This window comes from Larus michahellis, chromosome 7, assembly GCF_964199755.1.
Source record: "Larus michahellis chromosome 7, bLarMic1.1, whole genome shotgun sequence".
Classification (NCBI taxonomy): domain Eukaryota; kingdom Metazoa; phylum Chordata; class Aves; order Charadriiformes; family Laridae; genus Larus; species Larus michahellis.
The window spans coordinates 27,955,738-28,096,367 of record NC_133902.1 but is presented as its reverse complement, the minus strand read 5'-3'; the positions used below and the strand labels follow the sequence as shown (position 1 = coordinate 28,096,367).

General features: G+C 39.8%; 2 protein-coding genes across 6 annotated transcripts; one reads left to right on the top strand and one right to left on the bottom strand.

Annotated features, from left to right (window-relative positions):
* The first annotated feature begins 5,059 nt into the window (after nucleotides 1-5,059).
* On the top strand, nucleotides 5,060-15,774 carry KCTD18 (potassium channel tetramerization domain containing 18). Of its 2 annotated transcripts, XM_074596027.1 has the most exons (8): nucleotides 5,246-5,378; nucleotides 6,185-6,382; nucleotides 7,602-7,813; nucleotides 8,735-8,928; nucleotides 10,080-10,174; nucleotides 10,618-10,720; nucleotides 13,174-13,627; nucleotides 14,531-15,774. In XM_074596027.1, the coding sequence occupies exons 2-8, from the start codon at nucleotides 6,226-6,228 to the stop codon at nucleotides 14,603-14,605; spliced, it is 1,290 nt and encodes a 429-aa protein (XP_074452128.1). In that variant the 5' UTR covers nucleotides 5,246-5,378; nucleotides 6,185-6,225; the 3' UTR covers nucleotides 14,606-15,774. The 2 variants fall into 2 exon arrangements, with proteins under 2 accessions (XP_074452129.1, XP_074452128.1); XM_074596028.1 differs by lacking the exon at nucleotides 14,531-15,774 and having other exon boundaries at nucleotides 5,060-5,378; nucleotides 13,174-13,940.
* Nucleotides 15,775-19,426: 3,652 nt separating this feature from the next.
* On the bottom strand, nucleotides 19,427-104,706 carry SPATS2L (spermatogenesis associated serine rich 2 like). Of its 4 annotated transcripts, none has more exons than XM_074596022.1 (13): nucleotides 104,550-104,706; nucleotides 83,133-83,203; nucleotides 63,425-63,486; nucleotides 51,695-51,803; nucleotides 48,108-48,157; nucleotides 46,880-47,120; nucleotides 41,670-41,870; nucleotides 41,107-41,242; nucleotides 29,645-29,703; nucleotides 26,085-26,194; nucleotides 25,443-25,545; nucleotides 22,091-22,311; nucleotides 19,427-20,849 (listed from the first exon to the last, which is right to left on the bottom strand). In XM_074596022.1, exons 3-13 carry the CDS (start codon nucleotides 63,461-63,463, stop codon nucleotides 20,451-20,453), a joined length of 1,668 nt encoding a protein of 555 aa, XP_074452123.1. In that variant the 5' UTR covers nucleotides 63,464-63,486; nucleotides 83,133-83,203; nucleotides 104,550-104,706; the 3' UTR covers nucleotides 19,427-20,450. The 4 variants fall into 4 exon arrangements, with proteins under 4 accessions (XP_074452123.1, XP_074452124.1, XP_074452125.1 ...); XM_074596023.1 differs by lacking the exon at nucleotides 104,550-104,706 and adding an exon at nucleotides 104,099-104,231; XM_074596024.1 differs by lacking the exon at nucleotides 104,550-104,706 and adding an exon at nucleotides 103,939-104,070.
* Between the last annotated feature and the right edge of the window lie 35,924 nt (nucleotides 104,707-140,630).

Sequence of the window (140,630 nt, the reverse complement as noted above, 5' to 3'; positions counted from 1 at the left end):
TGAAAAATCGATAGTTTCACAGGCATAAAAATGTTCCCAAATTTCTAAAAAAGGAATATACATTTTACAAATTAAAAAGTTCAAACATTTTGAGCAAAATGTGAATTTTGATAACAGAAAGAAAAGCACTGAAAATACTCAGAGAATTAGATAAATAAACAAGTTACAATCACATGTTTTAACGTTCAGACTCTCCTAAAATTCTCAACATATCACATTAATATTTTAACGGTCAGCAATTCAGCAAATCACATTAAATACAATTACTATTCCTTTTGAAGTCATACATTCTAAGTACAGTAAACAGATTTATTTTAGCTGGACTTACTTATTAATTTAGTTTTGATTTTAGATGCTAAAGAAGCATTCCATTTTGCAACTTGTAACGTTCCATCCCTCTTCTTCCTATGTCCTTTAACAGCATCCGAGATGAAAAGGGTAGATGATTTAGCAGTTGCTTGTTTATCCATCATCAAAATGAACCTGTACATTGTCAAAAGGAATGTCCAAATATTTGGCACTGGAACAACCTGCCCAGGGAGGTGGTGGAGTCACCATCTCTGGAGGTATTTAAGAAACATGTAGACATGGCTCTTCAGGGCATGCTCTAGTGCCCAAGATTATTGGTTTGTGGTGGGGTGTTGTGTGTGGGGTTGTGGGTGTGGAGTTTAGTTGGTGGTGCTTTTTTTTTTTTTGTGTGTGGCTTTTTTTTTTTTTTTTTTTATGTGGTTGGACTTGATGATCTCAAAGGTCCCTTCCAACCACTAAGATTCTGTGATTCTGTGAATAATACATGATCTTTCTCACACTTTTAAAAATTAAGTTTCATTACCTCTTATCAGGATTTATCGTCTCTGAAGTTGAGAAAATTGCTTCAGTCTTTACCTTTGTTCAATTAATTCAAACAGGTTAACGAATTATTCCTTGAGACTTAAGTCACATTACCACAGAGTGGCAAAATACTTAACTAATAAACATGAAGACTAAAAGGATCACAGATTTTTGATCTTGTCCATTCCCTCAAGTTATTTACCCAAGTTTATACCTAAAAGGAAAAAAAAACAAAATGAAAACACTCAAGGTTCTATCTCTTCACAATATGACCAGACCAGCTTTTGCTTTGTCAGGACAAATTTTAAATTGAAGCATTTAAATAAACAGCGAGAGAGACCGGCCCGCAAGCACAGGGAGTGATGTCCCCGCAAACCGCTCCGAGGCGGCCGCTGCCACCGCCCGTCCCTCAGGTCTCTCCCTCCCTCACAGCCAAGAGCCGGCGCGCGCCCCCTCCCGCCTCGCCGCAGGAGCCGCCGACGGCCGTTGGGCGGCAGCCGTTGGGCCGGGCCGCTCGCGCGCCCCCAACGGCCGCGGCCGGCGGCGCGGGGAGGGCAGGGCCGGGAGGCCGGGTCGGGTCGGCGTGTGTGTTCTAAGGAGGAGTGGGATTCCTCGAACTTTTCAACTACATGTCTTTGCAAAACCGTTTTAAATACCAACCATTAAGAATGCTAAAATTAAAAAAAAAAAATAAAATAGTAGTTGTATAAAGACTTAGCATCAATCCTCATACACTGTGAGGAAGGGATTAGGGAACTGCAGATATTCCACCTAGCTGCAAGAGATTTTTAGGAAGAGTTTGAGGTATCTGGCTTTCTGTTCAAAGAGTTCTGTTGGGTTAAAAGGAGAAATCCATGTAATTCCTTCTCAGTGGAAAGCTAAATTTCTTTTTGGCTGATCTTTAGCTACTAGTAATAGATGAAACAATCAACAATTAATAGAAAGCCATCAAGACAGTCAAGGAAACAAAAACCGATAAATTTTAAAAAACAATAGATTAAAGCTGCCTGCATACTTACTGGCTTGTAAGGGTAGGAGTCTGCGATGTCAGAATTTGAGCAAGCCCACTTTTAGTTTGGTTTAGGTAATATTAGGACTGGGAATTGCAAGGAAGTATTTTAGTCTAATAAAATGCTTTTCCCCGAAATCTGTTCTGAGCACAAAATCCCTTGCTCTTTAACAGTCGCTTTGCATACATTCTCTTTCACTGCCTATGTATGCCCCATGCTACCATTAGTTCAGGCAGACGTTAGTTCCTAAATTTGATCGAGGAATCAGTAAATTTATAGTAAACAGTTTTGTAAAAATCTTAATAGAGTTAATGTTTTAATTTATTTGAAGATTTACAGAGATGTGTAAGGTTCAAATAAAAAAACCAGCATTAGGTTCATTAACAGAGTAATTGTCATAAAAATCTTACCTTTCCATGAGCTAACATTACAATTTGCTATGAAGTAAAGGAATCAAATATGCTATAAAGTAAAATCAAAGTATCAGTGGCATTATTCAACAATGTACCTTTATGAACTTACTACTTTCATAAGCTGCTGCAAACAGCATGTAGAGTGTCTCTGCCTTTTCTTAATTTGTGTATGATATATGGCACAATTTCTCAGTGTGGCCCTGAAGGTGCAAAACCCTTTGCTTCCGTGCAATCCCCTTAAAAAAGAGATTTGATCCAGCACACCTTATACACCTTTGGTACATTTCCCCTTACAAGGCAACTTGGAAGTGACTATAGCCAGTCTAAAACCCTGGCCAAATAAAAGAGCAAATAACCTTATGTAACCTTAAAAATAGAAAACCAATCAAATAAAACGTACCTCCTTCTCCTTTCCAGAAGGCAGCGTTTTCCTCCAGATCCAATCGTGAGTTTTCATTTTCTCCAGTTTTACAAGAGTCCCAAGTCCTGGAGGGGCAATCACCAATTTGCTTCCTTTTAATGTTTATGTCACTACTGCGGGCAATAAATTCAAAGCAAAATGTGAAGTTCTGCGTTTCCACCTGTGGTCATACTTTCCTTTACACTCCACTGAGGAACTCCCACACTGTAACATTGCACAAGTAAAAATCTCCAGTTAATTGCCAGCTGCTCAAAGTGGGGGAAAAACTTAAAAGCACTGCCAAGTTTCACAGCCTGTATATTTTAAATATATATCAAGAGTAGAATTCTGGTTTTCAGTCATTTGGGATCCTATGACTGGTCTTCAAACTGAATAGAAGTGAGAGGGAGTGAGGGAAAGACAGACAGAGACAGACCTGTTGTAATAGGTGGGAACATTTGGGAAGTGTTGTATTGAATTTGCGTCTTACTAGATACCTGCAAATCTATCTCCGAGAAAAATCTTGGTTGAGGAATTAATCCTGTCAGGTCTAGTAAAGCACGAGCTACGACTAAAGCACTTCTGGTGGGTAGGTGATGTAGAACAGCTTCTCCCTCTGTGGATTCTCTGATGTCCAAATAAGACTTGAACTCACGCTATCATTTTACCTGAAATTATAGTATTAAGAACATATTTTCCTCTAATCACACCCTTTCTTGCACAAGCTTAATGAAAATTCATTTCTTAATGCCTGTTTCCCTCTGTCAAATTTGAGCGAAACTAGTAAACTGAAACACAAATATATAGAGGATGAGTGTGTAAGCCCGGCTTCCTTTGGAAACTTGTGAGAAACAAAACATAAAAGTCCCTGTGTTCATTTGCCTGGAACACGCAGCTCAAAAGGCAGTTTGCTCGTGCAGGCTGGTTATGCCACGTGATTCTATACCAAGTACATACTCTGTACTATCTTGAATAGTAATGACATTTCACATGGTTAAATCTGAGGTGAAAAACTTACTCATTGAATTGTTTGTGTGTGTATACATATACTGACGGAAACCATGTATATTGTTCTGGTCTCCCAACACAGAAATGCATGAAGGAACATTGTTCAGACTTTTGAGGCAAAACCAAGCAAGCTTAAAGGAGGAAACAAGCACGGAAAGCTGCAGCTTCATTAAGTGAATGTTTTAGTCTGAGAAAGACTGGAAGTTATAACTTAAAGTATATTGTAACATTTGACACCAGTGGCCCCATTTAAGTTGCAATTGCTATCTACGAACTATTCCCAGTGAGTAAAGTACAACACACGTTATATCCTTACTAAAGATATAGTTAAGCCAGATACCATTATTCCACAAAAATAATCTATTATACTTATTTTCACTGATTTTATAGTAAGTCCAACATCCATGAATTATCAGTCTATATTGCATTCAGTGGCAAGTTGTAACTTGTGGGCTTATTTAATTAATTACATATTAAGCACCAAAGACCTGGCTTCTGGGTACATTCTTAGCCAAGGACCGTTGAGAGAGCACGTGAGCGCCCCGGTGCTCGGCATGCCATTTCCTCTCTGCTGCAACTGTAGCATGCTTAATTGCTAAGGAAAATGAAACGTGAAGTATTTACTGTAGCTTTAACTGCCATTCTAATGCAAACCTGCATTAAGATAAAAAGAAGCGAGTTCGAAATAGTAAGTGGTCACTCAGAGTTACAAAATTCCAAAGAGAATTTATCTCCCTACTAGGACCAGATGCAACATGATTTAGATAGCTCTTTCCTTTAGCGTCCTTCACTTTGCTGAAGGGAAGTCTGAATTACAAGTCTGTGGTCCTAAATAGTAACTGAAAATACTGTAGCCTATAAATATTTAGGTATTCTCAAAATCAAATTGTAGTAACAGACCAGAGTACAGCAAGCACACAAGCTAATGAGCTGGCCTGCTCAAAGGGACAAGCAGTCATCTTGAAGGAGGCCAGAACACACTGGCTGACCTGAGGCTAACTTTTAATGCCTCTGCCCCCTATTTTAACCAAAGCAGACCTGTCTGCCCTCAGACTCAGAGCACGTACCAGCATCACACCACCCTCGTGAACTCGCCTGACTCAGCACTGCAACTCGGACACACAGACACAAGAGAAACCAGCGCCCGTCGCTGGGGCTCCCACCTTGGGCCGAAGCCGGGGCCCGGCCTGGGCTGACCAGAACGGCTCCGAGACCACCGTGAAATAAAGTGTGAGCATTGCAATATTAGAAGAATAGTTCAAGCTGCGATATTCTTGAGCCTACAGAAAAAGAAATTCAATCAAACCCACTTTGAGTAAACACTTACTTGTAATTAAAAAAAAAATAATCAGGGAAGGTTTCTGTCTTACAGAGTAGCCGAGTTTACACGGGTCAGCCTCACTGGAGAGGACGCGGACAGCAGAGCCGTGCCTGAGGGACCCCCTCCGGTCAAAGCGGGGGAGGCAGCTGAGCTATGGGGGCCCCTACACCCGGTTGACCCTCCATACCCGCGGGTAGGGAAGCTCGGCCGTGCCCCCGGGGGGGAGATGGCGCCGCGAGCACCCCGCGCCGCACGGGCTGCCCCTCTCCTCGCCCCGCTCGGCTCGGGCCCGGCCCTTCCTGCCACCCGTCCGCCATTTTGCGGAGCCCAGGCGGCCCCTCAGGCGGCCCAGCCTGCTCCAGGCCCGGCGAGCGCCGCGGGACGCGGCGGCGCAGGTAACGCGGGACAGCGGCTGCCCCCGGAGGGGCCGGGGGGGGCTTCCCCTCTTTTGGCGCAGCGGCGCCCCACGGGAGGGAGGGAGCGCCCCGGCCCGCTGCGCGGGCGGCTGCCGGCCGCCTCCCCCGCGGGCCGCGAGTTCATCAGTTAATTTTGCTGAAACAATAGCAGATGCCCGGGCAAAAGGCTCGTAGTGGGAGTTAGTACGCCTCAAAGGGCGTGCTTTCAAAAAAACCCAAACAAACCAAAACCAAACAAAACCCAAACGTTTTGAAGATTTTCTTGTACCAATTTTTTTCTGTCCAGACAGGGCCCCGCTCCTGCAGGGAGCTCAAGGCAGGTACAAGTAAAAGTATTTATTGGCAATGCGGCATTAATGACGTGACAACTTCAAGAACTAGTTAAAGCAGCCCTAATTAAAGATCACATTTTAAAGAAGCCAAGTTGGTTTTAATACAAAATTACTGCACTTTTAGTGTGTTGAACTATACCCAAAGCAAATTTTCTCAGAATATCCTTCCAGTGCTATGCTTACACATACTGACCACATAGTTCTGCTTACGCATTTGTCTCAAAGAAGTAACCTCTGTGTTTCCTAGCAAAGTAAAATGCCGTAGTTTTTTGTAGTAAAGGTGTAAACTATTTGCCTACTTGCACTAATATGTCTCTAGACCTGTTTTAAAAGCCCCTTTACAGTATAGTGTAACAAACATGAAAGAGCTGAGCTAATGCACAGGTCTTGTATATAATATGTTCAGTCTTAACTGGCATTAGATTGACTTTTGTTTGTATGTATGTGTTACAGGTTTGAATAGCTCGTAATCAACACCATCATTTGCAAATGCAATGGAAGAGGGCAAGACTGAAGGCGACCAGGGTATTCTACGACTTAATGTGCGAGGATGTTTATACACAGCCAGGCGCGAGTCTTTATGCCGCTTTAAGGATTCAATGCTAGCTTCTATGTTTAGTGGACGCTTTCCTCTGAAAGTTGATGAATCAGGTAAATATATTCAAGCTGTAAATATGACATTCTGATCAGGGAGTTCTATTGCAAAAACATGCTTTTATATATATATTTTTGCATTTTATAGTGTACCTCTTTTCCCAATCTGCTGAGCATCAGTTGGCTTCTTTAATTCCAGGACGTAAAACAATTGTGTATGCATGACTTTATACTTGGGAGTAATTAATCAGAATTCCATAAGACTACTCATGTTTGCAAACATACATGTTTGTACAGTGCTTACCCCTGCCTTGTCCCAGTCCAAACTATGGCTTTGGAATGTATTTCTTCAGTATGGATATGAAAATAGATAAAATTGAAGTTGGCAGAGTATTTGGCATTTAACTATGACCCTCTGTATTCTCCAGAGGCATCTCTCTCTCTCTGTTCATTACATAAGGAGATCTGGGTCTAACCTTTGTTTCAGAATACTTCATTACCCAGTAAAGACTGCATTTTTCACCACCATGGCCTGGTATGAAAGCTTGAATAAAACTATTCATGGATCAAATTTCACACTTGTTTGTGACTTGGAAATCCTGCCAAAGTATGTCCAGTTTAAAGATATGATGGATGGAGAATAGTAATTCCTTGTACACTTTTGACTGTTTAAAATATCTGAAATATTTAACATTTTTACAGGCAGGGTTTTGCTAGCATCTTTCAGTTGCAGTGAAGAGCCTATTGTATAGAGCTGTGTATAGTTTGGTCCGTTTCTGTACTGGTCCTTGAGCCCCACAGGCAAGGGGAAAAAAAAAGAAACAAAAAAATACTGTAAAACTTGAGCAATATTCAGGGAAGGTTAGACTAGATGTATACTTTTAACTCTCTTTAATTGCTTAGATCCAAAATTGAAAAAATCTCTGCAGTAGTGAGAAAAGATGTGTCTGCAGTGAGAATTAGAAATGCATCTAGAATTAGATTTTAGCATTTTAAGTGGAGTGCGGTACAGTTGGTATGGTCCTATGCAGATTAGTGATTTCACTGAAATCCCAAAGAAATGCTTACTGCACTAAGAATTTTATCTTCAAATAGCTAATATTCCAGGGAAACAGAATAGTAGCTTTAAAAGAATAAAAGTATACCTACTCCTCCTAGGTAAGTAAAACTAGTACAGAAGTTTTATATAAAGGCTTTACTTGATTTGGTATAAAGTGACGAGTCTGTCTTTGCTTGCTGGAAGCAGTATTTTAAATAATTTTATTTTTGTTTTCAGGAGCATGTCTAATTGATCGAGATGGAAACTTGTTTGGATATCTTTTGGATTATCTTCATGGAGAAGTTCGGATTCCTGAAGATGAACAAATTCGAATTGCATTGCAGGAGGAAGCAGATTATTTTGGCATCCCGTATCCATACAGTCTGTGTGACCATTTGGCCAATGAAATGGAGACGTATTCTTTAAGGTCAAATATAGAGCTTAAAAAGGTCTTGACATTTCTTAAATTTTTAAAGATGTAGTCTGTAATCCACACCATTCGTTAGCATCAGATACTAAAACTACAGCGTATGCAAGTTAGCACTTTTTAATCACCACGTTGAAGCATCAGTAAATTCAGAGTTTTAGATTAGAGAAATCCTAGAGCTGATAATGCAGACATAGTAGTTAAGGACATCAGCTTTTCCCATCATTGCAATACAGCAACAGTTTAAATTTGACTCTGTTTTACATGCAAGTCTGCTGTAAAACTTGCATAGTAGGAATGACGTTGTTTAGTTCCCTATTTGGCTATATATTTTATTTGAGATTCAATTTGATCCCTTCAAGATGTTTGGGTTGGTTTGGTTTTTTTTTCAGTTTTAAAAAGTCATCCTAAAACTTGAAAGATAAAATGTACTTTGCCATTTTTTTAGAAAATGAAAGGAGAAAATAAAATTAATATATTACTTTAAATCCTAAGGTTTGTCTATTTTAGAGTATCATTACTTAAAAGCTAATTCTAATTAACTGTTTGGAAATTAACTCATGTTACCAAGTATGGCTGTATTAGTCCTGACAGTCATCTGTGTTCTCTTAGTAAGCTATTGTTCCATATATTTCACATTCTCCCTTATTAATTTCCTTTTGAAAAGCATAAAACATTCCCAGGCCTTTCAGTTTCTCTTAATATTAGGGATTTGCCATACCTTTAAGTATTTCTGTTGCCTTTCTGTGAATTTCTCCTAGTGTACAGCATTCTCTGTTAACATTAGATACTGCACACATTATTCTAGATAAACTACATCCTTGATTTACTTAAAAGAGCTCATCAGTACAGTTAAGAAAACTTAAATATGAAAGCTTATTCAACTAAAAATACTGTATTCTCATTAATATATTAGTATTTTGTGGTTTATGTTTTTTTCTAGGCTTTGTTAGATTTCTGCGATTCTTATGATTTAGTTTGTACCAAGCCTACAGTTTGGGTCCTGCACTATCTCAATACTTCTGGAGCAAGCTGTGAAAGTAAAATTATTGGTGTGTATGCCACTAGAGCTGATGGGACTGATGCAATTAATAAGGAGCTAGGAACGAAAATTCATAGTAAAAGCATTTACAAAAGGTAAGATGACTGTCAAACACGTGCAAGCACTATGAAGTGAGAATGAACACTCACATATTACAATAATACCTAAATATTATTATATGTAGCATAATGTAGTATTATTGTACTATAAATCTGTGGAAGGAATCAGATTCTTTCCAGCTTCGAAAACAGCTGGCTATTACAATGGTCAGATTAAACAGACAAACAAAAAAGATAAAAACTAAGCAAGGAGTACAAGAAATTGAGAGACTCCATAAAAGGTGGCTGGCATGCAGTTGCTGTAAGTTCTCATTATGTTTTACTTGCTATTTTTAAAATGTTTCAACCATTTAAAATTATTTTCTGATTTAGGAAGATATTTACACTAAATACAGTGAATGAATCCCCATCCAGAAATTCCATAAATATTCACAGAGATGGCTGTGATTCATGCAATTGTATTTTGCAGCCTTCTAAGACAGCTGAAAGAAATACTTAACGCTGAAAAGAACCAAAGATGAAAGGAAATGGTTTTAATTCTTTAAAGGACACGTACATCTCTACTACACTATTAATGTATTTTTATGACAGTAATTGTAAATTATTGGTAGACCTGTACTTCTGAGTGTCTGTAAGCAGTTTATCTTTCTCTTGGTCCCACAGTACAGTGTTGGAAGTGTACTTCACTGTGTACCTTTTGAAACATAGTTAAGATAGAGCTTTTGATGTTTCAAAATTATGTTTTTGATTGTCTTCATAATTAGCATGCTTATTTTTCTAAGTTTACATTAATATTTATTCTGAGAGTATTTGGACACATAGTATCAGGCATCTGTCATCCTACTGTGTTCTTCCTTTGAATAAATAATTGAGATTTAGAAGAATACATTTTACACCATTAATTGTGTAATTATTCTTTTATGAACATCTATTCTTTCATGAATACCCATTTTTAGCAATAGGGGTCCACAGGCATGCAGATCATAGAAGGATGGCTATTTAGAACCTCTTATACAAATGAAAATGAAATTTAAGTAATGTTTTCCTTTCTACTTTACAAAATATTTACTATTAAGTCCTTATAGTTAGAATTTGGTAAATGGAATGATACATTTCATCAGTGTTACATTTTTAAAGACTTAGCTAGATTTACCACATAACTGTTACCTTTAAAACAATATTTCTAGAGAAGCGGGAAATAACGTCCAATACATCTGGAGCTATTACTCAGTAGCTGAGTTGAAAAAGATGATGGATGCTTTCGATGCCTGGGAAGGGAGAGGTAGAGTATTAATTTTTTTTCTTTTATTTCAGTAGTACTACTTCTTTACAGAAAAATAAGAAAAATACTTGCCAATTAACTATAATAAAAACTCTGCATACATTTTCACTCATTAGGTAAGTAACATATTGTAAAATATCCCATAGAGGTGGCTATTTGGAAAAAAAAATAAATAGAGTCTTAAGGGATGTTCCAAGAAGATGACATGAGTTGACATGAATGAACAGATGTAGTGAGAGCCACCACGTGCAAGGGGTGATGGCCTGCTAGCATTGCCCACTCTGGTGGGAGCCCTAGAAGCACGTTGGCTGTAAGCAGTGTTCATGTCAGTGTAGTTTCAAAACTGAAATTCTACATAATACATGCATCCACTTAGTCAGGTGTATACACACATAATACTATGTTCTCTCAGCTCATCAATACAATGTCCCTTTGGCATACAGGTGTCAGCTACTGGGGAGTGCCTCAGGAGCTGATTGAATGTTGGACTCTTGAAGAACGCCCTTTGAAAGGCAGTTTGCATCATATGCCTCCAGTTCATAAAAGGTATGCTGACATGCATGGGTGGCTTAAAATAAAGCAGAAATAATAGCACAATTTTATAATTTCAGGTTCTTTGAATAGCTATGAATGTTGAGTTTTTGCTGTTTTTTCTACTTGCATTTTTTAAAAGTGTCATATAATCAGAGAACTTACTTGCAGAAATGAACTTGCTAGAAAAATTATCTTTTTTAGATTGCTGAAACTCTTCTATTCTACTTCTTTGGCCTTTAAAACATCACTTTAGAGTGGGAAGGCGTAATTTCAAAAAGTAGAGAGCAGTATTAGTTAAATGGACTGCTAAATGGACTGCTAAAAAGAAATTTAACTGAAAACTAAAAGGTTAACTGATTTTCACATGTGAGATGCCTTCCTTTTTTAGAAGGAATTTCTAGAATTTCTTCTTTGCAGTTTTACAGTGATACCTCTGACTACAACACATTACCTAAAAGCAGCCGTTGCAGGTGCAGCTATGCAGTTGATCTGGGGCACCCTACAGCCTCTATTGCTACTAGGCAGAAGAGGATCCTGCTGACCTTCCTTGTCCCGGGCCACACTGTCATTTCAGTAGCAGCCGTAGAGTCACATCAGCACAATCATCCAACTGAAAACTCCTATCTCACCAGCCTCCCCATTTCTTTTGGATACCACATTCTTTGCTTTTCATAGCTCCAATAGGAAGGACTGTGATTATTTGATCCCTGGATTGCTAAACAGCCTACATATATTCCTGACTGCTCCTCTGCTACCATTGCCTGTTTTATCTCCCATCTCTCTGCTTTGATTTGTCTTCTCTGTTCTTCTGCACCCTCAAAAAACTATGTTTGGATTTCACCTTAAACTCCTGATGTACCATAGTGATCCTGGTGAGACCATATACTGTCTTGAAACATTGTAAAAGAACCTAGTTACTCACGATATTTTACCTGTACTTCATTGCTACTGTTAAAGCACCAAACCTTTGAATGTTTAAACTTTCCTTTTTTGTTTTGGTGGTTCTTTTGATCTAGGATGTGCAGAATTTGAGAATACTTTCTCACCTTATGGCTCTGAGGAAAACCTCCCTGGACTCATTATTAAGTACTAGGTTGTTTGCAGGCTTTCTGTTTGAACAGTGTCACCATATACCAGTTTTATAAGAGCAATAGTAAGGACTATTACTCTCAGATACTGCTTGTTCTTTTGGCGTGAATCCCTGTGACCTTTCACAGATCATTTAAAATCCAAAGTGCAAGTACCCTGAAGAATATCAACACTTTTGTAGTTTATCTTTTAAGCTGTTCTTTAGTGGCTCTCACAGTTTGTAGCCCGTTTACAGTACTGACACGCCAGGTAAATGTTTCTTCATTCCCGACAATCAGGTTAGTTAAAGCTACAGCTTTTCTTTGTCAGCTCAAAATCTAGATATAATCCGATTCCTTCATGTTCGTTCTTCTACTACCACGTTTTAGTACCTTTAGCCCATGTAGGAGCCAGCAATAGAGCCACAGTTTGACAGCTTTTGTTTTGATACATTTTTAAATGCATTGTTAATATTTGAGTTTAATTTGGTCTTAGTGTTCTTTTCCTCCCGCTTCTTCATCTCTCCAAAAATGATTTTGATTTATATTTACTGATCATCCCTCTGGTCTGGCGAGGCCTAGCTTTTGTTTTGTTAGGTTTCAGATTTTCTAAATCCGGGTCCTGGATTTCTATGGCATCATTTATTATTTCCTTGAGGAATTAAGATCTTCTAGGCATCTGTCCATTTTTCTTTGCTGACACTGAGAAACAGCATTTGTGTAATACTTTAAAAATGCTATTTACTTGCACCAATTATAGTTGCCATGAGACTCCATGGGCTTTCTTGCATAGCTCCTTTTTTTTTTTTTAACATTTTATCTTGAATGAATGATTATCCATAATCACTTATATTAAAAAGAAATGGGGGAGAGAGAAAGACGCAATATCTTCCTTCTTTTATCAAATTACATAGTGCGGAACTCTTAAGTTTTGTATTCCTGTGTAGTTAAGTCTTGAATTTTTGTAGATAACTTAAAACACATCTAGTGTTTTACTAGTACTACTAAATGCTAGTACTACTAAATACTAAAAACTAGTATTTAGTGGATTTTGTATCTAATCTGTAGCATTTTAGTATTTTCTTTTTACAACTCCACCTACCTTCTTTCTCGTTGATTTTCACCTAGTTTGTGCACCATATCCTTTTTACCGTTTTTAATGTGTAATAATACTTACACAGGTGTAAGAGTGTGCTGGTACTATTCATATAAAAGCAAGCCTGATTACAGTGATGAACAGTTAAGAACCATAAATGATATCGTAACATGCAAAACCTAAAAGAACTTCAGATTTGTGGATGGCTGTCACAGATTGTCTGTTTTGTAATAATGTTATAAAAAGAATAATTTATGTACATAGTTTTTTTTTTTCTTTAATTAAAGTTCTTTGTTTTACAGACGATTAATCGACTTTACTGAAGAGGAAGACTATTTACCATGTAAAGCGGTTCCCAAGCCAATTAGATTCTCAGGTCCCTCGACAAGTACCCATATCAAAGTTAAAAATTCAGCTGCATTAAAGGTAGCTGCTTGCAATGCTTCATGTTCCGCAGTGACTCTTAAACGACCCCACAGTGAAAGTGTGACGCTGCACAAAGAAACTTCTGAAACTGTATCCACAACATGCACATCAGTGCCCAGTAATTCCCAGGTGCCCTGTGGAAGGCAGGGCGCTGGCAATGGGACAAGTCAACTGACTTTCAAGAGCGCAGTGTCTAGGAAGCCCATAAGCAACCGTGTAGTAAAGCTGAAGCGAACTCCACTCATGGCACCAGCTCAGCCATCTTCTGCTGTGTCCAGTAAAACAAGCCAACAGGACAGCACTGCTCTTGAAATTCCTACTACTTCTACGGTACCAAACAAGAAAGAACCAGCTGTATTAACGGAGAGTATTGAGCTTAAGAATGATAAAATGGATGGATAACGTTTGACTCAGCCTGATAGGTTGGATAGCTTTCCATCTTCTGGTCAAAGAAGAGATCATCATCTCACGTGGTCATTTATTCAAAGATTAGGTAGAAAATCATGATGAAAAAGTTCATGAAAAGCATAGGGAGAAATTGTTTTAAGTGAGCACTGAAGTGTGTTTTCTGCTTTATTTCTAAGTATATTTTAGATGTTGGGAAAGGAAGAAGAAAAATTAATTAAAGAAACCCTCAAACTCATGTGCAGTCTAATGTTACGGTATCTCACGCTTGTGTTTCTGTTAGGCTGTGCTAGTAGAACTGACCTCATTAAAGGGATTATGTGCACAGCATAAAAGAAGACCTCTTTATCAATTTTAACTACCGTTAACATTTACTAGAGGTTCCTTTATCTGCATATTTAAAGTGAGGGAAAATAGGTAACAGTAAGTATCTTTTATTAGATACAAGCTTGCCACAAGTGTGCAATATACTGAGTACTGTGAAGATTCAGGAAGTTGAATGCACTTCATGGTAATTATGGTGAGGATAAGTCACCCTTTTGTTATTAATAGCAATTAAAGGAACCACCTTTGGTTGTAGACAGTGAGAAAACTCAGCACTAAAGGAAAGGAAGAGTGTGCCTAGGGAGTAACAAGGCAAGTTTTTCCATAGACCTAAGACACAGGTGTACTATTTTCCTAACGTGGCGTGATCTGCCGTTGGGAGACTGCTGCAGGCAGATGGGGCAGCCTTGCCATTCTGTATCGCAGCACTGTGGGGCATTTCCTGCAGCTGCAGGGAACCTCACAGCTCTGGGTTACAGCTGCCCTTCTCGTGTCCTTCTGCAGGTTCTTTCAAATGAGGAGGGGACAACGTCAACTTCCGTGCAGCAAAACAGTGTTAACAGAGGTGCCCCGATTTGAAGATCAACAAAATAACCCCTTCTTCCCCCAGAGCAGGACAGAGGAGACCTTCTTGTACCAGGGTAATTTTGAGTAGTGATACTAAAGTGAAGAGCTGCTGTATGTTTCTATCAGCAGAGGAAAGCCAAATTTGGCTCACTGATTTTAAAAAGGCCTTTTAGTTGTTTAAATCAGTGAATGAAGCCTGGCTTTGTTTTGTGCCTTTGCATGCTTACAGTTGGGTGCTGGGGTTTTTGTTTTGATACTGCTCTTGCTTTTCCAGCACAGTAAACATAGCTGTCCCTAAATGCTGAGAAATCCTATCACATTGCCAAAATGCAACGTTCTTAAAATTCCTGAGACTATTAGAATTACAGAAGGGTTCTTTAAATGTTTTATTTTCTAGATCATTTAGAGGCAATCACATTTTCATGCTTTTCTCCTAACCGCAAGGACTTGAAACATTTGCACAAGTGAAGACCCCAATTTTTCATGTACTAACATATTTTTAAGGAGACACTTTGCCATGAACAGTAGTCACTGTAAATGTGTACAGTACTGTAATTTTCTGCTATTGGTACGTATATTGAAGACCAGCTTACTTTTAGCATCTTTAAACTAGTGGTTTTTCTTAAAAAATAAACCTAAAGAGCAACAATCCCAAGGCTCCTCCTATCCCAACAATAAAAAGTTTCACTGAAGAAAGGACCAGGCAAAAATTATAGGAGGATACTAACATAATGTAATCTCCTGTTCTTTGGACATGCAATTCATCATTGATACTAAGTCTGTGAAATTTATCTTCCATAATAATCTGACTGAAAAGCAGTTTTTAATACTTATCTTCTACTTGTTTATCTACCCAGCGCCTTTTAAAATGTGGAAGTAAAATAAAATTTTACTTCCAAGTAAAAATTGGCCTCTCTGTGAGGCCAGTAGCTGAAAACAAATGGAACTTGCCAGTGCAAGGACAAGTCATCCCTCAACCTTGTTAACAGACACTGGTTTTTGAGGCCTGGAACCAGGAGCAGAAATTCTGCAAGTCTTGAGTTTCCTGCGGGTTGAAATTTCCTCAAAACTCTATCTTCCCAACTTTCTTTAAAGTCTCTGCAGTTTTCTTAACATTTCACTTCTCTGACTTAACAAACAAAGTACCAGCTTGTACTGCATTTGCACCAATAAACTGTGATACACCATACGTACATACCGGATAGTTTGACTGGGGAACCACTGAGGGTGAGCGACAGTTTTATAGTGGGATTAGACGCATTGCCAAGTGTTGTAACAATGGTTTACTTTGAATCTTTGAAAAATTATCATACATCATAGAAGAGATCATGTTCAGGAAAGACCACATTCAGAAAGTTACTCCAATTTAGTAATCTAATGATTACTAGTATCTAATAGGTGCAGCCAGCAGGCTGACAGATGTATCACCAGTGTAGTTTGATGCATAAATTTTTTTCTCACAAATGCTGTCCGTTTTCCAGTTGTTTAGTTCTCACTTTCACACTACCGTCTTTCCAAACCACCAATGATACGGCATCATATGGGTTAAAGAGACAAGAAAAATAAAATTCCAAGTTAAATTTCTAGAAAAATACTCCTCTGTGACTACACATGGGCTTGTGATGCAGAGGGCCTATTATCACCAAGATGCGATTCAAACAGATGTAATTCTCTCTGCTTCAGAGTATGGAGAACTCATTTGTACTCGACGTAAGCAAGCAGATGTTATTTCATGTGATAGGCACATGTTACCACTGATCCTTAGGGAGAGTTTTCATCAGCCTTGTTTGTAGCTGAACAGCCATGGAAATACTAAAGCTACATTTTTTTTCTTTCAAACGGTTCCACTTATTTCCCTACCAGCTCTTCCAGAGCAGAAAAGTACTCTTTTAAACCGGCTTACATTAAATTGCTTCGGTAATAAACATTATGTAGTTCAAATCTTACTATGGCTAAAAAGAAATACTAACATTACCCAGGAGTAAGCAGATCTCATCTTCCTAGTTCTTCCCAATTCATGAAGGATAAATTCTCCCCTGATAAAACCAGGAGGCCAGTTGTGCCATCAAAAACTTGGGAGTGAAGCTGTCTGTCCCTTAGCTGCAGTTACAAAGCATGGTTAGAGGTAAAACTCTGTAAATACTCTGTAGTAATAAAGCCCCACAAAAACCTAGATTAATTTTGGGCAACAGTTCTTAATAAAAACCATTAAGCAGTAGAAACAGGTAATGCTGATATTACAGATATTTGCTGCTTTCTGAGCTTTTTGGGTATCTCTTCTTACAGAATTTTCTTCTTGCCAAAAAAAAAAAAAAATCTGGCTGCTTATACTGGAATTGATCAGTCTTGGCTGAAAATTACTTTGCAAATTCATAGGGTGATGCAATTCGCTGTGTAGTGTGCCCAGTTTGCAGCAAGGACTTGTCCCTTTTCAAAGCTGCCCCTTTCCTATACAGGTATCTTTTCGCTCATTCAAGTTTCTGATACCACATACATGAACATTTTAGTACAGTTTGTTTTAGTAGTTTGCCATATTGCCATAGCTGTATTGTCTCCAATTTCTGGCAAATTTCTATTACATCCTCACATGGGTAATTGGCAGTGGTACTGGAACTCGAGACCTCTGGATCCCATGGTACCTCTGCTGCAGTCACAAGTATATGAAGGATGTAGCTCATTTATAAAACCCTGGTGCAGCCCAGACACCTCGTGGGTAAACAGGCTCACAGTAAGAACTGCCATTCACACAAGCTCAGACCAGGTGTTACCCTACAACAACAGGGTGCAGGAAAGAGCTACAAGATCAAGGTTTCCCTTCCAGAATTATTAGTTTCAGGGTGACATTTTCAAAGACATTAAGTGAGGTTTTTTTAAACATTTTTTTCCAAATATACCTAAATAATGTAAGTTTTCCAATTAGCTTGGCTGTGTTAAGTTGCTTTCTCTTTTTGGTTTTCCAACTGCAAATTTGTCTCGGCAAATTTCCAACTCAGCAAATTTTGCTGAGTTCCGACCTTACTTTTAGTTTAATCTTACACAGAAGATAAACAGACCCAACCTGCTTTAAAATATTGCCTTTAAGGTGTGTTTCCACTTTTGAAAGACAGTACAAAGTGCAGTGGGAATTCCATGTTTGTGTTTGAGTGATGCCAAACAGCTGTATTTGCTTTGCAAATTGAGGGTGCTTTTTAAAAAAAAAGGATGGCTGGCCTGAAAGTCAAGCCTTGTCCTGCCCTTACTTCCCTCACCGCCCCATGTACAAATCCTTTACATTAAAAGGAGTGTCATGTGTAGCTAGCTCTGTGCTTGCAAGATAAAAAGAGTTCTGTTGAAGATGGGCCCAAGAGCATTCAATTACTTACAATTCTTGTGAACAGTAAAACACTCCAAGAAAGTGGCAGACATAATTCCCAGCACAGAGACACAAGCAATGAAAGATGAAGAGATACCATTGTGACACAGCTACAAAACGTGTACTGCAATACTAAACCACGCCTGGTGTGCCAAGACTGCAGCTTTCCCAGAAGCAACCAGCTCTCCAGCCCAACCAAATCCATGCTTGCATCTCTCAAAGACAATGTGTTTGCATCACAGTCTGAAGAGAAATGCTGTCTCTCACCTGCTAGTCCTGGGTCTGTCACATACTGAGCCTCCAGCACATCAAAGGTTAGCTGTACTGCAGAGTGCAAGGCGGTCCTGTTGTGCGGAGTTGTGACTTACATTACAGATTTTATTTATCTGCAGAAGCCTGCTTGTGAGAAGCTGACTTATGAAATAAAGTAACTTTCAATAATCCTATCAAGTGGAGAAGCTAAAAGGAGTAAAAGTCATTACAGGTCAGTTAGATTTTAGTTTTGGTTTGTTTTTTTTTGTTTTTTTTTTTTTAGGAGGTGTTACAAGAAGAGACATAAATAAATTTCACGAATTATGTAAGGACAATATAGTAAGATTCCTGTGTAATATCTGCATGGAAATTATAATTACATGTCTTACAGTGAGATTACAGGTCAAACTGTAAGGCAGCAGATACAAGTTTGAAAAGCTGCCTGATTGCGGTGCAAACACAGATTCTGATATTTCAGTTCCATTTACTTAACACATTCAGCTTAAAAGTCTGATAGGTAATTAGGATAGGAGCAGTGCTTGCGATGCTAAGAAAGCCAGTGTTTACCTATGCGTGTTTACCTATGTTTATTTTTCTTTCACCACTCTTCCAGATGAAGATGAGTTATTTGCCTTTTAGAATCCGATTTTACTAATATTCATGGATAAAAAACTGTATACAGATAACAAGAGAAATAAAAATAATCAAAATCACCCATAAGGAATGCACTTCGCTGTACACTTTGAGATTATTTTTCAAGGGCCATAGAGGAAAAGTAAACCAGTCCCTACTAAGAAAGTGTGCAGTCAGCTAAGAGAAATTAGGCAGAGGAAACTGGTAAAAAGCAATAGCAAACAATACCCTAACAATAAACTTTTAAAGATACTCAAGTGTCCTGCTCTTACTGACCTCAGTGGGAGGTCAGTCTTACTGACCTTTTCCACCTTTCTGGTTCTGACACTTAGACCACTAGTTCACTTGCTGCCAGGTCTGGATTCTGACACCTATGTTAAATAATAATTTATATTAAAATATGTCCAAGATGGAGGCGGCTCTCCTGGGAAGGTTCTCTTCTGTGCAATTGTGGCATTAGAATCTAGCTAAAGCCAAAAGCCTGCTCCAATCCAAACTCAGCTGAAAGCCTCCCACTGATACCTGTTGAATTAAGCAAATACAATTTGAATAAGATCACAAAGGTTAGGCACTGCAAAGCAGCAAACACCAGAATATTTTAGAAAGAAGATTTTAATATTTTTGAAGAAACAGGTTTTCTGAAATACAGAATCAGAACATTAAGACTAAGTAAGATTTTTATTTTAATAGAAAATTCAGAAGGATGTAGTATCTGCTCAAATATGTACCTCCACATTCTGCTGCGTGTTGCGGTAACAAATTTATTAGTCATAGCTCTTGTTATGGACAGATGGTTCCTACAGCAAAAATATAGAAAAATAATTTGGATTCAAGTCTAGAACACCTGCAACTTTTCATATGCAAAAAAATAAATCCAACTAGTCATAGAAAAGTGGCTGATAAGGATGGAGAACAGGGCTGTGCCATGACTATATACATTCAGAACTTAAGAAATGAGCATTTTTCCTCAGCCTCATAAAAATAGTTTGTCAATGAAAAATACCAATATGTAATACATTTAATACAATTTATACTTGAATTTAAAGATCTCAGATTATGCAATAATAAGCTAAAATCGAATGTACTGCTTTTTCAAATGTTCTTGTATATAACAATACTCTCTGTGTATACAGTGTGCATGCATGTACATGTATACACGCACAGAAAGACGTGTATAGAGATTTGCTTAAAATTCTACAAGATTATCTGATTTCATTGCAGATCACAGCATACAGACTTCCTGGGATCCTTCTAAGACAGGCTGCTCTAAAAAACAATATGTTGACTGGTATAGCCACACATCTACAACAGGTTTTTGCTATTATGAATTTAATTATAGATTTATTTTTCCAATCTAGATTTCGTTTTTCTAAGAAGTAAAAGCTGCTTTGGTAAGATTCTGTATTGTCATGACAAAATAACCGTGAACATATTGGGCAAAGCCTTGAAAGTATGAATTAATTTTGATAATTAGTTAGTAATAAAGATACCAACAAGTTTTAAGCAGCAACAGATTTAAAATGACTATGTTCTGACTTATTTTCTTCACCAACAAGCATCTCAAGCAAGAAACTAAAATGAAGAGATTAAAATTTCTCTGCCTGCTGTCGCTGTGACATTTTAAGCCACTAAAGTCACAGCTGGCACTGAAAGAACAGTGGTGTCAGCAGAGACCTCCATCCTCGCGGGACATAAATTGCATTGCGACACCCTGCCGACGCTGCCTTGGAAAGGCCTGTGATCTGCGGTGTCTGGTGTGTGATGCTTTCGTCGGGTCTTTTCTGAATGTGTCGGATTCTCTGTGGTCCTTGTAGCTGTGGACTGCTCTTGGTTTTTCATAGCTCCTTTATTTTTAGATCTGAAGCTGTTATGCTGCTGTCTTCTGTGTTCAGACCTGGAGCCACTCTTTATATTATTTTGATCTGCCTCATTACTGGCACCTTGTGACTTAAGAGATCCATTGAGCCGGATGTTTTGGTGCTGTGGGTTGAATCTTCGCCTCTGGCTAGAAGGCCCGTTCTACCCAGAAAGAAATTGGATAACTGTTAGGTTATCTGAATCCTTCCAACAGGATGAGAAATACAGCAATCAGAATTAACAAAAATGCAGAATAAAATTTTCAGTGTAACTAGAAGAGGGAAAACACTCTGCAGTTTTGATTGTTACATATATTTTTTTACATATATATTTATATATTATATATATAGTTATATATACATATTTATAACACTTAAAAACTGAGCCATGAGTAACACACTACATCTGAGTAGCCTGGAAATATAGATGGCAGGTTTACCACTGATGCCAAATTAAAATCTGCCATGATTCAAGAGACTACAGAAAAGGGGGTGAAATACTAGGCAGCTCAACAGCAGCAGTTAAGAAGCACTGAAGAACTTGATACTCACTGTTTTTTTCCAAAATCACAAACATACCTTTCTTAGTAAAGTATTGTGTAAATACTACAGTAAGACTGCAGGAAGAACATAAATTCACATGTAAATTAAAGTCAAGTTAAGAATCCACATGGTGTGAGAGATGTCCATTGTAGTATCTTGCTCAGAGAAAGCTTTGATCCTTAGTGGGAAGTGGCTGAATTGCTCTATTTGCATGACTGCCAGGGCAGCTGATTCCATACAGGCACTGGCAGCATGGAATGCTCCTACCTCTCCCTTCAGCCACCTACTTGAGCCTAAAATTCTTACTGGGACAAAATTCAGACCAGCTTTAGTGGCAGCTTTACCTAAGCACAAGAGCACAAGGACACTGTAAGGTGCTCTTACAATGAAATAGCTAGCAATATAGCACAATACTATAAGGTGTATTATACAGCTTCTGAAATAATATACTTTTAAACCTGTCAGGATTCCACTTTCAAAGTCTATCTAATTATCATGCTTCAACAGCACATCAACTGATCATTTGTCAAGGATCAGGAAAAAAATGTTTCTCTGTCATAGCACGTAGGGCACTTAGCTATCATGAAGGGTTTTTCTTTTTCAGTCTATCAACTGCCACTAGTCACTTCTGAACATCAGGCAGCGGTCTTTGCTGGTATGGCATTTCTGGTATTTCCACCTTGCATGTTCACACTGCCTTGAAAGTGAAGCTGGAAAATATACACTTGTATATTTTCAAAATTATTAATTAAATATCTGGACTACAAACCAGTATTTGATTTTGCCTTAATGACTTTCAGTGCTGCATATTTTTCTGAAGTTTTTGAAATAATTTAGTTTAGTTCATAACTGGTTTCTTACCTGCTTATTTGTTGGGATTCCTTGGGAAGAAGATTCTGTTGGATTGGAAGAAAGATGACCTTGTGCTTTAGTGCTGGCTGTTTTGTTATCAGAGTTCTTGGCATTACTAGAGGACTTTCGGGTGTGCGTATTTTGCTTGCCAGTTGTTGCATGCGAGGTCATTGAAGACAGCACTGAACTACATGGTGTTCTTGAGGAATAGTTGTTCTTTGGGTGAGAAACTATAAAAAAGTATTCTGTGTTATCAGTTAAAAGATCAACATCTAAACATAAGGCTGTATTCTTACCCTGCTTACAGTTAATTTGGTAGCATCGTTCTAGCTTTATTTTAGATAATGAAATAAGCTAGATAACTAGGGTCAGAATTAGGCCATAGTGTTTTACTTCTGTGAAACTGCCTCATCATGAAGCACTTCTGGAGACAAAAGAGCCACTGTGGTGGAGCTGTGCTAAAACTGGAAGGAGCCCGGCAGAAGACTAGGCTTTGGTCATCCAAGAAAACTTTTCAAAATTCCTGGCACCTATTGGTTTGCTTAAGAACTTTAAACCAGTTGAGCTGAACACATGTGTTGTCAGGACTGCCCCACGCACTGCTGTCCTACCGGTAATGCTCCTAATGGGAGTCTTCAGGCAACAAAGGAAGAAACACCAGAAGGAAGGGAGGGTTATGCCAGTAACTCTCTCAACTGCTTGAGGTCAAAGGAAGTTGTGCCTGCAGACACCACAGACTATATTTGATTCCAAATTATTCTTTGATCATGGAAGGCTGAAGAGGCTTCATGCTGTCTATATACGTACTATCTACAACGCAGGTAGTACTCATGAAAGCTTCCTTAGTATGTCTGAATATTTTTTAATCAGAAAGAAAATAAGAGTCTAGTGCCTGTTGCTCATTCCTCTCTAAGGAGATGGTTAACAAAGGTTCTTCTGTACCACGTATATCTATAAAAACTGGAACCGAATGTAGATCATGGCAGTTGGCACTATCAGGAAGCACTATTGCTCATCTTAGTATATTCCTGCTCCCTGCCTATTAGTATTTTGAGAATGCCTGATTTCTTAACCACTTCCATGTCTGGATGTGAAGTGCACCAAACAAATCCTTGATTCCTACCTCTCTGCATTTCCGCAAGCTCTTCAAGCTTCCTGTTTCTGCGCAATGGCCCCTAAGCAGTCTCCAAGAGGACTCTGAGACTATTGAAGTAAAGTTCTTGATCTTAATTCGCTGTTCTGATTTTTCTGATTATAGAATTTTCTTGTTTCCTTCTGGTACAGATGACCAACCAGATGCTCACTTCGGTGAGACGCCTGTTGTTTTATTTAAGAGGTACTTCTATTTGTCCACTTATAGGACAGAGAAAGAAGATGCAGAATAATTTTAGCAACTGAGCATCATCTGTTAAGTTTTCTGAGGCTCTTTTCACTTATGCTAACATCAGCTATTTCTCCCACTAGGTGTCCTCTTCAGAAAAACAATGCAATGATATGCACAGTGAACGGAATTTTCTGTGCAGTGAGGCTGGCTGTCACTGAATTCTGCCGCGTTCTCTTGTCTAAAACAGACTGCTGTACATGGAAGCCCATATAAAAATCCAGGTGCATGTCATAAAAATGTATTTTTAACAAAAAAAATGTACAAGGAAGGGGTACAACCCACCATCAGGCGTTCTGGATATATGTCAGTCCAATAATTTTTGTTTCTTCCTGTCCTTCCATCATGAGTGTATGCTGCCTGTCCTCTTCTCATGCTAGAACACGCGTTCCTTTGCATGAGCTCTGTGGTTTTGGTTATTGCTTTTGTTGAAGCCCTCAACAGTGGCTGTTCTTAGCTATAGGCCTGGTATAATCTCTGTTTGAGGGGTACTTGCAACTCCCAGCAGGGTATGGGCCTCATTGTGAGATGCTCCGAACAGAAACATCTTTTGCACTGAAGAGCTCTTATCAAAGAGCTGCCAACAGCATGAGTTGCTCATCTAAGGTCACTGAGGGCAGAGTAGAGCTAAGTTCTTCAGACAGCCAGTGCGCTATCAGTCTTTTGTAAGATGGCACTGCTTCCCTGATAATAGCTGTTCTTTTGACTTCACTGACCTGATTTCAACAGCATCAAACTATGCTTAAGTAATGCTTTACTGAAATGAGGTATAAATAATTAACTTGCAGAATTAACTGCAGCTGGAAGTTATTTAGGAAAGTAGTTCAATGAGTTTAAAAAAATAGTCTATGGTTGTATCAATAGCAGCTGTGGTTATGTTAGTCAGGAAAATCTTTACAGAATTTTCAATCTCTTAAGCTTCAGGGTATGAGACAGGGTCTATGAGGTGACTGTGAAGAATTAGATGCATTACTGGGAAGCTTATTCCTTCCTTTGAAACATCCTGCGTTGGCTTCAATGAGAGACAGGATACAAGGTTAGATGGATCTTCAAAGTGTTCTGCAAAAGCAATTCTTATGGTCTAATGAATTAAACTGGTTACGCCTCAAAGGAGTCAGTTCTTTAGCAGAGCAGTCAGAAGATCTTATTGGCAGATTGTGTGATATTTTTTCTTTTTTTCTAGTTCTAGTAACTCTTTGAAAACATTAATTATTTTTCTTCCCAAAATTGTTTTCCTTCTGGCAAGATGCACTAGTTCAGTATTGTGTTAACAGTTTTCCTCCTGACTGATGGGTATCATGGGACAGGGTAACATTTAGGGCAAAACATTATAGCATTTACTTTTTTCTGGGGGAAAAAAAGGCACGACAAAGATGAGAAATAGGCTATCTTGTATTTTGCAACAGGGACATGATACTTGGAGCGAAAAATGAACCTGAATTTCCAAGCAGAAGGGTAGATGATTTGGAAACGGGAACATTTGGGACTACCTTTAGCTCCTGAAAAACCCAGTGAATACTGTTACAAAGCTGGGGAGTTACTTCTTAGCAGGAGAGATTTGAATTGGTCTCATAACATAACATTAGGCTCACACAGAGAAGCTTCTGATTTCCGAGATATTCATAAATTACTGAATTTGAGTGCTCCCCAGAGCTGACTTCTATTTCCACTTGGAAATCCTGTTTAGATGGAAAACTCCAACTGATCTGAGTAATACTTGGAAATCTCTGACCAAGTGGGCACTGTGCGCGTGCAGATGGACTGTGCAGCACAAGTACAGCCAGTCTAACGTGTTGCATACTGTAAAGTTGACTTGTGCATGTTCAGCAAGCCTGCTGCATCCAGACACACCACTCATGTCGGGCTTGCTGCACACACACTGGCAGTACAACATGACGTTATTTCTGCTGGCGTTTCCTGGACAAGTATGTGGAACGCTGTGTTCTGAGAACATTGGTGTGAGAAATCACCAGCACTTACTTTCTCCACAGAGCTGGATCTGGGTCTTCAGCTGTTCTGTATCACAGGAAAATCGGGCAGACCTGCCCAGCTCTTCATCATATTTCCGTTCACTCACAAAGTGCTGCAAAAAAACCAGACAACTTAATTGATTTGCATTCTGAGAAAATGATTATATGGATGGTACAGAAACCAATCAATAAGTTCACTTTAAGGCTCAGCAAACTCTTGACCCTGCCCTGTAGACAGGATCTCTGAGCAGAACCAAGTATTTTCCCATCCTTACCAAATTACATGCCTCACAGCCCAGAGATGGGTGGATCACTCCCACACATGGGAAGTGGGTCATTTAATCAGAGTATACGCGTTTGATCACCAAACCTGAAGCTATCAAGTTTACTTGTTAACCAAGTCTGATAAATGATACACAAACAGCAAAAGTCCCCACTGCTCACTTATGAGGGGATAGCTTACACTTCTCTGATAGCATCTGTATGCTGCTCAGAGGTGCTACAATGCTCAAGAAGGTATGCTTTCCCCTTGGAAAGCCAGTTACCCTTTGGCCCATAACAGGAATGAACAGCCTGGGCATGTTAATGTGACAGCTTTTTCCTGGCATTTATGTGAGCAGCTGAAATACCCAAGCAGAAGTGAATGCCTGACCTTAATTTCAGCCCTGAGTTCAGACAGTTGTGCTTCAGCCATCTGACTGGCTAGGTCTGTCAGTCTCTTCAGCTCCTCAGCTTTCTTCTGCCGAGCGGTCAGGATTTCCACTGCCGAATACCAAGAGTCAATAATTAATGCCAGGAAGGTAAATTTCTCTGTAATTCATTATTCTTTGGGCATTAGCACTATACATCACATGTGAGACACACACACACATCTCAGACCCCCAACTTCAACTGGACTTCCAATATGCTCCTTGCACAGATTAAGTTGATCAGCGTATTTAACTGAACTGCCTAATGTTGAAAAAGATCTGGAAACGGGGTAACTGCCAGAAAATCAAAGTTAAAACAATCCCTCAACATTTATACAAAGAGGGGCAGAGACTTTTGAGTTTTCCAGGGCTTTGTTTTTAAGCACAAAATCGGGGAGCCTTTCATAGAGGCATAGAAAGAAGGATTACATTGAGTCAACAGGCTGTTTCTGAAGACATGCTATATTTTGTTTATGCAGGGGCATTGCAGTTCCTCTGAAAAAAATCTGTTCATATATAGTTTGCGTTAAAGTCACCAGCATTGCAATTTTGCTTTCAAGTACAGAATATACACAGTTGCCATTTCTACAGCAAGACAGTATTACAAAGTCCAAAAGTCTTTATGAAAAAATACTAAATATTCACTGCTGTCTGTCTTGCATATTATAGAAGGAAGGGGTGAATAATTACATTCTTACAGGAAAAGATTAACCATGAACCACAAAGCAACAGTCCACTTACACGCAGGATAATATGACGTTACAATTTAAAACTAAATATATGCAAACTCTATTACCTACATGGTGACTCAATGTAAAACCAACAATTGATTAATTGGCTGGTGGGATCAGCACTTATGGCAGAGAGGAAAGATAGTATCTAAATGTAAAATAACAACAATCATAGAGTTCTGTCTAGAGCTTATGCCTAGAGTCAGGGTGAGTGGTAGCTGTAAACTCTCCTAAGGCCACGGACTCCATTACAGCTGTGGAGAGTTTGGCTTCTTTGCCTTCTTTTGCCACAAATTTCCAGAGCAGACCTGCAAGTCACCTACACAGCTCATACTTTGTAATGTCATTTTTTTAGGTATTAATGGCATTTCACAGAGAGTTTGTTTCTGAACCCATTATCATTTATTTAAACAGACAGCACCTTCTTTTGAAAGTATCATAGAATCATTTGGGTTGGAAGGGACCTTTAAAGGTCATCCAGTCAACCCCACCTGCAATAAGCAGGGACATCCTCAACTAGGTCAGGCTGCTCAGAGCCCTGTCCAACCTGACCTGGGACATTTCCAGGGATGAGGCACCTACTGCCCCTCTGGGCAACCTGTGCCAGTGTTTCACCAAGTACAGCATGGCCCAGCAGACGAAGGGAGACAGAGCGGTGGCTGTACAGCTGTGTGGGAGCAACCAAACCGTATGATAGAGGAGAGTGTGTCACACAGGGCAGGGAAGGCAGGGGGTGGCTACAGTTCCATTAGCCCTATTGGTAAATCTGTGCCTACGTTATTACTTATGCTAAGAACAGGTGTGTATCTATCTCTCTAGCTGATCTTTTAATTTCATTTTTGTGGAATACAGTCTATAAGTCTGAGAAACTTTTATCAGATTAAATGATTAGTTTACTAGCTGTTTTCCTTTGTCCAATAGTTTTGCTTTATTGCTTATTCTAGGTAATGCTAATATTGTTTCTCCCCAAGGTCAGCATCCCCTTTGCTGAAGTGACTGCCCAAACCATACGATCTCACCTCATACTGGCACTTATCTCCACATGAGATGCCAGGCAAATACTCATTTTTTAAAAAAATCCTGAAACTATCACATTTGTAAATTTTCCCAGTATTGACAGTAAGAGTAAGATTACCCACTGTAAAACAGTCCTCCAATGCAGCAAAAAGATGTGAAAATAAATAATAATGTAAATCTTGGTTAGCATATTACAGTCCTACAACAACTTTCTGCCTAAAGTTCTGAAGGCACTTTACAAGCCTACAACAGCCTTGAGAGACAGCAGAAACTACATTGTTAAGGACAGGTCCAGGGATCATCCAGTGTCACTTGTGGAGTCGGCACAAAAGCAGAGAAACAGAACCTGCCGTGTGCAAGTGCAGCACTTTGCATGCCTGTAGATAAGAATATGGTTCACTTTCCATAAAAATTATTACTATACTTGGCTAAGATTAATGAAGGGGCCCTATGATACCATCAGCCCTGGACGGTGGATTTCCAAAATGCAATTACGGCTTAGATCCGTGTCTGCTGATATCAGTGGGAATTTTACCATTGATATTCCTGGAAGTGAGTGCATGCCCTGCAGCTGATTATGGCTACCTGGTCTTTGAAGGTAATCAAAAAAGCTGCTGATATGTTTCCATCCACAACGCCTCCCCAGAATAACACAGAACTCCAAATTCACATCTATTTCATGTTAGTACTAGAAAAGATAGCATACAAAATTCCAAACACAAACTAATACCAATCATTGCTGCAACAACTCATACCTTTTAGTTTCCACACACATACAATTGCAAGAGAATTAGCTAGCAACAGATTATTTAGATTATTTTTTTAAATAAAAATTTAACTAGTATACATTTGTGAACTAAGTGAGAATTCTAAATGCAAATGAAGCACTCAAGAACGTTACGTATATGTATGACCCTCTTTGGAAGGGACTTAAATTCAGAAATCAATAAAAGCATTGTATGCATACCCAGCAGTGATATTTTCATCTGCCAGGCAAAGTATCATTCTAACAATACTTCGGTTATTCTTCAGTTTCTTTCTTAGTACTGTCTATTGAAATACAACCCCTTGATTACTGAGCCATGAATACCATATCTCAGATGAGGTATAAGACAGATATTGTAGTATCCTAATACATGGCTCATCTTGCTTTTTGTTTCCCAAACCAGCATATATATACCTTACCTATGCAAAAACCAGAGACGACGTGAAAGTCTGGAATCAGATCAACTCCCACAGATTATTAAGAAAACAGATTCCAGTAAACAGCTGTTTTTCATATTTTTTCATTGTTCTAAATCATAAGCTTGATTACTATCCCTTAAAGCTATGCAACGCCACACAATAACCTATACCTCTAGTTATTTCCAGTATTCTAACTCACACATGTAATATAAGCAAGAAAACAGGGATTAGGAAATAGAAATGAAGTAATCGACAAACCATAGAAATAAGGAGGGGAAAAAAAAAAAAAAAAGAGGGCTCAAAAAGCTCTGGTAAGTAAACAGAAGGAATAAACCATTTAAATCTAACTTCATGTGAACTTTTGGTTTACCTTAATTCCATAATATTGAAATTTTGATGCATCATCCTTATAGATAGAAACTACACAGGAACTATCCCGGAACGTCAAAAACTTATTTGTTTGTATACATATACAATGAAAGATGCTGCAATGCTGCTAACCAAACTTATGAACTGTGTAATTTTCTGCCAAACAAAACAAATGTTTCCACGACTATTCAAAAAGTTCCCTGCATATTTTTTTTACTTACTGGCTTCTTCTTTAACTTTATCAATTTCTGCCATTAATGATACTTCTTTGTCTACGATGCTAAAAAAGAAAAAAGAAAGAATGAAAAAATATCACAATTCAATCCATGCAAGAACTCCATCAAACTCAAAAGCTATAACTACACAAAGACTTCAGGCCTTAGTTATGGGCAGTTTTGAAATTAATAAGACTTAAGAAATGGAAGCTGAAGAAATAGCTAGGCAAACTGGCTACACAAAAAATGGTGATAATCCGTGTATGCTGATTTACACTAACATCTCACTGGCCTGCCCATGTCTCTGCACAGATGTGGAAGTCACTCTGATTTACCCCTTCAGCACTGCCTGGGCACAGCAATCCTCACATGACTAAATAGTCGCTTTGCTAATTAAGCCAGATATACCGTTGCTGCTACCCAGGTTAATACAGCTTAGCTCTCAGCGTGATAGTACGAATAAAACAGAATTAAAGCCATGCGGAAAGAGGTCCTTCTCTTCCTTAAATAGAGATATTTTTTCAAAATATGTCAGGGTAAACAAGAAAATGGTTTGTGATGTAAATAAGCATTAAAGCATCTCCATGATATAGGTCAGCTTCCTTGCCCCCCATTCTCTCCAGGACCAGGAAGGTGTGGTTCCACTGTTACCTGGCCTTCCTAAAGGTCTCGTCTGCCTCTTCTTTCATAAACGTCTGGTGTGCCATCCCTGACAGTGCTTTTAAGCTGTCAAAGTGCAAACTGATCAGGTCTGCAGATAGCGGGTCTGGTAAATTGTTCACATCATCAACCCAGCAACATTGTTCAGTGAAATAACACCACTGCAGAACGTTGTCCAGTGGACAGTGCTCTGCTGTGCCACTCCATTTCCCCCTCACTAGATTATTCTTAGTCATGTTCACATTTAATAAACACCACCAATGTTAATGTTTATGTTTGCATAAATAAGTAAACTCAAGGAAGGTGGGGGGCAATTGTAAAAGGTAGGTCAAACACCAGGAGTAAATCCAGGCACACACTCAAGGGAAGGGTGGAGTTCTCCGCCCTTTCAGTAAAATTATCCTTAAATCAGTAAAGACACCGAGTTATACGTGAACTAGCTTCCATTAGAAGGAAGATGTTATAGAAAACTCAAGAACAAAACATTTGTCTAGAATGCCCTTAGTAAGAAACGAAAGATCCTACAGAGTTCAGTGGGCAGCGAAGACAAAGAACTTAAAGAGGAGAGGAGTGACGGGTTGTTAACTAAAACGGAAAGATTAGGGAGCAGGCAGCATGGGGAACACGTGGCAGATATGCAGCTGACTCAACCAGAAGTTTCCAGCTAGAACATGTTCAAGTGCCACGTATCCTTCCTTGAAATCTTCCCATAAATTAACCAAACTCATACAGGAGGTTTGCAACAGAAGTTCTGCAGAGTCCTGCCTTTGGGTTTTACCAATCAACCACCCCACCTTTAGAGGAGGAGAGGCTACTGCCTTTACTCTGCTTCCCAATAGCCAACAAAGAGGAAAAGATGCAGGTTGGCTGATGGCAAAGGATGCAGCAAGACAACAAAATGGCAGCGTAACACATTTTTCTGTTTCATACATATAAACAAGATTAAAAATATTGTTTTGGCCTGCCAGATCAATTTAGTGTGACCTACACACCAGAGGAAATAAAACAGCAGGGTTTTTTACGGTAGAGCAAGTCAGTTAAGAGGCACACACTTACAACAAAGGGACACACTTGTTCCAGTTGGCCCTCAATATTCTCCAGGCATAAGCATTAAGCCTGGACTCCAAATAGGCAGGTGACGATTCCAGCTTGCTAATCTAAACAGCAATAGCTTTTCAGAATTAATCTATTTTCAATTAGCTTTTGTAACCACCTGGTATAATAAACTTCCTCAGCTTTCACAGCAGGTGGTTGAAATGAGTCTTGTCTCACCTGTTTCTACCCTCCACAAAAAAAGAGATTTTAATAGTCTTTAGTATTTTCCCCTAAGTTTAAAAAGTAATTTTCGCTTTTGCCATCTCTGTTACAAAAATGCCTCCCTAGTGCACTACACAGGTTATATAAACATAAACGTTTGGCTGGAAAAAATATTCAAGCAACAAGCTCACAACAGCAGAGCTCATCAGAACTGTGTTTTGGCCCAATTCATTCCACGAGCGTCCTCTCCCCACTCCAACAACAGATCCTTACTAAACTGCGTGGCCCCTAACATTTTATTTTGATGCCAAATAAAAACACTTCTAAAATCAGAATGAGAATAAGGACATAGCAGTTCTATATTTATCATATTTTATAGTCAGATCTCATCTGTTACTAGACAGTTTTCCAATCCTAATGTTTTAGTGTGGTCTCTGATGAACGTTTCAGGAAAGCGTTTGGATGTTGAAGTAGTAGAAGCCAGGAATCTGATGAATTTGATGGAGAAGAACCACCTGAGTACTTCCTTTGTAGCTACAAACATTGGGAAAACTAAAGAACAAAACAAGAAGAAAAAATGTTTGGTGCCTTTGTCAATATGAGACTAGTTCATGTGATAAACTAAGTTTCTTTAACAGACAGAGCTTCATGGGGTTGCCCTTCCCTGAAGACAATGCAGCTGTACTAACTTATACCAGCTGAGGACACGGACTCTCTCTCTCTCAACAAAAGGAAAGGAACATACTAATTCTCATCTTGAAGTGTACAGCCACATTTCTCAGCTTGGAAATCATGAACTATCATATGTCATGGGGGAAATTAATGTTTCTTTGGAAATGTCATAGGCCAATCAGTGCTAGGAAATGCCACATTTCTTAGTTCACATAAGGGTCAAGTATTAAGGAAATGGAGTAGGAATCAATCTGATTCCTTTCTAGTCACAGAGAGCACTGCAGTTCAAAACTGACCAAATCCTCCTCCATCAAGAACTTGGCAAAGTTAGAAACAAAAGAAAACAACAGAGAGAAAGCTGGAAAATTGGACTGAAAAAAGATGAAAGACAAAACAAATACAAGAAGAAAACTAAATGCTAACAGATATAGAAGGAGAAAGAACACTATGGAAAAATCAATGGGTCAAATCTTGTCTCTTGTTCCTGCTAAGATCCCACTGCTTTCACATGAAGCTCAGAGAGCTGCTTAAGCTGAACAGCTTCTTTACCTTAATGAGAAGTTTAACTGGTTTTAATGTATTTTCTGGGATAATGCCCTACTCAGCCTCAACAGGATGATCATGATCAGATCACAGTGCTAGCTAGAACTACTCGAAGCTCAGATCAACTGTACCTCCTGGGAATGCATTTTGTTTCAATGCTTCTAAGTATTCACTTGATATCAAAATGTTCCATCAAGCTGGTACACTCCAGTGCACAGCCTGCAGCCATTGGTGTGCTGTGGAGAACTGGATACTGGGTGCTATAGGAACTTTCCGCACACTCACGTATCACCAGATTTGGGCTCTAGCAGAGCAAGGAACAGAATGCATTTCAGATTTAAAAACACTTCAGGAAAACATTCTGCTAATTCCTTCCTCTCTAGTTATGCTGTTTCTCTTGGGTCTTCTGTAGATCGTAGGAACCAGGGTTAAAATCATAAACATGCTTCTTTAGCTGAGGTTCTAGAGAGGGGCCATACCCTTGTCAATTTTTTCTGATTACTCCCAGCACAAACATTCTACCAGGCTTCAGCCATTCCTTCTCTTTCCCTCCAACGTCAGCACTTGCGTATATTCCGTATACTCATATACCATTTGAGTCTCCCGTGACAAATACAACTTGGCATCACCGCTTCCCTCTCTGAATCTACCCGAATCCATGCCCTAATCATCAGTCCATAGGATTCCCTGCTGTAGTAGTATTTGTCAGTTCTGCTACAGGTGTTCGGCTTTTTATGATACATTTATAACACTCACTGGCACAAATGCTGGGACTCAAATCCCCTCTCCCATTGACCAGGCTCAAGGATGAATCTGAATCAAGTAAGTCTTATACTCCATGACTGATGCTGGAACCAAAATAGAGTAACACTAGTACCTCTTTCTTTTCTGTCTCCCTTTGCCACACCTCTCTTCTGAAAGGACTGATTCTGTTCTCTTACCCCTGACTTTTTCAGGATCAGGGCCTGGGTACCAAACTCTAGCTATTAGCATTGTATCATTGTTCACTGCAGGTGAATATCTGTAGTTTGGAGCACAGCATTCAACAGTTCTTGATTTTAATATCCAGATGAAATTCTGAGGTGGGGTTCAGGAAGGAGACAATTTTGTTGAAGGAACACAACAAGGCAGAGGCTTAGTGTAGAGGACATGCAAACGGGGCCAGGACTCATGCTCGTGCTGTGGAGATATGAGATGCATCAGGAGAGACAGCAGCTCTCTGGGATTCATTTTACTAAAGCGATTCTGAAGGCAAGAGCATAAGTGTCCTATCCCTGGTTAAACGGACAGTACTTGTGCCTTGGACTTACGCAGGCTAGCAGAATTCACACTAGCATACGATGGCAAAAGTACTGCAAATGCCAAACTGCAATGCTGGCACAGCAACGATAGGGGTAAATTATGCTGACAGCTGCCTCATTTCACAGTTTCATACTCAGAACAAATTCTGAATTTGTTCTGACATTAGTGGAAACAAATTAATCTTTCTCTAGTTTGCTGCATGAAATTTAGTGCTTGCGCAGTGAAAAAGAAAAGATATTTTCAGTCAGCTGCAATACCTCAAAATCCCACTAAAATTATTAAAGTTATTAGTGCCTCTTCAGAAAAGCTGCTTCAGATTGCCAGGCTGGCTGATTTATAGCTTTACTGATGAGAATCAGAAGGCTTCCAGACAACCAGAATCTTCTTTTTCCTTATGCCTCTTCTAGGCATTATGATAAACCTATTGTGCCTGAAGAGATGGAGAAATAGAAAGACCAAGCTGACACAGAGGCAAACATGCTGACACAACTCACAAAGGTAAGCCACAGCTGCATGGCACAGAGGTTACCGTTAAGGCTATAATTCAAATGAGTCCTTTCAAAACTCTGTTAAACCCCCCAAAATGTCAATTTTCTCCCTGAGTTGTTTAATAATCTTCACTCTCCCCTGAACCAGCTTTGTGCATAGTTTGAGAATGAATGTTGTTTTGGAGACTGAGGAAGACGCAGTCAGCTGTGGCATTCTGAACCACTGCAGCAGGGCTCTTCATCTGGAAGGAGGAAAGAGTTATTTTTTCATGGGCAACCTCTGGGGTCTGGTTCAGCAGGTGAGACACTGGAACAGTGAAGTACAATTCGAGTCTACTTCATGAGGGAGTTAGTTGTGGGACACTGCTGGAGTTTGACAGCTTATGCTTAAAAAAAAAAATACACACAGCATTCTCCGGTGACTTTGCTCTGTCGGTGGGCTTTGGAATAGACCCCAGTAGCTCCTTAAAGTTGCACCAGTTAACAATCTGCTGACAAACTCAAGTTAGAGGGATGTTAGTACTGTCACTGCCTCTGCTACACCTGAGCTAAAATGACATACAAATTCATGGGATAGTCCTGATAAGCTCAGCGCTGGTCTTTAAGCATTATGCCTTTTTTCATGTACACGTTTCTTCTAGCACGAACATATTTGACCCACACGTCAACTGGTAAGACAACTGATAAGAACCTCTAAGCCAATTGTGCGTTTCACAAAATAATCCCCCACCTCAATCCAAAACACAGAACTGTCTCTGTCAAACTTCCAGCACAAGGAACCAAAATGATGTGATGAAAACCCAACCACCTGTAACGGTGATAACAAGCTTCATAGGATTACTGAATTAGCTATGCTATTTTGTAGTTGGAGAAATTATACTTCAAGTTTTCGTTATATTAATAAACCTGTAGAAAAAGCTGTTGCTACAGTACATATTTTGCAGTGTTTCAATAAATTATATTCTTCCAGTATTATCTCAATAGTATTTAAATGTTTATGGTGCTTGAAGGTTGTTATTTGATCACTGTATTAGCCCATGCACAATGTTTACACAGCAAACCAGATTAAACCAATTTTCATTCTGACCACAAATACAGTCTGACAATAAGCAGATAAACAAGAGACAGAATAAATCAATTTCACTGAAATCCTTCTCTTTGCAGTGTACCATCTGGTAAAAGTAAAAATGCCTGAAGGTTTTTAGTTATTCAAGTTTATTTTGTGTTATTCTTTATCTACCTTCACTAATATTGTTTTCTTTAGCATCTAGCTAGAACAGTGGGGTCTGGTAAAGCCATCATAGTTAAAGGTCTATTTGCATTTTTCTTTTAAGATCTTTTTACAAACAATTAGAAATTTATTGCCTGATCATAAAAAGTTGTTTAACTCAAAACTAATATGGAAAATCTTTTCCCAAAGAACACTTCTAAATTTTATTTATTTAGAAATGAAGGCATCACCTCAGGATTTGGCAGAGTTTTAACAGTTGTGAGTATGAGTTGTATCATGGCTTGTTAGCATCCTGCACATTTTTACATGAATTTGAAAAGTATTTCTTTCCTATTTGAGTCTCAGTTCTGATCTGACTACCAAAGTATCTGAGTATCTTACTGGCTTTATACATTTCAGCCTAAACACACTTTGTGCAAGGCAGAGGGCTGTGGTCCCTGTTGTTGGGCTCCTGCTACAGAGGAGAGGTAACTTTCCCAAAAGCACCCTGGAATGTGGCCACAAAAAAAGAAGAGTCTGGCTCTTTGTTCTAACACTTGTTGAAATTTGAGATAATTATTCCCTATATGTGTATAATAAGTTAGATTTCTCCTTAGTCGGACAATAATGAGATCAGAAAGGATATATTCATTTTTCATCCACAATGACATGCACAAAAACAACAATCTACTTCCACAGTCCCAAAAAGCACTTGTGCTTGTCTTTTACCGAGGATGACAAACACACCTCGGAATGACTGGGAGGAAAGAGGGGAGATGCAAGGCTATAAAATATGAACAACAGGCTAAGAGACAGTGTAATCCACCTTTGCATTTCACCTCTGTAATCCATCTTCACAAGCTTAGTAAAAAATACAGGGATAAAGCAAGAATCTGTAAAAGACAAAGGGGCCAGAGGGGGATATCATGTATCTCATTGAAACCTAACCCCCTCCAAGTTCATAAACTCCATCTGTTCTCTCCACTTATACATAGCAAGGGTAATCCCAAACTGCTGGAGGTTGCAAGAAGAGAGCAAGCATGAGCCCCTCTTCCAGTGCTGCAGCTCCATAGGCAAGTAGCCAGCTGGAGGCCAGAACTGCTGGATCAGGTCCTCCCAGACCCCCCAGGCAGCAGGGGCAGGGCCCAGGGGCCTTGGTAAAAGCACTGGTCTTTGAAGGTACCTGAAAACCCAACTGGGCCCAAGGGACCATAAATGCTTCAGAGACCACTTTTTCCTTCTCTGCACTGGCAAAGCTATGGACTGGACCGTGTGACTGATGGGCAAACAAATATCAGAACAACCTGCAAGAGGATTTGAAAATCTGTACTTTAGAGGGATAAGCACTACCAAAGGTCAGCTGGTGGACAGACACAGTCAGAAAGCTAATGAGGATTGCCTGGAAATGCAGAGAGAAAGAGCACAGGAACTCTGTTCAGTGTAAAGCAATACCAGCCCTGGCCTTCCCAGCCATCTGCCCATCCTCTAAACTACCACATCACTAACACACACAGGCAGCTCTTCATCTGGTGGCACTGATTCCGGGCTATGGGAAACAGAAAACCACCATTTTTATTGTTTGCCAAGTGATCCCAGAAAGGGGATGACTGTGTTCACTCACTGCTCTGCAACTGTGAGCACTGGCAGCACTGCTCATCACCCAGCACTGAGTACAGACACAACTATGTTCTTTTAAATGACTTCTTGCCCCATTCAACTACTTCTCTGCTTTGATTTTAACTTAGAAAACTGTAGAAAAACTGCTTTATCTTCCCCAAACATACAGTACATGCTTCCTAGTTGTTCTCTGAATGTATTTTAATATATAAATTGCTAGTATTGCTAAACTCCATTTTTCCAGCATTATGTCACAGTCAATTTTTTAGCCAGCCTATGATGGAGCTTTCAAGTGCTTTTTGTTCACTCAAAAAATCCTCAATTGTGCTGGTTTTCATGCTCTTTATAGAGCATTGAAGATACCAACGTGTTCAAGATGCAAAGAGTAGAGGAGGCTTGCCTTTCTTTGGTCCAGTTCTGCATGCAGTGTAATTAAACCATAGCACTCGCTGAGTGTGTTCAGGAGTAACTTCCCTTCATTGATTAGGTCAAGCTATGAAATACTGAGCCAGACAGAGACATGGACATCCACTGGCAACTATCACCCAACAGTTTCTGCTGCTAAAAGGAAGAGTCCTTGTGAATCTTTCTGCGAAAGCTTTCAGGACATCTTAGGCCACATATGCTATTCATTTATATCCATAATAATGGTTTAACACTCTATCTAGAGGTAGGAGGAAGATACATGATGTTATCTTTTCACTTCTTCATCCTTTCTGTGATTGGTAAAATCATGACAAGATTAGAAAAAAAAAAATTATGAGAAAGTCCAAAAGATTACCAACTCTTGAAACACAGTTTTGATTCTGACCTTGATAGTAATGCAAAAAGGACCTTTTATCCTACTGCCAAAGGAATAAAAAGAAAAACAAACCCAAGAGAGGCAACAGAAAGCGGTACATGTTTCAGTATTCGGTTGCAACACAAAATTAAAGCTTCTGACTTCATTTAGTTTCACTAAAACCCCTCATGTGGTGACAGCTGTGCGTAACAGGAACTGGTTAAACTCCCATCTAGGTTACAGTATTGAGCTCTCGCAAGTATTCTCTGGAAGTTATGATCACATACAGCACTTATTTGCTGTTGTATGTTTATCTGTTGTACACCTCAACAAGTCTGCACTCCCGCAGCAAGTGGGAGAAGAACTTGCAAAAACCTTTGGAATCACTATCCCAAAGGAGACCAAATACCATTGTCATGCCCTTGCTTTTGGTCACTCCATAGCATTCTGAGAGCAACAGTTTAGCTGAATTATTTCATTTTCCCTTGACAGACAAGTTGACTGTGGCACAGCAAAATTCCTATGCCCAAGGAGGTTGATAAATGTGCAAGACGCTGAGCACTCATTTAATTACCTTATCCTCCCACTACCACTAGTGATGCTTTGTTCAACTTTGAAGCAAGGAAAATGCCACGTAAATAACCATAAATGCCATGCAGCCCAGGAATATGATGTGTTGACTCTATGAGGTCTAAAGCTGTATGGATCATTGGTTCTGGTGATTTCTGCTCAAATCCAGTGAATCTTCAGCAGCTGGCAGCAAGCTTTTGTAAATGAGGCACTAAAGGCAGCTCTTCCCATCTTTTTTCAGAGTTTAAGCCACAAGGTCATATGAAATATCCCAAAACTGTTTTTAATTTTAGCAAAGAAGGTGTTAAGTCACACATTTTACTGTTTAAACCAAATTTTCCTATATATCAGGCTTATGAGCTGTCAAAAGCAACATAGCCCACATTGAGATTTCCATAAACATGTCCTGACATTATACTGTCCTTCTTGCAACGTTATGCTACGGGCATGAAATTGCTTTGTAAAGCCTGAATACGCAGAGCACAGATGTTACATTCTAGAGCTTCTGGCAGACTCCACTCCAAAAATTTAGGCACTGAAGCTGATAGGAGCTCAAGCTAACTGAATTAAATGAAGCCTATTCAAAGGTTTTTTCAGGCTCTTTTCCATCATTTTATGTCTACTTGGATTTACATACTTTTTTGGGGTAATTTTTTTTTTGCCTATTAAGCTCACCTATTAAGTAACATGTTTTAGCATTAGGCAATATACTTCAGGGTTTTTTTCAAGCTAAAACATGAATATATGAAAATCCATTCTGATTTTACTAATATAGTGCCTCCCCCCACATTCTTAGATCATGATAGAGTTCTGTTTCATGACCAGAGCGACTACCATTCAAAGATCGAATTGACTGTGACTGCCTGCAAACAAGATTACACATGTAACTGACATTATATATTTTTAACACTGTTTGTTAGAAAAAAAATTGAGGGAGAACTACACAGCAAATGAGACCCAACTATGAGTTTACTCAGAGAAAGGGCCAGAGCCTTCTTAGCAGAAACCATAAACATGGTTTTCTAAAAATTATGCAAAAACACCTCTGAGAACTACCAAAAAAAGCTGCAAGAAGTTGATGAACTTTACTTAATTTTTATATACCAACAATACAATTACTGCATATTAGTTCAAAGCAAACATCACTACCCTGGCTACAGAGCACTCCTGATATCAATACGCAATTTAGTACAACTGGTTATCACAGCCTGATCTCACTGGAGTGCAGAGACAGAAACAAAGTTCTCCCTGCTAGACAGTAAGCTATCCCGACGGCCCAGCGCAACAAAATCTTCCACAAAATCAGCTCAACAGCACCTGGACGTTCTGCTCATACAGAAATGGAGCCCCAGTGGCACTGAAGTCACTTTAGATGCATCACTGAAGACAATGAATACACCACTAAAGTCCAGAGTTAACAAACTGCTGCCAATAGTACAGCACTTTCATGAGCTATGGTCATAAAAATATTGTCAAATATTGTGGACAAATTAAGGGTGAAAAGTTTTTGTACTCTTCTGTGATTTGTGACTGAATCTTCTACATTTTAATACAGTTTTTTCTGTTTACTGCAACACTGTATGAAACACAGGTTTTACATGGCATCTATGCTTAACAAAAGGCCGAGTAAAACTCAAACCAGAAAATGGAAAACGTGGAACTTGCTGCTACAGCAAATATTTCTGCTACAAATTTTCAAAGGGTGTAGACATATATACTGAAAATCAGTAATAACCAAAATTATAATGGAAAAAATTCAGAAAAAGGGAAGAGATAGAAGTATGAGGAAAATAATGAACTCGAGATGAGAACTGGAAATGAAGTGATGGATGGGAAAGTTAGAAGAAACTATGAGGGAAAGAAGAAAAAAGAAAAGAATGGTGGGACAAGAAGCAGAGATGATGGGAAATGAAGCGACAGTAAAGGACTGGCTGACAAAGAAGAAAAGATCAAAGAAAAAACATAGAAAGAAGAGATTTAAAGAAGGTAAAAGATTTCAGAAAACCCCACAGACAGGATTTTTGGAAAAGCTTTGATTTGCTCAGATATGCTGCCACTGAACTTGATACAAAAGATTTAGGTCAAGGTGGATCACTTAGGGGGGAAAAGAAACCAAACCATAGTATGATTTCGTCAAAGAACTGTAGTTTTGTCCCCCTTTAGGTACGTCTGTAAACATACACTTTTTTATATATATATTACTTCCTGTTGACGAGAAGTTACTTTTTGGCACCACATTTTTTTTTTATGAAATCAAATGCTGAAAACAAACAGGGTGTAAGCAACCCCTCCCCACCAATGCCAGTGGCTTGATTAGCCCCTTTTTTCTCAGGTGGTGGTGATGGATCTCTCAAGGTGATGTACCTACCAGCTGTGTAATTCTGCAAAAGCAGCTTTGATCTTCTTCACTGAGTTATCCACTTCCTCTTTGATCATCATACGATATCTGGTTAGAGAAACAGTGCAACGCTGCAAGTCTTTTACTGATTTTTCAATGTTTGGCCCTAAAATAGAAAACAGAAATTGCACAAAAGTCAGAAAGCTGGTTTTGCCTTTTCTGATTGGGGGAGCAGGAATGATTCAACAGGTTATTTGGCCAGATGAGGATGAAGCAGTTATCCTACTGAAGTCCATAAATCCAACTTTTGCATAGTCTTTCCGTGGTGCTCCTCAGTTTCTAAACATGTTTTCTTAAATTCATTCCCCAAATCAAGTAACTGTTAAACCAGTAACATTAATTAAAATTATTTATTTTAATTTTTATTTAATATGTTAAATAGACCATAAATTGTTCTACTCATTTTTGTTATGCTGAACATGATTCTGCTCTCACTTTCCAACACAACTCTTCTTCACATATGTGCTTTTTCTTCCCTAAAGGCATCAGTTGTCTGATCTCCTCAGCACACAACAACCAGGGATCCAATTTACCTCTTTTTTTGACTGAATCATCTGTCTTTGTTTCAAGTTGGTTTGTAGCATTCGATGATTTAACTGAGGAAGATTTTGACTTTGGCCTGCCTAGGTTACACTGAAGTTGAACTGATGACTGAAGAGACTCGTGCTGTTCTACTCCATTCATAATCTTTGGGTTTAATTCCACAGATACTCTCTGGTGTTCTCGTTCTTTGTCTGCAAGAAAACATCAACATAGAAAACAGGGAGTTGTAAGATTACGAAAGATATGAAGCCTTATTGTTGAGTCTGAATGACTTTATATTTATACTCTGGAAAAATTAAGTTTGTTTTTCACTGGCATGCATTCTATAGAACCTTGGAAAACAATGATAGAACAGAAACAAAATGTTTTAGGTTATTAAACATTAATCTGAAAGCGTCTATTTTTCAACAGTCTAAAAAGAAAGACACATTAAAAAAAAAAAAATCACTCTTCCATCCTGATATGAAAAAAAAAAACCTCATGCCATAGAAAGCCTATTACCAATTGTATTCTTTGCCTAAACATTAGAGAACAGAACTAAAGACAAAGTCTGCTATGGAAAGCATGAGACTTGAATGTTTTTTTTATCTATATATCTCACACAAAAAACCGTTCATCATTTCATCAGCATTTTAAAAGCACTGATTAAACATTCCCACCCGAAATACTTACCTTGCCTGACTACAGATTTCTATCAAAAGCAGCTGCTAACAGGGACCAAGCAGGAAATGAAGCAATGTTAATGATTAGGCTCCTGGGTTCAATGGCTTCAAAGGGATAAGGTAACAATGCCTGAGCCACAAGATGATATGGTTTACTCTTTCCAAGACTCCAAAGGCATTCAAGGTATCAGCATCGTGACAGAGAGACAAGTACCCAAAGAATGGCTATGAAGACTGCCAGGTAAGGCCAGCTATTACTGCCACTATGAATTTTGGTCAAGAAAACATGCATAGAAAATGTTTTGTTGTGTTAACTTATTTTTCTAATCTTTGTACCCACTTTGATGAATGAATGACAGGTTTGTTCTGATGATGCTCTTTATGTATCACTTTATTCGGCTGATATTGTCTGGTATCTGGAGAAAAGGGGTTTGTCAGATTACCAACTGGATTATAGCCCATGGAGTGGGATCAACACTGCTAGGACTGAGGGATACCACCGAGACAGCTGCAGGAAATCAACTAGTGACTTCTTTGTGCCCTGGCTGGGCACTAGGATCGGTGTAAAGTACATCCTGGTATGTTTCCATGGCAATCATGTAACGCCAGAGAAACAGGGAAAAACATTGTTTATGGGCTTTAAAAGGTGAGTCTGCAAACAGAAAAAGTATCTTACATTAAGTAGTATTTAAGAAAATATCTAAAGAAGTTAAAAGAAACCAGTGTATCTGTGAAAGCACGAAACACCAGGTATGCAGCACTCTGAACGTATGAATGTTTCAATGCAGACACTGGTTTCACACATAGCCAGGAATTCTGTTCCAAGATAACTACCATCAATCAATCTTGTGCAACCCTGGCTGCATCTCACACTAATGCAGGTAGCTTTGATTTATAAAGAATCTTCTTTCTACTGTCACTTGAGGCTGGCTATCAGCTAAGTTATAGAGAAAGGACAGGGCTATTGGGCTCTGTCCCCAAGATCAGATCTTTCGAAATTTGTTGTTGAAGTGCAAAATTGTTATTTACTGCATTTAATTAGCAGCTTTGGTATCCTTGTCAAGACAAATGACAAACCGAGAGCTTTTTGCCTGAAGAAAGTGATCTGGAACAATGGTTATACTCTAAAAACTTTTTAATCCTCTTTTGCCTGCAACATACTTTGACACTTCCAAAATGACACAAGAGCTACTTTGAAATCCAGCAGCAAGATGACCACCAGAGCCTAGCAATCAATACCTTAGCATGCTGCAACTGAAATTTCACATTTGATTGAGGACAATTAAAACTAGACTGAGAAAGTCAGCATCAAATCTCTGAAGGCTTGGGCCAGCTAAAGAACATCTATAACAAAATCTAGGGACAAAGTCTCTCTCAAATACTTGAAAGAGAGGTCAAAGGTTTGGGTAATAGTAGTTACAAGTAAACTGTTGCCGGGTTCGGTACGCGGTGGCTTGGAACTAGTCTAACGTGTGACTTCTGCTGTATTAACCATCAAGTATTACCAGACCTACCAGTGATGGCAACAACCCAAATAAACTTGCTTTGAAATCTGCTGAGCCGCTATCTTCAAAACGAGTGGTTTATCTTTTTATAACAGCTTGCCATTCAAAACCTTTAAAATAAAGTGAACCTCAATGTATTCTTTGTCTGAAAGAAGAAAAAAAACTCCCTTGAGATATAAACAGGAAGTTTGACAGATTCACTAAAAATCATCCTACATGAAAAACAATTTTAAGAAGTTGGAAAGAGATCAGTATCTGATATTTATCGGGTTTTCCCAAGTCCCTGCAAAAGCAATAGCATGGCCAGGCAGCATTAAATATCCTTTCAATGCATCCATACGCCTTCTTTACAAGGGGATGCACAGAAAGGATAGTTCTCAGTCCTTCAGATCCTGCGTTGCCAAGGAATCTAAGGAAGCGAGTTGGACGGTTTGTTGTGGTCATCATTTTGAAGTAATCTGGCTTATTGTGAGCCTTTTCCCCTCCAAGATATTGAGAGGGAGAGCCCCTGAACTGACCCATAATTAAGTGAAACACTCCCTAAGGCCCTCCATGATGAGGTAATTTGGCTTTTCAGGGCCTTGAATTCTGTGCTTCATTTTCTCTAGCAGGTCTTGATTCCCTGTGGGAAACCATCACAGAAAAAAGCAATAACTAAAGACTTCTCAGAAAAAGAAAGATGGAATACTGGCAAGAAATAAGCAGACCTGAACTAAAAGGTAACAGCCACATGTTCTCCCATATAATTTTCTAGCAAGGGACACACAGAGAAACACCAGCTACACTGCATCCTCCCTTCTGGTCCCTGCAGTCGCTTCCAGGCAGCCAGGATTTTATGGCTCTGAAAGACCTAATCTCACAGACTGTGAGTTGGTATAAGCAAAGCTTCAACCTCATGTTCCTCAGGGGGAGGAAAGCGTAAGGGACTGTCAGCAGACACCTGACTGTGATCCTTCTAAGCTGTGAGCTGTGTAAAGGTGACTGTGAAATGGCTACAGTAACATTAATTTGATAGGGAAGGAACAAAAAAACCAAGCCAGACAAGGACAAAACACAACAAAGGACATTCCAATACAAGAGGGAGCAATATGAAATGGGTGCACTTCGGACTCATTTCAGCATTTCAAACTACTTTAGAACAGTCTGTGTAACTTGCTCAGAAACCACAAGAGTGCAGCTGCTGGCCCCTGAGGGATCCTTATCTCCCTTCTCTTCTATTTAGTTCCATGCACTTCAGCACAAATCAAACAATATGTACACACGTGGCTTTTGACCTTTAAGAGAGTAGCTATTATACTGGCTGCAGAGACCAGTATTTTAGTGCACCTGAAAGTGAAGAAACTCTTTCCTTCTCCATATTAGACAAATTGCCAGGAACTTATTTTACTATGCAAGGAAAAAATTAATATTCAAGTTTCAGGTTTTCCTTTCTCTCCATTTCCTTTCCTTTCTTTTCCACCTTTTTGTTTTATTTTCTCTCACCCTGTTTTTGCAAGGGACAATTACTAGTTTTGGGATACGTGTAAAATTTTATAAAAATTGTAAAGCTGTGGTAATATCTCATTTGTCACTTGTAAAAACAAAGAAAGATTCTGAGATACTTTCTGCCCTTGGTATGTACAACTCTACACTGTATCATGTCAAAGAGAAAAAGGACTCAATCCCAATGCCACCGAAAAAGATCACTAAGAGCATGGGTACTCTTCTTGCATTCAGATCTGCTACCCCCCAGAAAACACTCCCCATGCATGGACAAAGTCTATGTATCTTTACTCATGCATGCATTGTTTCAAAAAAAGCAACTCTAAGAAGTTTGACATGGGAGCTTGACATATATTTATACCACAAATGTTTACATCTTGCAGAACAAGTGGCAAGAATGCTTTCAGTATTATGGAAATGTGGAATTTTTTGGCTTATGGCGTATTCTACCCAAATTAAGTGGGCATCTTTAGCAAGAGTGGGAAGAGTATCTCTGATCTTTTGCAAGGTGCCAATTTTTTAGGACAAAATTTCTTGATAAGTGGTTCCTCTTTTTGGCTGCTACATGTTGCAGAGTTTTCATTTAATTAACCAGCGGTTGGCACCATCAAAGTCATCTGGAAGCAGCAGAGAATTCATTTCAGGACAATTATCCTTTAAAATGAGGTTTCAGAGCTGTACTTGCAATCACGGAAAAAAGAATTTCAAGGAAATTTCTTTTAATGCATTCTTACATACTGCTTAAGATACAGGAAGAAAATACTAACACCAGCAATAATCTAGGGCTGAAAAACCATTACCAGTACTAACAGCAATTAAATATGAGCTTTATGAAAGGATACTTGAAGGCAAAAGCTTTCACAAAGCCTCTCGCCCGGAGAAGGTTTGTGTTCATTAATGTTGTTATAACCATAACTCTGTACCTAGTACAACACAGCGTGGAAGAACTTTCTGTGTTACTTCCCCGAGAATTTCAGGATCAGTATCTAGACCCTAGCAGAAATGTGTGTTCTATGAAGTCATCAGACTGCCTCCCCTCAACAAAAAGGCCCTCCCCTCCCTGTTAGGGAAAGCCAGTGGAAACCTACTGTGACTAGCCTATTTGGGGAAGATGAGAAAAGCAAAAATGGACTAGTCTGGACTAGGCAATAAATAAATCCTGTAATATGCCACAAGCTCATACTGCTCAGATGACTTTGCTCCACCAGATGAGGGACTTTATAGCTTCTGCCACTCAGGCCATTTTCTAACCCTGCATTCTGTATTTGTATCTGTAATATTCTGTATCAGCTGGGCCTCTAATTATAGTTCGATCCTTTCATCTCTAGAAAAAAAGACGTTTTGCACAGAAACAGTGAAAGGTGAATTGTGTCCAGATATAGATCTACTTGCATGACTTTAATAGTTACATGCATTATTTTGCACAAACATCTCTGTCCAACTTCTTTTTACTGTTTTCTATTTCATGGCAATAAAAATACCATGATTTTTATGTAAATGGATGCTTGGCTATTGCCAGTTAAAAGGCTGTCTTGTGTGAGACGAACTGACCTCTGATTTCTGGATAGATCGGCGCTGACTCTACAAATCCTGAGCCTTTGTTCTCAAGAGAAGAGGCTTCCAGTTTCTGATTTGCAGAACCACTGCAGGAGTTGTCCTTAGAGCATCCATTCAGATGGCAGCCATATACTCCCTGGGGCTCTTGAGATGCCTTCTCAGGTCCACCATTCTTATTTTTAGGATCTTTATTGCCCTGGTGCTGTTTAGATTTGCTTCTTTTTCTCCTATTGTTCTAAACAGAGAAATATTGCAAGAACAGAGACATCACTCAGTGCAACTCAGAAACTCAAAATATAATTAGTAAATTGTCCACGTTCTTAAGATGTCATATAAGTGACATCAGTGTAATGCAACTTACAGGCCATGCTGCATTATACAACACATTGCATCTGCTCAGCTGAATAGATAAATCGTTTCAAATAAAACTTGAAGCTCCAAACTGGGTTTCCCCTTCTTTCCACATAAAATACTTGCATTGCAAAATGGTAGCAGAGCCTCTGCTAAGATGCTGCTCAAAATGTTTGCAGTCACTTAGGACAAGTAGTTTCTAACCATCTGTGAGACATCCACACAGTAACACAGAAAAACCCTTAAGGCATCACTCTGATCGGGCAGAAAGTGATCACAGAGGACATAGGTTGGCCACTGCTGCTGTAGCTCTCACAACCATAAAGAGGAGCCTCTGTGACAGTGACTCACAGGGCAGCCTCCTGGTACATCTTTGGCTTGGAGATACATAAGCATGAAGATCATACCCCAAGCATATAATCGGAGTATCTGACTTGATAGCGTCACTAATGCATGACTCCTAATGGAGGACTCCTATGCATAAGTTATTTTTACACCTGGCAGCAAAAACTCTATCACTATAAATGGCTGTGATCATCCAGGATACAACTGCTTATTAAAAATGTTTCTGCACATGGGCTGTTTTGGCATTTCTTCTATACTTGTCCAGGGTCTGACTCCCACACACATGTACACACGTGTGCTGACCCAGAAATTTTATCAGAATGCTGGGGCAGAGAGACAGCAACAGATGAATAGGATTAAAAATAATACACACATTGGCTTTCAAGTATTCTGACTACAGGTGTGAACGAAGTCACCTATTTTAGCAAAGGCAGACAAAGTACTGGCCAAAATAAAAGTACTACATTCAACTACAGACAGATGATAAATGGTCTGAATGCTTTCGTTTTCAAGAGTAAGCTCTTACCTTCTTTTTCCCTGTCATATTCCATTCCTTTAGAACCTGAGTTGCGCTGCCTAGAGAAAGAAAAGACAAAACATTTCAACAAAAGTTCAGCTATGAAAAAGAACAAGTTTGTTCAGTTTCTAGTCTCCTAGCTGGGCAGCATTTCCACTTGTTGTGAATTCTCTTATGTGGGGAGAACAAAATGAGAACTGCCATCTTTCTCCTTTTTAGTTACCCATTTTATTTGATTACACTACATACAGTAAATGGACTACTTGGCACTACCACTTTTTACAGCCTTCATTCCACAAAGTGATTAAGTATGTGCCTAACTTAAAAGTACTAGCATAAGCCCCAGAAATAACAACACTCAAATCTCTCACCTGAGAAGGGAAGCATCTCATCACTGGGTAAACTAGATAGCCCACCCTGACTCTAGAGCTTCCGAAAGTTTTAAAGTCTTTTGGCATTTTTATCGTATACTTCCTATGTGTTATCTGTCATATCCAGAAGACATGAAAATGAAGACTTAATTAGCATCCAAAAGAGTAATTTTATGGACTGATGTAGAAATTCTGCATCACACACAGAGTAACCTTAGGCCTGGCAGAAAAAAAAAGTGGTTTACTGAAATTTATACTGAAAAACGACTACAATTTTGTATACTTGAAATTCTGCCTGCCAGCTCTAATAAGTTGGTCAGACAGATTTATGGAACAAAGCAAATAGAGCCTTGGTCAGACCAGTGCCAGCTGCCATGTTAGAAGTCGTCTTCTGCACCTAGTTAATATCATTATTTTGTTTTCCTGGACCCTAAAGCTGAAAATAGATGCTCACAGTAAGCATGCAGTCTGAATCTTCATTGAAACCGCTACGTCTGCCACAATAACCCTTTTAATCACAACCAGGTTAAAGGTCTTCCGCTTGAATTTAAGAATGCCTTTACCCTCAACGGCATAATTCTAGTAAATGTTCATTTCTTATCTTTTCCAAATGGGTTTCATACTCAGCCATTCTTCTCACTCATTTCAGGGAACTCTTGATGATACTAATATTAGCAGTAATGGTGTTTTCAGGCCACCATGAATTGTTAACTTGCATTCAGCCAAAGACATGTGAGGCTTATTATTTTTCTATCACAATAATCCAGATGCAAGAATATCTGGCGAGTCTATCATGCACATTAGAAGAGATGATGTGTATCGCTAGTAGTGCTAAGCCTAATTTGTTAATTGTGAAGAAACGTGTATGGAATCCATCAAAGCCATATTTTGTTTCCCAGATGATATGACAATACAGACAGATGGCTAAGAAAGCTTCCATTAAGTGTCTAACTATACTTATATCTATATTTAGTTATACATACACATACTTATGTATATATAAATAGAACACCCTCTCCTAAAGGTATGCTATCTTTTGACAGACACTGTGCCTCAGTATGAAGAAATAAATCCAGCCATTTGCTGCCTGTTTTATATTTCACTCCATGCTGCTGAAAATATGTGATTTCACTTGACAGCTTTGTTAACTGTTTTCACAGTATCGTCCAACACTCTTTTTGTGTTGGCTGGTGTTGTCTTAGCTTTGCTTCCCTCAGCTTCCATGTGAATACTATGCGTGGTGAGGGTTATTTTAGGGATTCACCCAACTAAGCCCGGCTTCCTCCTGTTGGAAATGCACTAACTGTTCAAGTCCCAAAGCCCTCATTTGAACCCACCCGTATATTTTCTTGAACACATCTACAAAGCAGCTAAACAGACCTTCTTATTATGCTTAATTAGGTAAACGCTAACATAACAAATAAAACATTTGAACCGTTATTTTATTTAACACAGATTTCACATAAAAAAGTAAATTAATTATAGACACACCACCTATACGCCACTGCAGACATGATGCAAGATAGGAACCGACCTCAGGATACTAAATTTGCACATTTCTTGATTCAGCATGCAGCACCTCTGAGAGAAGCATTAAATGGAGGTGCTCAGCCTTTTCTCTCAGCATGACTGTCCCCATGTTTTCCACTGCAAGCAGTAATGCAACTGTGGTATTTCAATCTTAGAAAATGTTGTCATTTACATGAAAAGATACTCAAAGTGCTAGATTCATTCTATCCACAGTGGCAGCTGAATGGACACCTGTCATTTCTCACACTGTTTCCAGACAGTAACAAATATTGGCTGTTTTCAAATGCCCACTTGCAAAGACTTCTGATCTCAAGGCACAATAATCATAAACTGGTGAAATTCAAACAAAGATCATTTGAACTCAGATTACAACAGCTTGCGTTTCCTCAAGAATTTGTTGCGCTCTTGCAAGGCTTCCTTTTGTCCTGTTTCTTTCTCATAGCAGACCACAACACACGAAAGCACTTACTCTTTTGAGGAGCCATTAGAACCAACTCATAGACCACAAGCAAGCAAGGGTAACTTGAGACAAAATAAATTGAACGAAAGGAACTTGCTGAATAATCATGGAGCAACCCTCCTCTACTTTCCCCAAGACACTTATTACAGGAAAACAAAATTACTGCTAATTAGATGCATCACATTTTCCTTTCTCTCTGTGTATGCACAAACAAACTCCGATTTCCATATATCTATCAGAATCTGACCATGCAGATGCCTGAATCAAGAGGTACCATACACATCTGATGGAAGAATTTCAACGCATTTATAAATGTCCAGTTTGCTTACATCTGCTTTTTGCATATTGGTAAGTAATTCCTAATACATGACGATGCTTTTTGGCTGACACATGTTAGTAAATTAATCCAAACTAAACCCAAAACTATTTTGAAGTAAAATAGATATGAAATAAGCAACTTGGTGAGATGGCAAACCAACACTATGACGCATTTTTTAAATATACAGGGCTTTTGAGACCACTGAACTTCTAGTATCTTTTAAGCACACCCAAGCTACAAAGATTTTGAGAGGATTTCCTCATGGTATGCTATTATTCCTGCAAAGAGTTTCTTACAGACTTTGGTGAAAGTTCAGAATACTTGCCATTATATATTTATCAGAAAAGTGTTATTTAAATACAAGTGACCTTTCATTAGAGATGGTCCCATGATGCAAAATACAAACTCAGATCCAGATTTAGAATGGCTCGAACTTTCAATGGAGTCTTGGTTCAGCCATTATAAATGTCAAGGCTGTTTGTGAAATTCAGATTGAGGTTTGAATGTCAACGTATGCGTCAAGTTCAGGGGTTTAGGGGCCTGGTTATCTGCTTCTCAACTATCCTAAATTCTTATTAGTTACTGTATCTTCAACAGCGAATCATGTTCTGATGTGTTTACTTTAAAGAGCATTAACTTTCATGCAGAATAAAGAAGGTCTGCAACAAGAACGGCACCAAAAAATGGCAAAGTCAGGTAGAACAGATAAACAGCCATGTCAAACTCATACTGTGAAGAAGCAAAGATGCAGACAGGAGGATCAATTATTAAAAAAAAAAGGGGGGGGGACTTTAACTGTCACAATCATCTGAATTTCAACGGAACAACAGAAAATATTTTGAGTCACTAGAGAATGCATACTTTAGCATGCAATTGAATCCCTCATGCCTTAATGAAAAAGGTACACTGTACTCACCATCCATGAAAGCTTGAACAGCCTTGTCTACATTGTTATCAAACTGCTGTAACACCAGAACTATCTCATTATTGCTTTTGTTCGGAACAATTGATCGGATTGCATTGATCTGGAAGGAAAAGAAAGACAGACAATAACATATGGGCTTATCATACTCCTTTAGACAGCAAGGTACTCCCATGCCAATGCATGCTTATATAAATGCATGTTATACATGACACGCTTACAAGTATACAGCAACTTATCTGTACAAAGCAATACTCATCCTTTCCTTACCTGGGCCATGCAAATAATGAAAACTATTTCTTCAAGAGACCTAATCTTAAAACTGGTAGCCAGCAAGCCTGAAACCAAATCCTATCCTCATTCACAGAAGGAGAACTAGTTTAACTAAACTGAAAGAACTTGGCCTTATCCTTCTTTTCTCAGTGTTCTATTTGCTGCCATGTGACTTGACAAGACACATCACCTATATGAACTTACAGCGTACACAGCTACTTCAACAAGGCTGTTGCATGACCTTGCTACATCAAAGTTATGATTGGTGTTTTTTTGACATCTGGAAAACAGTCATATGCATGAAAACAGTCACAGGCTAAAAGAAGACAGTTTCATTTTTAAAAGCTCTAGTGGCTGCTCAGCATAATTTCAGTTTGCCATTCCATATATATATGTGACCAGGAAGCTTGCGTAACAAAATCCTGAACAAAGGACATGGGAAGCCAAATGCTTCCTTCAGGAAACTCTGCTGATTGATGAAGCGTTACACCCAGAGATGACTGTGGCATGCCATGCTTCAATTTCACAGCATTTGCTGTTGCTGTATTTTTTTCAGTATTCATTTATACCAAATGGGAGTTCAACCCACTATGTTTTAAATAAGATATTCTTACTGGAATCATGTTGATGATTTACTTTCTCATGCCCATGTAATATAGCTGAAAGTAAATAGTTGTGTGAAACTTAATATATTGTTTTAATGCTAGACAAGCTTTACTAGGTAATATTAAAATAAAAATACCTGGTTAAATGTAATTAGCAAAACTAACAAAAGCCTATGGTAGTGCTCTGAAAAAACAGGAGAATCAGGGCCAAAACCAGTCTAGTTGTTCCAAATCAGCTTTTTGAGCTTCTGTGTCAAGCTATACAGCACGTATTTACTATTAGAAACTTGCTATTGCACTGCAAATGTTTATCTGGCACCCTTCTTTGCTATCTTTCTGTGGGAATACTACCTTGATTAGGGTGTACTTTATTTACTGCATCACAATGTCGTCATGCTAATTTCTGATTGTGAAGCACTGGTGGCCTTTTTACTGTACTGTGAAATATAATTGTGAAAAAATAATACCTGAATACAGATCCGTTTAAGGTAACTAGGCTGGCTTACATGCTGAGAACATTCACACTACCTTGTCTTAGCTGTCCATTTAGATGCTGAGGTACGATTTTTCTAGATTCCCTTTATGGGGTCTCCATCAGTGAAGTGCTCACCTTCTGGTGTCTCAAGTGCTCAGACTTATGACCAAAAATTTTATTTTGCTGTAGTATGTTCACTCCATTCCTCAACCACTGTTTTTCCCTGTCCTATACACTAACATAAGCCATGACTCATTTCAGGTTCTGTTAATGCACGTTGACCGAGGGCTCTGATTCATGATGCCTGCTGGACTTAGCTTCAACACTGCAAAAGCTTGATACTTGCTTCAGCTAAATCCACACAGGATCAAACTTTCTGGAAGATGCTTTCTAGATGAGATCATCTTTTTCACTGTATAAGGAAGGCCAGTTTCTGACTTCAGCATACAACTTTAGTACATCTACTTAGTATGGTTTACTCTGCTTCTATCCCTCATCCTTTCCCACTTCTCTTTGCAACTTCACATTTGCCCACAACACATTTCAAGTAGCAAGTCTAGCCTGGGACAACTCAGGCCACAACCATAATTTAGAGGGCAGTAGAGTTATATTGCTCGTCTGCTTCCCAAGGACCCTCTCCAAAGGCCTATCTAATAATTTGTCTAATGTTTGTGCCCTAACGTTTGCCAGGCTTGCCCACAAGCTACGTCCCAACCTAACAGCTAGCTGCTTTGGAGTCTGAAGTAAACACAGGTAACTTTATGCTGGAAGTTCAGACAGGCAGTGCTGCCAACTGGACTGCTTGAACCAGAGGCTTGCCAGAAACTATCCAGAAAAATCTTTGTCTGCTCAAGCTTATCTCTTCAGGCGATGTGTATGGATGGGGAGGGAAGTAGCAAGTATAGCTCTCTGCACTGCAGGCATTCAAGTGATAACCACCCCAAATCAACAGGATGCGCAGAGAAAGCCCTGGAAAAAGAAGTTTTATTCATCTTCTGATTGTGGGCACAGGCATGATAATTACTGATAAAGCTGCAACAAGAACAAGTATGAACTGAGCTGGCTCCATGACAATAAAAGTTGGCAAAGACACTAGGACAGAGCACGCCACAAGCTGCAGTCCATTTTATGTTCAAGCCGGTAGTTGCCAAACATTTCCACCATGTGGATTACATCTTCATATTCCCACAAACCACCCTGCCTCTCACAATCATGTGGATCATCTCTCTGCCTACTCAGAATTGCATAATCTCCTTGTGGCAACTGCTTACAGGAAAAATAGTAAAAGGAAATACCTCGTGTATTCTAACCATCTTTAAATGTAAGCATGGGAATTTCATATGGCTTCTAGGTCCTTCTTTGCTATGAAAGGTCTGGGAACCTCAAGAAGCATCTGGAAACAGCAAAGGGAAGCCAAGACCACAGGATGGATCAGGCAACTCACAGCACACTGCAGTTTGGAAACTTCTTAAAGACATTAAGAAGAACATCTGTAGGGTGGAGAACACTGACACATAAGAACTCAACCAGGCAGATTGTTTTAGACTACAGAATCTACAGAAGACTTTCTGTTTGCACTGTATGGTCTTTGTTAAGAAATTTTTGATTAAAGGAAAAAACAGAATTAAAAGATAAACGGTGATTCATCTGACTAGTGCTATGATTAAATACAAAAAGATTACGGAAACATTCTAGTTGTGGAGATAAACCAATATACACAGGATGATGTTAAGAACACTTGTAACACTAGTAAGAACACTTGCCAATACAGAGAAAAGAAATTAAGCATATGATCAACACTGTGGACAGAGTCCCATTTCAGTTGGACTATATAAAAATTCAATTCAGGGAACATGAATGTTCCCTAAACTGCTCAACAGTTCTACTGCCAAAACCCAACAATATCCTTAGTTGACTGTTGTACAAAATATGTTTGTTTTACCTTTGCATTTAGAAAAATCAAAAAGTTAAGAAGCTTCATGAAAAAAAATCCTCAGGAAAAGAACATCAGCTTGCAAAGTCAACATCAGCTTTCCCATCCAGGACTTGGGAAATTCCAAATCAGAAGTTGCTTACAGTTTCTTAACCTGCTTCCCTTGTATATGTATGCTATAATGCTCAGGATACCTACAAGTCGTTAGTGTTTCTGCTTTTCATATTTCTGTAGTGAATTATGTGGGATAAGACAGATGAAAACTGAAATTTGCAACCAGTAGGATATGTCAATAAAAAGAAAAAAATATATATACTGCTCTGTTCAGAAGCAACAAAAGCAGATATAAACCCAGAATTCCAACAGAGGAGAAATCCCCAAAGGTTTTGTTAAGAAAGAGAATATTTTGTCTTAAAAAATTTTAGTAACAAAATGGAATAATGTTACGATTTTTTTGTGGAATTTCAAAGACAGACTGACCTGTGTGCCAGACATCAGGTCTCCGACATATGTACTGCTTGACTGATGTTTTCATCCAGAATACACTGGAACTATTGTACGCAGGCAATGAAAAAGTCGGCGATTTCTGGACATCCAGAAATTACTGAAAAATGGCTACAAGTCTCAAATTGTGACCTGACAGTGTATCTGAGAGGAGGACAAGGCATGTTGAAGGAGAGAAGGCCATATGCCTTAGTCTAGAAAACGCAAATTTCAAGATCCTTCACATTCCACCTCTTAGTCCTTTCACCCTGGTTTCAAAAATACGCGTAGATTTCTATGTTTGAAGCTCAGGTCTGTCTCCACATGCAAAACGCTTCCCATATATTTCTGGAAAGGGACCAGCAATACAAACGAAAAAGCCAAAGGGAGGTGTAGACAACCTTCCTGAGAGCATATGCCTAACACAAATGCACTTGTACAGCTGAAAGTCATAATAGACATATCAGACTGTGATGAACCGAGGCACAGCAAAGCTTCAGGAATGCTTATACAAATATAAGATGACAAGTGGGAGATATATTAAACAGCTGGATGTGAGCTGGATCTAGGCAGCCCAGGTATGCTGGCTCCTGTCTGGTTCACCTGCTAGCTCAGGTGATAAACCAGCCCTTTTGCCAGTACAGCTGTATACCTCAACTGCTTCCAAGTCTCCAGCTGCTTGAGAAAAGTCAGTCACTTCCCAATCTAGAAAACTATATAGAGCCCATTTTTATGAAAGGTGTGATAGGCAGGTATTCCAGGGCAGGAGATAATTCCCAACTTTATCTCTCTAAACTTATAGTCCTCAAACTTACCAAGAACATCCATCTTCTCAACATGTAAGCAACAAATTACGGAACTGGAATAATATTGTACAACTTCTCATCAACAAATTCCTTTAAAAAAAAATATTTAACATCCTAAAGGATAAAAAAAAAAAGTACCAGAGCCAAAGAATCTCCTAATATGCAGTGATACTGCATTAATACCTAACAGTCTGCAAGAACAAACTCAATGCAGCCTACTTTATTAGATTTATTTCTGTGTATGTGGGAAAAAACATTTTTTTTCCCCTACTCACTGAAACCCGATCATAGGCAGAACAACATTACCAGACAGACTACAGGGAAGTCAACTATTTTAGCGATTTTGTGAATCATCCTGTCCTTATCCAGTGTAGATTCCCAGCAAAATTCTGTCATCATCTGGATGCTAGACAAGCATTCCAGGACATGAAGAGAATTCAGTAACATACCTTCTGAACCACAGATAACTACGCTGTTACTGTCAGCATTAGTTGAGAGGCTGTCACTGACGGTAATTAAATTCTTGGACTTTCCCTCCAGTAGCCTGACCGGAAAGCACATTTCTTTGTTTACTACTTGCTCAGAACTTCAGCTTACAAAAGCTACTTTAAAGCAATCACGGATCTAAAATATGAAGCTGTGATCTTGAAAACAACTGTGTACACTCACGAACATGGAAGGCAGAACCCACAGCCACCTCTATTTAAACCCATGATCCAGAGACCTAACTTGCAAGCATGCATTTAATTACTGTGAACCTAGCTACTCTTTTGGATAAGGCTAAAGTAAGTTCAAAGTTTACAAGACTTTCAACCACTTTTCTGAGTTGAAGTTTTAAGCAGACACTTATCTGGAAATGCTTGCTCAAGCTCTGTTAAAATTTGAGCCAGGTTGCATCTCATCAGGATCAGAATTCCACAATCATGAGGTCATTTTTATCAGTCTCTTACACAAATTGCTGAGGACTGCCCAGAAGTGATATCAAAACTGAAAAAGGTTCCAAGTCCCCTCAGATAAGCTGTTTCTACCCGAACATAAAATCCCCAAAGTCTGATCAGATACACTTGACTATTTTTCTGAGGATTATTGTTATATAATATAGGCAATCTCACTTGGGGCAAATTTTTGGCTCACCTTAAAGAAATAAACAAATTCAGTAATGGGTTACTTATGAGGAGCATGGCACGCAGGAGAGGAGAACACTGAAATACTACCTTCCTGTGGTATCTTACTTAAAGTCCTCATGAACACCCAGCTCATGAGACTTTCCTGATAAATCAAGCTTAAAAAGAAATACAGCCTGCCTGAAAGTTGTGACAGCAGATTACCTACTCCGCACCCAGAACCAAACTGACATTGCTGTGTATTCATCTGAGTCCTTTAGGTTCCCTGTCAAGTTTCAAATGGTTCCCAGGCAACTGTAACAACATGGAATCAATTGCTGCCTGTTTGCTGCTCTACTCCATCTGCTCCCCCTTGGCATCATCTCAAAGACGATGTTTCTGGTGAATAAGTAACATATCCGGGGTTCGGAGAATTTGTTTATATATTTCTGACATAGTGATAAATTAAGCTTCTTTGCTGAAAGCTCATGGCTGTTCTGAAACCTCTGAACACAGCTGCTCTAATCCCCTTGAAGTACGTTACTATTATTGTCACTTACTCAGAAATATTCTTACTTATGCCTGGTTAGGAACACCAATGCAGATCCACCTTCACTTTGTACTAAACATTAAGGTCAACAGATTTTCTCAAAGTTAGGAGCTAAATTAATTTAGAAGCATGGTTATCAACAAATACACAGAATTTTTACTATTTTATTTTTAATGCATATCAATAACAAATCTTCATGTACACATACACACCACATACACCCACTGCCCCCGAGGACAGGTAGCACTGTAGGCCACGTTCAAGCAGATTACACCTCCAGTTGAGGCTGACCCAAATCCTGCACGAGGAGCAGGGAAGGATGGCTGTCTGCAGAACTCTGCTGGTTTCTATAATCTAGGAATTTATCATTAGCAGATGTCCTGGCCGCATTAAGCGGGAAAATGCATTTTAAAAGCACTTCATGGCAGAGCTTGTTAAGGTTTTGAAAACTCCTACACAAACATATTTCATAAACACAATTTGACTTTACTGCATTAAGAATGTATTTCCTACGTTGGAGACATTTTTCCAGAAGCTTTACTAACCGAGTTCATCACGACACACTGAACAAGTGTTGTTAACATTCCCTTTGAGCAAAATAACAGCTTTGATCAGGTCTGCACCTCTCTTTCCGTTACATGACCTGTTTATCACACTGATACCTTCAGATCATTTATCTCCAAAAAGCACAAAACTTGCTGCAGTAAACTACTTCAGGCAATCATTATGGATTTATGTTGCCCCGTCCCTCAAATTTTTAAACTAATGAAGTGGAAAAAACAGACATTTCAGGAATTACGAAAGAACATACTAGTAAGTTTGGCTCAGTAAGAACTGTTCTGCTTGGAATGACGACAGCACTGTTTAGAGACATAAATCTATAATATCCTTAACCCAAGTTAAATGGCTCATCAAGTGACACAGGTGCATTTTGATCAACTTCAATGGTCTTTGGTCTAAGTTCATCTACTTCAACACGCGGGCAAGGAACAGCTGCAAAGGTCAACTTTAAGGAGACCAATCATAGATTGGAAACATCTGCTTTTGTAACATATGATTTTAAATTCATATACTATTTCCATTTCTTCCACTATGAATACTACTCTTTCCTTGCATGCTGACTACGTTTATGAAAACCACTGTTATGGTGTAATGTAAACAAAACTGTGAAACCCCCCAAACCACATCTGAAAATGCAAAATTCCTTCTTGCAGTTCATGGAAGAAGCTTGCCCATCTGCTCCTACAGCTCTGACACTTGAAACGACAAATGAAAAAGCAAGCCTTTCAGAACTTCAGCAAAACTTCACTTCTAACTGAATCCCAAGAGGAGAATTTTCATCTGAATGAGTATTTTGCTAATTCCAGCTGGCACCAAATCTGACTTGTTCAAATATGCTTAGACGCAGAATTAAAAAAAAAAAAAAAAAGATAGGCCTAACAGCAAGTCCTGAGGTTTGAGCAATTCCCATTATTTCTTTGGATCAAAACCAGAATCATGTGCCAGAGCTGAATGGCTACCCTAGGGAGTGCCTGATCTTCACTCTCCTCTTGTTAAACTAAGAGGGTCTAATTGTTGCAGAAGACAATATATCGCTTGTATTCCTCACTCCAATTCGGAGGCCTTGTCATTCAGAACCTCAGCACCTCTTCTGGTGATGTACTAGGTTAATGCTTGAATACCTCCACTAATTTTAGGGACTTATTTTGGATTTAAACCAATGAGTTTGGCCCATATCCCTTAATCCAGTGAATTTGTGTGCATACGCTCTGAACTATGTATAACTCAGTCTTTGAAAATCCTGATACTAGAAAACAAGTCCACAATTATACTGTATTTTCAGGTACAGAGATGAGTATAATCAGGGGAAAGAGGGAGTGTGGCATAGTGAAAGAAGACTATAGGAAGGGTCAGGGCACAGGGAATTATTCCAAGAAAGATCCTGATGGTAAGTTTCTTGTACTAGCTATGCAGGCATGTAATGACCCTTGCGGCTGCTGAAATGCTGAACTTCTGTTATTCCAGAAAAATCTGTGGGTTATACGCATGAAAATATGGTAATCAGAACAGTCCTGGCTCCCCACAACAGTATCACAGCTGCAGGAGCCTCTGCCAACTATGGAAACTTCCATTAGCCTTCCTGACATCGTAGGCCAACATTTATGTAAATCTCTCAGGGCGAAAAAAAAGAAAATATGTAAAATAGAATGTTTAACCTATTGACTTTAGGAACTATTTCAACTGAAATGCCAAGAATGAATTATACAAGTATCAGTACTACAGTAGCATTCTCTTATGACTCAAGTTGGGGGTAGGGTCTTACAGAGCCCGTGTGCAAGCACAATGCTCAAAATGTCTGCCTCAGCCTCACATCACCTGTAAAACAGTGGCAGAGGTCTTATTTACTTGATTAACAAGAAGCTGATCATGGAGAGAACATGCAGAAAGGCCACCATTTAAAAAAAAAAAACCAAAAAAACCAAAACAAAACCCAAAACCCCACAAAACAAGACAAATACAAAACCAACACACGAACCAAACATGATGCCAAAACTTCATAGGCTCTGTACTACATTTTTGTCACAAAGAAACAATGCTCAATTTAAGGACAGACTTGTGTTCTACTTTTGTAGATACTTATAAGTTTTTGTGCAGGATGTACAGTTCCTTTGGCTTCATTCAATTCTTCGCCGGATCAAAGCAGTGAGGTAGAAGAAAAGAACAACTGGGACGGAACTGTATTCTATTGTGTTCTTTTTAACAAGGCGTGCCTATATTTGTGTTGATGGCAATGGATTTGTGGAGCTCAGCAAAAATAATAAAATTTATAAATCTTGGTTTAGTTTCCCAAAAATACCTCCCCCCAAAGGTGGATAAAAGTAAACATTAAACTCACTGCTTCAATGTTGTACAGCATGACCATGTTTTGCTCTGCAAGTTTTCTAAGTGACAAAGGCATTTGGTTTGGACTCTCTTACCAGAACACTGGCACTAAATACTGATGGAAGATACAGGAATAAAGAGAGGAACTGTTGATTACAGAGTGTATTGATCCAATTGTTTTCCTGCCTTAAAACGTATATGTTCATAAACATTTGATTTTAGATACTCTAGGTGGATATTAAATTTGGAATAGCAGATATCTAGTGTGAATAGAAGTCCTGTTGCAGTTCTTCATTCTTAAACTAGCAACAGACAAACATATGATCTGCAAAACCTGCACTTGTAAAACTGAATATATTAATAAAAAAATCCAAGCTACACAGTAAACAGGCAGAACTTCAATTGATTTACTGAGTTGCATTTTGAGAGTTACTGTAATTTACTTTCCAGCACTCTGGCACTAGGGGATAAGATCTGATGACATTACTTTCTATTGCAAAATCCATCATGCTACTCAATATTTAAACCCTGTGCTGTTATTAAGGACTACGGTAGATACTCATCACCAAGATTCATGTTGACATGCAAATCCTCAAGCACAATGAGTGATTCAGGAGGTAACAAGGAATATGAGGAAAAACTACTCAAAAAGCAGGCATCTGGTAAGGAATCAGGCAAGCGCATCAGGTAAAGAATTGTTCCCCATCAGGGGACAGAAAGCAAAAAGGTTCTACATCATTTCGAAAGCAAAGAAAGGGAGTAAGCAGCGAAAGATGCACATAACAGCCAGAACAGGAACTTATTCCCACCTGAACTACTTAGTATAAAATCATCACTTACTATGCTGTTTCCTCAGCAGCTTCACTCACATGTTGGTGGGCAGGTAACAGTTTGTAACTGTTCTTTCAGGAAACTTCATTAGCAATTTGAAACTTGAGGAAACCTAGTTTCAAGCTCAGTAGTTGTCATGATTCATCAAGTCTTTATAAACCAAAGGTGATCTTTAAGCCATTAACTACTAAGTCATGATCAGTTCTGAGAAATACATTACCTGACTGAAAAGTTCATTATTTGTGAAATCGGAAGCAAAACAGCAAGTTAACGAAAAATCTGACTACTGACCTCTAGTTAAAGGTGATTTCTTTCTCTGTCATGCTGTGGTACATTACATCTAAATTCTCTATCGCTTCTTGGGACTTTTCTGGATTGGAAGGCCACATTTACAGCATCTTGCACACATTCCTCAAGGCAAATGATTTTTCCCTTGTTATCAGTCCACCTAATTGTAAAACTGAAGTTCTGAATTGCAAAATTGAAGCTAGGCAAACCTTTTTCTGCTGAATAATTTTTTTCACCAGGTCAGTAAAAGAGTTAATCCAAGAAATCATACACAAAGTTTTACTCTTTTCCTTTCCATTGTCAGGCTTAGAGAGAAGAGAATATTTCACATGCCTGCTGCCCTGCAGGATCTGTAATGTGTCACAGGCAGGTCTTATGATACAGCAGAAGATGACTATATTTCTCAGTTTCACATTGCCCTCACTGTTCTGTATTGCCTTGATACTTAATCAGTCTTGATCCTTTCTCCTTGTGCATCTTTCATTAAGTGAATAGGCCTAATAAACTTTTCACTGATACCTGGATAAACTTGGACTCGCTGACAGAATTGGATTCTGGTCTTCAACATTTATCACACTGCCTTAAAGTCTGTATTAGAGCACCCCATTTGGCTTAATAAAGCTGTAAATCAAGGAACCCAGTAGCCTTTTCTGAACTTCCTAAATGCAAAGCTCCATCTCTCTTCCCCAAAATGAAATAGAACAAAATCTGATTTTATAAAAGAGGATGATACAGGAGAATTCTCAAAATCTTGGCTTTTTTTAAAATCCAACCCTATCACGTTATACTCCTACAGTCTTCCCACTTCTCTCTCTCCTTTTTTCCTATTCTTTGACAAATGTCCTGGTTTCCTATTTTTGTTGGTGGGGAGTATCTATGGGTTAGACTGTCTCTTCACAGTCTGCCTGCTGGGAGTCACAAAAGATCTCCTGACCTACCTCATATTTGTATACTAATTAGCTTTAGGTTCTTTACTGCTCCTGAATGGGTGGAAAGGCTCTAGCACTAGCCAGGGTATGGAAAGGACATGCTCAAGCACGTATAATAAAGTTAAAAGTGGAGGTACTTACATAGGAAAAAAATTCTACTCTTTTCAGGTCCTGTAATTTTAGGAATTGCCTTTAATTATTACAGGTGTGATATTTTTGGTCAGAAAAATTATTCTCTAAACAGTGTGTTTCTTCAAAGGTGGTATTTTGTACAGCAGTAACCATCACAAAGTCCTATTTTCCACAGCATTATCATGCACAGCAATCACAAAGGAATGAGAGAAGTCTATCTGACAAAACATTGCCTCTTTGCAGAAAAGTAAAAATGTTTCTCACTAACCAAGATTAATATACTAATCCTATCAATATCTGCCTGTGTATTTAACTTTATGCACAGAGTCAACGCATATTAAAGTTAAGTATATGAACAGTGTTTGAAGGAGCAGGAATGAAATCTGTACGCAAATATCATTTTGGTTTGCATTGTAATGTTACTTGAACCTACCTTTTCCTTGATATTTACAGGAGAATTGATTTCTGCCATCTCTCTTCAGGTGAGAATACTGTCTGTGAAAGGAGAAAAAAAAAACAAACAAACAACCAAATATTTACTTGGAGGTTTTAATCCCAACCTGTCAAAGCTACACCTATAAAGACTAATGCTTCTAGGTAAGCAAACACAGAGAAACACGAGAACACTTAATGTCCTGCACAGCAGTGCTCAGTCTTGCCAAAAAGCAAAGCTAGTCCAAATTTCTTACTTTCCCCAGATTAGTTCTGCAAAAACATTTTTAAAATGCTTCATAGTTATGAATCTGGATACAAGGGGTATCATGCTTCTCCCAGCCATGTCTCTTGGACTCTATTCATTATTGATACCTTTGAGGCTTTAAAGAGGAGGAATACCTTAGATGAACTCAACAGCTCCTGTTTTCTCATTCACCAGCAACCTCAATTTTTGCCAGAAAATTTGCCTGAAGATCCCATCTATAAAAAGCAGCTAAATGTGCCAGGAGGTTAGGCTGACAAGTGCCGCCTGGCTGATTTGGTTTTTTTTCCAAAACTAATTCAGAGGATTTAGCCACACAGCTCCTATTGAAACTAACAGGGCCTGTATAGTTAAATCTCCAAGTCTGCTTTGAAAACTTGGGCACATGAATGGAATTTGCATGTGATAAAGAAACCCTGCAATATGCTTTCTATTTCCAGATATGTGGCTAAGTGAGAAATGCTGTACCACACGATGAAGAATTAATATGGGAAAGGAGTCCAGTTCCTAATCCTGCTTCCACCAAAACCAACTGCCTTAGATAAGTAAGGAACAGGCTTGAATCTTTGCATTTTAAAATTAAGTCACACACAAAGAATTACAGCAAAGACTAAGTCAAAAAGGAATAAAAGCTTGGTTTGGTAACCAAATTTAACTCTATTGTACACTGGTAAGAAGGTACAGATGTACATAAATGAGAATGAAATCTTAGTTCTTTCCAAGTTTTTAAGTTGAAACACTTTCTCCTTTTCCCCATTTGAGCCCTTTGCTATGTGGACTGATATTAGAGTTCCCATAATTCTTCTAAATCTTCTAATGCACTTAAAACAATCCTCCCTTAACTCCTGCTTTGAAACACAGCACTTCAGTGGAGTTCAAACTCCAGAAACTAAGTGCTGTCCACTGATAGCATTTATATCTTGTTACTAGCTTTTGTATGCATCTGTTTTCTAATCAAAGAGATGAGATTCAAGAAAGCACATTTTCAAAAATAACATGGCTTAGTTTGTGGTAAATGGGGAAGAGATGATAGGATGAAGAAAAAGGAATGATTGTTTTGAGTTTTGGTCTGATGAAGAAGAGACATTGAGTTATGGAAGCCCTCAAAAATAATGTGCCAGAGGAAAAAAAGTAACCCTTTCCACCACCCTTCACTGGAAAAAAATAAATGCTTGAAATGAGTAAGGTTCCTCCTGCCATCTCTATTTTACTATATCATAAAGAGATACACTCTATTAAAAGTCACATACCTTATATGTGTCTTTAGTCAGTGGCTCAACCACTCTGTCAAGACACTGAGCTGAGTCTCACTATGTCTGGTAAAGCTTCTTCCTGGCAACTGGGCCACTCTGTCACTCTGAATGCCTTACTGTCTGCTGGTATTTCAGATCAGAAAGTTTCCCTGCCCCCCCTTAAATCAATGATGAAAGAGCTCAAATTAGTTTCTTTGTCAAATCCACCCAATGCCTATAAGCAGAGTTATAAAATGTCTGGACAGAGCAGGCAGGAAGATCACACAGAATATGAGCTTGGGGCAACTCCATTTCCAATATTTAGTGCATTCCAACAATTAAACCAAAGTGTTGAGAAAATATTGTAGTCTGTAGTCCCTATGTAACTTTTTTTTTTATGTACTTCTTGTCTTTTGCTGTCAGCTATTTCTCATCTCAAATGGGCGCAGAACATAAGATATAGGTCATCAAATTTCCCATGCAGACTGGAAAACTTAGCTCTAAAATTACTCTAAGTCTTCATCTCCCGTACTGCTTTTCAGAAAAGCGTACCTTCTACCTAGTGACATCGAAACCATGCTGGACTGATATTATTGTCTATATAATAGATAATCATATGTTAAGGAACAGTTATTTGACTAGTTTGCCCTTATATCTACTATCTAGCAGCTGTTTTAATGTTACAGACAACTGATGGATGCCTGCCCTCTGGCATACCAATTACAAGGTGTTGGATCAGATTAAGTGTATGTAACAACATCACCCAAAAAAATAGGAAAAAAACCTGTTCTTGAGGAACCAACACACAGCACAGAAACAAGTACAATAAGGATTATAGCTAATAAGCCCTTCTGGCCTTAAAAGTCTATTAATAATTAACAATAATGGGAAAAGATCTTTGTCACTGGAAACCTTCAGGTCCTGTTTTGCAGCACAAATTTTACTGATTTAGTACTAAAACTATACACTTTAAAACTGCATCTTGTATGAAGCAAATGAACACCAATAATCGTTCTTTGTGAAAGCCCCAGACCTCTAAATTTATGTTGCTTCAAAGAGAGTAGCTAAATAATTCTTCATATTTAAATTCACTTTGCCGATTAAACCCTACAACAGCCCTTGGACAAATTTACTCTTTGTAGCAATACTCCCACTCAGTTTAAACCAATCATAAAAACTTCATACAACACCTTGCCAGATTTGTCTTCTTTGCTGTACGCTCCAGGTATTACTGTGATTATAGTCTTTCACTGATAAATGTGGTGCTGATTCAGCTAGCTTGCAACTGCAAGCTCTTTCAAGAAGACTTGGCAAGCCACACAAAACACACCCTCAATTTCTCTCTTTCTTCCTCTCTTTTTTTTTTTCCTTCCTTTTAAGATCAAAAACTAAGAGGACAACAGCTTTTACAAATGGACTCATTCCTCTACACTTCAGACTCTTGCTTAATATATATATTAAAGCTGTCAAAATTAAGATGCTAAAACTGAGTTGGAGCTATTTTTCATTCACCTTCTCCAAGGACAGATAATGAAATAACCTGCATAAAACACTTGCTCATTTATATAACTCAGCCCAGCACTGCTTGTTACATAAAATACAAATGACATATTATAAGGAAAATATTAGTGTTGCACTGATTTTTAAAAATATCCCTTTATGGCTAAAACTTAATAGCTAATCAATTTATATTTCTCATTGTAGTACAAACTGATTTATTGAATCAACTGGTATTTTTCCTCTGATGATATTTTAATCTCTCTATTAAACAATTACTGCATTTCTAATCTTGTGACAAAAGATTATAGCTTGTGAATAATTTTATGAACAAAATAGTCCCATTGAAGTTCAGAAGATTTAGCTCCAGGCTTGGATCTAAATTTGAGCTGCTACACTCTCATCCTGAACTCTTCAGAGAAGCTTCTTTCTGCCTGAGCTGTGGAACATCAGAATACGGCCCTCAACTGAACCCTAAAGCCAGGGGAGAACAGTGCTTTGCATGTCACTAACAGCATGCACGCAGAATTCCACATTTGGAGAAAGAATCTTTTACAGAAGATTTTCTGCAGTGGCTAAGATTAAGCTAACACAAACACTAGATTTGTAATGCACAAAACATACTGTACACGAGAGGTTCTCAGCTGAATGTCAGCTTACATGCTTCATCTTTCTCCATATCCCTTGCTCGTATTTGTGCTCCTGAAATGTGACTGCATGCCATACCAGCAGGACTTCCATGAAAAAGGAATGAAAGAAAAAAATACTACAGAATCCCATATACAAATGGGTCATTAATTTCTGACAGCAATTTCCAAATGCGTTACCTGGAATAGGCAATTACTCTCAGTTGCTTGTTACATCCTGACCTCAAATACTGATGGAAGGGTGATATTTCTATACCTATTACACACATCCAAATGAGACATTTTACTTGCCTTGTAAAATAAAACATTTCAATACAACGGAAGGAAAAAATGTAGTAGAGGCACTTCAAGGGAATGCTGCAGAGAAGACTGGATTAAGCTTGGCAGAGCCTTACTTCTCTCCCCTACCAAACGAAGCAATTCATATTACTCTACGCAGGTTTAAGCTAACGTGAAACTGAACCAAGGCAGCTAAGGTGCTGGTGCGTGCTCTGTCCTGATGACCTTATTGCAAGCAGCAATGTCTAGCAGGGTAGACAGTCTTTAACCACCACAGCAAAATATGACAGAGGTCACCTTTCACAGCCTTAAATATGTGTCTTCTCACCCAGCCTTTACAGAAGTTTCCTTTCTGTCTTCAAGCAGCTCTGAAATCGCACTGCTGCTGTGTTCAACCTCCAAAGAACGCCTGCCACCTTTCCACTAGTACCACCTTCAGAGGTGTTGGGCTCACAGACACGTTCCAGCTTGACAGGCCTTGGGGTAAAGCTGACAGACACTCCATCGTATACAACACTTAGCAGGGCTGGGATTGGTTACATCTCAAGCATCAGAGAATCACAAGACCAAGTCTGTGCCTTGCCCATACTGAAAAGCCTGGCAATTACTACATGGCACATTTATGTTTCAGACTTAGAAACAATATCAGAAAAAGAAGAAACATGGTCCCTTACAACAAAATGAAAAAGAATCTCCTTGCAAATACACGGAGGGGGAAAGGAGTTTATGAAAGGGCAGATGTTGCCAGAACTATGTGGTTTGTGAAAATACCCTGGCTGTAAGCTCTACCAAGGTGGAGGAAACCGCGTGTGACATCTGTTCCACCATTTCTGACATCCGAAGATACAACTTATCTTTGACAATGGGGAACTGAAAATTCCCCAAGAAACCGCACAGAATAATCTAGTGTTGGAAGGTTTTTCACATCTGTAGGTTTATGAATACACTCTCACACCCCCAAAATTATGTATTTCCTCACCTGCCCACTGCAACTTTTTCCTTTACGATGCTCCCCCTGGCCATAGCACAACGGGAATCCCAGGTCTAACTGGCTTGATCCTTGCCAGTGCTTTTCAAATTCCTATCTGCTTCTGCAGTCATCTGCTGCACCTTGTGCCAATCCAATCCTTCTTTTCACTGTGCTAATTTCTTTCAAATGTCCCATGACTAACATTTTCAAAATTTCACACAGCACCCTCAAAAAGCCCTCTGCCAGTTTCTTTTGCACTGACCTCTTCTTCCCTTTTACAAGTCAGGCGACCCCACGGCTACAGACACGTTGGGTGACAGACAGTACAGCAACACAAGGCATGAGATAAATAGATACACGGACCTACCACTGATAAATTTGTTATCAGCCCTACTAAGCAAAGACTACACACTCTCAGTCACTGAGTAAGCTTTCACTGTTACAAAGCAACTGGAGTTTACAATTTTGTCACCCAAATACGTTCATAAAGTAGATCAATGCTACCATGTGGATTTTTCATTTTTAATTAAGGACCATTTGCCCACTTGCAAATAGTTCAGTCAAAATCCCCCAGCTCCAAAAAGCTAACATGCAAGGTACAGGTGGAACAGAGCAATAACAATTTTAGAGCCAACTTAAAAAAATATATGTAAACGCTAAGCATCTAATGAGATTGTAGCAGCCTGCAGTATGATTTAATCTTCTGCACTTCTTCTACAGAATTGCATCTCATTTTCAAATGGGATTCCTATCTATCTGTGTGTATTATATTACACTGTCTTGCCTGCAGACTTCCACATGCCCTAGGTAAAGACAAAACCAACAGAATCAGAGACACATTGCCTCCATTCCACATTTGACTGACTTTTATCATATAAACAGATGCTACCAGAGACTTGCAGATGAAGGCTGCGATTAACATACCTTTTCTGATGTGGTTAAGTTAACATTTTTGTATCAGAAAGACTGACTAAACTGCAAGAGTGTGATTCCAAAATCCAAGTATTTCAGAAAGAAATTATTCTGGACTTCACTCAGATTTTATTTAAATAGCAGAAGAAAAAAAAAAATACCTTATTAGGTCAAAGGCCAAACATCGGTGTGCATATGACTGTTAGTTATAAAAATGAGTGTCTTTAGGTTGTGCACAAAGCCCTGCCACTATAGTTGCAAAACTACTAGCGATAGCATGAGATTTAGACACTTCTCTTGCCATCTTGACATTAGCAACAGGTATGAATTGCTGTAGTCTAGTGTCTATAGAAAAATATAACAACTACAAAAATAAATGCATGAACATAACCAGTGTCAAGAGCATCTAGGACATGTTAACAAGTGTCCTCCTAGCTGTCCTTTTAGCCTTCAGTGTCATTACAAATGAACATACTTAGTAAAAACAACCTAAACTGTAATTAATGCAGAACTGCTGTTTATGCCTTTCTAAAGATTGTACTCACAACTGGTACACACCATTATTTTGTATTTCCTGGTTTTCAGAAGTCTGAGATTAGCCACTTCAGGCTGGTTAAGTGCCTCTGGGTAAGTGTGATGATATCTGAGGCCTTTAGTATCCTTTTCTTTAAATACACGCATAAACATATGTACATGAGTGCATACACATTCCAGAATATTCTCCACTCGCAGAGCCTAGTCCCACTACAGTCCCCTGGTCATGCTTGTCTCAAACACAGAATGCAGCAGTTGCCTCCGCATTCTCCCCTCTGCTCAGCTCAAGCAGCCTGATTCCCTGATGGCCACCACACTCTGCCTGAAACCTACTGGTTGCAGAGCCGGAAACAGGATGCAAGAAATAAAACGGGTCACTGATTCCACATGTAGGTCTGGATTCCTACAGAAAAGAGGCTTATGCTCCCCCATTGTTTACCACCTCCTCCATGAGGATTTCTGAAATTACTGACATTACAATCTCAGAAAGAAACAGATGTCTCAGAGATATTGCAGCCTTGCGGGCTGCGTGCTTGAAAATAGGCAGCGAGGCATAAAAGTTTGGAAAATATGCAATGCCACATCAGGAGCTCAGTTATGTTATTTAACAGTATAAAATCCATACGTGAGAGACCATGGACCTATCTTCTATACAGAGGTGAGAGTGGGATATGAGAGGAAGGACAGTCCTTAGCACCTGGGTCAGCATCCTTTGAAGACTGTCTCCTATCCTGCTCCAATGTCTGCCAAGGGCAGGAATGATTTTAAGCAGGTATCACAGTAACATTGTGATGACCAACCAGTGTCACAACAAGATGGTGAGGCACCAGCAAGTCCTGTACCTCGTTCTGATGTACCACATAGCTCTTTGATCTTGTTGTGCCCTCCTATTCCCAGGCAGAGATGGTGCTATTAATATAACTCAGGGAGGGCCTGTGCTTCCCCTCTCCTGTTAGCTAGCTCACTTCCCTCTCCCAGTTCCAGTGCATGAGCAAAGCCAGGCCACTACATATGTGAGCTCCACAGGCATCTGTGCTTTCATGCTGGAAAGAGCACAATGTGGTGTGTGATGGATCCTCAGGTCCTCCACGCACCTGGTGCTGCAGCCCCCACTAAGAGAGTCCTGCAGAGGAACGTTCCAGCCCTTATCAAGATCAGTTTGTGAGACAGCAAGAAAGCTACTTGACTGGCATCTTCCCCAAACTCCATTAATATTTCAACCAAACGGTTTACAAGTATTCAGTGATATGACTGTATCTTTTGATGGACATCACAAAAGATTCTTGCTTTGAGTCTTTGAGTGCTGGGTCTGTCCTATCAAGCTAAACTCTTCTTTAACACAAGTTTCAGTGTGGCTTCCCCAAAAGATCAGTGTCAGTGTACTAGCTGATGTTCATTCGTGCCAAGTGACTGACACCATGTGACAGTTACCACCAGAGTTACCATCCCAGAAATGTGTAAGTATAAGAACCTGCTAACTTTGTAGAATATACCTTGGTCTGAGAAGGATCCAAACCAGTTGCTTATATTTAGGTCATTAACACCATCCTGCTTCTGAGCAATGGAGACCAATTTAAAAAAAAAAAAAAACCAACCAAAACAAAACCAAAAACTAAGAAAGTACAGATTTTGGTACCTTCAGAATCAGCCTTTACACAGCAAATACTGTTCAAGCCTAAATACAGTGTAAGTGGCATTACACTGCAGTGAAATACATCAAAGTGATTCTCATAGCCTCCGGCTCACAGGGGCAGAAAATCCAGAAGAGCCAAACCCAGACAGCTGCAGAATATATATGCCCGCATTTGCAATAATGATAATAAAGTAGTAAGCAGTAAAATTTTGCTGATCTTTTCTTGCACTTCTGAGCAACTTGTTCAAGAAGTTTAACCTAGTGTGCTCGAGAATACCAAACATTAGAAGTTATTTTTCTTTTTACTAATGCTTCAGGCTGAATTCTAAAAGCCATCTCTGCCACCTCCTTGTATTTTTCCATTGCAAAATGGGATCCCTGCTCTTACCATATTTGTAATGAGACAACCAAGAACTCTGCCATATGAAACACCTGAATCACACCATTGACAAAGGCCAGCTCTGCATTAATTACAGCAAATTATTGGAATGAAGAATCAGGACACAGAAGGGGACACACCAGAGTTCTGTGTAGAGCAACGTATCTGTGTTGCAACAGATAGGTACCCATACAAAGTAGATATGCTGTAGCTGCTGATATATATATATACCCACACATACATATTTATATACATATATATACACACACAGAGGCAGGCACATACACACACCCAGAAACACTACTTCCACTAAGTTGTTGTGACAGCCTGTGAGCCAAGGTATGTAAGGTATATATATGCACCCAATTTTAACTATCTGCCAAAGAATAATCACAGCATCATTAAGTTTCACTGCAAAACACATTAACTTTCCCTGTCTGACAACCCTCTTATTGAAATAAAGTTTATTTTCTTCTAATGATATATACATACATTCCATAGCAATACACATTCTTACATCAGCAGTCACTTTCTATACTGTTAGTAAACAATTATTTGCTTCCATGTGATATAAACTTTCTTGGTGGCTACTTGGCTTCCATTCCTAAAAAGATCTTTGATTCATTACCTCACATTCTGCACCTGTGCATTCAAAATACACACAATACAAATATCCAAACAGACTAATTTTGTGTGGTCTATTACGATCCATTTACTGAGTCCAGAGGATGGCAATCAACTACTCTAGGGTGGCAATGAGCTTAGGACAAGTGACCCCAATCTCTTTGCATGGTGGACAAGTAATAACAAGTCCAGAGACCTGTAAAGTTCTTGTTACTGTTCACTTTCTCTTCTCTTGTTGTTTGGCAAACTTGTATTAAATTGCACTTAAATTCAGTCGTGGTAGTTCTAATGATATCATGAATTAAAAGCAAAAGATTATATCACATTGTTGGCAAAAAAAGAGATAAAGATACAAGGCAGATCAATCTCCCACCCTTCTTCTTTGTTCAGAGAAGATAGTAAGGATGAAGAGGTGTTCGAACTTTATAAAGTCATGAAATACCCTACTATAGAAAAGCTAATCAAGTCTCTGCTAAATACTGAACACCAAAAGGTTAGTTAACTTGAACTGTTCCAAGAACACACTCTAGTCAGTTCAGAAGTAGTTCAATGGGTGGAAACTATGAATATACTAAAACGCTTGATGAAATAAGCATACCTTAAATAAAATAAGTTTGAAAAGAAAATAATAAGCACAAAAAATAAATAGCATTCTAAACACTGAAAAATAGCCCTGAAACACATGTAACAGTACATTTCTTAAGCAAAACCCAGGAATTCAGATTCAAAAAACATCGAATTTCTGGAAGGGAGTTTTGTTGCACAGTACCAGGACTTTCCATGAAAGGGTATTTACTTGATGTAAGAGCTGTTTCCTAGCAAACAGCCAAGTGACTTAAGCACAACCTCTGAAAATTCCTCCCATCCTCTTTACCACACTGATTAATAGCCAAACATTTCTTTTCAAGCCAGACCCTCTCTAAAGCTGCACGACTGTTGCCATTTGAAGCAGAGTGCCAGTAATCTGAAGCCAACAGTTCCCCACCTCAACTGGTATACATATCATCATGCATTTGAACTCCCTATCCATTTGGTTTTGTGTCCCTGCTGAGGTACATGATCTGATTTGATCTGAACAACTATCAAATGTATCGTTGAAAGGATGAGTGGTCAAATGCACAGTTGGTTCAAAACTGAGGTGACAGTCCTTCTCATTGCTTTTCTTGTTGACCCATACAATTTATACCTCCCTTTTACTTAAGAAGGAAACACTTACCAGTGGCGCTGAAACTCTACTCCACATTAAGCTATACTGAACTACAAAAAAATACTAAAATGCTGAGATACAATAAGCCAGAAAGTCTCTCACCAATTTTTCATTTCAGAATAGGAAGGAGTCAATTCATTAAAATCAGAACTTCTGAAAGAAAGAGGAGTCTTGTTCTATAAAACCATTTGATAAATGTTTATTTCAACAAAATAAAACAGCTCAAATGGAAAAGACTGAAAAAACTCATCTCAGCAGCCCAGTGACAAGGGAATGTCTCCAGTCTACAGACACTGAAGATCTAGTGCCTGTTCCAAACCAGCCTCCTGCTGCACTAGAAGTGTGCTTCAACCCCTGGGCCATTCTTAAGAGAAGGGGAATTTCTCTAAATAGTTTTCATCTTCCCCTCAAACCTGCCTATTAGTTTCCTAGAACAAGTAAGAGCCAGCAAAGTCATTTCCCCACTCCAGAGGTCCAAAGGCAAGAATTCCAACACCACTTCAACAACATCACAACTGCCAGTGGCTGCTCAGGATAAAGTAGCAACTTGCTTGGCTCCCAATGCTCTCTGCTTTAGGAACTGCACCCAGTGGCTCTGTAACCTTCCCGCTCTGTAACAGAGTCACTGCCTAGAGCCTATGTTCTGCTGGCTGGCATCCTAGAGGATGAAGAGCATCACTGTGATTCAGCAGAAACTGAAGATGTTCAAAATTCCTGTGTTTACTATGTATATCTCACTAGCAGAGCTGAGCCCAATTCAGAATAGCTGGATTCAGCTACATGGCCAGTATAATGGTCCTTTCTGATACGCAGGAGGGAGGGATGCGAGATCTGGAAAGAAGATTTCAGACTGAGAAAACTCACTTTCCACAGCAAAGCTTGCCAAAAGAAATATTAGCATCTTGCTCTTCCTCAAGTGCCTGAAGGAATCTTGCCAAACATACTGATAAAGAGCAGTGAAATGGTAAAATATGATCTACTCAAATTCTACATTTGCATGAACCCCCTGCAAAAGTTAAAAAAAAAAACCCAACCAGAAAAAAAAAAACCCAAACAGGTTAACTTTCAGTTTTTACAAACTACATATTACTTCCATTACCTGGCAAGCCATTCTTGCCAGGGGCTTGAGTCATTAAAAGTCATTTACGTTGGCTCCTATTTCAGCTCAGAATGGCACGCCAAGAGATGGTGTCGGTTAATTTGCTTCTGTGGTTGCCCAAGCATGGGCTGTGAGAAGAGCATGGGATGGGAACGCTAACAGCAAGTATGTAATGTAGTAGTATACCTTGCCTCAGTCACAGCTGTTTCTCTAAACAGTAAGAACAGAGGGACAAAAGCGAATGTCAGGAAGTGTTCAAATTCACACTTGTTTTAGATGTTAAGAAACAAAATTATCACAAGGAATCAAACTTCCACCAGCCGACTGGCACAGTGTAATTATTAAAATAAATTCCCAATCTTGGAATAAATCTCAAAGAAACTCCTCAAGCTATTCACATTTCAGCTTACTTTCTGTTAAGTGTTCTAAGTCCACACAGTCTTTCCTTCTCTCCAGCTCAGACATCTTTGAAGAACCAGTTTATCATTGCTAGACATGCAGGGCAGATTCTCAGCAAATACAGGTTGGAGCAACTCCTTTGAATTCAAGGAGCTGACATGGACTTTCACCAGCTGCTTGCTGGGCCCACAGGACAGGACAACACAGCAGAGCTCACCCCAGCTGCAGACATAGAGGAAGAGCCTCTGAGCAGCGGCATTTTGAATGCAGTCGCCGGAGCTGCCCTGGCTGAGCATGCAGGGAAGCGCCACAGTCATGATGACAAGTTGGCAAGTTTATGGTGAGCTTGGGGAAGGGAAGAACTTTACCAGAGCTCTGAAAGAGCTCCCTGAAGTAAATTGCTTTTCATGAATACTGATAAAGCCAGATACTCAACTAGAGGCAAGACAGATGTGAAGAAACCTTATGCAGCTAGGTCTCAGGTGAGTAACGTATGTTCAAAGCATATGTAAGCATACTTTACGAGTCAGTGAAATTATGCATACGCTTGAAGGTAAGTACTTGATTTATATGTGCCAGAGCAGTCTGAACCTTCCAAAACTGAATGCTGAAATTAAATGCAGCCTTTAATTTTCTAAGGCCAAGTCACGCCATATAGGTCCTTTGAAGTACTGTTCAAGAAGCATTCCTTGAACAGTATTTTGAAATATTTTTAATATATATATGTATACACACACACAAAATGTAGATAAAAACTCTAAAAAATGCTTACAAGTTCCTCTATTAAAATAACCTGATGTATGCCCACAATAAACAGACACAGGTCCATCAGTATTTCCATGTTAACAGTACCCATAGAGTCACACACTACACTGGAAGCAATACCACTGCTGTTTTGGTATTCCCAGATTTACAACAAATGCTAGCCTTCCTCTCCTCCCCCCAAGGAAAATGTTGATTTCCTATGTTAACAAAAGGTATTCCTGGAAACGACAACAACAACAAGCAGCATTAAATAAGTTAACATATAATTACTTATTGTTCATGCAGTCCTTCAACCTAATTGCTATTACACATTAAAATAAGTGGTTATTACAATATTTACTGGACTTTGAACTGTACTTCTTTAGAGGGAAAAAACCACCAGAAACCAATTATTCTTTTCCGCTGAAGCCCAGACTACCCAGGCACACCGAAATTAATTGTAAAAGTACAGTCAATCAATGCAGGCTGTGTACTGCTAAAAATATGCAAAGGCACCTTACCAAGTCTCCCCTCCCACCCCTACCACAATAGTTAGGAGACAATGCCAGAAAACTTTTCTGCTTCTGAAGGTCAGTAGCACAAGAAGTGTTGCCTGATGTGCATGAACTGAGGCCCTTGTTTAGCCAGGCATATAAGGGGCTTTTTAAAAAAAATTACAGATTTCTTAACTTGGCAAGGGCAATCCTGATAAAGCAAGCTCTTTGACTAAGCCATGGAAATGAACACGGCATTTGCACAGCAAATGGAGTAATCTTATTAACAGAATAAAACGAAGGTATTCCGATCATCTGTTGAAGAACATTTTAAAGAAAATAAATGTTTTATTTTGAGGGTACTTTTCTCAAAAACAGGAAAGATCAGTTTCACTGTACTACATCTCTCAGCTCACCTCGTTTTGCCCATTCACTGGAGGGCTAGAATCCCTGAATTGATAAAATCTGTGGCACATTAGACAGACCTTTACTTTGCATCTGTCTAGAATTTCTGCAAAGGAATACTTAACATAGCTTTGTAGGATAAAGTAACATATTATTTGCTCCACAGAATCTGGTGTTCAAAAGCATCAAATTAAGCTCTCATTTGCAGTTACCAGCAATGCCCTCTAGCATTTCATCAGGTAACTAACAGATTCAACAGGTAACTAACAGATTCAACAGGTAACTAACAGATTCAACAGGGAAGCGCACAGAAAAGCATGTTCTGTATGAGAACTTCAAAACTGCCCTAATTGCTAAATCTCTCTTCCCACTGCTGTTAATTAGTAACATTACAATAGCACTTACAAGCTCCTATATATTGCATGTAGGCATTATCAAATAAACAGTGCCAGTTAACAGAGTTACCGCACTAAGCGAGCCAAATTCTCAGCATCTCAACTTGCACTAGCCATCCTGTAAGCAGTAAGAACTGGCAGAAAATAAACTGGGCTGGCTAGGAATTTTCCAATCAAACAGGGGTTTTCTTGGGGTGGATGGGGTTACTTCATCGTAACAGAAACATTTCTCAAGCATCTGCTAACAAAGCTTCTTCAAAAAACTAATAAAGTTCCCTGTGAGCCACTTATCCTTCCACAGAGAGCTTAAATCACAGCAAACCTTGTGACAAGGGAAGCTGAACTTATCAAAGCAGGAAGTTACTGTGGTTTGTGCAGCCACAGAAGAGCTGACCACAGTGTTTATTGTCAAGCAGGGCCCTGTATCAGTCATGCCTCTCCTTCACTCTTCTAGAGCCACCCCAAGTAAAGGCAAAGGTGATTCTTGAACAGCTAGTCTCCTTTTACGTGTCTGACTGCATTTTCATGCAGGCATGCATAAAGTTATCATCTTCATTCACAAAGAGCCGTTCTGGCAGTCATTTGTACAGATTTCTCACCGCAGACAAAACCATGCAGTCAGGACTGCCACAAATTCACATCTCCGATTTAGCCACATACCAAAACGCGCAGAGCTGGCTCTGCAGGCAGCAGATGTGAGCTGTGACTAGGTTCTGTGGTTAACAGAGCTCTATCACTGGCATCCATAGAACCAAGGATTTTGGCTGAAGAAAGCTGGCTCTATAGTTGCTCAATATTTGGACTTTCCTCTCCAACAATGAGAAAAAAAAATAAAAAAAATAATCCATGTATGAAAAGCAATTTACACAGCATGAGATTCAGCTCCACTGGCTGTCTTCCTTAAGTATGCATAGTTGACACAGGTAGAGTTGTTCCAAGACCCGAACTTTATCCATCATTATTTTTCCAGGGGTTCTGCTCATTAACCGAGACCAGACAGTCTAGACACCTTGCTCACAATCAGAGCACAGCAAACAGGGAATGCTTTGGCTCTTTTTAAACCGCCTGAACTGTGCAGTTGGAGTTAAAATACAAGAACTCTTTCACCACTTTATCCCCGCATACACCCTGCATTTGGACAGGGCACAAATTACTGCCTTGGTCCTCCATTCTAGCAGAAGACACACTCCATCCTACTGCCCTCAGAGAAGGTGTTTGTTCCTCTGCTGCCGAGAATAAAGATATCCACAAGTCTTCCAACCTACTCCAAGTGCATGCTCCATAGAGAGAACAAAAATGCAAGCTATCACTAGCAAAGAAAAACTACTTGCTCTGATCACGAACCTGTACAGCAAGAACCATTTCAGAACATACTGGAGGAGGGCAATTCTGTCCTGCCTTCACTGTAGGCTGCTTTTTTCTGAATATGTTCACTCTTCCCCGTCAATTCAAGGAAACCTTCATTCAAATCAGTGCTTCAGTATTGAAAAGCTATGAGAAATTGCATAACATCTTTTATGAAGTATCCTGGTTTGAGGTAAAACAGAATAAATTTTATTTTCAGTAATCTTAATTCTCAGTTAAACCTCTTCTAACTCTCTGAAATTAACGGCATATTTTTCAGACAGTGTCTGCTTCTAGCAGATAAGATTTGATGTTTACAGTGAATTCCAAGGAATGGCATGCAGAGAGGCTCCTGCTTATACTACTGCTATAAGAACCAAGGTCAGCTAACTTTGTTATGTACCAAGTTAGAGGGTCAGAAGTAGAAAAGCATAGAGGGGTCGCAGATGTGAGGAGGAGCGGACAGGACAGGTGACCCAAAACTGACCAGCAGGGTATTCCACCCCATATGCATCATGTTCAGTATAAAAGCTGGGGGATGAAAGGGGTCAGTCTCTTTCTTCATTGGCTGGCATCTGAGGAGGGCTCTGTCTGTTTGTCTGCCTTTGACCCAGATCCAGAATCCAGTTCCTGCCCATCAGAGTCCAGTTTGAGACTTTCCCAGTGCCTGATGGTGATGTGATTGTCATTCTGTGAGCTTGATATGGGTTGTATAGATTGTATATTTTCTTATTAAGATTATATTTTCTTTTTATTATTTTATTATTAATATTTCATTAGTTTCATTTCTTTTTCCACCCATAAGTTCTCTCCTTTCATTCTCTCTCCTCTGAAGGGAGAGCAGTCAAAGGGAGCGCCTGCCATTCATTCAGCGGCCAGTTCAGCCCAAACCATGACAATGAAGACACTGAAGTTTCAGTTTCACTGTGTTTACCGCATGACCAACTAAATCCCATAATGTCACATCTCTCCTGGAACTGGATAGCATTGACTGACAAATCCAGCAAGAGATTTGAAGACGGCCACCTCAAACTCTTGCATTCAGACCCGTCACACTGCTATACATTCACCAAAGCCTTTGTGGTGCTTTTCACCACCAGGAACAAATGCTCACCCATCTTAGTATTAACAAAGTGGAATAAAGAAGGGCCAGCAGCAACAAAAGAGCAGTCCAAACATCCTAAAAATAAACTCTTCAAGATCCCAAGAGTCTCCTTTAACTTCGATGATTTCCTCAGAAAATTCTGTGAAAGCTCAACCTGCTTTCAGTTTCAGACTTTGATATTGATCAAAGTGATCAGTGAAATCTAATCTGAATTATTTCTTGAGCTCTTTGCATCACACAGCTGCCAGTTATTTTTCATTGACAGCAGCATCCATGATCAAAAATAAAGTGTTGCAGGGAAGAACAGGATACTGACAGTAAAGTGATTCACTAGATTTTTTTTCAAAGTGAACTAAGATTTCATTCCTACTTCAGACCTTTTTGTTTTCTTTTTATTTTTCAATTTCCTAGGATAATCACATAATTCTAAATTCTTAATGTTTTAATTTTGAAAGCATTTTATCTATCTAGTCTCATGATAAATGCAGACAATTCCAACTCAGAAAACTTGTAGAGTGGATTATTTTAAGGCATAAAATTATGTATTTATACAGGCAGTAACAATATGCATCTATAGGTAATTACAGAACTATCCACTTCTGAGATAATTTGCCTAGTGTGAACATCAGACCTTTATTCAGGCTTGGTTTTGCAGGACAGAGTCAGCTTGAACACACAGCTCCTATTCAGAAAACCACTTAAGTGCTACTGAATTCCATCAAACTTAAACAAATGTTTTGAGACATTTTTCAGAGAAAAATTAATTTCAGCACATACTTAGGGTCTTTTTGAACTGTATCAGAAGTGCTCATGATACTAATGAAAACATCACATCTGCACATGCAAGAAAACATTTTTAATGAAGAAAACTGTTCTTAAGATCTTACAATAGGATTTTGTTCTTCTGATAATTCTTTTTTTTAGTACTACATTAAAGAAGCAAGCATATCGAGTCTGGCTGGGATGGAATTAACTTTCTTTTTAGCAGCCCATACCAGGGGTACATACGGGGTATAGCAGCCCATACTGGGGTAGAGGAAGAAAAAGATGGGGTTTTTTGTTTCCAAGGTGGCTGTTGTTTGGAGATCGGCTGGGCACTGGTCTACCTGTGCGAGGTGGTGAGCCACCTCCTTTGCTTCACTTGTTTTTCCCTCCCGCCCCTGCCTTTTCTTCACCTATTAAACCAGTTTTATCTTGAGTCAACAGTTGTCTTGATTTTGTTCTTCCTGTTTTCTCCCCTTATCCCACTGTGAGGAGCTGGTGAGGGGAGTGAGCAAGCAGCTGTGTGGGTGCTTGGCTGCTGGCCAGGGTAAACCCACCACAGCGAGTCACACAGAAAATCCATTCCAGATTGGTGTACTATACTCCTCTTAGATGCCAGTGTAGAACTTGCTCCAATATTCAGTGTATACAATATTCTATTATTTATGTAGGTATTTGTATGGCACTTTACATCCAAATATCTGAGCTGAGCACAATCCTTAGCACAACTCTACAGTCTGGGGAAGCATTTATTATTATCATTTTACTGACAGATAGTGGAGTGACAGTGGAGAAAGACTATAGGAAAAGATTTTCAGAGTTGATTAAAAATTGTGGCCTCGTTTCCAGGAAGAACATTTACACACACCAGCCATCTTTTAATAGCAACCTGAAGGTTTCTCAGAGCTGGAAAACCAGCCCTTTACAAGTGCGAGGGCTTTACTGACCTCCCCATTACTGCCTCTCCAAGTACACGATCTGATTCACAAATCTGGACCTGCACTAACAGGCCAGCAACAATTTCCCCATTTTCAGAGCCACAAGACATTATTTTGATGTGGAAGACCAAGGACAGTTGAAAAACTACCATCTTTTCACTGAAATCACTGAATGCCAGCACTGCGTTTCTGAGAAATCCCTGTGCTGTGCAACATTGCTGACAAGGGTGGAGATACTTCCAAGGTATCTTGATCTCTAGGCAGGCCATCTGTTTCTGACAGCTCAAGGTCTGGTCAGGAACTGACCCAATGATTCACTTAGCTGTAGTAAATAGAGTTCATAGCCAGACAAGTAATATTTCATCACATACTTGGCCACACTTGGGATCAGCAGATGTGTAAGAACCACTTCGGGCATCCATATCTTTTCTTCTTTCCTTTGAGGAAGTCACACAGCTCACCGCTACTGAGTTTAGCATGCTAAACTATTAACTAACAGATTGATTCTCTTCAGCCACTCCCTGTAAAGCTTCCACTACCAAAAGCTTTGGAATTTTGCCATGTAGCAACTCTGTGTAAAAACAAGTTTCAAGCAAAAAATGCCTTCTGCCTATTTATTGAAATGTCTGAGCATTTCACAAACCTCAATACATAATCTATTTATCATCCTGACAACCATGCTCAAGTGCAGGAGTATTGTTATTTCATTTTACAGATATAAAACTGAGGCATTAAGTGATTCACTGAAGATTTCTCAGGAAGCTATTCAAAGGGAACACAATCCAGATGTCCTAAGCTGCAAGTAAACTGGAAAACCTTAAAGACATTTGAAAAAAATAGTCATCCCCGTTAGAATTGCACAGAATGATGAGGTCATTAGCTCACTTGTTACTTTGGCTTGGAACAGATTTAGCTTATGCTTTCATAACATGCTGGACAGAGAGAAATTGCCTACTTTCAGACACAACAGCAAAAGGAATTACTTCCTCTTGTTTGTGTTTAAACAAATATTTTCTTCAAAACAAGTGACAAAAAACATTGGGTTCAGACCACCTCTGAACAGAGGCAATTGCAGAGGCCCCATTTCTCAGTTCTGTAGTCTACAGGTTTACCTAATAATTTTTTTATTTTTTTTTTTAAATATGAAGCTGCCCTTTCCCACCATTCTCTGAACATCACCTTGAGCTATACTTTGTGTGAGATGATTTCAGAATACCAGTTCAGCAGAACTTTCAATCGCAAACCTTGATACACCTTCACAGCAGTTCAAACAATTAGAAAAAAGGAAAAGAGAAACAGCAGGACAATATAGTATGAGCTGATCAACTTAATGACACAGAGAAAGAAGAAAAAGGAAATAAAGTTATCTGGAGTGATGGAAGATAGACCCTGCAGACAAAACAGGATTGAAAGCAGCTTCCAAGATGTTCAAATAGGTTGCACTGCCCTGGTGAAAGAAGCCCCTAAAGTTCCTGGCTTCTTGTTCCCATGCCAATAGACCTATAAATAATGTATCTTCCAATTTGTTATCCATCACACACATGCAATGTGAAAGTGGGCACACTTACCCACTAATCTGTGTGTTTGTAAGAAGGGAAAGCTCCATAGTAAGGAATTTAGAAAGCACCATTTTACTAATTGTTGCATTGGTCTTTTTTTTTTTTTTTCCCCTCCTGTGATCACTCTGGCATGTGGCTCTATGATCAGCTTTAGCAGGATAGCTCAACAAAACGCTGAACTCAGTTGTAAAGTATAGGCTGAAAGCGCGACTTACAAGTTTCTGAACTTACCCAGTCACACGCCAGTCACAATCATCAGCAAAGAGAGGTATAAAAGGTATCTTACCAGTGAGCGACTCCAGTTTCTGCCCTTATTTTTCTATTTTCTCCAATGGATTGTATCTCCCGCAAAACCAGCTGGAAGTTAAAGAGAAAGTAATTAGTTAATTTACTCTTGATTTACTTCACTGCTCTCTCCTGGCAAATAAACCCAAACCCTCATCCCCTTACTGCTCTGGTCAACACATGGGCATGCTGATACAAGCCCTGTAAAAACTGGTAAGGGCATCTATCTTCACTGCCATGAGAGCTTAGGCAATTACCTGAGCCTTGTTGTTAGCCCCATTCTTGACCTCACATACAATTCTCCCAGCTAAAACAAATCCTTTCCTAAAACTAACACATATTTTACTCAAACTAGCCAGCACACTGGCATGTGCAGAAAGATAAACCTTAAATGATGCGAACTGTTCTACCCATTAATGCAAGAGGGCCGTAGATGTAAGTTACAGTAACTCATCAGTTACTATCAAATCCTGCTGAGCAGCACCAGTGCAGTTTCAGTGTGGTCATTCTATAATAAGCAACAATATTATCTCAAGAATACCAACTCAGCTGAAACAAGGGAAGCCCGAACAGTGACACCAGCACTTTGCCCACAGCACCAGGCCTTTGCCAATTTGCATGTAAGTTTCAGAGGAGTTCTCCCCAATAGCTGAGTGCCTATGGGGCATCATCACCCATCTATGGCCATACACAGATGATTGGAAACTGATTTCCTGATTTCATTATCAGGAGGGGAAAAAAAAGAAAATTAATAGGTAAGTTTTGTACTCTTCTGCAGTTGCAAGAAGGCAGTCATGAACCGGTCTATGATTTAACCATGCATGCCAGACATGAATTTTTGCTTTCTAGTTGCTACTTAAGTGAGTTGCACATTGGTCCTTGTTTGCTTTGGAGTAAGATCTTTTCAGCAGTCCCTCAGCTAACCCTAGAAGTATAACACATTTCTGAACATCCTGACTGCTGAAATCAGCCTCTACTGAGCCACTACAACTGGATTGTCTTTGCAGACTTGTTTTTCCTTCTGTGTTAAGAATACTCACTCTCTGTAGTAGACTAGAAGCATGTAACTGCTGTCCTGTTTCATCCATTTTATCTTTACTGAAACTATTACATATTTTGCCAAAGTGAAGTTTTAGAGTGCAAAAGTCCCATCATAATCACAGGTTTTATTTTAAAGCAAGGCAGACAGCTCTTAATTGCTTCTGCATCTGAAACAGCCAGGTGTTCCCTGCAGCACTTCACCTAGCACAGGGTCCCATAGCTTTAGGTCCTAAAATCCACTGCAATCTAAACACACATTTCTGCATGGCGTGCTGAGTCGCAGTTATGTTCAAAATCAAAAGAATGAATGGAGCAATTTAAAATGTGATGCCTCAATGAAGAAACACAAGTACTCACACATGTCACAGTGTTAAAGAGCACTTCTGGGTGTTGGAATCTACACAACAGGCACAGATCCACAAGATGAATAGAGGGGCTGGAAACCTGGTGAGGGAAGCATACCTACTTCTATGCCTTTGGGCAGAATAGCCTAACCAAGAGCTCAGGAAGAGGCATATCCTGTGGCCTTACCAGTACTTTGTTCTTCGGTGCAAGCAAGTGCAAGACTTGGCTATTCATTCCCTTCAAAGGCACATAAGGAAGGGCTGGGAATGCGGGAGATGCTGTGCATCTCCTTTGTCTAGTGAGCACCTGAATTGAGACAGACAAAGACAGCAACACTCCTAATGGTTACTGCATTTCTTACACCAACATATGGACATCTAACTCCTTCCAGTAATGTCTGTAGTCTGCAGGTGGTATTTTTAGGATTTAAACACTTAAATCAGATCCTGCACATTATTGTACTGAGGCACCCTACTGGTTCCGCTTTTGTCCTGCATAACACGCCACCTGCTAAACCCCAGGTCAGATCATCTTCAACCCAAGTTGTGGGTCCAACTTCAGTGGAAAATTAAAATCTGTAAAATCAAATGGGAAGAATTTTACAACTTAAAAAAAAAAAAAACCAAAAAACTTTTTTTCCCTACTCAGTGAGTTGTTTTGACAATTTTTGTTCCCTTGAAGTTCATGAAAAATTGAAGACTAAAATGACAGGTAATCTCAGAACCCCGTTTTCTTGATGTGTCTCAGGTATGAAATACGGTCACTGGTATGAAATCATTCAAGTTAGAATTGTAATTCTTGTACTTTGAGGGCTGCTACTATTAAAGGCTATTTTAAAGGAACACAAGCAAAAAATTGAAGTGAAAAGATTTTGGTTTGCATCACTGTAAAGTAAAAAAAGCAGATAACCAAGACAGATATAAACCATGTGTAAAATTAAAAAAAAAAGTTTTATTGGACATTGTAAAGGTTTGTTCTTTCCAAACAATACCGCATCTATCAAGTTTGACCAAATGAGATTCTCTCCATAATTTTATTACCCTCCTAACTCACCATTTTGTCCTTACTCAATGGTCCATGGCATATTATTAAAGAAAACATTATGCAGGAAATAATGACTCAAGGGAGGAGAAAGGAAATCAGGAGTAAAGGTAGAACACTCACAAGGAAACTTATTTCACTTCTGTATTATCAAACAAAATACTGTTGCTTAATGTCTGCAAATGTTTAAGGTAATTTCCCATCATAATGAATGGTCAATTCTAGAAGTGATTTTTATATTCAAACAAAAAAGACCCTGAAATAGGAGAGCATGTTGTGACTTTGTGGACAAGAATATAGACTTTAAAAACAGTGGCCCACATCCCTCTGTGGCAGATCTATGGCAGATGAATGCCATGTGTGTGGAGATGACGTGAAAACACCCTGTGAGAACCTTGAACCCGCTGTCTACCACTGCAGGGTATGAAAAGAACAGAGGCAGAGCTTCAGATATAGCATCCCCAAACCTCACATCAAACAGAGCTCAGTGACATCAACTGCACCAAAACTAACATAAACAAAAAAAAGTAGCAGGAACCAGTGTTCATCACAGCTCTACAACCCTGGGGAACATACAAACAAACCAAACACTTAAATCCCTCCTGATCTTGAACTCTGACCTTTTTAACAGTTCCCTACTGCCAGTATTAATGTGACACACAACACATACAAGCACCAGAACCACATACTATGATTAAATTCTGGATCACAACAGCTATTCATAGAGATGGAGGCCTTAATAAATCTAAAGAGAAGAATCAAAGCGTACCATGAGGTATGTAACACTCTGGACAGGAGCCCTTATTCTATATGAATCTTCATTACTCTTTGAAATAGTAAAGCAGGCTCTTTGACCACTTCTAGCCCTGACCTCAACCTTAACCTAAGGTTTCACAATACACTTGTCCCACAGAAGATATCAAAACACCAAACTCTGATAATTCCACTGTAGACTTATGAGCCTTCTAGATCCTAACAGTAAAAAAATCCCTTCATTCCTGAGTACATACGCTAAACACAGTCCAGTGTTAAGTACAGTCCAGTGACAAAGATTAGCACTGAAATTACCTGAAAGTTATTTGACTCTAAATCAGCTCTTACCTTTGTGGTAGTCAGCAGTAAAATAAAGTCCTCCAGTCCTAAATAAAAACTCCAACTTAAAACATAGCTATCATCCAACACAACTCCAAATTTAAGCAGAAGCCATGAGATCCTGCCTGCAGTAGCCTGCGTACAAGCAGAGAGATACTGCAGGGCTGAACATTAAACTGAACTCAACACTACATATTCACAAGCTCAATAAAAGATTACCATAGGGAGGAGTGGAAGACTTCAGTTCTGCTAGCTTGCAGGGTTCAATGCTCAATTTAATTTTAATGTCTCTACCTGTCACTTCTACAATTAATGTTAAGAATAGTTTATTTGGGTTTTGTTTTGGGGTTTGCGTTTTTTGGGGTTTTTTCCCCCAAAAAAATTAAAAGCTAGGTTTATTACTAGAATCTGAGACATGCCAAGCTGGGATGAATGCTGGTAACACAAGGATATAATGGACTATGGCTCATTTTCATTGAAGAATATTTCTCTGGTGAGGCTACTGATGGAACATCTAGTGTGAGGAAGCAAGCTGACAGAAGGCAGGAAATCTTGTAACAAATGGTGATATGACTGCGTGCAGAAGCTATTTGGAGTCTGCTGATATACACAAAAAAAGGGAAATTTTGTTGAAGGTTTTAGCACCTGGATTTTTTGGACATTTTTTTGTTTTTGATTTTGGCCTAGCAAGTGCCAAACACTTCTGTAATTGCCAATGCAGTTATTTAGCACATGGAAAGCAAACCTCCATGCCTTTGACAATTAGTCAAACCTTAACACATTTAGTCTCAACCTTACGCATGATGCTGACTGTAAGCTCTGATGTAGCCAAAGCAAACAAAGGGTGCTCCTTGTCTGTCACTGCCACACTTCAACACAGCTGCAAGATTCCCATTTTGCATCTCAGTATTCAGTCAATTAATAACAACATCCTCCAAAGCTGAACTCTACCTGCTTTTACAACTAATCCACAATGTTCCATTTTGTACACTGCAGTTTCTAACTCCAGCCAGGGGATGCAGTGTTAAGGATACTCAGCAGGATCCAGCCTTCAGAGGACAATTCATATTGACATTTACAATGCGCATTTCTTATTACAACATAAGATGCATACGATTATAAAGCAGCATAAGCTCCCTGACTAAAGCCCTTCTCATCTGATATTTGCCAAAGATTTTAAAGCAAAAGAATCTGTTGATTTCAGCATTGGGAAACAACCAAATAAAAGTTTCAGGATTGGACCAGCTCTCATCCTACGCCAGATTTCTGTCCAGTGACACAAGTGGGATAACAATACCACAGTAGGGCAAAGGAGAGGATCCATGATCAACACTGGTCCAGGAGGGGCTTACAGTAAATACAGAACAGCTGCAATGAGGAGGAAAACTTGTAAACGCTGTGTGGTCTTGTCAAGGAGAAAAAATGTTCTTGAAGGCTCTCATAGCAGAGAGTCAGCAATGTAATAAGACATACAACTGGCATCACTTCAGTTTCAGCCAGCATGAAATAGCATGGTTTAAAAAAACAAATCAACTCTAGTGTTTACCGTGATCTATACCTCTTAAAGGACTTGAATATCCAGTCCTTCTAGCCTATGAAATTCTTCTTGGTTGTGTGGGAACTTTGGTGTGAGCTAGAGCATCGAGATGTACCTCAGACTCTTTACAGATACCTTTTTTAAAAACAAGTCCACATGTAGAGTCTGGAAGCACCTTTATTCTCCTAACAGTGATTTGTCATTATTTCAGTCTATTATTCCTCCTAACCTAATGCCAATCAATGTTTTCCTCCCAAAGCATTAAGGGCCTAATCCAATTGTCACCGACAGAACTGGAGCTGGAACGGACGTGTAACAGAGACATGCATGAGCCATATGACACATTCAACACCACACAGTTAAACACCTAGTATCTCACTGGATGAAATATGTCTCTCAGAAGTCAGTCCACTGCCAGAAGAACTGGACCCACTGGAAACCCAAATGATTAGAGGACTGAGTTGTGGGTCCCATTAAAGCATTAGCTCTCACACAATGAGCACAAGGCAACACTTAGAAGTTCTACTTCCTATAAGAATTGCTGTTTGCTTCCTACACTTTCCGTACTGCTGAAAGATGGGAATAGTTTTTTCCACAGCTGGGAATGTTTTACTTGGATGCATTTATTTTTCCTCATTCTCTGGCTGACGCACAGGTATCTCCATTTATTTTAGTTTTCTCCACTCTCAGAAATGGTAAAAGGGTTTCTGTAACCAACTCTAGGTACACTGTTAATGACCCTAGTAGATTTATGGAAAGCTCTCTGTTCAGCAAGAAACTCATCCATACATTCCCAGAGAAGCCTTATTTTGGGAATTAACTTAATTAAAAGAAACTTATACTAATTTGTAACATATCAATAGAACATCTGTCTCAGAGTTGCTATCTCAGCCTGAAAGTGATAAAAAAAAGAAATCATTTTTATTTTGCAGAATTATTCCATGGAACAGGGATCACAACAGAATAGTTACCCAAGCACCTATGCTATATTCAGTTCTCAGAGTGTTAAGAGTGTATAACGAAGTGTTATACTTTGTTAAAATCAGCTAATTGGATTTAAGATGAGAATTTTCCCTGAAACATGAGTCCGCATGCCAAAATTAGTCTCCTAAGGGCAGGAGAGCTACATTTGGAAATATTCACAAAATGACATGAGATCCTCAGCCAAACGGTTATGAAAGTTCTTCATTATTATCATTACTAAAGAAAATATTCCCTAACACGTTCCAAGTTAAGCTTTGCCCTTTTCCCTGCCCTGAACTGAGGATGCACATAAAGTATATCTGAAGAGGCAGTATCCCAGCTGGAGTTAGTAAGGCTGCCCGATGACACATGCCATTATTTGTTATTCCTTGCTTCCAGTCAGGATTACAGCTTCTGAACTTAATGAGTCTGTACAGAATCCTAGAAGTAGTCCAATATACTGAAAAAACATATTTAAAACAGAAAGACTTTGTGAGTAGCCAAGTGAATACTTGAGGAAAAAAGTGATCTTTAAAGAAGCTGTAGAGGATTTACAATTCTGTTTTGTTTGGATCAGTATAGTAGCCTAGTCCATAAATAGAAACATTTTTTCTTTGTGTGTGTGGTTTTTTTTTTGTTTTGGTTTGTGTTTTTTTTTTTTTTTTTTTTTTTTTACATTGGCTTTGCTTTATTTGAGAGTTGTGGGAATGATGGTAACCAAGCAACACCACAAAGCTGGACAGCCCTGGTTAAGACAATTGCTGATACCCTGATGAGCCAGGATATGTTCAGTGCCTAGGGGAGCTATGGGATCTCCATTTTGGTACACCTCAGGGGCCACGAGATCCTAAGAAGAATGAGTAAAAGATTCCATAAAATCTGTGGACTCTCCATGCCTCTGGGTGAAAACTGTCTCCTCTGAATTGAATTTTGCTGCCACTGTGAGTTTTACTTGCCATTTTTGCACACTGAAAGGTCAATCTGCCAGGAAAGCTTCCTCTTAGTGAGGTTAGGGAACTCAAAAATACTGTGTTTCGGACAGCATAAGCATTAACAAGTTAAAAATAACCTCCCCAGTCTTAATAGAAAAATCAGCGTGGACCCACGTAAATTTGAGTATGTTAGTTTACACAGAACATAACCTGATAAATAATTCTAAAAGACAATCAAAAAAAAGTGTTACTAAGTTCCAAAAAATATGCACAATGTCATTTTCTAGGCAAAAAACTATGCTCCCATTCATCTCTAGCAAATCAGAACACTTAAGCATTTTACACAGCTTCTACAATTAATGACAGTGGAAATATCTCATTTTCAATTAAAGTGCAATCATCACTATTTTCAAACTGGCACATCCTCCATGTAATCTGTCTTCAGTCTCCCGACAGAAGGACAGAAGTTTCTGAAGGAAGTAAGACTTCATATTTTGCACACTTAAGCAAAATCATTGTGCCCTCACTCTGTCAAATGTTATTTATTCAGCACTTTAAAGCAATTTTTTTTAACTGCTCCAAAACCAAAGTAGACATTTTCTTAATAACAAAGACAATATATATATTTTTGTATATACATTTCAAGATATAATTATATTCTGAGAAAGAGAAGTATGGAAATGGTGCTTTTTTAAAACATAGTTATTTGCTCATCCAAATAAGCAGTAGGAAGAGAAAATATGTGCATATGCTTTTAACTAAATGTGGGATTATTTTAGGAGACAAAGGGTATCTACTGAACATAATCAATGCATCTGCATCAAGGCTGCAGATGCTGAGTTTATCCTGCAATTAAGTAGCTTAATATCACAGGTAAGGCAGTGAGATCAGTACCAAAAGCAATATAGTACAGCCACAGCAAACATGCACTTAACATATGAAATATGCAGATACTGTGAAATTTACAGGGTGCGTTAAAAAATTCAACCCCGAGGAACCAGTTTACAACTTTTCCTGATACTGATACCCAGTCCATACTGGGTTTTACTGTGTTCTGCCAGATATCAGAGACTACAATAAATAAGAGTTAAAAATCACCAAAAAGCCCCAACTAGAGACTACATCTAAGGATGTTCCCTACAAGTTACACTGAGACAAAGAGATAAGGGGACTTCAGGGGAGTTGGGTATACTGCCAACCTCACTGTGCTTGTGATAAAAACATCACACCATGCATGTGAAAAGAAGAACTTTTCATCAACCCTAGGTCATGTCATAAAGACAGTGTTGATTCTGCCTTTATGACAATGCAAGTGGACATGAAGTCCAAAGAAGGAGACGGCATCTCCTAGGAATCCTTACTGGAAGGTAGCCCAACCAAGGGACACACACTCTGTATCACCCACTGGAGCAGGTACCGCACCCTGCTCAGAGAGCACCCATTCTACCCAGGGTCCAGTACTGCAGCAGCAATGGGACCCTCAAGTCTGATTCCACCTCACTCCATCCTAGCTGACCTAATCTCTGTAAAGGAGCAGGATTGAGAACTCCCAGCCAGCTTTGTCTCAGCAGTTTCACCCTCTTCTCCTTCCTGGCACTCCTACAAGACCTGAACACAACCATGAAGCATGTTTTATAGTATAAAGCTCCTGGGATTAGATATATTCCTTTTTATATAAAACTCCAATCCTCACCTCTCTCCATTTAGAATGAGGAAATAGCCTCTATTCTTGTTGCATACAAATTCTAAGAATGGGATCATAACAAACAAAAATGAATAATGAAATCAATTTACAAATGTAAATATAACTCTAGCCTCTTTTGAAGTTTTAATAGGAAGGAGGAGCAAAATTACCCAGGGGATCTTGGTCAGACTCAGTCATGGGCGTAAATGAGATCTCATTCCCATGTGGTATTTCACATCACAAAGGAACGCACACAGAGCTCTCGCAGCCCTGAAACAGAAGGGTCCATGAAACACTAATTTGTACGTCAAAGCAGCCTTTTCATGGGAATGACATACAAATAATAAAATAACCCCCAAAGTTTTGAAGCAAACTTCTCACGCTGCAACTTACTGTTTCCTTGATGATTTAAATATTTTAGCCTAGGCTTCAGCTGAAACGCTTGTGTCAGTGTTTTACTGACGAAGTAATTTGCCTAAAATAAAGCAAAAATACAGCTTGGTTTTCTTCTCTGCTAATGAGCTTGGATAAAAGTGAGTGAGTGCTGCTGCAAATCTGGAACGCCTTCAATAAACTCAGATATACCCTACGCTAAAGGAAATCAGAGTTTGCCTCAGTTGATTGGCATAGCACCTTCTATATAGATCATTTGTTCAGAATTCCTGTCTGTATTTATTTTCCTAGGAACAAACATGTATTTACTGCTGACATTGAGCCTCAGCAACTGACTTCTGACTTGGCACCTCTGTTCCAAGTGCCTCTGAGATACCAAGAGTAAAGTTTCTTCCAGCAATATCCGCTCACCCCCAAGACATAGTCTGCATATTTTATGGTACACTAAAAAAAGTAACATGTTACATTTAATGACAGAAAGCTGCACGGAAAACATTATGTGCACACAATGTGGCCAAGCTACCACCTCTAACACAACCTTTGCTTTGTGAACTATCAGAACCCGTTTGTTTTAGCTTTGCAAACTCATAGTACATTGATGTTACTTATTTTTCCATTTTATTTCCTAAGATTTTTTTCTGCTTAAGTATAAGAATAAAAATAAATATCACTACAGCCTACCTTTCTTGTTTCCAAGGTCTCCTCACTTTCACAGATGGACCTGCATGGTATAGGCTCTGCTCACATCACCCATGAAATCAACTCAACATCATCCTGTTAACTCTAGTCCTCAGTATGAACAGCTGAAGCTTTCACATGTCAGCAAATACCTCAACATCCATACCTGCAGATTTCACACACGCATGCTGCCTGACTACCTTGATCACCAATTAAATACATCTCTTCTCCTAGTGAATTACTGAAGTCAATGAACTTGAGAAGCCATACGAGCAGCTCCTGGTGTATATTCAGGACTACAACACATTGTAAAAGCTGGCCGTTAAAAGCAGAATTACCAAGTTCGAAAGCAAGAATGAAATTATTACATCTTTTCACATCTTGTATATAATTAAATGCCTCATTTAACAGAAGTCATACTAACAGTGAATTACTAGTATTCAAGCCTGCCCTGAAGTATGGCTGAAAATCCACTGCTGTCACTCACTCTCAGTTATTTCCTGACAGCGGTATCTGATTAGGGAGCTGACACACCTAAAGGACTATGAGACCCACCAGATCAGAAACCGTGTGTTAGGTGCACGCCACTTTGCATCCAGAATTGACTGGAGGTATGGCATGATTTCGAGAATGAGCTTAGAAGGAAGGAAAAAGAAAAAAGGAAAGAAAAAATGCAGACTTCTGAATTTTTAATTTCAATTCCTGTTTAGAGTAGAAGACTTTCAAAACATCATATGCTTTAATTACATCTCTAAAGAGAAAGTAAAGGGAGATGAGAAGAAAGGTGGGTTTTTTTTAAGGCAATAAAAATACTTTTTATATGTGAAAGACATTTTAATATGTGGGTGTGGTAGGTGAGAAACAATTATTTTAATCTCTCATTTTAAAAGGGTAGCAGATGGAAACAAAACAGCCACTCTACATTGTATTAGAGGCCAATTTTTTACCCAATTCCCTATGATCGTTGTCAAAACTTCCAGCAGAAGGGAAGGAATAAAGAAAAAACTCAGTGCGCAATCAATCTGTTCAACTCCACCCCCAAAAATAAACATGCTCCAAATGCAAAAAAGAAACATGAACTATCATAGAACACAACACATAACGCTTGCCTGCTAAGGAACAAACATGAAACTGCTAAAACTGTCTTCCTTCAGCGTTGTTGTTTTATGGCTAAGTAAAAAGATCACAGAAATTTAAGGAAAACCTTCAAACTTTTGGTATGTCTAAATATATCAAAATATATAGTTACTTTATATTATTTATTATATAAAATAAAAAATTATTAAAAGCCTGAAGACAGAACTAGAATATAAAGTCCAACAGTTTACCAAAAAATACCATTATCTGGTCCCTCTCACATGCCTGGCATTTAAGTAAGAGCAGACTTCTGTAAACATAGCCTATCCTTAGGATACTACTTTGACCTAAATTTGCATGCTATGGTATCATGGGAGGGTAATGGATAGAGACATTGGGAAAAAAACAAAAACGCCAACAACGAATCAAATAATAATTCAGAACTTGATCAAGGTAAAGCCCCAGCGAGCGTGCCAGGATGAGGGAGGCAATGTAGCAGGGGCTGGGCAGGACCTGCGATTCAGGTTGCTTAATAAACATTACTTAAACCAATAGAACAGTCATGTATTTTCATCAGTTCAGTCATGTATTTTTTCATCTTTTATGTAAGAGACAAACTCAGAAACTGGCAAATCAATTCTCACACAACTAGAACAGGATTCCCAAAGAATTAATACCACAAGAGAAATTGTTACTAAGGAGCTAACACTTATTAAGCAACACAGACAAGTTTCCAGAGACTGACGTATTGCTTTGGCTCTACTCTTTACATACATATTGCACATGAAATGGAATTGCAGAGCCATTTTTATAACAGTTCTGAAAGATGCACTCTCTGTATGAGTGTTTTTCTTCTGATGGCCTGTCATTTTAGTGATGAGAGGTTCAACACACTTAAGCTCTTTATGTTTCTCACAGAGGAATGTCCACATCTGTCAGTAATCACTTGAGTATTATCACATGGCTGTTAACACGTAATGGTTAGGACCTTTTTAGCAGTTCTCTTCTTGGCTTCTCCTTTCAAGGAATTATGAGAACTCTTTTACTCCACACAACTTCAGAACAAATCTTTTATACAAATTATCAGCTTGGATTCGTTACTCACTTCAAGGCAAAAATTAACATCACCTTATTTTTCATATTTTGTTTTAAAAACAAAAAAATCCTAGATTATAATCAAAAGCAAATAGACTCCTGGATGGCTCCATGTTTCAGCCTATACCCTGAATATGGAAATAGCGTTCCAAATAATTTAGGGAGAAGGATAGAAACAGGTAAGGGCTGGATCTCATTCCTCCTCCTAGGTTGATCCTGGTTATCTATGAAAAGGTAAATCCGGTAGACTCTTTCAAGGAAGAAGCAACATGAAAATTTAAATCTGATACATAAAAAAATCAGAGTCAGACCAGAGTAAATGATACTATCTTTATCTCTGTATGTATAACAAGATAGATCGCACATACGCTTCTTAGACTTCCTTGTATCACATGTGTTGAAAATCTTAGGTAGCAGCATTCAGATAGAGCTGAATATGAGTGACTGATTTATTCCCATCCCATCACTGCCTTCTGACTGCTCTTTGGATGTTTCATTTAACTACACACAGTTTATTTGTATACTCTTTCGTGTGTGTGATTTTTTGTTTATTTGGGTTTGTTGTGTTTGGTGGGTTTTTTTTGTTTGTTTTTTAAACTTTAATCCACGAGCAGGTACCTTTCTATATTTGTATTGACAAGGAGGGTTAATAATTTATGGCCTGTCTCTTAAGGAGTCCATCTGCTGTTCAAGAGCCTATATAGTATATCTCTCTATTTTCCATTTCAATTAAGAGCAGATTCCTTCCCAAATGTCTTTTCTGCAGCCAGTACTGCAATCTGAAAATGTCCATTTAACAGCCCCTGAGATCCCTCCCAGAAAAATCCTAAACTAGCAAAAGGCAAAGCCTTTTATGGAGTCCGGTACCAAATTTGTTTAAACACAAAATCCAACAAAACCGGCACACTCAGCCACGGTCACCCCAAACCACCCCAGCTGCCAGCTGGCGCCAATTCCAGCAGTTCCCCATGCCTGCCATAAGTCCTGCAGGAAGAATGCAGCTCTGCAAGAGCCCTGCTCACATACACATGTGGTGAAGCACATTCATCACAATCCCACCTCACAGCCCAAGACCTGCCCTTGCCCAGGTCTTTTGGCAGTGCAGAAACCAGCCCTTGCTACAATGCCATTTGACTGTTTCCCTCTATTAAACCACTTCTGAAGAGTTGGGCTCCGACTTCACAGGCAGCTCAGCGAGGATGCAGAGCCTGGTGGGCTAAGTTCAGCAAAGAATGAGCACTACACCATGATACAAAATGCCTATTTTTTGTCATAAGTAACAGCGATCTTGAGTTTTTTCTTTTTTAATTTACAGAAAAGGAATCTTTAATATCAGGCTGAGCTGCTCTCCAAAAGGAAGAAAATATTATTCCGTTAAAATAGTGAATGATAGTTTAAAGGTGTGCTATTCAGTTTAATTAATGATTACATTTACATTGCTTCATTCCTTTAATATGGTGCAACAATGGTAATAACTAACCTTTTTGCAGTTTAATAGACCTTGCAACTGCAAGACGATCCCTCTTCCATTTAACAAGGCCCTTGTTATAGCTTAATAAATCTGATTTTGCTCTTTGGCAATTCTCATTAAAATGCTTTGGAAGGTATAACCATTCACCTGCAGCCTGATTTTCAGAGGACCTGACTGCACACAATTTAAATTAAAACTTTCTGCACTCAACATCTCTGAAAATCCAACACCAGCAATGCAATTACAAGTTTCCAACCTCTCCTCATCTACAGGGTAACATGCAAAATAATCAGGGTCAGATACAGTGTAGCTTAAGAGAAGTGAATAATGTGTTAAAATGCTAACATGGGAACCTCAACTCAGCCCATTAGTGTAGAGAAAGGCAACCCATCATTCTTTGTCAAGTGATGGCAGTGCAATGGATGAATTTACATACACGACCATCTGTTGCCAGATTAGGCAACAGCAGAGTGACTTTCCAGGCTGCCAAATGCCTGTCCTTGTTCAGAACTTCCTTGGTTTTGTAGGCTTACTCTCCTTACTACAAATAAAATACAACACTTCACATTATAGAGTACCCTTTACCCCAAAACACTCTGTGGACTGTGAGCCCTCTCACAGAACTGCCCAGTTTCAGGACTGCACGGTAGTAAACACAGGACTAGTGGAGTGAAAGGCAGCACTGCTGCAGCCTGCGCCACAGCTGTGTCTCTCGTGCCGTATTCTTGGTTAAGGACATAGAGCCAAACTCACTCACATCAAAAGCGCTACAAAACTTCTAATACATATACAGTTCTGATAAGACCTAAGTTTGAAATATCCCTTTCCCCAGAAACTAAGCTGCAGAAGACCTACGCTGCACCTATTTCAGACACATGAAGGGCTTGTGTGTCTCATGACAGGAAAAAATTGTGAGGTTACAGGCCACGCTGTGAGGCAGACCCAACAGTACACCATTAGAACCATCTTGTATCAAAAAGCCCAGTAAACTTAATGTAAAAAATAACTACACAACTAAAAAGGGAAATTTAATATAAATACTAAAAAGATCATAAGGTCAGATACTAATTTTACACCAGTATCATGGAAGTGGAACTACCCTGATGTTGACGATTTCCTTTCTTCAGCATGCGCCAGAAAAGCTATGACATTTTTCCATAGTCCCTTTTCACCCAAAGATAAACACTAGAGAGCCAGAGCTCTTCCGATTGTCTGCTCAGCTCAAGGTTTCCCCAACATGTCACTGTTTGGATATTTATTTTACTTCTTTTAGGATAAAATAATAATTACTACATTAAAAAAAAAAAGTCAGTGCAGCTAAAATAATCAACTCTATGCCAACCAGGTTTTCTAGGCTTATGCAAAACCTTCCAATCCACCAGCAATTTGGTAAAGAATCAGCATATGTAGGTCAACGAGGCACAAGAGCATGGATATTAAAGACAGGTGTGTGGTTTTAGCAACAGATAAAGGGAGAACTGTTTTTATTGAGTGACAAGGAAGCAATGACAATGAGCCAAACTCTGTACTTGTGGATTTCAGTGAGCATAAGCCCCGAGAGAACCTTGGTCTAAATCAGTAACGTATGAACTGCTGCAAATCCATCATTTCCATGAGATCCTTAACCAAAAGGCCACACCTGAGGAAAATCCCCATCAGAACCGGGGAAGCCCTGATCTTGTATTACCATCATTGCATTACACAGAAAAGATATTCCCTGTAAATCCCCCATTTCACCCTCACCTCACAAGCTTCCATTCCTATTTGAGTATCTAAACAGACATGGTCAAAAACCTGGTGCCTTCTGACTGCCAGAGCTCCCTCCAGCCCCTGGGATCTTCCCTGACCTTCCTCCCTCACCATGGCTCCTTCCAGCCACCATCATCTGCTCTCTTCACTACTACAAACCTCCGAGCACTCTTCTTACACAGCAAGCAGCTGCTCTAGTTCACCTGTACTTGCCTCACACTGCAGACCTCTTCATGGCACCATTGACAGATACACCTCCTGCCCTGCCCATGGTACAGCTCCATGCATCTCATAGTACACCTAATCTTTTGACTCCTTATGTTTCAGACCAAGCTGCCTATCTGTTTGCCAGACAATCACCCAATCCTTTCTGGTTTCCACTATGTTTGTATACAATGTAATTTGGCTATTGTGGAGGAAGAAACCCTCAAGTTCTTTGAGGATTTTAATGAGAAGTAGGTTTCCTTCTTTCACTCCACTAACAAAGTGGCTGCAGTACATGGGAAACCTCAGGAGCTGCAGGAACAGACGGGGAAGCCTCTTTCCACCTGAGTGCATACAAGCACTCTGTTTCCACACCATCCTTCTCCTCATCAACTCCAGAGCAAGGAACATAAGCTCTGGTCCTAACACCAAAGCACAATTCCATGCCAGCAGCTTAACAAACCAGCCAACTCAAAACAATTTCTAGCCAGCACTAAGTTATTATTGGAACACAGAATTGCAAAAAAAGGCAACATTTCATTCAGACCGAGTCCTAAAGATCACTAAATCAAATTCTGCACAGGCTAGTATTACTGCACAAGATAGTTATTCTCTTCATCAACACAGAAAGGAGAAGTCCCACGGCAATAACATTTTTGGACTTGTAGGATTTTCCACCGCTAGTATAAACCACAGTCTCTGAATACATTCCCTCTCAGAAGTACCACCACACCCAGACTGCATGTGCAAGGCTTTTATTGCATGTACAGTGTACCATACACAGCATGGTAATTTAAATACTAAAAGTGGACAGTTTAAGTGTAGTACAGAAACGGAAGCTACAAACTGAATGTGTGTATGGCAGTACATACTGAAAGCTGGTTTTATATATTACTAAGAAGTAATTCAGCCTGAAACAACCGTTTGAGTACCTGCTTGAGCTTAGAGTCACCCAAAGTCCAAATACTCTTTCTTGGCAGTTGTACCAAAACCCATAAGAAAGCCTCAAGTTCTGATCTGCTGCCCCATTAGCTATCAGCATGTATCACGTCTTCAGCAGCAATAAAAGCCACATGCCACGGAGAGCACTCAGGCGGACACCCCAGCACTGAACCTTCAGGGCAAGCTCTGCACAGGTTTCTAACAAAATCAACCAGAATCCTGAAGAGCTACCATAATTCAGAAACATCTCATAGAACAAACACTAACTTTTGGTGCCATTCCAGGTGAGATTCAGTCGAACAGCATAAATCCTTACATGGATTTTGCATAAGGTTGGGACAACAAACACCAGCCTACGTGCCCTGAATGTGGGGTGTTTATTTTGAAATGCTGCCAGGCAGGTTGGCCTTACCAGCACAGAAGGATAACAACTCGGCGAGACTGCGCTGTCAACACAACAGTGGCAGCAGCTTCTTTAATGCTAACTCAAAACACACCCACAACTTTCGAGGACAGTCACCTTCCAAGAAATCATACTCACAGTCCACTTGGCCACGCACAGCACACAGATAACATTGCTCAACGCCACTCAACATAAAATGGCATCAGCTCTCTTAGAAGTATAGTTCATGGAAACACCAGGTTTAAGTTACCACTTATAGAAAAAAAAAGAAATAGAACAGACCTTCAGTCAATGAACAACAAATAAAAATGTTCCAGTTTACACAAGCCAAAATCTGTCCCCAATCCTAAGCAGCAGCACACTGGTATTCACAAACAGGTAGGTGAGGCTTCTTTGCCATTTGAACTCCTACCTTTTCAACACTTGAAGACTAGGTTCATCAGTAATTTAAACACTGCACACAGTACATAGCCATAAGCATTTTTTTCAGTCAGCAAACCACTAGAGAGAGTACTGAAAGGCCTATTATGAAGGCCAATCACTATCCTTTTCTTGAATGACCACATGAAAATTGGTGACCATTCCACAATGGATTGAAAGGGCCTTTTGTCTGAAGGAAAAGGACAAGGAGTCACAAAGTATTGCAGATTCATTTATAACTCGTGGTTTTTGAGGAAACTGTATAGTTTCAGTTAAGAGCAAACCAAGAAAATAATGGGCTTTGAAAATGTTATGCCACAACCCTTCCCTACTATGTATAGGCAGAGCATATTTTTAGATTAGTTTCTTTTGTATTACAAAAAGATGGGCAGGCATTCTATATTGTTGTTTTACAAGAGAAGTTTAAAACACATGCAGAGTTTTGACTTTATTCCAAAACCCTAATTAGGGTCTGCAGCACTATTTGCCTTGTCTAAACAGAAAATCATCAGAAGCTTTTTTGGTACAAGATTTAGTAGAATTATAATTGCACTGAGATAATAAGTGAAAGCATTGTCAGTGCTGCTTAATAATCACTTTAGTAAATGAGTAAATTTGCCATCACCCATAAAGCATATAGTGGCCTATTCAACAAAAAGACATTTTTTATATTGATAAACCAGCATTTGACTCTCTAATGCTGAAGTTTGTTTATGAAGTTTCTCACAAAAAACAGATGATTACATCTGCTGACAACTTCACAGAAGTAAGAAATGTTTCACTTCTCCACCCACCCCAAACCCATTTTCAATTCTCAGGTTTTACATGCAAATGCACGCACACCCAAAATGGGACTTGCACACATGATTTCATTACAGTTTCTAAACAAGCTTCCCATAGACAAACTTTCAGCAGGAAAGACAGTGGGAGCTAATAAGCAAAACCAGATTTCTTCTAATCCATATCCAGAACTAGGGAATTACCGCACTTCCATTCAGAAACAAAAGTCACAGCTGTCAGACTTGCCCTCTTCACCCGTCTGTTCCACCCACGTACTGTGAAACTAAACAGTCAAAAAATGTTCAGTTTGCACTCTCCAGCTTCTTGCCACATCCCAGAATTTATATTCCTTGTGCTCCCACAACCCCTCCTGAAATCAAGCAATATATTTTGCACACACAACTGGTCAAGGTGCCAGCTGGATTTAGCTCTTCTGACCACACTATCAAATTACATCAGGCAAGGAGCTGGTCTTTGGCATGTTACAAGACACCACTACCGGGGCCAAAATCTTTGCTGTGGGAATCACCCACGATGCTACTTTCATTGTGCTACAGGAAGTAAAAGTCCTGCTATGCCAAGTATAACCCCAAGGTAACTATACACACCATCACCTCAAGCTTTGTAAAACACGAGCTTATAGTCCTCAGGACTGTAAAGAGAATCTTGCAAATGCAAAGCAGAGGTAAAACAATGCTGCATCGTCGTCTTGAAGCTCAAGTGTTCAGAAACAAACAGGGTAGAGAGATGTGAACTGCACAGCCCCCCAATAATCTCAGTGAAGTTCAGGGCCAAATTCTTTGATATAATAATGCTACTGAGTGTTGCTTTCAAACAGTTATTAACAGGGGAAAGTGCCCAGTCTAAAATAAAGGGCACTTTGCTATCAAAGTTAACTCTTTCCCTACTGTTTGTTTTTGTACACGAAGGAGAAAACTATAAGAGAAAGCTGGTGAAGCATCTGAGGAGGGAAGAAAAGGCAGGAGGAAGAAGTGAGAAACTGAAGGATTAGGACAGTGCAGAAAAACATGGCGAAGACAGTACCAGCAGCCATAGATAGGTATTGGGTCATATTTCCCCAGAGTAACCTGGACAATAAAATCCTTACTATTAACTACAAGTTAACTACAATTAACAGTTAACTATAAGTTATTTTTCTTCCCTTGATCTTTGTGCAAAGTCTCACTGCTCCTGGGTCTTCTGCTCCAAATTGTTATGCAGCTTTACTTTTATCCTCTGGAGCACACTGAAAAGTGGAGTTTGACCTTTCCTTTGGATGTGTAAAGCACCACACCAGATTGTTTTGAGAAAATGACTGAGGATTTTTTTTTTGTATTCTGCGTGACTAGCGTTACTTATCAGTGTCCAAAGACCTCTAAGACATGGGCCCTGAAAACATAGTAGGAAATACAGTCCCTAGAATGACAACAGAGGCAACATGCGTGGATGAAAAGGAACAAAAATATAACAGCCTGGGGGAATTAATACTAAATCCAGGTTGCCTACAACTGCTGACAGTTTCACCATTGCTAGAAGAAAACTCAAAGAAAATATAAAACACATTGCAAGCCATTGGAGTGTTGTTGTGCTTTCTCTTAAAAATGGGTCCAAACAGATTTCGGTTCCAGACAGATATTTCCTTAAAATTTGGGAAATGGCAGGAAGGTGTCCTCATATAGCCTCATCTCCATTTCTTTAAGCGACAAATATTATATAAGAAAAACCAATCTAGATTCAGAACGAAACCTCCCTCAACACAGAAAGTACTTGGAGATGCTTGTGTTCAATTTTTAGGCTCATTACCATATGTCAAAAAAACCAATAATTCTCAAGCACACTTTCCTTCGCAGACATCTGCCCGGGCATAAGGACTATGGAAACAGACCCTTCACTTAAGGATAACCCTGAGAATATTTTGAAGGATACTTAAGGTACTTCATCACAACACTTTCTTACACAGTAAATTTCCCAGAGCTGTGACCTTACCTCCTTACATGTTTATACAGCACCTGACACAGTACAAGCCTTATCTTGATTGGTGTCTCATTACATTTAACAGATCCTGCTGTTCTCATAAACGGCCAAACTGCTCCAACACCTATAACACAATTAGTGGGAGAACACTCACAGCCTAGAAGCAGCGTTCAGCTCCAGCAGGTTGTGATGGTGCCTCACAAAATTCATCAACCTGTTCTGACCTGGAAATCATTCTGCATTTACACAGTTCGACTGCATTCACGGAAACAATTGTGGCAAGGGCCCCGCATCCTGTTCACAGCAGCTTAAAGACTCTAGTTAGTAGCATTCAACAGGTTACCACCCAGGATTTCTTTCACGGTCAGTGCAAATATGTTCCTAGTTAACCTTGACATTCTGCTTGCAGCAGTCTTTTCCACTTTCTATTTAGAAAGTTTTTAGTTTGCCTTCCTTGAATCATCACATTTTGGAAAACATTTTATGACTGCATCAGGAATTCAAAAAAAACAGAAGGAAGAAGTTTTATACATACACTGCTAATTCAAATTCCAATTCAAAAGTTAACAGAAAAGAATCCAGACAGACTATCATTAGTTGCCCTTAAGTATATAAAGTGTTCGCATATTTTCAAGCTGGAATCAACCAAATCAATTCAAGGGAATGTGCCCTGGAATGAAATAGACCGACTTTCTGTGGTGCTTCTTAGCTCTCCTAAAGAAAATAGATCTTGTAGTACAAGTGGTTCACACCTCAGGATGCTGAGGGTGGGGAAGAAGCTTGCACTATTCATTTACAGCTCAACGAAAGAAACATTGCATCCTGATACAGAATAAAAGAGTGTTGCCAGCTGCCACTGCGTATCAACGAAATCCACGCCTAATGATTTTTTCATGCACAGTAAGAAAGACAGCAAACATTAAAAAAAACACCAAAACCAAACCAAAAAACAACAAACCAACCCTATCACCATAGTAGTCTTTTACCTTGGGGCAGATAAAACAAATGCTCAAACGGGCGGATTTGTGCAGGAACAGTAGCTCGGGCACAGCAACCTTCGTCCCTACCCCGTGGTATGTCAGCACTCGCAGCAGCCTTTCACAGCCCATGCGAAACCGTAAGGCAGCATTTCAGGAACAAACGTACCGCTGGCTCAGCGCGCCTGGCCGCGAAGACAGCCGGGGATGAACGGCTGCGCTCGGAAACACCCGGCTCGCTGTTCCCCGGGCGTGCAGTTAATCGTTTATGACCAAGGCTGTTACTGAATAGCCTTGAACAGCGCAGCCCAGTTTCGTCTCCGGTGGCGCCTGGGGGCTGGCGGGAGAGGGTGAGCCGCGGAGAGCGGCTCCCTGCGCGCTCCGCCAGGCGGGGTCCGAGGGGCCGGGCCCGGCAGCGGTCCCCGTGCCGCCGGGAGGGGCCCGCCCGCAGCCGGGGTCAGCGCCAGGACCCGAAGCGCTAGAGCAGCGGGTGGGGTGCGGCGCAGCACCACAGTAACCAGCCCCCCCCGGCAGGAAACTCTCGGCGGGCTCCCCTCCGCCCCCCGCGGGCCCGGCGCAGGTGCCGCCCAGGAAAAGGAGAGGGCAGGGTGGCGCCTTACCTGGTAGCCACCGGGCTGCGGGGAGGCCGGGCGGCCGCGGGGAGGCCGGGGAGGAGGCTGCGGAGCGGCGGGGCGCGGCGGTCCGGGCGGTGGGTGGCGGCCGTGGCACGGCCGCCCGCTGGAGGTGACACGCCTCGCGCCCCTCCCCTGCGCGCGCGCCGCCCCGGGCCCGCCTCAGTAACGGCCGCAACGGCCCCCGCCCCCGGCAACGGCGCGCGCCCGCGGCAACAGCGAGTGAAGGCGCGGAGAGCGGCGGAGCGAGAGGACGGGCCCGGGGCGCTGCGGAGCGCGGCTGGTGAGGCGGCCGGAGCCCGGCTCCGACAGCACAATGCCTCCTGCGCCCCGGCCGGGAGGAGCGCCATGGTTTGGGCCGGAGCGGCCACTGAAGTGAACGACAGATGCTCTCAAACCAGGACGGGGAGTTATGGGGGACGGAGAGCAGGCCCCGCACTCCCGTGATTTATTCTGCGGCAGGTTCGTAATTTATGTGTGCCCCTCTTGCCACGTACCCATAAAAGCCTGAGGCGCGCAGGGAGAGCACGAGTCCTCGTGTAAAGACCCACTCAAGAACTTCTCGCTGAGCAAAACAGAACAGACAACTTAGATCATTGCCAGCACATGAATCTTCCCATCTGTGAATACTCGTGGCAAACCACCAGAATAGAAAAACTTACTGCAAGTTTTTCAGCAATCAGTGTTTTAAACACTACTAAAAGCTCCAAAGAAAACACATAGTCAAGGTTGTTAACCCAAAGCTAAAAGAGCGATAAACAACTATCCACTTAAATTTAAACACTAGAATGTGGAGGTACAACCACATATTGGAACTAAAAAAGTCAGGCAAATTTTCCATAAACAACTGTAATCTGGACTTACTATCAGTATTGGTGTCTTACACCATCAGCAGCAGTTCCCTTAACCCAAACACATATCAGTTCTCATTTTTGTTAGCAATGTGAGCCACAAGTACTGGAAAACCATAGCATTTCCTCTCAAAATCATTGCGTATCTCTTTTCCTACTAACACAAAAGAGACTCTCTTAGTCATAACGCGCCTCTACTTGAACTCCCTACTCTTGTCCAGAAAACTAACTTCTTACACCTTCAAACACAGTTTGGAGGCAGCACTCGGTCCTTTATTCTTTTCAACCAAGGATTCCCAAACTGGAGCATGGAAAATAATTCAAGGTGAGACTTAATAACAAGTACTTGTCTGACCCACCCTCCAAACCAGGCAGAGCTGGCAGCATTTCCTCATGGCAGGCAGGGAACGACCTGGGTGTGACAGCAGGCGGTTCTCTGTGACCGTGGAGCCCGAGCGAACCTCGCTGGGCAGCTTATTCAGTCGCAGAGGCTTCGTGGAACGAGTACCTGTTGGACGGACTCATCCATCTGCTGCAGAAAGCTGGGCATGAATTAGATACCCAACGTTATGGTGAGGCCACAGGTCCAGAATTAACATTTCATTTGGAATGATGTCTTCAAAACTATTCAGATCTTCAGTAAATGCGAGTTTATTTTAAACAACGTAACTTTGAATGTCCGGGCTTGTATCTGTGTTCTGAGAGTGCTCTTTATAGTATTGCTGACATTTATCTGCACCCTGTGCTGTATGAATTTTGCCTGGGAGTTTTGGAAACGATTCTGGAGTTCAAGAGAACAGTGCATTATATTCATAAAACAAGGGTGCCACTGACCTTTCAGCACAAGAAAATAGATGTGAATCATGGACCTGAGACTCATCTAAAGGAACACCGTGGAAACACATAGGGTGAAAGGCTCTAAAGGCTTTACAAATTATATTTGGATGGGGGAGAGCAGAGAGAAAGAGAATGTGGGAAAAAGAAGAATGAAAAAGGATCCTGCTGTTTAGCTCATGCATAAACTCTATGTGCTCAGCCAAAGGTCACTCCTTTTATTTTCTCATTAATTTCAATGACGGTAGATGGTATATGAAGAACAATCTAAAAATAAGAACAGCCAGAAATAGCTTAGGTTTTTCTGTGACAGTGTAGTGGGAAGAAAAACCTGAGCTGCAACTTCACTCCGTTACTTTACTTTTGACTTTTTAAAAAGCAGTGATTTCAAGGAAGTTTATTATTTAAGATGAACTGTGAATTTATTTAGAAAAGTTAAATAAAAATTAAGTAGTCTACTTTTAATGTATTTTCCAATAAAGGTTTTGTACCCTGTGTGCACTGAAATTATTTCATTCCTGTTTGTTTTGGGTTTTTTTGGTCATCCACCATTGTTGGTGAGAAATGGTATATTCACACAGTTCTGAGGGTGAGTTGTCTGGGTACTAAACACAAGTGAGGAAAACACTACGTACTAAGGCTGAGTTGAAAACAGAGAAGGAAGAGCAGCTTTGGGAAGCCAGCAGGTGCATGCAAAAGCCGGCACAAGGAAATTGCCATCCACAGCAACTGAAAGTAGAGGCCGGAATGGGAACATAGAAGGGATCATGATTATTCTGCAGTGTGGATCATGAATGGCTGCCCCAAACAAACCTTCAGGAAACAGGAGCCCTTCATACAGAGTCTGACGCAGTATCTGCTAACTTTCTTCTAGGGAATAAAGGGCCAACGTCTAGAAGCCGATCTCCAGACAAGGTGCCACAGATTCTATATCAGTGTTGAAGGAGTTTTAGCATTACTCCACCAGCTTTTTATTTTTTGCAGCAAATGTGCAAATCTACATTGGCTCGCAGTGTATTTGGCTGTATGCTGAACCTACATTTTCAAAAAGAGGACACCAGCTGCCCAGAGTTCAGTTCTCATCTTCTGTTTATGCCAAATAGCAGTATGAACCTTATGGTCAACACACGTTGCAGTGTTTGTTTCCTCTGTGGAGGTTATTCATTGATAAAAGTAAAATGATAACAACAATTAAACATCCCAGCTGGAAACTTTGGGCTATATTAGAAGTAAGATGGCCTGATCAGAGCACTGACTTTGGATTTTGCATTAAATCCTCAGTTCACAATATTTCCTATACAACTGTGGTCGTATTTCTGATGTGACTACAGGCAACTCATTAATTTCTCTGGGCCTCAGCTTCCCACCTGCAAAAGAAGAAAGGAATTTCCAAACCTCAGTGTATATGACAAAGATTATGAGATACTCCAGGCGTAACTGTACAATGCAGTAACTTTGGCAGTAAAGGTGCCTTAATGATTTCTTGCTCTCTTGCAACCTCCCTGTCTCCACCTCAGCACTGTAATCTGTTATTCTATTTAGTTTGTGAAACTTCCTGGCAGACCAGACCACTGAAATGACCTGGGCTAAAAATACCACCCCCCTTCTCTTTAAAGATTTTTTAGCAGACCCTGTTGGTATTGAAGCTCCATCAGCCGGTGACCTGTCACGAAAAGGACCTTGAAAGCTGACGTGTTATACTTTAACATCAGATAATGAGCTGCAGTAATCCAGAGGGATGTCACAACACAACCTTCGTAAATTCCTTGTTCCTGAAGGGGAAGAACACACTGCCACACGTGATATGGCTTTGTGTCTTGTGCCACTTGATTACTGTTGGGGCTAGGGATGGAACAGGAACCAAGTGAACGTAAAGATAATGAACTACATCCCTATGTAATTGTTCTATCTCCTTGCTTCTTCTAACACCTACTGCTCCCACAAGACTGACAGACTCCAAAGCTTCAGCTACATCAGTAGCACCATGTCCTCTTAGACTGCTTCTCAGCAATCGGTTTCACGGTACTACCTGAAGCAGGTCACTGCCATTTTTTCCTGGCCTACAGATAAGAAAACAGAAGGAAACGGTGCAGTGAACTTCCCAGCTACAGAAATGAGACAGAGGTCTTCTGAGTCCTGCCCAATGCACTAGCTACAAAGCTTCATCTCCTGCTATTTGCTGGGGCCCGTCACCTCACCAAAGGGACTGGGTGCCACGTGCAGATACAGGACTGGAGACCACGGCACAGGGAGGAGAGGCATCTGGAGGGGAGCTGAGGTGTGTCTCTCTAAGCACGTATTTGTTTGCTGGTTTCAGTACCAGAATCAGTGATTAAAAGTTTGTTAACTGGCAACAAATTTAATCAGTTGAAATTCCCCTGGCACAAAACTGTTTCTGGCTCGCAACAGGGGGAAATTGATTCAACACAGAAATTTGGAAATAAACTGGTACAGTCACAGTGGTCTGGCAAGAGATCTGAGGGTGAAGATACGGAAAACAGCAAATTACATAGCTCATGTTGTACAGCAGTTGCTAATCTGGGGCATAAACGTAACATAGCTCTTTTAAACCAGAAGGGCTGATAATAGCATTTTATCCTGGCTTTTGTTAACTGCAGTTAAAAACTGCAACATTAACGGAAAGAAGTTCAAAGGGAGGCACCAGAAGTGATTAACAGGGATATGTCTTCAGGAGATAGATGTTTACATGCTCGGTTTAGGAGAGAGCTGCCAAGCAAAGAAAAGACAGAAGGGACTTTCAAAGGACCTGTGTGGAGACATAAAGAGCATTATATGGAGTATCAACACAGAAAGAAGAAAAAGAAGATTCATGGTAACTACAAAAAATTTGGACAGTCACGATGGACCAGAAACTTAGAGAGGTTGGGTTTCTACATGTTATCAGCAGAAATTTGTATTCAACATTGAAAAACTGTTTAGATATAGAAAAGCCCCGCATATGCATGTGTGATCCCAAGCCAAAAAAAAAAAAAAAAAACCAACTCAAGGAAAGACAGCTTTTTTGTCTCTCAAAGCTACATGTCAAATTCAGAAAGGATAATTCACAACCCACACGTAAGTTAATGGCCATTATGTTTGCTCAGAAAAGGCCTGAATTTGATTAAATGGTTATGAGCACGCAGACTATATACTATATAAACATAAATCTGTTTTGCAATGAGATTATTTATATCAAAGATAATTTCAACTGCTGCTCTGAGATCTCACATTTGATGAAAAATACAATGTCCTCAAATGACTGTGACAGTCAAAGTACAATATTCTAAGAAAGCTTTTTCTTTTTTTAAGATTGGCAAACAGGCTGGCTAAAACCTTCACAGAAACATGCAGCCTAAAAAAGAACCTGAGCATATTCTGATTCCAGAAGCAATGCAGCAGTATCTTGTGCTGTCTAATGTTTCAGAGTGAGTGGACTTGAGCAGGGTGGTAAACACTTAAGAATGACTGAAGTTCGAAAACAAACAAAAAGAAGCCTTGAGCTCACTCTTGTAGTAAATGGGAAAGAAGTGAGGGAAAGCTTGGCAAAAATCAGCATAATAGTAGGCTTATTGTTGAATCTGAAAGCTTCATTTTCCAACAGTGTCCCTTTTTCTGGGAAGCTGCACAACCACTCTGAAAGCGCTTTCTATAGAGATGATAAATCTATGGTGGAGATTTATGCACATTCAGATTAAGTCAGGAAATCAGTCCTGAAAAGGATAATTAAATAGAGAGACAAAAACCTAGAAGAAAAATTACCAAAAGCCCCCAAAACAAACACAGCTAACAATACACCATGATATATCAGGTCCTGGGATTCTGACTCTGCCTTTGGCACCTATTCTTGCTCAAGCAACGTACAGGGTGAGCAACCTCATCCTCTTCCTCACTGTGGTTCCCAGGACTCCAGAGAGGGGCACTCTGCACAGCAGCAGATTCTGGGCTGTAGCAAAGTGTGTGAGCAGATGAGGCTTGATATCTTCGGTCCTCCCATTTTAGGTATTTCTTGTTGCACAAGCTCTTAATTCATCAATTAGTGGAAAGGCCCAGGAAGAAAAAATATTCTGTATCTATACACAGGATTATTTGAGACCACATCCTTCTTGCTCCTGCACGGGCATCCAAACAGGAGGGGGAAGATACAGAGACAGCTCTCAGTGACACCAGACAACCCAAAAAAAGGCTGTGGTTTGCTGGAAGAGTTTCTGACAATGGCTTGCAGTCCCAGGATGTTGAAGCTGCGTTAAGCTGTTAACTTAATGTCTAAGGATGTTGAAGCTGTGTTAATGCTCTTCTTTTGATGACTTCCACCATGCATTTAGTGTGCTGGTACATGCTCAGCACTAAAGGAACAGCTGAAGAAGGTCTTCCTTTAGTTAGCAGCAGTGGTAGACTTTCGGTCTGCGGTTGGACTAGACTAGACCCTGGGCTAAAGAGAACAGCCTGACTGTTTAGCTTTAGGCGTCCAACTCGGGTGCATAAGCCAGCAGCCCTGGTGCCTAGCTTGTCAGGGAAGCACAGCTGTCCCACCGACTCTACAGGAGCTTTCAGCCCCATAATCACCAGAATTAGGTGCCTGAAGTTAAGACTATGAAAAACCCCAGCAGAGGGATGACCTGAACAGTCACAGTGTTACTTTGCGTTACTTTCCTGCAGCACTTGCCCACAAGGAAAACTACCCTCAGTAACCCAGAGGCACTCTGCCACTGCCTGACTCCAGCAGCTTCCTGCTTTATGTTCTAAAAGGGCTTAGTCTACCACCAAAACTCCGGCAACAAAAGAACAAGGAACATTTGTTAGCTGGTACCACTAGTAGATTGCTATCCTCTGTCTGGACTCGATATACTGGGAGCAGAAAATGTGAGGGTTCATAATCAAGATGACAGCTTTTACACATTGCAGTCTCCATTTTACAACCAACAGCCCAGGCTTTCCAGGCATAAATAAGTGAGGTGCTGTGTGGCTCTTTTGACGCAGAGGTCATTTCTCCCCTTTCGGCTTTACAAGATGTGCAGCCGACTCAGAGTGTTAATGGCAAAGCAAACACACTGACTGAACAAAATTTAGTGAAAAAGCCCTTCTCTTTTGCATCACTGCAACTCTAAAACATGCAAACTCAGTACTGTGTCATAGTCCAGTGAGCAAATTACTCCAGCTTTGAAGACATGGTATAAAAATGCTCCAACTCTCTAAGAATCTTTAGTTTGTGCACCATGACTTTATAATTAATTAATTTATTTATTAAATCTTGTCCCATTTCTCCAATGTGGATTCTGTGCCAGTGCCTGATTAATCTCATATGGGAGCTAAGGACAGATGCAGATGAAAAATTTGATATCTAAAAGATGTATATCTGCTTCAAAGTTTTGCAGTGCAAGACGACCTATAGTAAAAACTATTTACAGTCCTTTCTCCCATGCCACCAGACAAAAAAATGTTCCACAGAAAGTGTGGAAATTTCAATTCCTATATACGAGTTCTGTCCTAGGTGGTGTATTTCAGCCCTTGCCCTCTTCTCCTTTCTGCTAACAAGAATAATTTACAACAGTTTGAAGTTTTTTCCACAGGGGCTAGGAGCGTTTATAGATGGCAATTTACTTTCTGCTACTCGTAAACCAGGCTGAATTCAAACAATAATCTTGAGGTAAAAAGCACCATATCGTTTACCAATCACACAAATCAAGACAACTTCCTTTAAACACTGAATCTGATAGCAAAATAGTCCACTGCCATCTTGGAGATGTGTGGGAGTCTAACTGACACTTAATTGGTGTAATGAATGAACGTGTGTAACAGGGAAAGATGCAAAGTAGGGGCTCCACTTGGGGGCTGGCTTTGCGCATGGACATTACTCTGGTCTCCTTCACATCAAGAAATGTCACCTGCACAAGATAATGCTAGATAGGAGGAGAGAGAGAAGAGCAAAGATATTCAGTGCTTTGGAGTGTGGTTTCAAAATCTGGAATTCAACATAACACTGATCTAGGAAATAATGTAAATAATAGAAATGGCACATTTAAATTATGATTTAACTACTGGAGTCAGGAGTTTGTCAGTTGAGGTTATTGTTGATAAAGTGCCATGTCTGACAGTATTTGAAAAAAGGGTTGGCAAACATGTAATCAAGTTGGAAAAAACAATAAATACAAGCATTACAGCTTTAGTGTTGTTACATAGCATGCAGGGAATTAAAGGAAGTAAAGTAGTGAAGGTAGCAGTTAAAGTAGTAAAAAATACATCATAATGACAGAAGAAGCTGAAAGGTTTCAAAAAAACAAGAGGTAACAAGGTTTGACCAATCAGCAGTATGCTTTAGAAGTACAATGATCATAACAGAATGCAGGCCAGCAGTGTGATTCAGAAATTACCAAGGTAATTTAAGGTTTAATTTGGAATGATGCTGAGCCTTAAAAGGCTTGAGAGAAGCCCAACATGGTAGAATCCAAACTCCTCAAAAGCAAAAGGAAAGTCTCTCCATGTCTGGGAAGGTGTCTCCTAGTGCACTAGGAAAGCAGCACCTCTATTTAACAAGGAGGGAGTCCCAGCTCAGAAAGCGCCTCAGCCATGGCTGCACAGCAAGGCTGCGTCAGAACTGAGGACTGAACGCAGCCCTCCAGCAGGACCCTACTTTATAGCAGCTGTTGAAACTTACCCTAAAATTAAATCTGCTTAAAACAGCACTCTGGCTAAAACAAGAACAAAATCTCTCTAGGTGCAATTACTTGATTTAATGCACAAACACAGCTTGTTAGTTTCAAAGACCAGAAAGGACAGCTCACGGGCTAAGAGAAGACAGAGCTGAGATTAAAAGAACAGAAGACAAAACTGAAAAAGGGACATATATGTATATACATATATATCACAGAATCATAGAGTCACAGAATTGTTTGGCTTGGAAAAGACCTTTAAGATCATTGAGTCCAGCCATTAACCTAGCACTGCCAAGTCCACCACTAAACCATGTCCCTAAGCACCGTGTCTACCCGTCTTTTAAATACCTCCAGGAATGGTGACTCAACCACTTCCCTGGGCAGCCTGTTCCAGTGCACGACAACCCTTTTGATGAAGAAATTTTTCCTAATATCCATCCTAAATCTCTCCTGGCGCAACTTGAGGCCATTTCCTCTTGTCCTATCGCCTGTTCCATGGGAGAAGAGAGCAACCCCACCTCGTTACACCCTCCTTTCAGGTACTTGGTTGTTTACTCTGATTTACTCTGACATTTGCACAAAAGAACCCCAGTTCCCTCAGCTGCTCCTCATAAGACTTGTTCTCTGGACCCCTCACCAGCTTCACTGCTCTGCTCTGGACACGCTCCAGCACCTCAATGCATTTTTTTGTAGTGAGGGGCTCAAAACCAAAAACAGTATTTGAGGTGCTGCCTCACCAGTGCAGAGTAAAGGGGGACGATCACTTCCCTAGTCCTGCTAGGGACTAGTCCTGCATCCACACTATGCCTGATACAAATATATATATATATATACACACACTATTAAAAAAAATAACGAAAACCCCAAACCCACAAAACTTTGGGGTCATCCTTTGTGCAAGTGCCCTACTGCGTGTAACAGAATTCAGACTGTAGTTCTGTAGTCACAGTCCACAAATCTTCTAGAACATAATGACCATGTCCCATTTGTGACCCATTTTATTATGGAAGAATATAATTCTTTATTAATTAAAGTCCTTAGGCTGCCTTCAAAACTTTATGAAAAAGATACTATTATTGTACGCCAGAGCACTTCTCCCTGAAGGATATGTAAGGAGTTAACACACACAGATGTGTATTGTTACTTATCAGCACTTCACTGCCATTACTATGACAGCAAGGCAAAGACCATTTTGTTCTGCCCTATTCCTCCCTCAGCAGAACTGCCACTTGACTTCCAAATTCAGAATCTTACCAGGAACTGATGTTTGAGGACACATTTTGCATTGTGTCCTAAAAGCTCAATCTGACATGAAATTTAATGAAAAGGAAAGGTGGAACAAAAGGCTGTCCTTTCGTAAGACTAACTGAACACTAAGAGGCTGATGTTCGCAGTACAACATGCATGAAAAGAATCAAACAAAACTCAGAATAAGCATTTGCTGGGGTAAAGTGTGCCAAAAACCTACCTGCATCATCTTTTGTTGCTGACAGACAAGCGCAGGGATCAGCATGCTGCTGCTGCCTACAGGACATGTTTGTCTGACAAGAAAGAGCATGGTACAGTGGGATAACAGCAGGTTCATGAGGAAATAGTGTAAAACAGTAAGTGGAGTGCACCAAAGGAGTAGCCAAGAACATGTAACATGCCAGCCATCATTATACTTCTGATCTGCATATCCAATATATTATAAATATTAATAGAAGACAACTGGTGCAGGAGGAGGCTGCTAAGGCATCAGAATTGCATTTTCTGATTTACTCTGCCATTTGCACACTGCCCACATCTAATGAAAAAAGAGTGGAGGGAGAGAATGCTACAGAGAAATGTGGGTTTGACCACTTCCTAGCTGGTTCAGGCTCTTACCTGGCTCTACACAGGTCAAATAATTAAGTCGTCCCTACACATTAAATAATTCCTCTACCAATCTCATTCACCAAATCTGCATGAGTAAAACTACTGATATAAGTAGTATGTGTCAAGGAGGAGGCAGAGAAGTCAAATGGGACTCTGGCACAAACAGGCTGGAAAACAACTGGAAGGGAAGGACGAGAAAACAGAGAGGATGCAGGGGGAGCTGAATGCAGCACGTCTTAGTCTCCTGGAGAACAGGTTCTGAGAGAGAGAGAGAGAAGAGTGTGAGTGTGTGTGTACACACCATGAACGGTCCAGATGGTCTCCTCCACCCAACAGTGTAGTTTGCTCATCCCTCTTGTTTTTACACGTCATGTGCACACATATCATCTGAGTTTACCCTGCTGAGCTGACCACAAAATAACAATGCACTTAGCTGTTCCCCCCATTATGTCACAAACACTATATAAGTTGCGTTTTGTCTACAGCAAACTAAGAGTTAATTTGCCCACGGGAACAGAGGCAGACAGACGGAGAAAGAAAGCAAAGAGATTGAGCAAAGCTGCAGGCTGCAACAGTTATGCCATTTGATTCCCAGCTTTAAATAAACCCTTTGAAGTGGAACAGGTTTTTTATGTTAAAATAAGCTGCTTTTCAGTATACATCATTGTTTATGGTTGCAAAAATGACTCCACTTGAACTCAAAACTGGATATTCAGTGTTGAAAAAAACAGCAGAAAATTTATGTGCAGACCTCCACCATTCCCACCGCTCTCACGCTGCATCCAACACTTATTAGCTGCAGCAGTAATAAGTGTTACGGTAACAGCTGACATTGTCTTGCAGGCACAGTTCAGAAACTTTACCTTGATCCCGACAAACCATGAGCTGAAGGGTATAGCTCCACAACTGAAAAGTCTAAATTAACTACAGAAAAACCTAACATACCATCTTTGTGAACTTCACTTGTCAAAAAGATCTTCAAGAGCCACAGAAGAGAATATACAATGCGGACGAATAAGTGCTGTAGCTGCTGAGCTGGGTTTCAAAGCACCCTCCTCTCTTCTGTCTCCTACACCTCATGAAATTAGACTATAAATATCAAGCAGAAATACAAATAACTTTCTAAACAGAGAGTAAGTTTGCACTTACCTGAGGCAGTTTGGCAGCTTTGCCAATCCAATCGACACAACCTATTCTTTTGTTAAAAACAGAAAATTGAAGAAGAGGAGACATACCTAATGGAGCTCTCAAAATGATGGGTAATGTCCACAGAGAACAATGGGAATACTTCCATGTTATTTTCTACTGTATAGATCTTGCTTCAGTATTTAAAGGGTTCACCCTTGCCACCTAAGAGATCTCCAGGAATCACAGAATCTTCAGAGTTGGAAGGGACCTCTAGAGATCATCTAGTCCAACTACCCTGCTAAAGCAGGACTTTGTAGATTTGATAGCACTTAAATCTGTGTCAGAATTCCCAAAGTGTTTTCTTCCCCATGAGAAACAAATGGTCTGTGTCTACTGTATACATCAATGGATGATGAAGAGGACCTCCCCAAATGCTTGCTGTGTATTTGTGTTTCTGTAAGTAACAGCTGTAAATTAAGGACTGCAAACCTGACTACATTAAAGTCCCAAAAGTACTGAGCTGTAGTGAAACAGGCTAGGAAATAGTTGTTAATTTTAACTAAATTATGTAAAGAACAGCTGCATTTCCAAGAGCAAAGCCCCAAACAACAAAGGGTGACGAAGAAAAGGCAAGCCTATACGTATTTCTTCTAAAATGGCTCTATGAAAGGAGCAAAAACTGTTACCAAAGACAGGCCTCTGCTTTTTTTATAACCATATGCTAACTAAAATGTTGTTTGTTTCCTACTAACCCTCTTACTGTGTGAGAAAATAGCTAATTACTGACTTTCTTACTGTGTGTGAGAAAATAGTTAAGTTGCTGAGCTGATGTTACAGATAGTGATAATGAGGAGACAGCCAGAAGTAGCTAATCACCAAGGATGGGATAACAAGAAGCAGTTAATCACTTCAAGGTTCTTTTGTGCGTCAAGTATGTACTCCTATACCAATTAGGACAGAGCTGTGGCTACTTCAAGGAACATCCTTATCATGCTCAAGAAGTTGGCAAACTTACAGTAAACTTTTATCGTCCTGAGAGGACTCAACACCTTAAAAGGATAATGTGAGGAAGGATCTCCTTACCCAAACGACCACCGAGAAACTCAGGCCTGTGCAGAAGTGTTTTGCTGACACAGCAAAATTTGTTGCGCATGTGCAAAAAGACTATTTGGTCATCCTAGTGAATACGCAAGCCTAGGTGAAGTTATGTATTAGGTAGGCGGAATTAGGAGAATATTTTGTGTATAAATAATGGGTGAACATCCCCGGTAAGGTGTGCTAGATTTGTGGGGTTTCTCTCTAGCACCTGATGTTGAATAAAGCAATATCTCCTCTCTAAACTACTTTTGGTTTCAAGAGCTTTTATTTCAGGTAACAAAACCAGATTTAGAATAAAATCTAAGTACAGTAAAATGCAGTTCTGGTACTTGTTCCAGGGATACCAACAATTTGCTACAATCCCCTTATCAAAGTGTTGTGATTAACAAGATGGAAAGCTACACAGCAGTCAAGTAAGATGAAATGCTGGCAGTTAGCCAAATGTGGGCTCAGGAAGATATCATTTGTCATGCTCAGCATTCATTGCTATTGCAAAGCTGCTCTGAGATCAAAATCCTGATTGTAATTCATCAAACCAATAACCACAGTGAGTCAAATGGCTGAGCGATTGTGATGACACAGCTGGCTGCAGGGATGGTCCTAGCAATTAATACGTGAAGCTGCTGTCAGTGTGTAGAAAGCTTTCGACGAAGGGGAAAGCAGCATGGTAATTGCTAATAACCACAACACAGGAATGATATCAAAAGGGTTGTTAAAAATGAACCAAGTTGTGTCATGCTGATTTTTGAAGGAGAAATATTTAGGCCTGCTGCTCACAATTTAAACAAAAGGTGTATCTACACATATCTTCACCTGGTATGGGCAGAAAACCTCAGTTCTCTTCCCAGACGACATCAGCCCAGGTCCATACTGAGCAATGTGAGTGATTTCCCCATCGCTGCCCTACCCCTAGTGCCGTCCCAGGACCTGGCCTCCAGCAGCTACAGTCACAGGCAATGTTCAGGGTGGGAGTGTCAGGAGAAAGCATCAGCATGCCGGACAATTCAGACTAACTGGAAATGTCCTTTGCAGGTGGGCAGTAAGAATACCACTGTCAAGGAAAATTGATTTTGCTTGGGGACTCTGCTAGTAGGCTCTATCTTGCCTACTAGACAGGGCGTGAGAGAACTACGTGGACTGTGCAAAGGCAATGTGTCACTTTGGCCTCCATGAAAGCAGGATCAATCTGCCATTCAGCAGGACTCCGACCAAACCCTGCTTGTTTGCTTTGGAAAGTCACCTCAGAGAAGCCTTCCATGCGATTGAGATCCAGCATCAGTAATTCCCCTCTTGGTTTCTGCTTCCTATTGCCTTTGTTGCTTTCATCCTTCATCTCCCGTCCATGGGATTCTTGGCTTTAATGTACTTTTTTTTAATCTAAATATAGCACCTCTTCAACCTTTTTGTCTCTCCACTACAACCTTGGCTGCCTTTAACAGATCCTGCATGAAATTAGGCCTAGTTTGCATTTTAATCAACTTTGGTGACTTATGCTTTTAATTAGTCCTTACTATTCCCCCATTTCACACGGATGGTACATTATAAAGAACACTTTCTACGTGTCATTGTGGTTTCAACTTGAGGGGAAAAAATATCTCACAAATGGTATGGATACAAGAAATATATGCAATTTATCATAAGCCATTATGATTTTATTCTCTCCAGCTGGAGCAGCAGGCATGTTAATATGTTTTTCCAATTGAAAAAGTACCACATGATTTATTATTCCATCAGGAGCCAGGGTCCGACAAGGCCCCTACTTGGATACAACCTCTATGGGATTCTCAGCATATTGTAAATCGCTGGATCTGAGTAACCCCTCTCCAAAACCACAGTGGGCCTCTGACTGCCTTGCACGCAAAGATTTAACAGGTTAATTGACCAAATCATGCTCACTTCAATAGCCCCTTTGTGTTCGAGATCTGACCCACGGAAGAGCTCTGAAAGTTCAGAGCACAACATTAAGTGGTAAGTATTACTGGGTCACATTTTGAGGTTCAGAATCAGTTGTTACTTAATGTTTATTCGGGCAAACTTCCATTGAAGTAGAGCACTGAATCAAAAACCCAGTAAGGACCTTCAAATTTCATCCACTATTAATCATTTGATGTATCAATTAAATGTAATGTTCTCTGACATCTTTTACTCTTGCCTGATTAAATGTCATCCCAAATAAAAGATATTCTACTGTGATTTAAAAAGTGTGATTTATTGCTAGCCAACCTGCTCATCTGATAGTTGAACAAAGGTTCTTGAAACAATATTTCATTACAGTTATATTTATTGCCAGTTTCTGACTGTTTGTATTTAACAATAATTAGAATGATAACTCCAGAAATGAGATCTGGAAAAACACATGTCCTAAGAATATTAACTGTGCATAAACCAGCAACTTTTTTTAAGACATCAAAATCTTTTCCCATCATATCAGACATATGGTACTGACACTAAACACACTCGCAAGTGGTTCAGAGCAGTGGGAGGTTTCTTCATACTGATAAGTGTAATTCTCTCAGGATTTCGCATCTCCTGCAAAATATGTTTTATTAAAATATTTGTTTCCCACTTGTTATTTGGCATAGAAGGGTTAAGAGATAAGCAGGGCAGTAAAATTTTGAACACATCATCTAAAACAGTTAGTCCCATGAAAATAATACAGAAAACCTACTGGGCTCACAGCCATTAGTGCCACCAGGATTTCACTTTCTGTGCCCTGGCAACCTGGCAGTTTGCACTACCAGGACTAAAGGCAGATTTGTCAATCTCATGGTTTTCAGATATTATTTGCTTGGTAAAGTAAAGCATGCTCATTTCTAGAATTTAAAGATGAAGAGCCTCACCTCCTGTCAGCTGAGGAAGTGACATTTCAGACAGAAAAGAGCACTTGAACATCAGTGGTACAGGGTCAGATCACAGGTCTGACCTCAGTGTCTCATCTCTCAGAGTCACAGTCTGTAACTGGTGCTTAAGAAAGTGACAAGAGAAAGCACCCGGTGCAACTTCTCCACTAAACTTTCCCATTTTCCAGAAGTGTGCGGCTTGGGCACCTTTCTTCTGGTATGGTGGAAATTATCAGGATCAAGACCTCAATCTTTCAGGGTTTAAACAAGGGAAATGCTGAACAGCACTTGACTGTGCCACTTTATATGGGTGACAACTCCCATAGTCCAAACATAGAACCTGCCTAGATCAAGGCCAGGTTCCTAAGCCCTTTGCAGAACTGAAACATTAAAGTTTGAGAGACACTGGGAGGAGGAGGACATTTTCTTAGGCTTGGCTGATTTTGCTCCGAGGCTGCCAGAGTCTGAAAGAAGGCAAGCTTAAACTGTGTTATGTTCTCAGTGTTTACAAAAGCTGTCTTTACTCAAAGGTATATTCTGGAGAAACACTTGGCCAGACTCTGGAGATCTTACTCATTCTACTTCTGCAAACTTCAAAAGAACTTTAACAAGGTTTTATGCAATCATTATAATATTTCAGCCTAAGGTAAATGAAGCTCACAAACTTTCTGTTCAATCCTAGGAAAGGAAATAACCCAGCTTTTTAGATGGAATCTAACCCCCTTGAAGGCAACTGACTTTAGTAAGGGAGAATTTTATCCGCAAATCCTGAACATACTAAATATATAATAATTATTGAATAATTATCTCTTGCATTTCTTTTTGGAATGCAGGTTTGAGAGACCAAAACTAGTCTGGGATTCAGAGCTTCCTGCAAACAAGAAAATACATGTTTCTACAGCTATCGGTAAAACAACTCAGAAAAATATTGTCATAAGTGTGAGAGAAATGAAGGGGAGAAATACTTTTCTATATTAACCTAAAATATGTACGCACAGAATTAAAGGAAAAAAAAAATTATGACTATTGCATACTGAAATTCCAGGGAAAGAGCCAAATGTATCAGGTTTGGCTTTTCCTCATATTCAGGGCAGAAATATGTCATAATAATTTGCAACACATACAAAAAATATGTTGTTTTCCCATTTTTCTCCCCCCTAAAATGCAACCCAAATATAGCAGAGGTTATTCTAATCCAGTGCTGCCATTTATCCGTGGAGAAAGCTCCTTAGAGAGGCAGTATGCTGCAAACAAACAATACAACTTAAAAAGCTAAATTATGTAAATCAAATACAGAGCTGCTCTCAAGCAAGCTCACTGTTACCCAGAGATTTCAATGAAAGCAACTTATATCAGTATAAAGTTCTCTCCATTTACAAAATCCTTGTCTTTACAATCTTTTCTTTTGCTTTAACAAAAGCTGGCACTTTTGCCATTTGCAAAAAAGTAGAGACGTTTCCTGTTTGCTGCATAGGAACTGAAGCAAGAAATCATGTAAGTGCCAGTCAGCTCTCCTATCTGACATGCTGGGAAAAGACATTAAAATAATTTAGCACAGTCTAGACAGGCTCAGCACCGTCTACTTCCAAAACTGTGATCTCGGCATACCCAAAAGCGTGAGATTATTTTTGAAAGATGTTACGATTCGAAGACAATTTGTTTACCTTTTAGGTTTTTTGAGTCTTTGCTGTGATTCAAAAACTCCCTCGATGAATACATTTTTTTACTAGTTTCAAAAAAAACCAGAAGCAACATTTCACCTGATCATACGCTGCCAAGGAGCTGGAATTTGAAGAAAATGCATAGTATATTGCAAAAATAAAAATAAAATTGTGAGAGTGAACAGTAACACTCATTTCAGGAAAAGTTCAACTGAATAGGGAAAAAAACAGTGTCTCTAAGCTAAGTATCAAAAAAAATTAGAAAAAAAAATTAGGAAAATAGGAAAACCAGAAGTTTTATACTGTTCTTATTACTCGAACGTTAACAATATTAAGAATTAGCTTTCTGTGAGAGCAAAAATAGAAATAATCTTGCCTATACCATAGCATTAAAAGTCATGTTAGTATGAGAAAAGAGATGGGAGGCAGAACGGACTCCCAGAACAGACCTTGTTCTAGGCAGGTGTCTGTTCAACATTGCTGAGGGAAGTTCTGCAGCCTCTTTGAATAGTCCAGCATTTCAAAGCCTGCATAGTCAGAAAAATCTTTCCTCACATCAAACTTCTGTTTTCCTTGCTGTAAATTAAACTAATTCCCCACGTCCAGTGGAAGGACAACTTATCACTGTTCTTAGAACAATTTTTCTGCTTTCATTTTGATCTTCACTTAGCTTTTTCTTTTTTAGACTAAAAAGTCCCTTTCTCTCACTTTAACTGATAACCTGTTTTTTCTTAGCTTTCATTATTATCCCAGCTTCCCCAGGCTCAGGTTCTTTGTACAGTTCTCACAAAAACTGGTGAGCTACTTTATATATTAATACCCAAAAAAGTACATGTATAAACAGCACCACAACATTAAATCAATCAAAAAAGAACACATTACAGTTTAATATATTTATATTAACTTGTCAGTCAACAGTCTCATCACTGCCAAAAGATTCACGGTGCCTCCACAATGATCTTTGTCTTGTCCTGCTGTATTTTTTCCAATTACATTTGACGTAGGAACTTCATTGATGTCTATTCTGTAATGCACCTTTCACATTTAAGATAATATACAAACCCCGTGCATAATATCACCAGCAGTTTTGAATTTTAAATATTTCGAGTTACTGGAATGTTTCATTTTCTCATAAAGGTGATGAAATTTGGAACAAATGTAAATGTTTTCCCTTCAGAGAGAAGTTTAGGGAATAGCTCAAAAGTCCTGAGCCATGGATGCCGAGGAAAGGAAGAGAGATCAAAAGATTTCCTTTCCGCAGATCCAACAAGTATTTGTAATATCTTTCAGCTACTGCAGGTGAAAGGGGCAAACTGTATGACTGATTTCCCTCCACATGTGAAAACAGAACCATAATAAATGCTTTTAACCTAAAGATATGAAAAGAAAGGCAGAAAAGCTGTAGGGAAGATTGTAACTGACCTGAGAAGACGGAATCAGCCATCTATTCCAGGGTCACAAGGAACACCTGAAGCTGGGCACGGAGAGGGAGGCAGAGCAGTACGTCTGAGTGGGTCAGTGCAAGGTTGGGGTTGCTCCCACAGGCAAGTAAGGGTTACAAAAGCTCCTTCGCACTGTGAATTAGGGAGTGAAATTGGTATCCAGCTGCTCAAACCACTAACCTGAAAGAACTGCTGTGCAAAGATGACGATGGATGTGGGCTGTCGATTTTAATAAAGACATTGAGAAACTGAAGGAATTAAGTGGGTTCCAGTCATGGGGAAATATGACAGTAAAGGCAGAAGTAAGTTGCTCATAAATGCCCCAAGAAAAATACAGAGGATATGCAAACATGCAGTGACACAAAGTCTAGAGCTAGACGTTATACACGGCAATTTGATTAAAAAACAGACACACCTTGTCTGGTAGTAAACTGTAATGGGGATGCAGCATTGCCCCAGAATCTCATAATAATGATTTTGACAACCAGCATAGAGTGAGCATGTTCTCTGTGCCTGCAAGTCCATGATCTGCCAAAGTGGGGGCAGATGTCTGTCCTAATGGAGACAGATCATTTGGAGATATTGGATAGAGAAGCAATCATAAAAGAGAGAGACTTAAAAGACACTTGGCGACTGAATAAAACAAAGAGGGCGAGTAACTTTTTCTGCCGGCCCTAAATGAATAGTTTTGAAGAACCTGTGAAGAGCTACCACATGTACCAAAGAAGAAAGCCAGGCTAAGCAAACCATATTTCGCTGGTAACATAAGAAAATATGGGCCCCAGTGTGCTAGTGGAAAACAGTACAGAAATAACAACACGAGAAGTGAGTAGGCCAAGAAGTCGCAGCAGCAATGAAATGTGGTAATCACCTGAGGAAAACTGAGTATTCAGTGTCTCTACAGTGAGAAAATGATCCCAAAGATAATGGGAAATTGGAATTTGTAAACAAGGTAATGCAAAGATAAACTAAAAAAAAAAAAAGGTAGTATGATTAGGGGTTATGCTGTGTCTGGCTGGGATGGAGTTAACTTTCTTCACAGCAGCCCACATGGTGCCATGTTTTGAATCTGTGGCGGTAGCAGTGCTGATAACACACGGGTGTTTTGGCTACCACTGAGCTGCGCTCCCACGGTGTCACGGCCTTCTCCGTTTCCCACTACACCCCCAGAGCCAGTGGGCTGAGGGGGGGCGAGGGGCCAGGAGCAGACACAGCTGGGACAGCAGACCCAAACCGGCCAGAGGGATATTCCATACCGCATATCATCATGCCCAGCAATAAAAGCAGGGGTAAAGGAAGAAAAACATGGCATCTTTTTTGCTTCCAAACTGTCTGTTTAGAGAGTGGCTGTCCTGTGGGAGGGGGTATGCCATCTCCTTTGCTTCGCTTGTTTCCTCCCTCCCCCCCGGCCCCTTTTCTTCACCTATTAAACTGGTTTTTTATAAAAACTCAAGATTTGTCTTGATTTTGTTCTTCCTATTTTCTCCCCACTGTGAGAAGCTGGTGAGGGGAGCGAGCGAGCAGCCGTGTGGGTGCTTGGCTGCTGGCTGGGGTCACACGCTGGTGAGAAGATGAGGCGCTTTATTTTTGTACTGTGCTTTAACAGAGCCTACCTGGCATTTTAAAAAAAAAAATAATAATCTAACTGCTGTGTTTGCATTTACTTCAACAACCCAGACGTGCAACCGCTACTACAGACAGAAGAGAACCTTCCTGGATTTTGTTTACCCAGTTCAAGAATCCTTCAACATCCAATTCTGCACAGTTGTAGGAGCCCTTTCCCTATATATGCACCTATTATATAACCCTGAGACATAGATGAGCAAAACAAGTTATTCTCCAGTTATTATTTCATTCTACAGAAAAGCAATGAATATATCACCCATGTAGAAGGAAATTACAAATACAGAAAGACTAATAAATATCTCATGGACTAAGCTCATGTCCTTGAAATGCAAGCAATAAAGTTCTTCACCGTGATCCAATTGCAAGAATAACATTTATAGCCTGACATGGTCCAGAGCCATCAGGGACACTTTATTCAGTACTGAGAAGGAAGAAATACAGTGTTTATTCTTTAAACAGATAAATATTTGGCAACAAAAAGGGAAGAAAGCAAGCCAGAGGGAAAGATTTAAAGAAAGAAGGGAAAAGGTATCACAAACTAATAAACCATTTAAATGGTAGGAGGCTGAGAAGTAATGCATCTGTTTCACCATTTTTCTGTATATAATACTTTCAAAGAAATCCAAGTAAAAAAGATGCAACATCTTAGATTTCATTTCAAATGCCTTCAAGCCACTGATGTGGGTCACATACATTTGGCTCCCTGGCGAGCCTCCAGCTGCTTGCTGAGTGCAGCAAACGGAGGCTGGTGTTCCGTTCTGCAGTGCGTTACAGAGCCTGTTTCACGCTCAGATTGTACATCGCCAACTCCTGAAGAACAAACCAAGTTCTCCCATTTTCAGTCTGGTTAGCTGAGCAGTTGGTTTCACTGGAGACCTGATAAAAGGGAGATTTCTTCTCATATCCTCCAGCTGGAAGGTTCAGGAATACATGAACTAATCTTAAAAAGCTTATGTAAGAGTTGATTTCACCATCTACATTTTAATGATTTTTAAATCCCGTTAATCTCTGGGACTTAAACTGATGGAACTCATTGCCAAAGGACACTATATATTATGCAAAGGCCTATTTCTTTTAACTGGTTTAAGATATCTGTATTTCAGTCTCATCAGATAACTGTATCTCTGTTCTTTTAGTTTAGAGAATAGGTAAATTCTAAAAATAATAAGATTTAAAAATCCAATATCATGCAGAATTTCTTGGCACAGGAAAAAATCCTGAGTATTCCATCAGACTCTGTCCAGAAAAATAGAAAAGTGTTTGCATTTGCAAACCCATGCTCTCTTCTGGCACACTGGATCTCAATTTCATTTCCAAGAAAGTTGGAAATGACAGACTGTGTGTGCCTGGGTCTTATCCTGATTTACCCTTTTTAAGCCATTCATTATTCTTGCAGAATGGCAAAGGCAAATGTACAAGTGAAGTCTAATCCATCTATTCCTCAAACACCCATTTTAATGCAACAGAAGTTCTTACTGAATTAATGACTGCCTTCTAAGCAGCCTAATGGGCACAAGCTACAAATAATTCATACCTGTGCTAAATAAAATGGAGTTTCTGGCTTGATATTGATGCATTTTCCAGGGAAACAAGGTTTATTTGGTTTGTGATTTCTGACACAGAGTAGGCACTATATTGTCCATTTTTGACACAATGGTGGAACTTTTACTACTTCCCTTTACTTTCAAAGGTTCCCCTCTCACCTGGCTTCTCTGGGAAGGGTGCAGAGGTTTTCTCTTTCAGTCTTGTTGAATTATCAGCCAAACTACAGAAGCATTTTTCTAAAACAAAGCCCTACTAAAAGTCAGCTTCTCTAGCAAAACTATTTTGTGCTTCTATCATCTTTCCTTGCAGGGTAGACAGAGACAATTATTGTCCATGTGTTTACTGTGATTCAAGAACACAGTGAAAAACGGGACTTGGGAACCCTCGCTCACTGTCATAATTATGCCTTTTTAGAGAAACAGCCTGTTCTTTCACTTGAATGCATGTGTGATATATAGGAGGCCAGGACATATATATATATTTAATAGCGAGATTGTCTAAGAGATAAATTTTTGGGTTTTTTTTTAATATATGGAAATGATAACAGATTTGATTAGGAGAGGATGCTGGAGATAACAGGTTCTTGGCTGCTTGGGTGAACATACCACAGGAGTACCTGTGCTTCTTTTTCCACCACGCCCAATGAAAGGATCACAGGCAAGAGATTTAACCACATCTTCTCCCACAGATCCTTCTTTTATCATGATTATTAATTAACCTCTTTTTGTTCAATTTGATTTTTTTCTCATCCTTGTTTAGAATTAAAGCGTCATTACTTGCATTTTGCCACTTGCGACAGTATGAGCTGATTATCTTGTAAAGCATTGATTAATTTGGGGCTATCTTAGCAGAAAACTATGAATTATAAAGGAACATGTAGATAAGCTTCAAGAGGTACTTATGATACGAACCAAATTAATTTTATATATGAAAATACATATAATTTAAAATGAGACTACTTCATAGTTGCAAACCATTATAAATAGAAAAGATGACACTCTATGAAAGATTATGCTAATCTCCTATCTAAAATTGCATAATTTCATAACCAGCATATCCTTCTGTTTTCTGGTACAGCGACTTTGTGTCACAAAGGGTCCCTCCCTCCTCCTGTGTGCTCCAGCTCCTGGTGATGGACTCACTGCATAGCTGGCTGATGGGAGAACACCATAATGTTTGTAAACATTTTGGTGGAACTGCTTACCAGTAGGTTATGGCATGCACATCCCGCACGTCAACACAGATCAGACTCAAACCAGAAAATTTTGCATTTCATAGCTGACTGCTCTGCTCACTGAACCACTGGTGCTCTCAGGCCAGGGCACAATGGGTGGGCTAACCATAGCTCAGTGGGATATTTCTGCAATTCCTATTGGGTAATGAGATTTTGGAACAGAAAACAGTGTCATAGCAAATGTTTTTAGTGCCTGTTCAGCAAGGTTTTTACTGTATTGCCATACTTCAATTTGCTTTTGTAAGATGTTGACTTTACCTCTGCTGCAACATGGCATGCAATGTGCAGGTGGAAAAAGAACACCAACTTCCTTTCTGATCAACACCATGAATTCACTCTACATTACTTTTAAGTGATTAAGCAAAAATGAGTAGTTCAAAACATTCCTTAGGCAAGAGAAACTAAACCCCAGTGAATTTTTTCTACAAACAATTACAAGGAAGGAATCAGCTTTGAAAGAAGTCATAGGACTTCTTCACCTGGCTGAGGTCTACTGTTGGAAGGCACAATATTGCTGCCACTCCACTACAGCGAAGAGCGCAGAATACCATTCAAAAGGATTCAGGGCTGCTTATACAGACACAGCTTCTTCCTTTGATGACAGAATCAGCAGTACTTTTCCTTGACTGCCGAACAAACTATCCATTGCTCACTGTTTCTCAAATTCCCACACCACTCTTGCTTCAGATATCAGACCCAGGTTCACACGCTGCAATTCATAGTAGCGTAAGACACTTGGTATTTCTTGTAGAATTACATGTTATTTCACATGAATGTGAAATGACTTTACACCGTGACTAATGCTGATAGAACAAGAATACACAATACCTGAATGACTTCCTCCACGATTCCCACAACACAGATTGAAGCTATTCAGTGTAATGCCAGGGCGCTAAAACTGCTGAGAGGCAGGGCGTAATGGAAGAACGTACAAGCACAGAAAAAGTAGGGTCTCTTCAATCAGCAAAATATATTTTCATATTATTCTTGAAATGAATAAAAGTTTGTGTCATATCAGAGTCCAAATGACTGTGTAAACATCACCAAACTGTAGCTCTGATGCTACTGTCCAGATCCTACACTGCATCGATGGATTTCATTAGTCTGGAAAAGCACATAGGAAAGCAGATGACCCCTCCATGGCGTAAACACACGAGTAGTACAGGATCCCTGCCCAGTTGAGGGAGATGCCAGGAAATGTAGCACCGACCTGCAGCTAACAAATGGAGGCCAGTGCAGGGATGGACTGCTGATAAACACCATCACTCCTGGCATCGTGTACATTCTGGACAATCCACCCCTCTCTCCGTGGACAGAATCCTATAGAGATTCTTTATTCCTGTCACCTCTTTTCTACAAGCCTCAAGTCTGAGCAAGTGGAAATGTTAAGCAGTTGTCCCATGATGCGAGGAGAGTGAACTAAACTGAACTTAAGGCGTTACACTGAGTAAAAGGGCCCAGCTCTTGTTTTCTTGAAAATTAAGCACTCATTTTTCTGCATGGACTGGCAGATTAGTACGCTGAGTATGTAGAAATCCCACTACTATGAGTAGGAGAATTCAATTCTCAGCACCTTCCTTCACTGAGTTGCCCAAATGTGAATATCATAATCTATTCCTAAGTATCCATTTTAGAAAACAATGATCTATTTTTTTCCATTTAAGCTGAAGTCAGTTTTACAGGATGTGATCCAACATTTTTTTCATGAGTCTACTCCCTTAATAAATTGATTTACATGCTTTTGCTATTAGGATAAGAGAATACAATATCCTCTGAGAGAGAGCGTCAGCCTGTGCAAAAGAATGCACATGCACTGACAGTTTTGGAATGTGGCAGATTTGCAGCAGCTGAACAATTGACTGTCCTCCAGCAAAACTGTTGCAAAGGTCACAGATACCCACATCCAAAACAGCATCAAACAATGCTTGCACTTCTATTTTAAGCTAGATTCCTCATAGTTGCTAACCTCACAGTAATCCACATCGTATTAAGTAGCACAGATTACTAGGAATCCAGTGACTATGTACAAATGTATGGTGTAACCTTGATTACATTACTACTAAATCAGTCTTTCAACTGCGCCTAGGATTAGATTACAAACTGCAGTTGAAAAATGTGTCATGAGATGGCTGGTTTACATTTACAGAAATCAGATTTGTTTTAACAGCCTTTTCCAACTGTAGCTCATGATGTGGAATAGGAATGTTACACTTCTGAAGTGTTCTTCATCCACTACTTATTCTTTTTTATTAACAACTTTTGTAGATTTCTTATTTGAATTTGACAGCAGATAAATCATCTTTAAAATTGCCTTACTTTCTCAGCACGTGAGTGGCACTTTTCCTATGGAAAACGTTTAGTAATTTCAAATGATATTATACACACAGAAATTACAGTGTGTAATCTGAGGTTTTTCTTTCCCCCTCATGAGTAAAACAATGAAGTCAGTTTTCAGCTTTATTGGAAAAATCTACTACTCCATTAGAAAGCCAGTAAGAATATTAATGTGTTCATCATCTATAAAATTAAGTTAGTTACTTTGGGCCTGATACAAATCACGCTATTGAATTCATTGGGCTTTGGATGACACTGCAAGCTTTGTTTAGTTTTCTACTGACATAAAGTTATTCTCTATTTCACACAAAATCTTCTGCATTTTTTAATGCCATTAAGTACATTGCATACAGAAACTAAAGGACTGATTTTGCAGCATCATATTGCATACAGTTGTGAAGGAGATTTTAGAGAGTAATGCAATCACATGGTAACTAGTTGGGTATAATAAGCCAACCTCCCTCTGTCAGCACAATTACGCCTGTTTCAAAGCAGAAATTCCTTCTATATTCTTATACGCTCAACTGGATTCCTGCTAAATACCTTCCTTTTTTACTTCCCTAAATGGACACATTTTTCTTGCTACACTCACTGTCATAATATTCACAGCAGAGTGAGGAAAGTGTTTTGCATATGTGTTTTTTTAATTTTTTTTTCTTTGTTTGAAATCCTCCTTGAAATCCCTCAAAAAACAGCAAAGGAACACTTCTCTAAGCACAGCATCCAAAGGAGAAGCAGTGTTTTGGGGTCAGAAAAAGAATGGTTCAGGTTTGATGAGCCTAATTTTTCAATGAATTCTCTTACGGCCAGAGAGACAGCCAAGAGCTCTGAAGGAGCCTCAACCTATTTTGCTTAGTCACAAGGAATTCTGTGTGATGGGCAACTTAAAATAAACACACCAGAGGAAAGCACAGTGCATAAATAAGAACAGGACAAAATAACCAAGTATCTTACAGAGTCCTACAGCACAGACCTGCGGCAGCAGCTATGGTAGAGACTATTCTCCTTGGAATTCAATACTTTGGGCCTTGGTATGTAAAAGGGCCCTTTGTCCTTCAGCAAGTTTTGAGAGTTATCTGAAGGACACGTTCTTCTCCGCCGTTTTTAAGAATCCTACGTTAGTTACACATCCTGTTCTCAGGTCTTCAGAAGACACAAAGATAGTCATAGTTCAGTCTGTTCATGGCTACCCCACAGAGATGAGGCAGTGCACATCATCTAGCAATCTTCTTTGCATAGTTTCCAGTGCAACAATGGACTCTGGGCTTATCATTAAATGACACTGTCAATCAAAGCCAGCATTCTTAAGCCTTATGAGATACTCCAATTGGATTTTAACCGATCTTTCTCTGTCCTTATGCATCATTTCACTATCAACAGCACAACCCTTCAATCCAGAGGAAGATGAGTACTCAGAGGACACCAATATCTTAGCTTCTCTTTAGCGCATTTCGTTAGTGAGCTAGTTTGCACGTCTACCACATAACACTTGGTCAGGGAAACAATCACAAATGCAGTCCCATAGCTTCAAAGGACACACTAAACCATCTAAGTAAATACAGATACAATAAGATAAACATTTAGTGGGAAATGTACATTACTGCCAGGGTACATGGTCCTAGTGAAGTGCATTCTCAACAGTGTATGGATAATTTTTTACATACTTCTATGGTCATTGATATGCTGTATATACACTTGCAACAACATCCATATACTTAGCACACCTCAACACACATATATCTTTTATAAGCCTTGGAAAAACAGAAACAGAAAATTAATTACTGACCTGTACTAGGTCTCCTATTTGCTCCTGTAACCCTCATTTTGTATTCTTAAAGATGAAACAATGTACTTTTCATAGCAAAACAAGAAGAGTTCACACGACAATACTAGGATGTATGCAGCAAGGTCTGCATGTGCAGACTGTTTATGAATTACCAGGAGAGGAACCAGACGTGGCAGAAGCTTTCACAAGAACCACGTGGATCCTGGAGTCGCATGGTTTATGTCCCCTGAGGGTTAAATAACACATGGAGTAAACCATGGCTGGTATGCAGATCAGGCTCTGATAAATCAACACCAAATTTTTGTTGAATGTAGGCAAAGATCATGACAGGGTATTTTCATCCCATGTTTAGTCCACGTTACTTCTTTACAACATTTTGCTGCTTATTTCCTTCCCCATCACTGCTCAGTGTCTTATCCACAACCCGATGTTTTTCTGCACAGTCCCACTCGTCCTGCAATTTAAACTAAAAGCTTCAGCAATCACTCCAGCAAGTTTTCACAGAAAAGAAGCTTCTGCCAGGTCCCTGGAACCACACTAGTCGAGTTACTTGACAGTCCTGGAGTGAGAGCTGGAAAAGTTATGTGCTCCTCAGCCTTTGGAACAGAGCTGTCACAACTGGACCTCAGAAATCACTTACCGGTGTGATTGACTCTAATTTGAAAGCCATGCCTCCTCTGGCAGGAAGACACAAAACTTATTCAACTAAGTATTGAAGTTATCATAAGGCACTAAAGACTTCTTAACAAGAAGACCATCAAGAGTCTCTGACCTATTTTCTTCAAAAATCGCCAACTAAGCAGGATTTTACAAAGCCACTCTTGCCCTGTTCAGAAACACTGGTGTTAGATACGCTTCAGTTTCACTGTTCCAGGGGATCTCGTGTCAGTATAACTGTCTTTCCAAATGTTTACAACCGAGTTTCAGTTTTATCAGTTTGCCATGTCCTGAGTAGGCAGAAACTTCAAACAAGTTAGCCATTTATTTGCTTTGCAGTACCCACAATACTTGGTAAAAGATTTTTAAAAAGTCTCTATTTTTTTTTCCTCTTTTTTCCTTGTGCACTCAACTTTTGAAGCTATGTGTGCTGGTCTGTTTTCAGTTATTTTAAAGAATGCATTGTACACAGTAACAGACCAGTTATGGTTTATATATGTGCACATATGTGACTACATTCTTTCTCTTTAAGTAAACAGTGAGCAGCAGTGTAGTCTGTGACCTTTTGTAAAAAAAAAAAAAAACAAGTCACCATTGGAAAAAATTAGTTAGTAGATGGCTTCATGCAATTGCGGCTACAATTCATTACATCAAAAAAGGAAAATAAAGAAAAGAGCACAGCAGTCTATCAGACCCTGCTGAGGCAAACACATGAGAATTATCACACATACATCTACACTCCTAAAATAATCTGAGAGCCTAGCTTCTGGGAGCAGAGATGGTAAATTCAAATTATGGCTGAATCCCTGGACAAAGTCCACCTCTGACATAACTCACTGGAGGCCCCCAAAACCATCAGAGCCAACTACGCGGAGCAGTCTGACAGCACAGAGGGAAGATGCCGTTCTGCGGGCAGGTGCGGACAGCGCTGGGCAGTGGCACCCCTGCCTGTGGCTGAGAGAACGCCAGCACGGAAACAGACAGACAGACTCACAGAGACAGACTTTTGAGCACCTGTATGTTGAAAAGTATGTAACTATCTTCTAGTCTCCGCAAGGTATTAGAGCACAGAATGAGCAATAGCTGCAGAGAGTGGCTTGCAGCCTCAAATCCAAATTTCTTTTTTGCAACAAGATTTAAATCAGAAGGTGAGCCCTTTTCTCTGTTAAGCCTTTGACAGATCTTCTGCTGTCTTGCCTGGAGTTACAATTTCACTCACCAAGATATTTACGAAATGTAAATTCTACCATTTTGTCTCAGTGCTCATCAAAAGAGAAGAGCGTTATGAAGTACTTTATTATGTTTTCATAAAGAGGCTTCAAGAAGATTACATATCTTCTAGCACACCACTTGTTCTCTGTGTACTCCACGGCAACGTCAAACACATGGTAGTACCTGTAATAGAGAGGTTATCTGGGCATACATTCAGTAACACCTTTGTATCTAGGAGATCTTTGTAACACCTTTTATCCAGGAGAGAACTAACATGTCAAAAAGCGCATGAATGACACGTTGTGCCCGAGGACAGTTTAACTAGCATGGGAAGGCTAAACAGAGTTATCTGAATCCAGGATGCTGGTTATTCACTATTGTAGAACTTTCCAGATCACTGAAAGTTACTTTTTTGATCTGGTAATACGCGTAAGAAAACCAAGGTGCCGCTGCCAAATAGGAATGGGTAAGAAATGGCAGACGTTACACAGACGAAACACTGCAGACACTGTCACCATGACTAGCAATAATGGCAGCCCCAGAGCTCTTGTTTCTATTGCATTAGGTGCTGTGCTTTCAAAGGCCCAATGGGCAAGGAGAAAAAAGCATGAGAAGAAAACGTAAGAGAGACCTAAAGTGATTTTTCTGCCTTCAGTTAGGCATCAAATGGCAGGTAAGAGGATAGGACCTATGTCTCTGGCCTCCCAGAATACTGTCCTCTCCAGTCCACCTTTCTGTTTTCTTGAAGCAGGCTGTGGAATTTCCCGCTCCCCCCACCTTCCATATATTTCTAAAATGGAACCAAACCAGAGAGTCAGCAAGTAAAATTCTCAAGACTCCTGAAGCGAAGGAGGACACTAAGTCCTTGTCAAGGGTCCAGCTGCCTACACGAGGAAGTTGAACATAAATTGAGAACAAATTTTCAAACTTCCTTTGAAAATAACAGATAAGTAAGCTTGTGTCCCATCCTGTCCTGTCCCATTCCATCTTTCCCCAACTCAGCATACAAAGTATATGCCCTTTTGGGGAAGAAGTACTTTGAAAATCCACTCTTCAGCTTGCATTGCTGATTTTCCTGCACAGAAAAATTAGGATATTTAAATTAAGCTGACAGTCAAAAAAAAAAAAAAGCTGTTGGAAATTTTACCAGGATGTGTAAGTAAGCCAGGTAATACCACATCCAAAGGCCCTCATATTTTATTGGTGATAAAAGTAACACTCCCACCATGGAAAGTCAAATGGTTGGAGACAGTCTTCTGCCAGCTGACACTCTGGTCCAAGGAAAATGCTTTGATAGGGAAAACAGCTGCTAACATGGATTTCTGCAGTGTTTATTGGATCAAGAACAGTGTCAACAGCCATGAGTGAAAAGAACTATCTTGGAAGAAAAATTATGCAGCTCTTCCTTTTCCCTTCACGCTTTCCTTGCAAACAGGGAGAATCAGTGGGGAGATCCACAGTTCTGGCAATTGCACTGCGGACACCAGCTCGCCGGATGCTCCAGAGCACCAAGCCACCGTAGCTCTGTGGCACGCTTAAGTTGCAAGTCCTTGCTCCTCTCTTCCAGGGGAGGGGAACAGTTTTGCCATCCCTTTCCTAGGGCCCAGACTTCTCATCTGACAGCTACTTAGTTTTTAGAGGGATGTTAATTTGATCAGCACTCTGCAAAGAAGCTAGGTGGGTGATAATGGTCAACACTAGCCCAGAGAGTGTTTTAATAATATTTCACTCCATAAACAAACAAGATCTAGCAGCAGTAAACATACACAGAATTTTCCTTGTCATATACAGTCTCACCTAGATGCCTCAATGTTGCCATTTTAAAGAGCTGGTGTACAAATTCTCTGCACCTCACATGAGAAAATTTGTAAGACTAACATACAAAAAAAGATGAAAATGAAATCTATAAACATTCCAGAAAACAAGTAAATAAATAGAAATCTCACATCTGCTAACAATTGTCACTCACAGATGCTAATTTTGAATTTGGCAGAAATTCCATTTCCAGCACTATTTTTCTGTATTCGTACGGCCTTCCTTACTCATCTCTGAAGCCAAATAACTCTCTCGTTTCAGTCAGCAATACTGCATGATGTGGGGCCCATTGGCTCTGACACATTTTTTAAGTCTTCTCTCCAGCTAACAGGCACTCCAGCTTCTGCCTTCTGCCCAAAATGTAAGTCCCCAGGTGTTCCCACTTCACTCACAGCCATCTCACGTACATACCACTGTCTCACTTCTTGCCCAGTGCCACATGTAGGTTTATAAACTAGCAGCTCTGCTGCAAATGCTCCTTGTGACAGCAGTCTTCACAGCACCTCCTGGCAGGTCAGCCTTTGTTTTAGAGGCAGCTCTCACAGACGGTTCTGGTCCTCGGCAGTCTCCAGCAGACGCTTAGTACAATTCACCTTCAAGCTTGCTCCTGTCAATCTCTGCAACCCAGCCCTACCAGAGGGCTGCAGCTCAGTGTCCTGGCTTGAGGTAAAACAGAAACAAGTTTCTCTTCGGTAATTTTACTTTTTAGCTAAGCCTCTTCTAACTCTCTGAAATTAACAGCATATTGTGCAGAAACTGTTCGTTCTCAGAGTGATAAGACCTGTGTTTATAGTTTATGCCAAGGAAGGGTATGCAGGGAGGCTCCTGCTTATACTTATTGCTATAACAAGCAAGGTCAGCTAACTTCATAATTTGCCCTGTTGGCAAATACACAAAAAAGTGCAGAGGGGTCCCACCTGCAGGGAGGGGGGGACAGAACAGGTGGCCCAAAACTGACCAGCAAGGTATTCCATCCCATCTGCCCCATGCTCAGTATAGAACCTGAGGGATCAGAGGGTCAGCTCTCTTTCTTCAATGGCTGGTGTCCGAGGAGGACTCTATCTCTTTGTCTGCCTTTGATCCTGATTCATGCATTCCTGACTGCAGATCCAGAATCCAGTTCCCATCCATCGCTGAGTCCAGTCTGGGACTTCCCCAGTGTCTGTCAGGGACATGATCGTCATCCTGGGAGCTTGATATGGTTTTGCATATATTGTATCTATTTCATTATTTCTTTTTTATTATTTTATTAATATTTCATTAAAGTAGTTTAGTTCCTTCTAAACTCATAAATCTCTTTATCTCTTCTGAGAGTGAGAGGTGGAGGAGAGCATCTGTTGCCCGTCATTAGCCACTCTGGCCCAAACCACAACACTCATTAATCCACCAAGGTCCAGAAAGCCAGCAGAAGATACTGCTTCTCAAAGAGATGAAGAGTCTGTCAAGATGACTTAGATTCCATCAAGAGCCAACCAACTTTGGTTTAGGAGATTCCTGAGCTGCAAACTGCTGGAGGATGAGAGAATATCCAGGGAAGCAGTGTTTTCCCTGCCTTGTTCCCCAACAGGTTTTGGTGTAGTGAGAAGACAAAGCAAGCCCACAGATCATAGCACAGCTCCACAGAGCTATTTAATGGCAAGTCCTCACAGCAAAGACCTATCAGATATTAAGCACACAAGAACAGACATGACAATCTTAGCCAACAGACCAAGAAGAATAATAGGTTGTGTGGACATTTGGTAAGACCCAGCGAAGACACAAAACCTCTTCTGTTTTGCTCCGAGGCCTCTGGACCTTCCGTGTTAGAAAGACTAGCAGGAGATCAGGCAATATCTTCCTCTCTGTTTGCAGTATTTGTGACTTTGTTTCCTACTGAAGCTTTGCTGTCTCAAAGCAGTTCTGGGTCTAGAACTGCAGCAAGTAAACTTTACCCAGAGGACCAAAAAATAAAAATAAATCTATCTATCTCAGCTCTGTCACTGAGCAGCAAGTGTCAGCTGCAGTTGTCCGTCCTGTCTTGGCTGCCTATTCTTGCAGAGTATCATTGCAGCAAGACAAACAGTGATGCCTACTGCTTCTTGACAGCACTCAATGAACAAATTACTTTAGCTTTCATAAATTACTCAAATCCAACTTAGTTTTGCTGAATGACTTTCATGATCAGTCAGTTTCTTCGCTACCAACACTTCATAAGGTAAAATTCACCCTGCATTTCTAGTTATTTACTTGACCTTTAGAAGAGAGACACTTCACATGTGCAAGCTGGCTGATACTCTTTCTGGAAATCACTAACCTCTCAGCCTAGGGAGATATCCAATATCTCCATTCATACAGATTTTCTATGAACAGTGAATAGGGGGCGAGGCATTTGACACTCTGCACCTTTTCCTTTTCAGTTGTGATTTGGATTGCTTTTGGCAGAATCCCTCAGTAATGGGAGTGTGTCAAATATTAAAAGCTGAAATAAAAATCAGTGAAGCCTTCAAATAACTTACAAGCTCATTAAAAACAGTGCTGTCAACTCTAAAGGTCAGACTCTGTTTTTGTGAAAATTTGCTCAATGCAATAGGAACCGCACGTGTAAACACTGTTTTCTGTTGTATGCCTTTAACTTCCAGGTGCAGAAATTCTTTCTGTCCCATGCAGTTGACGCACCGTATAACACGCTGGAAGAAATATGATAAATGCAAAATAAGTAACAAATCAATCAATTGGCATTTGCCCAAAGGTAATCCTCATGCTAAACAAAAGATTAAGTTACACCCTGTAGACAGGATCACGCTAGCAATCACTGAAATCCACGACAGGAAGACAAATCAACTCTCCAGTTTGGCAGCCCTCAGATGATACTTTCAAAACTGTCAACAGCCAGAATTTTAAGCACATAAAGATGCATATAAGTACCCATGGGATTTTTCAAAAACACAAACAAGCTCAGTCCCCATGGAAGTCAACAGGGAGTAAGCACCAAATGGGATTTTCAAATGCAATGAGGGATTTACCTGCCACTTCTAAGTGCCTTTATATTTTTCAAACTTAAATAAACTCCCTTGTGAAAACAGTTTTTCAGAAGTGATTTTGCGTTAACTGTGAACTACATTCCAGTTACAATGCACTGTTAGTCATCACAGCAATACAGGAACTGATGATAACTGCTTCATACCAGAATTTGTACAAGTTAGGATGCTGACGTGTCCCCTGAACTGATGTAAATCAGTACCGGTCAGATCTTTCCAAGGTCCGGCTTTATATGTTAAAACCTAAAAGAATAGAACCCAAGAGGCATAAAATTTGAAGTTGAAGGAGAAAGTGGTAACTAATGTTCCTTTCAGTGTTCAGCTAGCAGCAGCCTCTGCTGCAAATTAACCTTCAAGCTTGATATTACTTAAGCACTTAGGTTTGAATTGATTTGTAAGCTGGTGTGCGTTATCCAAAGGCTTAAAATCGCGCGTGAGCTTACGTATTCCTGCATATAAAGAACATGCATACATGTTAAAAAAAATTGCAAGGAGAAAACGGCAAGCCACTATTTTGTGATGGATTTATCAGTTCCTTGCTTAAACATATTGCTATGCACTTTACAGCAGCGAGCATCTTAGTACGGGGTGTTGCTGGTATATAAGCATATATGCCACTATTCCCTAAATAGGAGATGCCAGCCACTGGTCAAATGGCCAACATCTTTGTAGAAATGGAGAGGAATTTTTCAATAGATGTCTTTCTTCCCCTCCCACTCCCACCCTAAACTGAACCTTCACTGTACAGTGACTACATGCAACGTAAATAAAACATTCCAGGTGCCTGAACTAAATGCAGAATTTAAAGCTCATCCTGAATCTGAAACTTTCTCACATGAAAAAAAAAAACCCTGGAGGCTTACAAAATGCCCAGCCCTGCTTCATGCTGCAGACAATGCTTCTCTGGGTGACACTAGCACGAGGCCAGTGCACCCTCCACCTCACCCGATCAAGCCTTTTCCCTGGTTCTACTGAGGCGCAGTTCCTGCTCATGTGAATGGCAATTCTTTATAACTATTAATAGGAGGGAGCTCTGTATTACAATAGCACCTATGAGGACATACTGCGCCAGTTGCTATACACATAATGAGTAGGAAGGAAACAGCTTTGCCTGGAAGAATGTATGCTAGGAAAACCTTCAGCCTCCTGAACAGATGTACCTGAGGCACAGAAAGATCAAGTAAAAGTTGACCAAAATCACATAGGAAGGCTCAAACCCAGAACTGTCTATTCCTTGCCAAGAATGCTCAACATCACAACTGCACATGCTGAGCAATTACTTTCACTGCTTGACTGTGCTGCTGAAAATATCCTAAATATATGCACCTCAGGTGCAGTCCCAAGAGGTGCTGCTCTGTTTGCACAGACAGTAGTCTTTCACTGATTAAGACCAGATAAAGTTTCAGTGCCAATCTAGAAATTAAAGCGATTATAGAAATAAGTCAATAAACGGAATCACCATCATCACCCTGTTATCATCTTTGAAAAATATGTATATGTTTTTTAAAGATTGATTTACCAAACGCAGAAGTTGAACACAAATATCGTCTCTCCAGTCCAACATCACCAATTGCTCCAAGCCTTCTTTGGTTATACCCAACAGGGGCCTCCTCTTCACACCCCGACATCTCAGCTCCTAGCCTTTAACTGAGCCATAGGGAAGCTAAGTATCCTGGACAAGCTGAAATAACCACACGTTCAGTCAGAGTCCAGAACATTTTCTGGCAACATTTGATTTTTAAGATTACAAAATAACTACAGCTTTTCTTTGGATTTTTTTTTTTCTTTGTAAGCATGCTGCTATTACAAGATTTTGAGCCGTCAGGAACATATGCATATTTTTCAGAGAGTATTTTTTTCCAGTGACTTAATGTCTGAATGAATCCATCACGGAAATACGGAAGTGTCATTAACATTCACCCCAAGCAAAAGAGCAGCTTTGAGGGTGTCCACACACATTTGCTTCACTCCAGCCACGGTTCACTACCTTGAATACTGATTCCACCAGACTGTTTGGTCCTGGTAAACACTGGACAAGTTTTCCTGGCTCCTGTACTTATTAAACCAAAGGAACATTTTGCCAACAAGTGTGTAACTGGTCTCTTTCAGAACCCCAGAAAGCATTCACAGGCTATCTCTGAAAGTCTCTTTCATACCAGATCACAAATCAGGTCGGCACAGTAAGAAATAAATTTGGACTCCACAGAGCCTTTCAATAAAGCAGAAAGTTGTTTTGAAGATGGAAAAAGTGAACCCCCGAGAGCTTCCCAAAGGTGGAAGGCAGCTATGCAGCCCAGAATGTGATTTGCAATGAACTTCTTCCTACCAATACCTAACACCTATGCCTTCCTTACCTACATAGCACTGCCGCATCTTTCCAAAGAAGAATGTACAACTGAGAGGTGTTTTCGTGAAGCCAAGTTTAATTTGTCAGTTTTTCCCACAGGCCAAGCTAATTTTGTTCCCATCCAACTGCAGCCAG

Coding starts and splice junctions, on each gene's coding strand:
- KCTD18 (XM_074596027.1), top strand. CDS start 6,226: ATGGAAGAGGGCAAGACTGAAGGCGACCAGGGTATTCTACGACTTAAT. Junction 8,929..10,079: donor AGTAAAAGCATTTACAAAAG/GTAAGATGACTG, acceptor CAATATTTCTAG/AGAAGCGGGAAATAACGTCC. Junction 10,175..10,617: donor CGATGCCTGGGAAGGGAGAG/GTAGAGTATTAA, acceptor TTTGGCATACAG/GTGTCAGCTACTGGGGAGTG.
- SPATS2L (XM_074596022.1), bottom strand. CDS start 63,463: ATGGCAGAAATCAATTCTCCTGTAAATATCAAGGAAAAG. Junction 41,243..41,669: donor TGATTCAGTCAAAAAAAGAG/GTAAATTGGATC, acceptor TTTCTATTTTAG/GGCCAAACATTGAAAAATCA. Junction 20,850..22,090: donor GAATCCCAACAAATAAGCAG/GTAAGAAACCAG, acceptor CTTTCTGGGTAG/AACGGGCCTTCTAGCCAGAG.